This window comes from Cryptomeria japonica, chromosome 4, assembly GCF_030272615.1.
Source record: "Cryptomeria japonica chromosome 4, Sugi_1.0, whole genome shotgun sequence".
NCBI classification, from domain to species: Eukaryota; Viridiplantae; Streptophyta; class Pinopsida; order Cupressales; family Cupressaceae; genus Cryptomeria; species Cryptomeria japonica.
Genome location: NC_081408.1, coordinates 418,758,678 through 418,892,792, shown reverse-complemented (window position 1 = coordinate 418,892,792; position 134,115 = coordinate 418,758,678). Strand labels below are relative to the sequence as shown.

Here is a 134,115-nt window from a genome sequence, read left to right as displayed (position 1 = left end):
GAATGTAAATGCAAGAAGACATCTCCAAATGCCTTCTACCATGCTCTTAGCTCCTTCTCCTTTGTTCCTCTCCTCTCCAAGTTCCAAACTAGTGTAGCTCTCAACAACTTTTTGCACTATGGATGCTTATGGAGGTTCAAGATTGTAGATGATTACTCCAAATGCTATGCAAATGTGAATAAAAGCTAATATTAGATGCTATGATACTAAAATGATTTATTTTAGGCCAAAATAACAAGATATTAATGATTTATGCTAAATGCTCTCTAAAATTCTCTATAACTTAGATGCATACAAGTTTTCAGGATCTGGATTATGAAGAAATGGGCTCTATTTATAGGAGAAATGGAGCAATGGATGGTTGAGATTGACTAATCTCAACAAGGGTCAGGACTGAATGATATTCAATCCATGTGATGGCTTTCAACCCAATCCCAAGATGACAAGTGTCCATATGAGATAGGTTGAGAGGAGAGGGAATAAGCATTAAATGCTTGACATGACCTGAGAGTTAACTTGGGAGTTAAGGTCAAGGTTAGGTTGAGTGAATAAATTCTTTATTCCAAGAATAAAGTTTTTATCCAATGGATAAACTCTTGTGCAAAGGCAAAAGGGATAACCATGGTCAAAGCAATAAATGCTTGAGGAGACACATGAGTGCAAGTTGAATTAACCATAAATGGTTATGTAAGAGCCATTAATGGTCATGTAACAGCCATTAGTGGTTTTGGAAGACTTTAGAGGTTAGATTGTTGAACACACAAAGCATTAAATGTTTTTTAAAGACTTTGAAGTCTTTGAGAAGTGACTCCAAGTTGCTTAGGAATGTGACAATAATTAGGGGATGAATTAGGTTAATTAGGAAGGGTTTAGAAGAATCTAGAAGGGGTTTTAGGAATGCAAGTGGATTTGGTGGGTGAGGGAAAATAGGATTTTAATTAAAATAAAATTTATTTATTTCAATAAATGTGTGCAAGTTGCATTTGTAGGAAAATGCAAGTGGGGGGGATAAATGATTAAAATAAATGTTTTATTTAATTTATTTAAAAGAGGAAAAGGGGATTAAATGAAATAAATATGATTTATTCATTTAATTGATTGTGAATTTGGTTGAATGAATGAATTAAAATAAATTGAATAATTTATTTAATTAATATGAGAATGTTTGAAGATGAATTAATTAAATATTAATTTAATTAACTGATGGCTAGTGGGTTTGTAATCAAATAAATAGGAAATATTCATTTAATTAAACTGGATAGATTTATGTGACTACAGATGTTATCTTGAGTTTCATTCCAGCTTTGTCATATTATGTGCAAAAAAAAAATATGTTCTACAACATTGTTTGTATCTTTCTCAATTATGGGCATCTTCCACATATTATCCTTGGTGTCTTCTTCATTAGACATATTCCCTTCTTTACTTCTTTAAATTCATAGGTGTGGTTTATCTTGAGTGTCCCCACATAATCACTTGATTATCACCTTCCAAATTGTCCAAATCTACTATGTATCTTGTCCACAAATTATCTTTGTATTCATTCGTCTTGAACTCTTCTTCGCTTGTATTTGCATCTAATGTATTTGAAATAAGGGATTACTCCTAGTCTAAATATGGTGATTGTTCAAGGTATCGCTTCAATTCTAGAGACGACATTTAAATGATACTTGGCATTAGTTCATATACTTCTAATATTCTCTTAGGATTGAGACTACTTTCCTCTACAATTTTATTTTATTCCTCCACAATTTCATTCTTCTCCTCCATGACATTGCTAGCTTTTGATAGCTTTGCTATCTCTTTTCTATCTTTAGTTGTACCCACGTCGACATGCTCAACTATACCCTCTTTGGTACGCTTACTCTTCCCATTGTTTTTTCTCTATCGACTTACAAACTCTCTCTTCATATCTCTTTTCAATTTATTTCATTCACTAATATATGGTTTTGTTCCTCTCATTCATGAGTTTGTCATGCTTTTCTTTCACTAGTATTCATGACCATTTCTTCGGCAATCAATTCTCTAGTCTCCCTTTTGCTCTTATTCTTTTCTTTTGTCATGATAGTTTGTTCTAGTCTTCTTCTTCATCTCTTTACATTTACCCTTTCATCCTTTAGAACTTGAACAATCACACCTTTTAAGAGGTCCTTTCAGATCTCAACCCTCTTTCCATTTTCTATCCCTTAATTTCCTACCCTCCTCTCACTAAGGTGACCATTAGGGTCTAGTGCAAATCAATTTTCAACCACTTTACCTCCCTTTTCTACTAAAAATTTCCCTATTGTTCACTCTAGGGTCCTAGCAACATAACCAATGTTAGCAAGAGGAATGGGGACTATACAGTCTGAATATTTGTACCCTAAATAGATCTTATTGTATTCTTTATACTCTAGAGGACATGGTGAAGGAAATCAATAGATGTGAAAATAAATAAGAGCAATAAATAATTCATACCTCAATAAACCACAAAGTATAATCATAACACATATGATTCGACCAACAACAACACCATCATATTATATCGTTGATCTCCAAAATGCATTACATGTTTGGAATATCACTTCCTATTCTCCTATCAATAATTATCATCGTACAACGCTATTACCTTTCTATATCTTCTGAATATCCATTGCAAAGCTATTTATACAAGTTTTTGAGATAGGATATCATTCCTAGAGTTGACTAGAGATCTATTTCTATATTGTAGACCATATGTGGTAGCCTAAGTCAACTTTATTCCTTGTCCATTTCCCGCTAATAGAAAGAATAATCCAAAATTGATTCAATTAAACATTGAATGTATCAACATAACTTGCTAAAATTACATGTCAATAAAATCCAACATTATCATTCCAAACAACAAGTTGCCCAAAAAATAGAGACTGCATACTAGTAGCATACTTGCATTCAAAAATAATATGCTTAAAAATTTTAGGCATGTCACATAGGTCACAAATTATAATGGGTAATATCATACTTATGCAAAACAACCCACAACAAGTTTCTTAATAATGAACCAATGAAAAACATACCTTTTTAGGTTCTATAGAGTTTTGTTATTTGTGTCAAACTATATAGGACCAATGAGTGTCAAACCAATTTAGGTTCTAGGACTAATTAAGTGAGTTGATTACCTCTTCTGAGACCATTAACATATATTTTTTATTAATTGAGATACATGAAGTTCAGTTCCATCTTTCCATCTTATTAGCTTAACCAAATATGCCTCACTTAGGATTCTACAAAGAAACTATTCCTCCAAGCCATTTAGGATCATGGAGTAGTTTTTTTAATTTTTACCAGGTGAATCATACTTGGTCCTCAATTTTTCCAAGAACTTAGACTACCAGTTTCCATAATATCTTGTATTCTTGAAACCCCTAGCAAGTGACATTTTTGGGCAAAGTAGCCTTGAGATAAATCAAGAGGTTTATCATTAAGGGCCAATTCCACCAGAGAGACTTCTATAGAGAATACCATGGGGGATTTCTACCCATATATTCCCCATTCACAATCAAGTGTCTTACCAAAGGCTCTAACCTCAAATTGGCCAAAGAAAAAATTCATGCAAGTGGATAAGACCCCATTATTTTCCCTTATTTGGTTTGGAGAGGGCAAAATTATTTTTGATCAAAAGTTTCCAAGGCTCATTCCCATCTATAGATTTAAATATCCATTTGGAAGCCAAGGAAAAACCCTAAAGCTTCAAGACTTTTAGATCTAAGAGTTAAATGTTATGGATAACAATGAGGAGGGGTGAATCAGTTATCCATTAAAACATTAAATTTTTCACAAAAACAGATCTGGAAAATATAAATTTTAGATTGCATAACCATGAACAAATGATATCATGAAAAGAACACACACAAGAGACACCAGATATGATGTGGAAAACCCAAGAAGGGAAAAAACATGGAGAATGTTAGTTCTCAAAATAAAAACACCTATTAGGGTAACACCGGTTAAGGTGATTTTTACAAGATGGCTCACTACTAGAATTACTCACTGCAGGTGGGCTCATTGCCTGGCTAAAACTGCCAAAAAAAGGAGGGCTCACTGCCCAGAGGATGAAAGAAAGAATCCTATTTCTTTCAACAACAAACAACCACATTGATCAACCACTTCACATTGCCAGAGATAGATCTTATTCTTACAATCAACTTCCGTCTACTAAACCTTCTTGATGATTTTTCATGACAAGTGATCTTTATATATATTGATCTCCAAAATATATTATACAAGTTGGCCAAGGAGATGAAGAAATGTAATTAAAAATAGGTCTCCACTAAGCATTCCCATGGTGGAAAGGAATGAAAACTAGACCACACCACAATACAACAACACATTATCAAATGCCACAATCACAGGACCAAAAGATAGAACATCCAGGGACAATTTGGACTAACAAACATCATAACTAAAAACACATTTCCAGAGCACAAAAATGTGTGCCAAGATAGAATAACATAGATACATGCATGAATATTATAATCCCAAACACACAACAAGAGAACATGAAATGTGGAGCAATCCATACCTCTACAAATCTTGAATATTCTGATATTGCACAGACTTTCAGAGCACCAAAACTCTCATACAGCCAATACAAAACTATCGGGCAATAGGCATATCAAAAATGCAACATTATGTGTCTTTTGCGTCATACATGCCTATCTTCCACAATCTACAATACAACATGCATACCTACCTTCCACATCAATTCGGACCATCAAATTGACATCAATGACAACATAGACAAGTAATTCTAACACTAAGCCTCCCATATTGTTTGGCAAGAAATACCAATCCCAATTCACATTATGTCTTTTCCTTCCACCTTAACTATTAGACCAAATAAACTCTCTTATAATTTTTTTAACTTTATCAAAGTAATAATTAAAAAATAGCCAAGCTAAGGAGTGGTACATAGCATGAGAAGCAATAATTTTTTGGACAACTTGAACTTTGCTTGATAATAAGAGAAAATGAGTTTGCCACTTCATGTGTTTCTTTTCAATTTTCTAGAAAAATCATTCCCACATACTTTCAAGAGAAATGGAGATAGAAAGTGTATCCCCAAATATCTGGCCACCTTTTGGGGGTTCACGCATTGTCATACCTTATTTTTCAACCAACTTGGAGGATTATTAGTCCAACCTATGACAATGAATTTGTGGGGGTAATTTGGGAGCCTAAGCAGCACTAAACTCCTCTAGCCTTTTGATTGTATTATAAAAATTAGGTATTGTTAGTTCACTCAAATGTGCAATATCATCATGAAATTCAGCATTCAGTAACAACTCATTAGTAGGAAGTCTTATGTGATTGATAGGAAGAGAAATTGGGTTAGTCTTTAACATAAAATACAATACATCAACAACAATCACAAAAAGTGTTGGGGCTATAGGATAGCCCTGTCTAATAGACCTTTGAAGAAATATGGGGTCTAAGAGCACACCATTCATGTCCACTTGGGTTGAAGAGTCGTTGATCCACTTGTAGAACTTATAAGGAACACCAAAATCTTTTAACATTTCTAGAAAAAAAAGGTCATTTTATTCTATCATAGGCCTATTCAAAATGTAAAATATTCATGACAATATTTTGGTTGTCGTGCTTGGCCCAATACATTCCTTCCTGGCTAGTAATAATTTTTTCTAGAATGTATCTTCCTTTTATGAACTCGGTTTGGGTAACTAAAACAACTCTCCCCATAATCTCTATCAACCTACTAGCAAGGATTTTAGCTAGGATCTTATAAGAAAAATTTAGGAGGGTGATTGTCCTCCAATTTGTGACTTGAGTTTTGTCCCCCTCTTTAGGAATTAGTTTGATGATCCCCCTATTCATATTGTAACCCATTTAGTTGTTACAAAAAGTGGCATTAAACACCTCTACTAGTTCAGTTCATCCACTTAATATTTGTCTTATAGAATTATGCAGTTAACTCATTTGCACCAGGAGACTCGCCATTAGCCATGGATCTAGTGGTGCAGCCAATCTCAGAAAGTGATAGATCTTGATCAAGAATCCTAGCATCTTCTAGAGAGACCCTTTTTGGGATCATTTTAATAGAGAACTCCTTTGCTTCAAGAGCTCTTCAATCTTCCTCAAAGAGAAGAGGTTTTGATAAAAAAGAATGGAATTCTTGTTTCATGAAAGAGGTTTCATCTAAGACCTCCCCATTGACCTTAACTAGACCAATTACATCTTTTCTTTGTTTATACTTAATTAGACTGAAGAAATATTTTGAGCCCCTATCCCCTTCCTTAACCCAATTCATCTTAGATCTGATTTTTTGACCTTGGAATTTATAAATTTGAATCTTCTTGAAGAGAGATTTGGTCCTAATATATAGCTTCACCTTGGATGTTAGGATTGGTAGACTGCAATTAAATTTTCAATATAGGCAGTTAATGGTGCAACAGATTATCAACCCTATTTATGTACATAGTTTACTTCTTACCAACTATTCCAAAAAATAATTCCAAATTGAGACAAGACCCTCCCATCTTTGGATAGGGTTGAGGTTTTTATTCAAGTTTTTGGCCAAGGCAATGACAATTCACATAGCTCCAAGATTGTTTTGGTCTTGGAGCAAGGGAGAGTTCAATTTGAAAGAGGAAGGAAAAGCCTAAACATGGGTAGGGAGAGAAAGGCCAATAAAAAAGGATGCATCAATGGGGGGAATGGAAGAAGGGTACACTAATACAAGAGATCCATCATGATTGCAAGTGAAAAAAACATATTTCTTATTACCATAGAATCTATCCAGTCTGCAATAGATCCTTTTAGTCACTAACTAGTTGTTGCATAATGTAAACCATATGGAATTAGGATATGCCCTCCTCCTCTCAAGGGGATCCACCAAATTGAAAGTCCTCTTCATTCTAGCCTAAAAAAAAAAATCATCCTCTTTCCAAACAGAATCTCTTCCACCCTTTTTGTCATGTTTACTTTCAACCATGTTGAAATATCCTTTGCACAACCATGGGATCCTAGGAAGGTCTGACATCCAATTCCATAATACAACTCTCTTTATATAGTTATTGAGGCGTATATGGAGCATACACCAAGGGTTTTAAACCAATGTTTAAGATAATCTAAACCAACCTATTGAAGGGGACGAGCCCCATTTTGAAATATTACTATTCCATTTTGGGTGGACAAGCATGGTAGTTCCACCTTTCCCCTTGTCATGATTCGATAAAACCATTCTATCATTATTCTTGACAAATTTGAGGATACTTTCTTCTTGGAATATAAGAGCCTTAAACTCTTGTAGCAAAAGTATATCTAAGTACGGTTTATCTCTACAAAAGGCTCTCACACTCACCTTCTCCAGTTGATTCTTTATATGAAATTTCTAGTGAACAACCATGTGTAATAAATGACAACAAGATGAAATTATTTTAGCCTCCTTACAACCTATTGAGATTAATAAAATGTGGGCTAGGTATTATAAGTGAATATTATGTTATTTCATCCCTATATTTCCTCATGGCATTTAATCTTAAGATTCTTCTATTATAGATGTGTCAAATGTTTGAGGTTTCATCGTGTGTGACTGACTTAGATAATGATAGGAAAGTTGATATCCCAACTGTTAGGCTTCTCATCAAAACAAATGAGTTTCTCATGCTAGAGATTTCTCATGAAATTGGCATGAATTCATTTCACATCCAAGCTAATCAATATTTTAAGTTGCATTTCATGGGCCTAGTAGTTTTAGTCTATGCAATCTTTTTTTTCTATCTAATGAAGCTCAATCTAGTGGGATTCATTGTTAACTAATAATTCTAGACTAAAACCTTAATAGAACCCAAAATCAATGTAGAATATAAGACATTTCAATTTAACAAATATACATCATTATCTATGTACAAACTAGTAATTCAATAATTTCTATTGTTAGCCCACGCATCTTGATCATAGATCTAAGTATTGCCCCCCATATTTATTTCCTTATTTATCTATTATAAAATATATTATTATTGGTCCTAGTTATACTTATTTAATTTAAGCCAATTTGTGCTTATTTGATTCCAATTACTTCATTATCTTAGGTTAACCCATAAGGAATTTTTATTTCCTTCAGAATTTTTGCAAATCCAATGGATGTTACTTGAAACAATCTTCACTTCAAGGTTTCATAAATAATAAGCGTCTTTAGATCCCCACTTTTCTAGTATTTATACTTTATTTTCATGTTTGAAACTCCTTAATTTTTTTGGATCAATGATTACTTTTACATAGTTATATATTTTAATACTTTAATAATTTACTTTTGTCTCATCGCTAGGTAACCTCATTACAATCATTAGGGACCATGGGTCATGGTTTCCATAGAGTATATGAGCCTCTAAAATTATATTAAACATGTAAGAGTATTACATAAAACATGGGTTTGATTAGGCTTATAATTGGAGTACACCTTTTGAGTCACTATCTAAAACTCATTATTGCCATGTGTACAAGAAAAAATGAGCTCATAGAGCTTTTAAAAATAATTAAATGGCTTTAGAAAATGCATACCCATTATGAAATAGGTGCACATTATAACTAATACTCATTTACGCATAGGACCTCAAAGCATAACGAGTACTCATTCATAATAGATACATGTTTAGGCTTGGGGACCTATTCCTAAATGGATATCCATTTTTTTATGAAACAAGTACCCATTTCTATCATGATTTTTTCAAATATTTTAATTCCATTAAAAGTGGACCTAAATATGATGACATATGTATTTCAAACTAACACCTCTCTCATGGTACCATTACTCGAAATCGTCATGTATTTCCTAATTCTAGTCAACATTGACCATTTTTGAATTGTTATGGTCTCATTTTCTATGACCATCTCCAAAGGGTTAAAAAAAATTCTATGATTTATTTTGAATTGGTCAATGATTATTCCAATGAAACTTAGTTGGTGCTATAATTTTAGTTGCATGAAGACAATAGACTATATTAAGTGTCATAAAAGAATATTGTACAAGTATTGTAATTTTCACGTCTCTAAGATTGTAGGTACATTTTTTAGGGAATTTTCTAATGCAATAGATGTTTTCTCTTAACACAATTATTATTATGAGTGTAAATCTAACTTCATAAACATGACAACATTTTTTAAAATTATTACAATAATTGAAATGAGCATTTTATATTTGCAAATGGATTAGTATAGCATGGTAATGGATTACTAAGTATGTTTTTCTATATACTCAAACCTTAATTACATTTTCATGCTTTGGTCAATTATTTTCTACTTAGCTTCTTTAAAATTACTTCTTGTTAACCATGACTATCTTTTGATAGGCACCAATCTAGAAATGTATTAACTCAATAGAAAAATATAAAAAGAATAAAATCATTACTCTAGCAATCCTAGTTTAGTCATAACTCTTGGGTAGCTCATGGTTTTATAATAAATAGGGTTCAAACTAGTATAAATTGATATTATCACTTCTTTACCTTGTGGTATATGTGGTTTTCCTCCACATTCCAATCATTGTAGCAATGATGAAATTAGCGACATAGAGGTGTTAAGATGGATAGATTTTCTTGGCTAAGTGACAATATTTGGAGTCAAGTCAATAGGTTAGGTGATTACAACTAAAAAACATATTTGTATTGCATTAATACATTTTGTTCTTTGCAATAATCCAAAATATTCCCCCTCATCTTGTATGGTTTGTCTCTTCCACGCAAAGCATTATTGATTTTACAAGAACTATAGATGGAAATCGAGATAGGCTCTATTGGTAGAGTGAGGAGAGGAGGCAATTTCAATTTGATGATTTGGCATTAAAAAAATCTTGATTGTCATATTTTTAAACAAATATTAACCCAATATTTTATTGACCCTATTATAAATTGCTAATCCCTCCAACAAAAAGATCAAATTAAATTATTTAGGAACCCTTTGATTGTAGCCAAATATTAGTAGTAGTGACCATAAACCACATGGGAATTTTGAGGTTCAATTATATTTTTTAAGAACATTATGGGGTTAGCTATTCCTACCCCAATTTACTAGAAGGCTATCATAATTAAATTAGCTAGTGCCAAGATGAAGGACTAAGCATGAAAGACTTCAAATGTCCCCCCAAGCCTAAATCGAACACATAAGTACAATCAAAATCTTCAAATATCTAATACAAGATTAAATTAGCTTGTGTCAAGTGTCACAATCATAATGAATGAGACAAGTTAAGATATTATTAACTTAATTAAATAAAAGTAAAAGACACCTAAATTTAGCTTAAGTGAATAAAATACATGAAATACATGTGCCTATACACACACATATACACATGTATATACATATATGTATATGTTGAAAAGTTTGTCATTGATGTCAACGAAGGTAAAATATTGTCATTAGCACTCAATGAAGATTGTTGACATATATATTACAACCCAAGAATGATGTTTAGTAGAATTGTCAAAGCAAGATTATTATAGATACAAATTATGAACAATAAAGAACATATCAAACATTAATGATTACTAAAGAGGAGATGCAACTATGTTTTATATTCTAATAACTAATCTATAATGGCAGCGACTTGAAGTATATTGAAGACTTAAATAAATCATAATTTATTTAAAGAAAACGATTTAGATGAGAAGCAGATAATCTCATCTCATTAAGCAACAATTGAATTAGACAAGACAGCAATCTATAATATCAATATGCCGGAAGTGATTATGGTTTATGAGATGCGATTTGATTATGAGAAGAACAAAGGCATTTGATTAATATGCTTGCTATGGTCGTCTAATATGACTGTTTGAGAAATCCATTATAATATAAAGTGCAACGATTAGCCACAAGACAGATTTGTTTATGATTAACAAATCAAGGTGGTTTGCGATTTCCTGAAGTTATAAGGGTGTGACTTGTTGAGGGAGCAGTGGTTTGAAAAGAGCCTATATTAACTATAAATAATGCTACAGGCAATATAAAAAGGCAGAGATAATTAAGTGCAGTTTGTTTAGTTAAGACTGCAAATAGTATGATTAAAGATTATTCTTGAAAAGGCACAATTCAAGGAAAGTGCAATTTGTTTATGCAAACAGTACTTTTAAAAATTATTCTTGAGAAGGCACGATTTAAGAAAGAGAACAATTTAAAGAAATAAATGTTTTAGGAAGATTATTTCAAACTTGATGAGAAAAATATGGGGAGTTTGTAGCATATTTTGAAGAAAAGATTGTGATCATTTTATGGCAGATTTATGATCAAATTATAGAAGATTTGGGAAGGAGATAATGACAGTTTGAAGAGAGTTATAGAAAAATTTGTGGAGAAATAGATGATCCATCATTCCATTGTAGAAGCAACATTGATAAGGTGGAAATCTGAATAAGGGGATGGTGCCTCTAGTGGGCTAGTGCTCACGAATTGAATGAGGGATTGGTGCCTCTAAGTGAACAGGGGTCGGTGCCTCCAGTGGGCAAGTGCTCACGAATTGAATGAGCAGTTGGTGTCTCTAGTAGATTGAGCCTATGAAATTTGTAAGATGCGTGCGCGTGCGTGTGCGTGTACACACACATAGATATATGTATACGTTGTTGTTATACATACATACATGCATATCATAAATAAATTGATGGTGTGCCTAATTTCTAACAATTGTAATCAAATAAATAAAACCTGTAAAATATATCATAGTCGAAAAAATTAAAAAACTCAAGCTCAACAAATACTTGAATGACCCAAAAAATTTAAAAAGCTTGACCATAAAAACTTAAGGAAAAAATCGAGTAATAAAACTCAACAAAATTTTCCCAATTTAAAATACACATAAATTTGTAAAAATATTCTTCAAAATTGTGCATATTACTAAATCTAAATAACATATTACTAATGTCCATCTATAGATCAAAATTAGAGTTTAATAGACACCATAGATCAAAAAATGAGTTCAATACATATCATCTTCAAGTTTCAATATAAATAAAAATTACTAGGTACAAATTAATGGATTATATGGCTGCATCATCTTCAATATGGGCCTCAACAAAAGCCTCAGCAATAGGACCATGTTGTGGTGTGATGAAAACCCACTGATGGCTTGTCATCCTTGTTTCTGCCCTATCAAATGCTGCTACTTTTTCTTCCCATTCCACTGCCTCCCTCTCCAAAGTAGCCAAACCATCATCAATAAACAACATATCCACATCCTCTGCAACCCAATCTGAATATGGATCAATGTCATTTGACATAAAATGCTGATAATGCCACTGAAGTAATGCCGAATAAACAATGATAAGCCGAAACTCCCTGCTCCAACACTGCTGCTCAAAGAAATAGACTCCAAAACAATGCATAATGACATTTTTGTGCAAAATTGCATCATGAAAGAACAGCAAAAAAATGACAGAAGTTGCAAGCTTTTTGGCAACTAATTGTTGACTTCTGTGAGATTTTAACAAAAACTCGCCATTTTTTTAGCTGGAGTTTTTAAGCGAGTTACATTTTTTGCAAATATTTGATGGGTGTATATCAAATGCATATGGTAAAATGATTTTGTAAAGCCTGGCTAAAAATTAAGAATAACCCAAAGAAATTGAGAATTCTTAAGAGCAATAAAAATGCATGCAGAAAAAATCACAAGAGATTTTTCGAATAATAAAATGCTGAACACAGCTTATTTCAAGAGCAATACACATAAGACATTATCTGCAGTAAGTACACCCGTCGTTGATATGCAAATCTTACTGCACTATTATCCCTGGTTGTATACAACCTATAGACATTAATAAACTCCAAAGAATCTCCGCAAACTAGTTCAATAAATAAATTATGCAGGAAAGTGCCTCCATTCTCTCTTCTGCAAGAATTAAATGAGCTATAATTATATCTTAATTAGATTACAACAACAATGGCATGAAAATGCTGCCTTTGCTGAAAACTAAACATACAAGCAATCTTCCCAAAAAAGGAACTGTACACATTAACGGAATTCCTTCCGCAGATATAGTGATGGGCTAGAAAAGTCATTCAGAGTTTGGCTCATAAAAGAAGTCTGGTTCATTTCTGCTTCACCATTAAGTCCTCCACTTCGACCAGGAGTGCTGAAGAATCTAATATCTGAAAGGGAAAACTCCACCGGGAAGGGCTACAAAAAAATTCAAAGAAAAGAATCATGAGATTATGGATAAATACAATCACAATACAAAACTATTACCTACCACCAGCTATTCATCTTGATTGTGATAACACATAGCAGCCATGTTCATAAAAACATAAAAAAACAGAATATGAGAGTTTAAATAAATACAAAATATGCTTGAGCCAAAAAAATTGGGATAAAAAATGAGATTTGGAATTTTTTGCAAGGAAACAAACCAAAGCATTAGTTTCCATATAGGTTTCCTCATACAGAAGCCTCCATATAAGGTAGTAAAAGAGAAATATCCACGAGTGTTTAACTCATGCAGTCAAAGAAAAAGAAAAAGAAATGTAGCTTTCTTCAATATGGAATTATTTGACTCTGGTCAAAAACATCTCTTTCCATACTCTTAACTTTCTCAATAATTGTGCCATTCAATAATGATATGACTCTCCCAAATAGGAATTAACAATGCACATCAATTTTCATTCTCAACTTTCTCAATATTTGTAATACCATACAGACTCTAGAGCAATGTTCTTGCCTGATTAAGGTCCTTTTAAAAAAAACGAAGCAAATATTGGTAATAATCTTGAAATATCAGTTTCATACAGGTAAAGTTCTTCTAAATACTATACGTAGATTTCTATATCCATGGTTCTAGAAGATTATCCCAGTCTCTAGAGAAAGGGCGATTCCAATACATGATTTTAATGTAAGTCATGCAAGAAATGAAATCAAATTCTTTAACATTTGCTTTATCTTCAAAATGCAAAATGCTTGTTTCATAGAGCTACTTTTGAGCCTTGACAGTGCCATTAAGAATCTAATGGTGTAAACCTACGTTACCCCGAGTTTCTGGGACGGGGACGGCGGGACGCGTTTCCAGGACAGCAAATTTTTTTGCCAAATTTGGGAACGGCTATATAAAATATAGGGAAAATTTAAAATATATAGGAAAATTCTAAATGTTCATATGAAAACATGGATAAAGCATGCATATATACATTATATTCATATGAAAACATGGATATAGCATATGTATGATACTATGAAAAGTTGAAAACATTTTAGAATATAAATTGTGAACATACAACATTGTTAATACTCAATAGACAATATGCAATTATGCATTCTTAAATCAGAATTTTAATTCATTCACATTGTCAATAGGCATATCATAATAGATATTAAAGAAATAACATACAAAATGTCAAAATACCCAAAGGCTACACTGCTGCCATATACTTTCATTGTCAATTACGATATGAAAATCAAAATAGTACTATGTAAAACCAAATACAAAACAGCAAAGTATAATGCTGCCCCTAAACTGCATCTCCTAACATTGCATCAAAATCAGAGTCCTCTAAGTCTCTCCCACTGTCATGGTCTATGTCCACCTCATCCAATGGAATCCCAACCATTCAATGTGGTGTCTCCTCCTCATCAACCTGGCAAAGTATAATGCTGCCCCTAAACTGCATCTCCTAACATTTTTTTTATTTTTAATAACAATTTGAGAAAAAAATTTAAAAAAATTGAAAATACAACTTTTTTAATTTTTTAATGACCTTAGATATGGGGGACATTTGGCCGTCCCCGAGACAGATTGGGGACGTCCCAGCCGTCCCCAGGACGTACGGACATCCCCCAGAGCTAGGGCAGGCGTCCCCCCGTTTCGGGGACGTCCCCTCAAAATGCATGACAATTTGGGGACGGGGGGAAACGTCCCCTGGCCGTCCCCAAGTCCCGGAAACGTCCCCGGGACTGGGACGGGGGTTTTCAAGTCGGGGACGCGTCCTCGGGTAACGTAGGTATAAACCTATGTTACCCCGAGTTTCCACGACGGGGACGACAAAGGATGGCGGTACAAGTTTCGAGGATGGCAAAACATTTTGCCAATTTTGGGGATGGCAAGGGGACAGCAAAGGGGACGGACGGCTATATAAAATATAGGAAAAATTCCAAATATATAGGGAAATTTTAATGTACATATGAAAAATAGATAAAGCATGTATATATACATTATATTCATATGAAAACATAAATAAAGCAGGTATATGTACATTATAGAACCTTAATATATCACATTTGTGTTCAGAATTCATTGTCAATACTCAATATGCATTCATAATTCCGAATTCATTGTCAATACTCAATATGCATTCATGATTCAGAATTCATTGTCAATACTCAATATGCATTCATAATTGAAAATTCATTGTCAATATGCCAAGACTTGTTTGCATGTAGTTCATTCTTTCTTTCTGGTTGGAGGATATTTTGATAGTCTTCCATTACTATTAATGACCTACAACCGCTTCTTTATGCACTACAAAGCATAGATGAAAAAATATGCAAAAAATCATTCAACTCCTCATTTATTTTAAGTCGTTTATGGCAACAATTTAATCTGAGAAAAACTCTTGGATGATTTTTTTGAAAAAATCAAAGGCAATTTATTGGAAAAAAATTGCAAAAAATCGGGAGAAGAACTCAATTAAATCTGCAGTAATGATTTGTTGAGTATTTTTTTACTAAATACTATCATGCAATTGATTACATAACCTTGCACCTTGCCATTTGTGAATCAATTAGTGTAATTGTGTACCTATCCACAACAAGTTAAAAATAGGTGCCTTCAAGGGATGTGGCATCTCTATGGGAAGAATGCAAATCCTTTGGGTGTATGTGTGAGGAAAACTTCAATATGGTGTTTTTGCATGATATGGTAGTTTCATGTGGAAGTCTCATGCTTCTTGAACCATGTTTTTGAAGCTGACGGTATGTTGCAAAGGCTGACAAAGTTCATCAATGTGTAAGAGATGAGCTGAAAATTTGAAAGGCTTTGTGTGCACATGCCAATGCTAGCTATTGAACAAAGTATTTATTTTATGAAAGATGTGAAATAGAGGAGAACTTTAATTCTATAGAAAGGAGATTCAAGGGATGCAAATCCTCTATAATATGTATAGAACTCAAGTTTTATTTAGAGGTTGCACTTATTTTTTGATATATGATATGTATTCAACTCAAACTTTGATTTATATATGATGGAAATCAGTAATATGTTCTACAAATTCAGTGTATATGCGTGTTTTTCAAGAATATTTTAAGAATTACATAAATTCAAATGTTCGATAAATTTGCCAAGTTTTTGCCGATTTTTCCCCAATTTTTTTGCGCTGAGTCCCAAGTTTTCAAAATTTTTGGACCAAAACAGTTATTGCCGAGTAGGAGTTTTTCATCTTTTCTACAAAGTTTTGGGTGTTTGTGAAATTCATTACCAAGCTGTTATTCATATTTCTGAGTGCTTCTGGCTATGATTCAGGCATGTTTACCTTTCATATCAGTGAAAAGTCCAATATTTCAGACCTGCAACCACTTTTTTATGCACTACCAAGTTCTAAGTGTTTGTGAAATTTATTACCAAGCTGCTGCTCATTATTTTACATATTTACCCATCAGATTAGTGAAAAAATAAGTTTTGCGGACCTATAATAAAATTAAAAAATGTATTTTTTTATGAGCATTTGAGTCTTTTATTTTTTTTAATGTGGTGGGAAAAGGGGGACGGCTGGCCGTCCCCAGGGTTTGTTAGGGGATGTTACAAACATCCCCAACCATATTGGGGACGGGGGGTTGCCCCCTTTGAGAATCACTGTCGTCCCCAAGTTTCTGGGACATTTCCCACAGATTTTGCAATTTTGTGGACGACAGGGGGATGTCCCCTAGCCGTCCACAAGTCCCCAAAACATCCCCAATATGGGGACGGGAGATTTTAGCCCAAGGACGCATCCCCGGGTAGCGTAGGTGTAAACACCAAATATTGTTAATTTCTGCATTCCTTTCTTATAAGCAGAGTGTACAACATTAACTACAACCAAAAGAACAGAACCAACTTTTATGTCAAACAAATAGAGTTCAAATAAAATTATTAAGTCAAAACTAAATACACAGTTTATATAACAAATGAATGTGAAATATATGGATAGGTCTGCAATACCATAACATTGTGCAGATAGCATTTTTTTGTGCACTCTACAAACTCACTAGACTCTAAAGAATTTTTTAAGATTGATAGGACATTAAACATAATAGTTTCCATCTCACTTTCCCTCAAAGTTCCTAGAATAAGGTCCACTACAATGTACCTGAGGCTTGAAACCATGTGGTGGTATTTTAATTTGTCACTTTCATGACAACACAAAACAGTAGGTGAAGAAATATTGTCTTGAAATTTGCAAGGAAAGGTCCCTGATCTAATCTACTTTAAAATCTTAAACAAAACCAAGCCTACAAACTATTATTTGGGGTTTTGCACAAGGATGAAATAAATAAGAAAACGTGACCTATATGTTTTGTTCTCAGGGCTAGAGCATGAGACTTTGCAAAACTCCTATTCTCACCAATGAATTTTCTTAATTTATGACAGTTAAAACATAAAGATTAAAATAAAAATTCTTAAGAGTCGTATCAATGATAAATTTGATCTGGAAGAAAACACACACATGGCAATAACAACACCTAGAAAAAGAATAGATGCAATCAATTAATTATCACAAAACATTCAAAGCTACTCATGGATTCGAACTCCAATGGCACACAAGATTAAGACAAATCTTATTAACCGGATTCTTACTTGACTAATTATTTCATGCCCATATTTACACATGAACATGACTCTTAGTATCAAAGTCAAGTAACCATAAAGTTGGGTCTCTCTCAAACATTGAAGAACCTGATGCAAATGCTCCTCATGCTCCTCTATTTGTGAGTAGATTAAAATGTCATCCAAATACACCAATACAAATCAGTCTAAGAATGTACAACACTCCCCATTCATGAGGCTCATTGACACTGCAAGGGCATTCATCAAACCAAATGGTACCATTGTGAATTCATTCTGACGTTATCAAGTCCAAAAAGTTGTCTTATGAATGCTTGTTTTCAATCCTCAGCTGATGATATTCGGACTTCAAATCTATCTTAGAGAAAACCCCAACACCCTACATTTGATCAAACAAGTCATCGATCCTCGGCAATGGGTAGTGATTCTTCATCATTACTTAGTTCAGCTGCCTATATAGTCCAAGCAAAGGCAACGGGATCCATACTTCTTAACCAAGATGATTGATGCAACCCAAGGAAAGATACTAAAATGAATGTGACCCTTCTCCAACAACTCCTCTAATGGTAGATTGAGCTCACTAAGCTCATGGGTGATCATCCTATAAAGTGCTCAGGATACAAGCTCTATTCTTGACACTGATAGACTTATAAAGCACTGAGAGGGGGGGGTGAATCAATGACACCAAAAACAATAAAACTTTAAACATTGACCGGTAGATATACTTAATAAGTTTACTCAACACTATGCATGCAATCCAAAATGATATTAAAGCATCCACAATAAGTAAAACACCCACCATAACACAAGTGTTTATACGTGGAAAACCCAAATGGGAAAAACCACGATGAGATGAGACTCACAAGTTAACTATCTACAGTAATAGATAACTGACCAATTAAGGTCTACAAAAGTGCTCTGCTAGGAGCGAATCCTGTTAAAGATCCCAAAGCTCTGTTAGGAGCTATACCCTATTAAAGGTAGTACCCTGTTAGGAGTAACCTCAGTAGAGGATTTCTGAATCCAAACTAATGGATCACTTTGTTAAAGGATTTGTACAATGAAGCTTGTTAGAGCTTACCCGTTTAGGGGATTTGACTATTGTAGTGATTAGAAAAGAACAGGTGGTGTGATCTAGAAGTAGCACAACTTGCTTGAATAGATCCTCTTTTGCGCACTCAAAACTGCATCACCAACATATTTTGCAATGCCTTCAACAACTTAACACTTCTATCTTCGCATCAAATCATCTCATATCGTATCTCTAAAATAGTTCATCATAATGTCATTATATAGACATTTAGATTTCATGTCGTCTTTAGAAATTATATCACAATTTCCTAGGTGCAGTGTATCTAGACAATCAAACATAACTCATCACAAATTACCACCAAAATTTGTCGGTTAGGGTAACTCATCACGACCGGTGATAACTCATCACACAATCAATGAATACCGGTTGGAACACCAATACCGGTTAGAGTTAACCATCTCAACATGTAAACCGATTGTCCTTCATTGCTTCTTTGATGGTCTCTGCGATCTTCAAGTTGATGTCAAGTTATTCCTGCATATACCGGTTGTCTACATGTACCGGTTTGACACTCTCTAAACCATCATAAACAAAACTTCCAATACCAGTTGCAATACAAGTAACTTTAAAAGTAATACCGGTAGACAATGTGAACATATGTGTGTGTACATGTTGCATCAATGACAACATATGAAGTCATTCAATACAATCATCTCAAGCCAACAATCTCCCCCTTTGGCATTGATGGTAACACTTAGAAAATCTTACAACTTTACAACTAAGTGTGCTTACAAAAGTTGTACAAACATATATTTCTACTCCTACTTGTTGTTTGTAACTAGTTCGAAAATTAATTATAAAGTAAAAATCAAATTGCCCAAGGCAACATTTGATTTTTGCTAAATAGGGTTGGGCCCGCCCTTACTTGTATCCACACCCAAAGGTAGCGTGGGCATTCAAACTAACACTGGCGCCAAATTCAATATAGGGCCAACCCTATATAATATAAGGTGGAAGCATTCAAATACATATACATTAGCGTGGGAAATCAAATTTGAAGTTGGCGCCAATTACTTATTGGGCCGACCCAATAAGTCAGCAAGCACCATATATATATGGTGTCATTTGGAGTGCATAAGACAAGTTTTTCAAGCAAATAATTCTGCTCCAAAAGATTGATGCGAACTCTACCTTTGCCCTATGGTGCGAAATTCTCCAGTCGTACAGTGCAAACCTTCTCAGCTATTATGTGCAATCAGTATATGAAGAATCTGAGCCAACTTGGTGTGAACTATCTCTACTGTTAGGAGCAATCCGTGCCTGAAGAATCTGATCCATTGTATGTGAAGAATTGATGCTATATAGACTAAACGCGAATCCCATTCATGGGCATAATCCTAGATGCAAATACCTCCATTAAAGAGTGCAGACTTCATCATCAAAAGGTGCAGACCTATGTACTTCATATTGATATTGAAGACAGGTTATCAAAGCTCTGAGACATCATATCAGACCTAGAGAAGATCTAAAGAAGAAGGTTGTTTATATCTAATTTGGTGCAGTCTTGGTCAAGCTTGTGTGCTAACCTAGTTATTAGATTAGAACAAACAGATTGTTGTTTGTTCATCATCATTAGCATTAAAGGGATAAGTATTGTAATCTATCCAATTGGTGACAATCAGATCTGAGGATCATTCTTTGCTGTGTTTTCCTCCAAGAGGGAGGTTTCCCAAGGTAACTCGTGTTTTGTGTTATATTGTTTATGCATTTCATTTAGACTATGTTTGTTTAATTGTTCAACTAACCTTCATGTTAATATAAGTTGTCAAAGATACAATTCTGATTTTTGTTCTTACTGTTAATCTGAGACCTAAAATCCAACACTACTCCCCCTTAACAATACATACAAAATTTTCACAACACATACATATTTCTACTCCCCCTTTGACAACAATGCCAAATTGAAAAGTAAAATACATATATATATAGCAAAATTTGCATCAAATGTTTACATATACAAATAAAAATGTATTAAGGAGTGTTCACTTCAATTTGCAAAAAAATGTCACTGAAAGTAATCCTCATTTGAGAAAAATCATTCTCCCATGTTTCCAGTAAGGTTTCAAAAATCTCAATGGTTGTCATAATCTGTGCAGAAAATTCTTCCATTGCATCAATAGTCCTCATCTCTGGAGTCACCAAAACCGCTTCTGCATCCTTGTAAACTCGTTGTAAGATATCCACTTTAGGTCTCAACTGGTTCTTTAACTCCTTCAACGATCGGAGTCTCTTTGCCTGTTCAAAATCATAGACATCTAACCGATTTTGCAAATCATCCACAGATTTGCCAAAAGCTAAGACTGAGTCCTGTAAAGGTATGTAGGAATTACATATCTTTGCCAGTTCCAGTTCTGTCTCTTTTCGCTTCTTAACTATATCAACATAGAAAAATGAAACATTAGGTGTGTAGGCTAGAATTCTGCCTCCTGACTCAATAGTTTTTCTCAAAAGATCTTTGTTCAGGGATAAAGCAATCTTCCCTGTATCAATATCTTTCATTATTTGTTCTCCTCTTTTCTTCCTGTACTTTTTCTTAGCCATAGTCTAAGCTACTTCCTCAAGTGACTTGAGTTGGTCAGAAGCATCAGTATCCAACTATCCAAGCTTGTCAATAGGAGTTGACAAATTTCCTATAGCAGTCTCCGGTAGAAGACTTGACAAAATCTCCACAGCAATTTGGATAGTTTTTGCTTCCTTCCTCTGTTCCTCAAGCCTCTTCTTATGTGCTCTGGATTGCATCACATTTGCAATCTCCAACAATTCCGATGCACTCATATTATCAACATCTATAGGCCCTTTGATGCCAAATGAGTCATCATCATCATCATTCTACTGCTTGACTAATGCTTTTTCAGATTCAGCAAATTTCTCCTCCTTGGTTTTCTCTTCCTTTTGTTCTTTCTCCTTTTCCTATTCAGAGGATTTCTTTACAACTTTTTCTACAAGTTTCTCATGGGTATCCTATGAAACCGATGGGAGTTGTGATTTCACTGGTTGATCTTTTACCGTTGGGGGTGGAATATCCACACTTGGTTGAGTTGTTGGTATATCCACTGCATTAACCTGTGAATCAGTAAATTTCGGTGGCTGCATATCTGGCTCAATAATGTTCCCAGATAGATCAATGGTATCTTGTATGTCATCAACAAAGATTACCGGTTGGGAAGTAGTGTCATCCTTCTTCTTGATAGGATAGACAATATCAGCTTGCACTATGTCTTCCTCATCCATTTCCGGTCCTTCCACAGTATCTTGCTCATTGGCCTGTTGGGATTCTATTAGTTTACGCGTTTTCTGAATGTCCCTTGCTATCTGATGAGTCTCAACTTCAACAGACTGCATCTTTCCACTTATAAGCTTTAATCTCCTTGACTTAAAAGGAAATTGTGTTTTGTGTTTATCAAGCAATGCAATTAACTCATCTTTTGACAAATCAAGAAAATATTGCATAAACACATTATCAATAATTTCTTTTTCTTTCTTCACAGCTTCTTCCCATTTATTCAAAAGAATATAAAGAATCAGAAATATCTTTCTTAAGATCATGAGGTAATCAATTGTAATGACACAAATAGTTGATTACCTGTTGAACAATGTGTTCCTTCTGATCTGAATCAAAACATTCTTTAACATTATCAAATCTATTCCTTCCCAATGTCTTTACCGTTCCCTCAAAATCAGTCATAGGTTTGTAAGACAAAGCTTTAATGGGAATATCTTGCTAAGAGGTGGCTTCAACTGGTTTGGCCTTCTTACCAATTGCCTTTACCTTCTTTGGTTCTTCCTCAGTGTTAGTATCATCAGATTCTGCCAGAAGAATCAGTTGTCGACCTCTTTTATTTGTTGCAGTCTGCTTCTTTATCTGTACCTTAGGTGTCGGTTCCTTTTTAACTTGGACACTTCGTGTCACTCTAGTACTTGTTGACACCGGAGGCGCTTGCTCAAGCTTCTTCTTCCCTTACCACTAATGGTTGGAGCACTACTGGTTTCAGCTTTTGCAGTTTGCTCCTCAATAGTATCCAATCTTTTCTTCTTCTTGTCCACTGGAGATGCCAACAGGTAATTGGCATAACCAATCAATAAGTCATAATTGACTTCATAGCTCATGTCTTCCATTTCATCTTCTCTTGGTTCAATAGCTTCCATCAGACAGAAATCAATGGTGACTGTGAAAATGATGTTCTTAGCAAAGTTTTTCACCACATCTTCAAGTAGCCTTACCCTCATACTCATTTTCTTCTTAAATTCATTGAAATACTTGTTCATTGCAGCAGAGAAAGTGTTCTTAACAACCTTAATGATGTTCTTGATCTAAGCAGTTACCGGTAGGTCTTTAGACCATTCAATATCACCAATTCCCAGTAGGAAATTCTGAAAGTAAAAGAATAATCCAATCAATAACTGACCAAATTTGAACTTCTGATTGTTGTCCTTCTTGATTGACTAAAGATTCACAATTAATTGACTCCTTATGGCCTCACATAGGTCATAATCTGCGTTCTCAGCAATCATTTTATAGGTTGTATGCACTGCTGCAGATGGCACACTGTTCATTCTATTGGAATAGAATATCCTGTAGCCTATAACCATAGTAGCCAGTTTAACCATTGGGTCCTTAAAGTTATTAACAGAAAATGCACGCCCATCAGAGGTAGACGAGGTTAAAGTGGTTACAGTCTCTTTAGATATTCGCCTCAGCTTGGGAACTTCACCGGTTGACCAAAAACCAGTCACAGCTTGGATAGCTTCCTTGGTTATAGTCTGTGTCCTTTCCAGATACATGTGTTCACCATGAACACGACTTAGAATGAATCTGACGTATTCCTCTTCAAAATCCTCAAGAAAATAAGCTACATTATGAAAACCCTTCTCATAAACCCTAATATACTCAGGTTGGATCTTTCCGCTCTTATCGCAAAGGGATTTCAACTGAGAATAAATTGATAGTGATCCTAAATCTTTGATTTTACAATCAATATAGCTAGACAAATCACCTTTTACAATGACACCGTTAGGAACTTGAGATAAAGCATTGCAAGACACTATTCGTTCCGATTCCACAACCTCCATAGGTTCTGATGTGATCATTAGTCTCTCTACTTGCTTAGATGATGAAGCCATTCAGATAAACTTGATTCAAAAAGGGATTTACAAAGAAATACCTTAATTCTCACGCGCTGCCTCGGTTACCGATCGATTACTCAAATACACACCAATTCCACCTTCACTAATCTTCGAATCAGCTTCAATCACGCAAATCACAGCACAAATTCGACTAAGACCAACTAGCAAATCTCTCTTCGCTCTACAAGTGCTCAAGAATTCTCTTTCGAATGCATTTAGGGTAAAGATAACATAGTAAAACTTGCTTTTATCCTTTTTACCTACTGCAATAAATGCTCGACTGCTAGGGTTACAAACCCTAATACACTGCTTAACGATGCATACAATATTAACAGGTGTAAAACCAGTTGATAAACTTTCGAAAAACCAATTGACAAAAGATATCAAGATTTCACACATAACTCAAAATGCAAATTCTCTTACCACTCATCTTTCAAGGGGTCCGGAAGTAGATTTACCGCTATGCTCCCCTTAGCCCTGTTGAAAAGCTCAATTCACCGGTGCAGGATTCTCCACACTGGGTGAAGGGTTAGGTTCTTCTGCAAGTATATCATCACTCTTCTTTTTCCAGATTCGGTTCATCTCTTCTCTGGTTTCCTCAACATTTACCTTCTGCTTACCTTTCTGATCTACAGAATGATTAACCGGTTTGTTCTTTCTAGTTCTACAGAACTTCGCCATGTGTCCCGGTTTATGACAATGGCGGCAGGCCATTCCAGATGATCTCCAGGGTCCTACATTGCCTCTTCCAGTTCTCCTTCTACAATTAATAGCCACATGACCATAATTGTTACAAATGGTGCAAATGACATTAGTTACCTTTTCCATCTCAAATGGACTAAATTGGTTGACATAGGGTCTCTGCCAGTTTATGTTACCCCGGTTGTCATAGGTTCTCCTCCAGTTACCATTAGGTCTGGGATTCATGTGAGGTACTGGATTATTTGCTCCATATCTGCATTCAACTGATCTATGTCCATACATTTTGCATGTGAAACAATGACCTTTAAATCTCCTAGATACATACCTAGTGTTTGCATTGTAGCCTGTATTCTCATTGGGTCTGTTTCTACACACATTTGCAATATGTCCAGGTTTATGATAGACAAAGCAAACAGGTTTAAAAACTTTCTTATCGGTAGGCTTATTAACCTTAGGAGCAGTTTTGTCCTTATGAATGTTGCTCTTTGTACCAGAAGACTCTCCTTCTCAGATGTGTTAAAGCCTAGTCCAAATGTATCACCTTTCATCCTTTGTGATTGGATCTGCTCATCCAGCATGGTAGAACTTTTATTGAACTTTTCCATCTTTCCATTAGCCTCAGTGAGCTCTCTAGTAAGATCTTCATTGTGTTTTGCAATAGTCTCTCTTAGAGATGATGCCATTTCAAGATCTAGCTGCAAAGCCTCTTTTTCTTCTTTTTCTGCATACCAATGTTCATGCAAAGTTGCATTCTCTTGTTTGATCTTAGCAATCTCATGATCTCTCTCTTTGACAAGGTCTTCAGCTGCCAAACTAGCTTCCAGCTCTTGGCTCATGCGGATAGTTAGGGCTTCTAACTATCTTCTCAGATTTAGCTTTTTACCGTTCAATTTTTCAACTTCTTTAGCTAATGCATCAATGTTAGCTTCATCTGAAGAACTATTATCAGATATTTCCAATAGTTGTTTAGTCAGCTCTCTCCTTTTGACTTGTGAAGCTTTAAATATGACCCTTAGGGTTTCAAGCTCATCCTTGGTAGCTTCAAGCACTCTAGCCATCTCAAAGTAGCTCATATCCCCCATGGTGGCTTTAGGGTTTCTTTCCAAGCGATTAAGCCTTAAAGAAGTTAGGCTCTAATACCAATTGATAGGCTTATAAAGCACTAAGAGGGGGGGGTGAATCAGTGACACCAATAACAATACTACTTTAAACACTGACCGGTAGATATACTTAATAAGTTTACTCAACACTATGCATGCAATCCAAAATGATATTAAAGCATCCACAATAAGTAAAACATCCACCATAACACAAGTGTTTATACGTGGAAAGCCCAAATCAGAAAAACCACGATGAGATGGGACTCACAAATTAACTATCTACAGTAATAGATAACTGACCGGTTAAGGTCTACAAAAGTGCCCTGCTAGGAGCGAATCCTATTAAAGATCCCAAAGCTCTGTTAGGAGCTATACCCTGTTAAAGGTAGTACTGTTGTGACCTTTTTCACACATCGCCCCATTGCAAATGGGGACCCTCTCTTTTCCTGCTTTCTAGGGTTTTGTTAGTGTCCTATGACCTTTTGCTGCAATTTCACCAAGCCTTGTCCAGTTCAAAGCATTTCAGGCCCTGACGATTGAAAGTTAGTTTTTGCAAGTTATGTGATTCCGAAGTGTGAACACCACCAGAGTGCTTAGAAAGGCCAAAGGACGAAGATCGCAATCGATTTGGACGAATTTGGACAACTTTCTATTTTTAGAAAGTTTGCTTTTTTTTGCTTTTTCCTATTTTTTAGGAAGTTTCGTTTTTGGCATTTTCAGCCCGATCCCTAGTATGGCTATTTTTAGAAAGTTTTTCCTATTTTTTAGGGATGTCTGCTTTTTGCTTTTTTGGGATGCAAACCTAGGGTTTACACTTGTACCACTGACCTGCTTCGACCGGAACTCGAAAATTCCAAGTTTTGATCTAAAAAAGCTAAATCCCTAGATTTTATGCTTTTTGCTTTTTCGGGATGCAAACCTAGGGTTTACACTTGCACCACTGACCTGCTTCGACCGAAACTCGAAAATTCCAAATTTTGATCTAAAAAAGCTAAATCCCTAGATTTTAGGCTTTTTGCTTTTTCGGGATGCAAACCTAGGGTTTACACTTGAGCCACTGACCAGCTTTGACTGGAACTCGAAAATTCCATGTTTTGACCTAAAAAGCTAAGTTCCTATATTTTAGGGGGTCATGGCACCTTCAAAGGATAATCAGCTCGAAAAATCATCCTGATCCTCAAATGTCTTGAAATTTGGTTAAGTCTAGAATGTCATCCTGATCCTGAAATTTGACTGAGTCTGGAAAATTGGAGAATCCTCCAAAAACTAGATTTTGCATTATTAGTCCTAGAGGCCCGAAACCACTCTCAAACATCCTGACAATATATATGAAATATAACTTAAAGTATAAGTGGTATTTCAATTGAAAGAGAAAAGACATATTGAAATACCACTTATACTTAAATGTTATATTTCATATATAGCCCGCCCTCTTGAGAGACCTTCAAAGTCCGCCATGGGTTGGGAGGTCACGTGGGAGCACTCTTCAAAGTCCGCCCAAGCATGTGGAGAGTGCCTCAAAGTCCACCCAAGGTGGAGAGCGCCTCAAAGTCCGCCCAAGCATGTGGGAGCACTCTTCAAAGTCCGCCCAAGCATGTGGAGAGCGCCTCAAAGTCCGCCCAAGGTGGGAGCACTCTTTAAAGTCCGCCCAAGAAGAGAGGTCATGTGGGAGCTAACTTCAAAGTCCGCCTCATGCCTTAGTCAAATTTACACCTTGATGGAGGCCATGAATGAACACTCACCAAAGTCCGCCAAGGCTAGAGAGGTCATGGGGGAGCTAACACCAAAGTCCGCCCAAGGTGGAGAGCCCTCCAAAGTCCGCCCAAGGGGAGGTTGCTTGAAGTCCACTTAGGGGATGGGTTTGAAGTCCGCCAAGGTGGGAGCCTAGCCTAAAGTCCGCCAAGGTGGAGAGCCCTCCAAAGTCCGCCAAGGTTGGGAGGCTAAGGAGGAGGAGTGATAGAAGTCCGCCCAAGTTTGGGACACCACCAAAGTCCACCCAAGATGGAGGTCATGTAGGAGCCCTCTCCCAAGTCCGCCAAAGTAAAAGAGCAAGGTAACATGTGCCAAGTTTAAAGTCCGCCAAGGGTAAAGAGAGCTATGAGGAGAGACCTTCAAAGTCTGCCCCATGCCTTAGCCAAAATTTCGCCTTGATGGAGAGCCATGAGGAGAGACCTTCAAAGTCCGCCCCATGCCTTAGCCAAAAATTTCACCTTGAAGAGAGCCATGAGGAAAGGTCTCCAAAGTTCGCCATACCTTGGAGAAGATGGAGATAAATTTCAAAAGTCCACCTACGCATTGAAAAGTCAAACAAAATCAACAAGATGCTAGTGATGTCACAAAATCCACTGAGATTTCAAAATTAAATCCAAAATGAAGAAAATATCTAAGGATTATTAAAAATCCCCGAAATAAATCCAAAATAGAAAGTTTTCAAAAGGGGAATATTGGAAGATTGAAAAGGATTTCGAACTTAAATCCAAAATGGAAAGTTATTTTTAAGAGAATATTGGAAGATTAATAAATATTTCGAACTTAGAGCCAAATTGGAAACTTTTGGAAGATATTTTCTTCGAATTTGGAAACATGACAACACTTTCCAAAAGAATGAAGTTAAAATTGGAAACATGATTTGGAAGATTTTAAGGGTTTCTGATTGAGGATTTAACTTTATTTACAAATACTTCGTTGTAAACTTCATTTCTACACCAAGAAGTTCGAAAATATTAAGGAGAGCATAGTAAAATACTTTCAGTTTGGAGTTCATCTGGAGAAAGTTTTGGATATTGCTGGAAGTTGGATAAACTTTTTTGACAAAAGTTTCACAGATTTTTGGAGAAAGACAACCAGTATAAGGACGAATTATTGAATCTCTCCTGAATTTTTGAGGGTGAAATTAAATTCATGATGCAGATTTATGTATTTTTTGAGTTTTTCCAGAGTTTGAGAAATGATTTTTAGTGAATTTGTTCGAATTTCTAAGGGAGGAAAATCATTTTTTTGGCTAAGTATAAGAAATTTTCGGAGTTATAATACTTGGTGTTGGATTGTGATCATAGTTATCTTTAAGGTTGGAGAATTTACATGTGAAAATCCCATTCTCATGGCTAAGTATGAAAATGAAGTGAAATTTTCCAAACACTTAGCTGTTTGCAGCCTCAATTTTCTTTAATCCAAGATAGATTTCTAACTTATTTTCCTTTGGTTTTACAGGTCGCAGGAGGAAATAGAAGCGGGATCATCATAGAGATCGCAGTTGGAGTTTCAAGCCAAACGAAAGATTGAGGACAAGTTCACAGGCAAGGTTCATCCGGGCATGAAGATAGCCAAAATTTGGCTAAGTATGGGAAATGTTTCACAAAGAAAATTCCAATTTCCTCAATCATGATGAAGGCATGTCAGGGTATCGAGAAGAAGGACATGATCACAACGAATGCCTAAACAACTTGATCCCATCCTTTCATATTTGCAAGGGGTTATCTAGAGCTTTTACCCTCCTCCCACACAACAGAAATTGGCAACTGAAGGCAGGATCATCACAGAAAACACAAATGGAGTTTCAAGCCAAATTTAGAATTGAAGACGGGACCACGAGCAAGGTTCGTCCGAGTATAGAGAGGGCCAAAATTTGGCTAAGTATGAGAAAAAATTCACGAGGGGATTTGTTCTCCAAATTCGAGGCACTTGAAAGAATCTCAAGGCATCAAGAAAGAAAAGTTCTCAGACTTGGTGAAATATGGAAAAGTTAGATAAACTTCCAACTTCTTGAAGAATTTCATCTCCTGAAGGAATTAAAAAGACAAGCTCCCAAGCAGAATCAAATGGCGACAAGAAGGAATCAAATTTCCATACTTAGACGATTTCTTGACACAAATTGGAGAATTCAAGAAAGACATCCAACACGTTGAGGTGGCGCCTCATCATTTTCCAACCAATCAGATCGCTCCAAGTCAACATGTCCAGGTTCGATGAACCTAATTTATCCAGAAGCTTCTAGAAGGGCGCACTTCACAATGCAACAACCTTCTATATTCATTGATGGTTCATATTTAGCAAGAAGGACAAGTGTCCCAAAAGTAATTGGTCGAGGGTAGTTAGTTTTGGGCAACCCTAATTAGGGTTTATAGCTTTCAATATGGGCCCTTGATCACTGTTTGATCTCGGCCATTCATTTATTCTTGAAAACTATATAAGCCTACCTCCTCTCATTTGGAGAGGGTGAGGTTTTTGATGTATTGTTGCTTAAGGTCATTTCCAGATACTATATTGCATGTGCGCTGCTTTGTAATCTCTATTATTTGAATGATTTGCATGATTTCAATTGCCTCAACACTTAGTTAGAATTAATTTAGATTTGCTTTCATTGTTGTTAATTTGAATGAAGGATTTGATAAGTGTCAATTGATGGTGTGTTTCCGCTCATACTTTTGGTAAATGGATGATTTCCATTCTACCGTGCAAAGTTAGTCTGAGCCCATCCCCTGTGCATCCCAACATCTCGATCATAAGCAAAACCCATTGAAGATTGCACCAGCCTTGTGTAGTTGTCCCTAGTGTGGCGAAGCAAGGTTTAGTTTCTCGAAAGCACCCAGTTGATACCGTCTCCGAAATTCGTAGGATTAGATTAGCCTTCCTAAACCCTATCTCTTTTTCCCTTTCTTTTGAAAGTCTAAATCCCAGAAAATTCCAAAAAAAACAAGAAGAGCCTACAATTGCTAAATCCATCTAAGTCCAGCAATTCAAGATACTTGTCAAACGTAAGTCCCCCTTGAAATTTCAGCATACACTACCCAAGAAGCTATTCCACTAAAGTCGCTTGTTCGCACATATAGACCTTGGAATCAGTAGTGATTTTTCAGGAGAGGATAGAATACCTTCGGGTATCCTATCCTAATGTTTGGTAGATGATAAAACAGACACCAACAAGTACCATGTTAGGAGTAACCTCAGTAGACTATTTCTGAATCCAAACTAATGGATCACCTTGTTAAAGGATTTGTACAATGAAGCTTGTTAGAGCTTACCCGGTTAGGTGATTTGACTGTTGTAGTGATTAGAAAACAACAGGTGGTGTGATCTAGAAGTAGCACAACTTGCTTGAATAGATCCTCTTTTGCGCACTCAAAACTGCATCACCAACATATTCTGCAATGCCTTCAACAACTTAACACTTATATCTTCGCATCAAATCATCTCGTATCATATCTCTAAAATAGTTCATCATAATGTGATTATATAGACATTTAAATTTCATGTCGGCTTTAGAAATTATATCACAATTTCCTAGGTGCAATGTATCTGGACAATCAAACATAACTCATCACAAATTACTGCCAAAATTTGTCGGTTAGGGTAACTCATCGCAACCGGTGATAACTCATCACACAATCAGTGAATACCGGTTGGAACACCGATACCGGTTAGAGTTAACCATCTCAACATGTAAACCGATTGTCCTCCATTGCTTCTTTGATGGTCTCCGCTGAAACTTCAAGTTGATGTCAAGTTATTCCTGTATATACCGGTTGTCTACATGTACCGGTTTGACACTCTCTAAACCATCATAAACAAAACTTCCAATACCGGTTGCAATACAAGTAACTTTAGAAGTAATATCGGTAGACAATGTGAACATGTGTGTGTGCATGTTGCAACAATGACAACATATGAAGTCATTCATTACAATCATCATCAAGCCAACAAACACAAGGTCTATGTAGAAATTTGTCTCTCACCAAGGTGGCATTTTTTGTGACTAATGGAAAGACATCAACAAACTCTCTAAAAATACAATGATCATCAAGATTATTCTCTAACTCGTTCTCTATTTTGTCACTAACTGAAATAGAAAACAACTAACACCCCTTTCACATACACCACTTAAGATGCATAGCAAAAATCATGCAAATAGAAATAGGTCTCTACACTTTTGTGATCTCAGCTCCAACATCATGATCATCCACACACCAATTGCCTTTCAACAACAATTTATCTTAACTCAATGGGAATCAAGCAAATCCATACACAACACCACTCCATAAGAACCCAAGGGAATACTTTGAAGGTCCACTAGTGTAGCGAAGGCTCCATGTCCCAACTCACAATCACTACATGTACTGCCAATTTGGCACTTAAATCTATCTCCACCTCCCACCTATCATTCTACTCAAAAGCCACTAACGATGGGACCATAAAAGAATCTGATGTCTTATAGTTAAATAAAATAGTAAGTGGAATACCACTCATAAAACCTTGGGCTTGTATGATAGTGGCATGATGCTTAACATAACGATTCTCAACCGTTGCAAAGACCATATGAGACTTGCCCACTTCTCCTATGATCTTCTTTGAAGCACTTGCACACTAACCACCTACTACTGCAAATCCCAATGGGCACTCCCTAGCTAAGTGTCTTGCACCATCATATGCATAACAAGGCACTCTAGCTTTCACTTATGTTGGATTGTGTCTTGCTAGATTGTTGCATGTAAGGCCTACTAAAATGGAGTTGCCAACTCTAAAAGATTGTTGCATGTGAGCTGGTCCACACTATGTGTCAATGGTCATTGATCCCTATGATAGCCATGAGTTTGTCGTGCTCTAGAATGTCCACCCTATGATCCTTGCTAGTGTCTAGACCTCTAACACTAATGCTCAGACTTTTGTAAAGATCTAGGAGGCATCAACATCCTAAAGGCTAAAACTCCTATTTCACAAGACTGGGGGCTTGTGAAACCCATGATCTTGCTGATGCTAGTTACAATTTCATGCATGGTCACAAACATTCTTAGTCCTCCCTTGATTTTCTTCTATGATGTAGGATTTCTCCACAACAGCTCACAAGGTATCGAGACTAGTCAAATGAATAGAACCTACAATATTGGCTGGACCTCTAACAAATATGTTAACAAGAACCTTTTCATCCTCAAGATAATCCATGTACTATAGAAGCTCTAAAAAGTGACTCTTGCAATGTACCACTGTAAGCTCCCTTTGCTATAGGTCATGTAACTCATCTATTTGTTATTGATAGAAGTGCTCTTATAAGTATCTAGCTCTAAACCACGTTAGGAATGTGTCCATGTCAATGTGTCGAACACCAAATGATTCTTCCACTCCTTACACCACCAAGTAGACACAATGCCTCTAAGAAGTGGACTACAAAATAGGCCTTAGATTGCTCTCATAAGGGTGCAACTTAAAGCATTTATCAAGACTAACAATCCATGAAAAGTAGATCATCTGCACCACCCATAGATCTTGAAAAAGGTAGGTGGATACAAACATAGAAACTCTCTAAACTAGTCTCATGTATCTCAAGAAACCCTCCCTATGCCCCCACATCCTCCTGTTGTCCTCGAGGTAGCGGGTTGAGGTGGACTAATTCCACACCATCCTCATCTAAGCACTCTAATAGAACTTGTGGAGGATATTGCTCCACTCTCTACACTCTAAAGCGTGCTACTCCATAGAACTTATGAATGATCTACATGAGAAGCCTCTAGTGCAAGTGATAGCCTATCCTAGACTACATCAATCAACTATTGAAGCACCTAAATAAGTTGTAGTCTAATATTTGGTGGTGGCTCCTATGTGCAAGCTCTAACAATGTTGGCTACGAATGTGTCACTCAAGAGAACGCCATCTCAAATGTGTAGGCACAAGAACGACCTCTCGTAGGTATAGGAGACATCCTACAATTAGTAAGATGCCAAGGTCAAATCAAAAAGGTTTAATGCATGTACGCAAAGTTTGCAACGTTGAAACTAAGTTCTAATACCAAGTATTATGTCCATGTGTAAATATGGGCATAATGAAGAGATCCTCTCTTCAAATTTGCAAGAGAAGCTCCCTAATTTAATCTATTGTAAAATCCAAAACAAAAACAAGCCTACTAATATGAACACTTTGCAATCTATTCTTTAGGGGGGTTTCATAAGGATAAAATAAATAAGCAAATTTGACCTATATGTTTTGATCTTAAAGATTAGAGCATTATACTTTGAAGAACTCCTATTCTCACCACCAAAGTTTCTCAATTTATTACAGCTAAAACAAAAGGTCTAAAACAGAGATTCCTAGAGTTGTATCAACGATTAATTTGTTCTTGAAGAAACATAACGCATGGTAATAACAACACCTAGAAGAAGAATGGATGAAGACAATTTATTATCACAACACACTAAAAAAATTTAATGGATTTGAAGACTAATGGCACACAAAGTTAAGACAAATATTCTTATTAACTAAATTCTTCCTTAAAAAATTACAACACTTGGGATTGGAGTTTAATGGAAATCTTTACAAAATAAGCAAGCTTCAATTTCGTATTATTTACACAAAAGTCTCCAATGTAACTTTGAACTTTAATGAAAGTTTTTGCAACATACATCTAGCATCAACTTCCATTACATTTAATGTATAATGACATATATTTATAATTTTCCAACAATAACTTCTTGAAGCTTTAAAAATAATAAAAATAACTGCTTTGAAAGCAATTCTATCTGCATCCTCTCAAAATAATATAAAATACTACTTTCTTTCCATTTTTTGCTTCTCATCTTGAGTATCCATCTAAATCAAGGGGTTTGATCTTCTGGTTTTGTCTTTAATTTTCTTTAACCGATCCTCAGCCTTGGCTCGGGTGTCACTTTGAATAAAGAGCTTAAATTTGATAATTTTTCTCCTTTATTTCACTTTATTTTCCTTCCATTTTTCTCATAAGTGCATATATTAACTGGACGCCAATTTTTCTTTTTGTAATTTCTATCTTTGTTATAGCAAGAAATACATGTTATTTTCTGTCCAAAAGAAATACATGTGTTTTTATTTTTGTTTTATTATGATTGTCATCAAGGATTTTCTTATGTAGACACAAATAATAGACAAGGCCAAAGTACTTGGAGTGCTTTTGACGAGTTTTCAATTGATTTTGTAAAATTTTAATCTTTCATTAAAATTGCTCCATTTTTCCCTTCTCGAACTCTACACCATTAAAACCTCTAATTTTGATTAATCTTCCATTATTTTACTACCACCTGATACTGTTTTCACCTGATGAAGCTTGAATATACATTGCTGACCCTTTGCAACTGCCATCTACTGTTTTTCGCCTAAAAGGAAAAAAACCAACCATTTAAAAATAGAAAGTTGTAATTTTCAGGCTTATCTCCTAATTTCAAGACAGTGAAAAAGCAAAAACAACTTTTTCTAAAAATAGAAAGTATGATCTCTAAACTTCACTGAAAGTGCATGTCTTAAATATTGAACCCTCCAAAGTGGCAACTTTATTTTTGGAAGATGGTCCCATATATGATTTTGTCTCAATGTGCAAGAGCTGATTTTCCTTAGCCACAATCCTTCTTGCATGTGCCTACCATCTACCATCACAATCTTTCTTTGAACTTCACCCTTTCTTTACTTTGTTGGTGTTGGAGTCTTCTTCGAGACTCATAGCTCGATAATCTTCATGACAAGAAACTTGCATAAATTGCTACAGACCTAGATAGTTAACATTGATGTGACAAGAATGACCTGACATTTTGGCTACACATACAAATCAATCTGTAAGTTTTTTTACAGGTAAGCTATTTGGGTATCATCATTATCCACCCACATCAATGTTAAGACATGGCAATTCAAGGTGAGGAATCCCAAACCTGAGTACGAGGCAAGTTTGGCTAGGCCGGGGCATCAATTTGAAAATTTGGCAATTCAAGGCTTGTAAATCAAACTCCTGAGTCCCAAGCATGTACTTAACAAGATGCCTTTATAATATTACAAAAGAAACAGCCAAAAAATAGCAGTTACCATAGGGAAAAATAAAGAGAAAATACACTAAGTCATTTGGACTTTAAAAAACTCAAATGAACTTTTAAACCATATTTTCTAAATCTCTTCACTGCCACTTTTGTTCTGATTTTCCATTAGGAGAGGGTGGGATTGTTCATTTGCAAGGGTAGAATATAGTTTGAAAAATGGTGGTTGTGTGCATAAAAGGAGCTGACATAAGTGGTTGTCTTTCCTTTAAAGAGATTTTTGAACATTTAGAAGAGGTAAAAGTGAAAAATCCTAAACCAGCCCTTCTTTATTTCTCTCATCCCTTCAAGAGTTATATTTTCATGGATTCCAAATTTAAAAATCTAAATGGTAAAAAGTTAAAAACCATAGGTTTTATGGTTTTTTATCTACTTCCTTTTTTAAACCTGGCATTTTATTTAAATGTTTTGCTTTCTATTTCTATATCTTAGATTCCTAAGTTAATCCTATCATTGTCTTCTTCCTCTCTACTATGTAGGTTATATAGTTTTAAGAAATTCAAAGCAACATAGAAAAAAGTTCCCTTGACACATGGCGATTCAGTTGCATAAAAGGAGCTGACAAAAGGGATTGGCTTTCTTTTTAATAGCTCCATCTTTCTTCTCTTACTCTTTATTTCTGTTCTTCATTGCTCAAGAACTTTTTCTTCCTAAGAATTCTAAATTTAAAACCTAAAATGGAATGAAGTTAAAAACCATTCTTTTGCTATTGATTTTTATCTTTTTCCTATTCTTTCTTTTACATAGCATTATTTTTTCCATATCTCAGATTCTTAAGTTAACCTTACCATTGTTTTTCTTCTATACCATGAAGGTTTTATAATTCTAATTCTTCATGTCACAAAGTAAAAATCCCTTGCTAGAAAAATAGCAATTCAGATAGTTTTGTGGTGCCAAGTTTCTAGGAGGCATAAATCATCAGAAATACCACCCTTTATATTGTTCACTTCAGGGATGAAATGGGCAAAAAGACAGAAAATAAGAAAGGGCAATGTGCCAGAATACTTTGATCAAGTAATCAATCTCTAATTTACTACCAAATAATGTCAACACTTCAAGCAATTTTACACAATCTATTTTCTTTAGATCATATTCTAACCTGTTAGGACTGTTTTGCAGAAGTTAATTTGTTCTAATTGGGAGTTCAATCCCCTTTACGATATTGATGATCCATAGCAAGTCTATAATATAAAGGGTCAACCAGCAACCAAATCGTAGAATCAGTCTACAATAATCATTTGTTTGAACAATTATAAATGGCTGGCTACAATCAATTTTAAATAGAAAACTATGTAACTTATATTCAAGTTAACAAGATTAGGATTATCTTATCAATCAGATAAGCTAAAAAATATATCATATTCAAATGGATCCATAAAAGAATTACGCTTTTAATAACTCTCAGCAAAAACAAAATCAATTTTAATGAAAATTATATGCAAACACAACAATACTTAGATCGTAAATAAATCATACAATGAGCAGTGTAATATCTGTAACGTACCGAAAAGCAAGTTGAAAATGGAGATATGCTCTCTCCTCCAAAATTACCATCCAAAGAAAACATGTTTTCTTTACAACTTGATTCATCCTCAGCAACCGTGTCCTTGACATTCGGAGTTGATTGGTTAATTATGAAAAGAGGATCTTTAGCAGGATCAATACCCAAAATCTCTTCTGCTTCCAAAAAAGCAGAAGAAGTTTGCTCGTTAAGATGTCTGATCAATCCAAGGGCATCATCATCATGGTTTATAAAGATTCCCATCTCCTACAATACCAAGTCAAATATTAGACACTTCCGAGCCCTCCCCAACAAAATCATAATACCAACAGCCAGCAAAGCAAACTCTAAAAATTATAATCACAAATAGCATGCAAAAAAAACTCAATAATAAAAATTTTAAGGTTTTGTATGAAGAGCAGAAAAATCCATGGATTAAAAGAAGTAACATATAAAATATGAAGGTAATCTTACCACACAGACTATTTTTCCTAACATGGCTTGCTAATTCAAAGTGCTATTCCACATTCTATTGCGAGCAAAAGCATGCTATTTGAATCTCAATATTTCTTAAACTCTATATCGAAACATGCAATCAACTGTTTGCATTATCAGTTGATTTATTTAATTTCCTCGATTTCTTAAGCAATAAGGAATAATAATTTACTGCAGTTCACCCAGAAAAAGCATCGTGGGAAAATCCCCACTAAATGGTTTATGATGGCCAATTTTTTAATTGCGAATCACTATTTATTTTCAAAATTATTAGACTAACCACTGCAAGAAATATGATGCTCTTGGAATCTAGTATTGAATGTCAGAACCATGCCACACAGTCAACCCCTCTAATTTGAATAAAAGAAAACAACAACAGATAGGGATATTCTGAACCAAACAATGACTCTCACACTTTCTTCCTGTCATATTCCAAAATTCATAGCTTGAGCAGTTTCAGGCTAATTGCTCCATAAGGTGCAAACTCAAGGGCTCACTTTTGACAGAAAGTCAGAAGATGCTAAGAACTTTTAGGCTCTCAACTGATAGGAAAAGGAGATCAAAGATCAACGAGATATTTGCCAAAAAAATTAAAATATCATCTGAAAGGTTAAGGTGTACTAGTACTAGAGAAAGGTGGAAAGAGACACTTTGCCTAGAAAACACTCCCCTTACTTTATCATCCAAGCATCTTGCATTGTTTGGGGAGGAAGGTTTCAATGCATATTATTGCTTCACTGCTTTCACTGCCCAATAAATAATGCCTACCCTTGATAGAATTACCCTTTCAAACTGTGGGACGGTTGCTACAGTGCCACAAATGTGACCCACTGAGCTTTTAGGACTTTTCTTATCAGCAGAGAATTTAAGAGGTTATAAGTGCCTCTTGCAAACTCAAGAAAAAACAAGGGATGAGCATAGGATTCCTACCATCCCATTTCCTTCTATTCCATGTCTTATTTCATTGCTCTATCTTTCTCATCTAGCTGGCCATTGTTTGAGTTTCACTACCACTGCTACTTGATTTACCCTCTTTTTTTATTTTGTTTGGGATGGTGTTTTAAAGCTTATAAGTCTCCAAAGAAGAAAAATGAAAATATTACTCCAAAAGTGTGTTAATGGAAACTAAAAATTGAGCGCCTAAAACCATTACATGCTCCCCAAGCTGCCCCGACTCAAACAGCTGTAAAATCTGCATTAACAACTACTTCATTCCACCTTCTAAGGTGCAAAACACTTCTCCAACTGAAAAAGAGGTGCATTTATGTTGTTGAGCTGCTCTTCTATTGTACTGTGCTACTCTTCTCCTGTGTTGGGCTGCTTTCAGAATGCTGAAAGACAATCATATATAGGCATGAAGGTTTAGACCTTAAGAAGAAGGTAGTGCCAAGCATTTACCAGTAAAAGTGTATGACAAGAACTACTCTTCTTTTCAATCTCTAATGTGATAATCCCTGGTGAATTCATAAACTTCTGTGCATCTTGGGCTGGAGAATAATCAAGGGAAATAGCCCAAAAGCATCTGTAGCAAAGGAACAATGTCCCCTCTGTTTCAGAGATGGCTAGAAGAAGGTAGGTCCAACCATTTACCAGTCAAAGCATCTGACAAAAACTACCTTTCTTTTCAATCTATAATGCGATACCCCCTGGTGGATTCATGGATATCTACACATCCCACACTGGAGAATAATCAAGGGAAATAATCCTCAAACATCTGTAAGAAAGGAATGATTCCCGTGTTTTAGAGATGGCCGGAGACAGAACAAACCTGTCCTATGACCAGGAAACACTGGAGATAATCATAAACATGCATGAAGATATATGCCGTGTGAAGAAGGTAGGGCCAAGCATTGACCAAAAAAAGTGTTTGAGAAAAATATGTTCATTTTTCAATCCCTAATGTGACGTACCATTGTGGACCAAGGCACATATGAGCATCTCCCACTAGGAGGATAAGCAAGGAAAACACCCCTCAAACATCCCTAAGCAAGGAATTGTGTCCCATGTTCCAGAGATGCCTGGTTGCAGTACAAGTCTGCCCTCTGAATCTGAAACACGGGGCATAGGAATCACATCAAGTAATCTCACTAAAACATCCCCTACTGAATATTGGTTCAGATAACTAATGCAAAAAGACTGATCATGTGTGTCATGACTATTAAGCTTGTCCCAAATGGCAATATCAAAGAACTATAAGTCAAAATCACCAGTTCTCAGTGCAAAACCTACAATACATGTTTACTTAAAGCAATGATATAATAGATGTAGTCAAGCAGTTTAATACAGTTCTATATATTTGTGTCTTCCAAAGGTGTTAAATGGTTGTATTTAGCTGTCATCAGTTAGTTCCGCCAGTTGATACACTTGAAAGTTATTGCATTTAAAGAGTTATTACAGTTGTAAAATTTTGCATATTCAGTTAAAAATTGCTTTAGTAAAGAAAATAATCAACCAGAATGTATGTTGTGGCGAATCTACAAAATTGGCCCAGATTTTACACCCAGACTATATTTTATATGAAGCCGTACTTTCTTACTTTTCAACAATCAAGTGCAACCATGTTGCAGTATGGTGCTCATCTTCTATAGATATATCCTAAAATGGCCTTGATCAGGCCTGCAACTCATCAACCATGTTTCCAACTTATAGAAAGAGGTTCACAGAAATTATAAACAACTTTCTAAGAACCCATAATGGCATCACCAAAGCCTTCATTATGACATCATAACTGAATTGTGAATACTTATACCAAGTGTAGAAGAAAAAAGCTTGCATAACAAAAGTCCCACATAGCATTCAAAAATTAAAATCAAAAGCTTTCCTATAATATCTATTGTGCCTAACTTTTATCAAGAGTCAAGACATCCATAATATGGCATTTGTAAATATTTATTATTTTCCCCTTTTGGCTGGGTTAATTCAGTAACACCTCCTAACCTGTCAACCAGGTCCAAATCATTATGCATACACATCACATCATTATATATTTACTAATGCTACAATTTTTGCACATTTCCCCATTTTGTCATTTGACCCTTCAAATTTGCATCTTAAGTTTGTCCTGCTCTCCAAAACTTCAAATTTTAAGATTTTAAAAAGGGAACATTCCCTCAACTACTCCGATTTTCAGTCCTGTGGTACCCAATTTTGTGGCATGAAAGTAGTGAGTTGCTGGTGTTGCATTTTGCAATAGGTGTTTTTTGACTGGCAGTGGCTGAATGGTGACAGTGCAGCTCAATGATTTGCATGATGATGATTTGTGTGGGCTTCACAGAGGCTAAGAGGCAACAATGGGCTAGCAGCACTATCACTCTCCAAGAGCCAATGATTGACCAAAGGTCATTGTGCCTTATAGGAGTGCGGCCACAGGGCTAGCCCAATCTACCAAGGTGGGTAGCATGAACTGAATCAATGGTTTTACAAAGCACCTAGACAATTCGTTCCAAAAACTAAACACCACAGGTATTGTATTGCAATATTACTGGGAAGTGACAAAAAACTGCCTCATTCAAATGATCAACAAAGAAATAGGATCAATTTTGACATTGCACAAGGCAAAAATATTAAACAAGGTTAGGGCCTGCTGTAATGTCCCCATTTTTGAGGCAGAATAATTAATTAATTTAATTAATTAAGTTGTCCCAATTAATGATATTTCTTAAGGATAGCTTAATTGATTATTTTAATTAAAAGTATTAAGTTAATTATTTATAAAGTTATCAAATAAATAAAAATTAAAAGCTAACTTTATATTTAATTAATTTAATAAAGTGACTTAAATTAATATTATATCATAAAAGTCACTTAAAGTGAAATAATATTATTTCTAGAAGCTTCTTGAAGATGGATTAAAAAAGTATAAATAGAAGGGGCAGCTAGACATTTGATCATCCAGGATTTGATATTTGATTTTGAGATCTTGTGTGGAGAAGGAACTAGTTTGGGTTTCTACCATTATTGGGCCTTTGGGAACGGAAACTCTCATAGGTTAAGCAATTTTGAGGCTGTGAAACTATCAGCTGAGATTATTGCAGATTGAGAAGGATAACTCAGTCCTTCCATTGGAGCTTAATTGGTGGCCAAGGGCCAAATACTGCTAGGGTCCGATTTGGAGAACATTGGAGACATTTTGAGGTTAGGAGTCTTCATCAATTTTACTACCTAAGAGCTGACTGCATCTATCATTTTCTGAGTTCTCATCACAGGTCATTTTCAGACTTTACATCAGCTGGAGGAATACCACGATTTTGTTCATATGACCTCATTCGCATGTTGTTCCTTTGTGGGTATTTGAGCATTCATCTTGGGAGGTCCTAGCAATCATTTTGGAGTATCTTGGAGGAGCTATTAGCTTGCTGATAATTAATTCCAGGGGTCTGATAAACTGCTGCTAGGGCATCACGGAAAACATATTTTATTCATATCTTCACTTGGAGGCATCCTTTGGTTATGGGTATTTGAGGAATCAATTGCTAATGTCCTTGCAATCATTTTTATACCAATTTGGAGACCTGTTATTGCTGCATTTATTTATTTTAAAAGTTCCCAGGCAAGAACAGGGGCGGCATATGTAGAGGCATAATTCGAGCTTAAGGAAGATGTTTGAGGACTGTTTGGTGGCTGTCATATCATCATTAGTAAAGGCGCTGCAATAAACCAGATTGAAGGTTAAAAGACAACTGTTTGTCAATATTCCCTACACATTTCAGCCATATAACAGCAGGGGATATTACACCTACACCAATATTTTTAAAATCTGCACATTTAATCCATGAAATAGCATCTAATTCCAATACTGATGATTAAAAAAAAAAAAAAAAGAATCTGTTATTTTATACTAAGTTATCAGCATGTTCTAGATGAGACGGGTAAAGTTTCAAAATCTTTTGGGTAACCAAAGGAGATGAATGGCTTACTAAGTTATTATTTAGGAAATCAGAAAGAAAATAATGTAAACAAAACAATTGTCACATTAGCACTGCTGAAAATATAAAATGATTACAGCAAGAGTTAACGAACCACCATGACCATTTGAAAAACTATTTCGATCACTTCTAGAGAATAGCTAAGAACTTAACTGAACAATGAATATACCATTCTAATAGGATACAAATGCCAAGTATATAAAAAGTGTCGAAAATCAACAAAGCAATGGCAATATTCAGATTACACTTATCCAAGGTTAATTATTTAATTCCAATGTGGGTTGAAGCACATTGATTGTTTTCTACAGTTGTTCCATTCAACATTATGTCATGTTGAACAACAGAAGCTGCACTGAATGACACAAATATTAACATGACCATTTAGAGATATAGTTACTGCATTCATTAGAATCAAATAGAACATTGATATTCTCCATATAAGAAAAATATGCAAAGTTAAATACAAAACCTCAGTGAGTCGCAAAAATCTGAAGGAACAAACATTACATGTAACTTCTAGAAAGTTGAAGTTAATTTCAGCAGCACAGTAGTTGTCAATATATTTCCATTTTCAAAGAAAATACAAACTATTATCTTCACTAGAGACAAAAGAGGTTTGAATTTTACCTCAAGAATTACATCTGCAGCATTTCTTGGCACTGATATAGATTGATTATGATTCCATGATGACTTCAATCCATCAGGTGAACTAAGACCTTTGTCAAGATCAGCTACACTGCCACCTCTAGAGAAAAATGTCGCGAAGTTTAAAACATATGTAGCTGTAATCACTTCAAAATTCTAAACATATATAACATTTACTCAAACAGAAATTAATAATTTTACATGATTAATTTACTCCATCTCACTACAAATGCATCTAATGAATGCATAATCCCTCTTCAATGTAGCCAACAAAGGTTTGGAATGGGAAAATAGTTACATAGAATCATAATGAGGATCCAAATAAATTTTAATACATGATTAATTTTGCTGAAGATAATGTGTCTTCTTCTGCTCCTTGTTTAGTCTTCCTTCAACAGGAGTAACTAATTACTTTTTAAAATCTTCTGGAAGTTGTATACTTCGTGTCATGTAAATCTGATGATAGGCAGACACAACTATAATGTCTCTCTTACTTTCTAAAACAATTAAAGCAGAAACAACTTTGACATTGATCATGTCAACGCAGTTGAGAAATAGTATCCATAACAAGTTTAGTAAGTAATTAATTTATAAATTGAAACACACAAATTATCATTACTGTAATCGTCTTTCAATAAGTATTCAATTTACAAATGAACAATAATTGTTGTCTGCATGCTCTTTGCAAGCTTTTCTACTATGAATTGCTTTGGCATTCCTTCTGTTTGTATTCGTTGTCTTGAAAGAACACATTGCAAGAACCAAAGATCTGTCACTGCAAAACGAGTGTTGAGGTACATCTATTTTTTCTTGACAAGATATGCAGATGCAGACTATGCAAGTTCTCTAGATGACAAGAAATCCAATTCAAGATTTGTATTCTCTTTTGGGATTTGGTCATATATCATAGAGAAGTAAGAAGCAAACCACTATTGTTCAATCTTCAACTGAAGTAGAATATCACATGGTAAATAAAGTTGTTTGTGAAGTGATATGGTTATGTCACATATTGACAAGAATGAGTATACCTGAGAAACAACTTACAATTTTGTTTTGCGAAAAACAAGGGGTGTCGAAACTTATTTTGTTTTGTGACAATCCAGTCTTCATGAGCACACAAAACACATTGAGGTTCAACGGCATTCAATTCATGAGCATATTCAACTCCAGTATTGTTCTCCTCAAAAATAGCATGCCACCATTTTCACTAAATCTCTTGCATTAGTAAAGTTTGAATGCTTTTCAACACTCCTTAACTTGTTCTCTTGAGAAAATGATGTAATAAGGGGGGATTGTTAGAACAAGAAACACATTACATCATGTAAAGGAAGGTTTGTTAATAATAATAGTGTTAATAACTAGTCAGTAGATGATCAAGATGAATGGTTGTTTATCAATAGACTATCTATATGCATAGATATTTTTCCTATCAATAAGCTGTTTTGCTCTTTGCCCAATACTTTAAATACTCCTTGCCCAAAGCAATCAGCCTAGTCAAATTATTTTCATATGCATGTGTTTGTACTCGTACTCTTGATTCAACCAATCCCTCCTTTCATTTTTTAGTTAGAAAATTATGCTCTTTTGGCTTGCAATAGCATAATTTCCATCATTTTGTCCTCTACCATGTCAATCATATTGACATTCTTTCCTAAAATTGCTACTAACAATTCAAGTCATTGTAATATCCTAGCCCACATCATTGGCAGAAGTCTTGTGCTGTTCTAAATGGTGGGACAATCTTGTGCATTTATTACAATTACAACATGGTGCTATTGGCTGACCTGAATAATCTTACAAGAATGAAATGTGCCGATTGTTGTTGTCTTGGCATCTTTTATTGATGTTTCTCTGATTTCTAGAGCACTTACGTTTGTCCTTTACTAATCTAGCTATTCTGGGTCTTGGGCATTGTGAAAAGCACGTCAAAACTCTTCTTGGGAAAATTTTCCCTAGTATGCCAAACAATCTTTCAGCCTTTGCTACATATGTCTTTGTTATCTTTCTTCTTGTCATCTTTCAATCTCCTTGTCATTCTTAGCATGTCCTTTATGAGACCTCCACAAATGCAGTTCATCTTCATCACTCGCATCCAAATCATCACTCATAATTCTCAACGAAACAAATGTTTTCTTCTCACTCTCATGTCTAATACACAGTTATAGGCATCTTCATATGATGAAGGTAGCATTGCCTTCATCTTTGTTTGCATAAGGCTACCAACACTTCAATAAACCACGAATTATTTAACCCATTGGCTGGTTCCTTTTCTAACTTCCCCAGCAATTCCTTAGATCTTCTATTATATGCACATAAAGATCAATGCTTACCTTGCCAGGTGTTGTGTATTTCCATGAGAACATCATTACCAGCGCCAAACAACTAAAATTATTTTTCAAAATCCTTCAAAATTTCCTAATGAATGTTCTCATTTCTTGTGTCTTATATTTCAGTCTATCGCCACCCCTCAATGTGGCCAAAAATAACCATAACCATCATTGCCCATTGGTTTAACTATTCACATCGCAGATGGTTAAGCAAGTCCAGCAGTAATAAATGGGGTCCTTGGACATCATATATGAAATTTGGGAGATGTTTGCCTCTCTCCATCAATACTAGTTGCATTAACCATGTTGACATCTTAAGTTTGATCTTCCCACTTGATCACCCTCTAAACAAATTGTCATATCCAGATGCTCTGTCGACGCTTCTATATAACTTGGCCTTTAGCCCCAACCAGGAACAATTCACACTGCAGTCCACTTATGCTCTGACTCTGCAGTTCACCACTCTGCTTTGTCTTCTCAACTGTGCTAAATTTTAAGGTTCTTCATCACTGAGAAGTAGATCCTCACTACATCTCATTATTTTGCATGAAGGTATCAATTATCTCTCCCTTGAGGAAGTTATCAAACTTTGTCTCATAGCAAGAACATCCTTCTACATGAGGGACAATGTCTTGGTCAACTCAGTCTTTGACTCTCGTGCAACACTCAATACTTGTGTTTCAGCCACATCTATAACAACCATAGAGTCATCACGCTTCCCTTTAGTAGTAAACCAGTCAGTTACCTAAATATTATGGTGTGTGTCCCTCAAAATGAAACTTTTTATGACAAGTGTCATCATGAGGTTTATTATCTCCTCATTTGAATTCTGGTAACCATCCTACAATTCTTTCTTTTTACTTTGATTTTCAGAGCATGCATTGAGCTTGCAAAACATACTTGTGAGATTCAGCATTTTCTTATATTGATTACACAAATGAAATCTTCTACGAAATATTTGAACATTTATACTAGCAAAACATAACTATAGTGTCAATCATCAATCAATGATGTCAACTTTGACACAATGTTTCAATTCATTGTCCTACTACATTGACAAATTTCTCAAAATTCTTTCATAAAGCAACTACAGCATACAAGTGGTAAAAAGCAACAAACAAACAATTTTTCTTTTTTAGCCCTATCCTTACGAACACAACTAGCTTTCTTAGTGTAATAGTTTCTAATTTTCTTTAATTTATTGATAATGTAGGGAAGGCACAAAAATTCCTAATTTTCTTTAACTTGTCAAATAATAGGTTCGATCTTCCAAGTTCTAAAGAAAGCATATGCATTTCCATGAAATAGCAATTTGTCATGTAGAAAAGCGCATTGTACGGCAAAGCCTTGATAACTATCTTGCAGTAGAAATAAATTTAACTCATTCAATTAAAAGTTTAATCTTCAATAATCTATCTTAAAGGAAGGGTGAAAATGTTTCTATTTCCAAGTTCATGAATGCAATGGAGTTTCTACACACCATGCCATATAAACTTGGGCTCAACCAGTTATTTTAATCTTTTGTACCAGTAATTTCAATATGATGCCTTTATTTTGTGGTACTAGAAATGACACCTCATATGCTTGTTAAAACAAAGATTTTTGTCAGAACTAATTTCTCTTACGACTTGTCCTACTATGAACTTCATATGTCCCTTATTTACCTCCTATGTGGATTTTAGTAATGGCACAATGTTACATTTCCAATTTTATCTTTATCTCATTTCTCATTACATGTATCAACTATCACTTCTCTAGTAGGATTTTCTAACCCATCTTTACACATTGGGTCATACCCACCAAAAGAGAGCAGCCTGCAATATAGGTTAGAGCCAATGGTAGCTGATATGCATAAACTACCACTAATCTGGCATCACTCATATATGAGCATGATTCAACACTACTATGGAACTTTCATTTGTGCCACCTCAAAGAAGTTGGCCAAGGGGGCAAACAATGAGGTCGAAGCTCATGCTATGTCACTGGGGCAACAATTGGCAATAAAAATTGGATTAACAAAGTTCCACATAGAAGGCAACACCACGATATTTTAAGTGCCTTTCAGAATAGAGGTTCTCCAAACTAGAAGTTAAAAAATATTTGGAAGTTGGTCCAGCCACTTTTGGACACCAATTTTTCTTCACCTAGAAGCACTATGTCAAGGAAACGAGTAAGGTAACAAACTTTCTTGCCAACTTTGGCATTGATTCCTTCGACAAAAAAGTAGTCAAGTGATTGAGGCTCATTGAGAATGTGAATTCAAAATCCTGCTAAGGAATTTGCTTTTACACCATATGTTGGCCTGAGGTCAACTGTGGCATTTAACCATCACATACTTTTTGTTGAGTAATAATTTTCTACCCTATGTGAAGCTAGACAGTACACCTCAAAGATAGGGGATTGCACATTACATAACAAATATGACGTGGTATTCAAATTTTTAAGTGTTGTAGGAGCAATGTTTCATAATCATTTTCATACAGCATTCTTCTCTAGTGTTTTGCAAAAAAGAAATGTCTTTCCAAGGGGCGATGATGGACATCAAGCTAGAGAAGATTTTTTTCATTCAATTCAAGGTGGCCCTAAACAAGATTAAAGAATTGATTGCATCTAGTTATTTGGAGGCACACATCTCAAGCTCGGTAAATTCTGCAATTGCCTCCATGCTTTCTTCCAATCTACTAGATTTTGTAAGGAAAAAGGAAGAGATAGAGGGCAATTTTTTAATGCTAGTTGCTGTGGTGGCTAACCTCCTATCCTCACTAGCTAGGGGGTGGAGAGGGCAAGAGGGGGGAGGAGGCTTTACTCCAATGTATATATCCAACATTTGTCACCCTTATCATTCCACTGCCACACAAGAAAAGTTGAACACAAAGAGGGCCACATGTGTGGCAAATTATCTCCTAAGGATAGCTCGAGGGGATTCTCTTGTGATCAGCACTTGCCCAAGCTTGTAGAACATGAAGATTAGGAGCTCATATATGATTCGTGACTCTCATTTCATGTTGGTAGAAGACTACTCCAAGTGAAGAGGAATCTTTTGGTGTCTACCTTGTGGACTTTTGTAAGCAGCTATATATTATTCTGTATTTCAATGGCTCTGTGGTGTTCGTTCTCCCAATTATCAAGCAATAGATTGGGTTCTCAATGTAGTTTTGGTCCTCATTTCTTTGGCATTTATGACAGACTTAAAATGGTTTTTTTCTGAGTTAAAAAAAATTATACTAACAAATATATACTAACAATAATTAAATATATAAATATAATATTAATCAACAATAAATAAATAATTTGTAAATAATCAATATATATAGCTATTGAATAAATATATAAATATAGCTAACACTAATGTTTATTCAAGTTTATGGGATAGGGAGATGCATAGGAGAGATAGGTGTAATGTCCCCTTTTTGAAATGGGATTTAATAATAAATTAAAATTTAATTAAGTTTAATGAATGGTCAAAAGGCATGAAATGAAGAGTTGTGACTCCCTCAAACATGAGATATAAAAAGGAGATCATTTCATTTGAGAAGGACACCCATCAATCATAAAATGGGGAATGAAGGAAATCAATTTGGATATAACTTATTATTCTCAAAGGCTTCAATGGAGGGTGGTGACTCAAGTCTGGTTAAGGGTGGTGACTACTTCAAGAAATGGACATAAAGGGCAAATGATTTCATTGAGAGAATCATTGAATAAATCATCAATTCATGAAGGAAACAATCATTCAATAAATTAATTGGAAATAGAAAATTATGTGACTTAGCAAGTAAATTAATTTATGTTTTTAAGAGTAGTGATGGTGTGACAAAGGATATATATATATATGGAGATTGTTCCAAGCAGATATCAATACATCATCACTCATCAAGAAATCAAGGAAGGGCTAATGAAGGCAGAATAAGCAATTTAGAAATTCATCATCAAATATCATTTCATTCAGCTATATACATAATCAGTAATCCATTCAAGAATCAATCTATAAAATCATCACTTAACAATACATCAAATAAGCATTCATTCAATCATCAACCATACTAACATCAATCATTCAACAACAATCAATCAATTATTCAAAACTCAACTATTCAAATATCAATATATCAGGCATCAATTCATTCAACCAACATTTAACCACCCAATCATTAATCCTTCAAGGATAAATCTATTAAATCATCGTGTAGTAATAAATCAAATCAGCATCTATTCAATCTTCAATCATACTAGCATCAAAAATTCAAATCCCAATCATTCAACAACAATCAATCAATTATCAAACCTCAAATATTCAAATATCAATATATCAGACATCAATTCATTCAAGCAACATTTGAGCATCCACAAATCAATCCTTCAAGAAATGTCAATGAAGAGAAATCAAGCAATCAGCAATAATCTAGCAAATACATCAAGATACTGATTTTGAATTCTAGTTAGTACTTACAAACAGGACAGGGTCCGGGCCTACGAGGTGGGCTCAGGTTTGGAAGGGCAGGGTCTCTTCCTACACTTTGGAAAGCTAGGGACAGGGTCCTTGGTATTGTCATTGGATGGGTTCTAGGCTCATGGTGTGAGCTAGGTTTGGGAGGATGATCAAGAAAGTACAGTTCAGATCAGAATTCCTGCCCTTAGTCAAGGATCAAATATTGAATGTTTGAATTTGATAGAGAGGAGAAGTAACACCTCCTATATACATCTTAAGCAGAAGTGTTATCACTACCATTGTTTTCTGATTAGGATGACATCAAACGATGGCCAAATGGTTATTGAACCATCTATAAACTCATGGAGGTTAATGATTAAAGATCCTATAAGTAACATTCAAATTTTCACCTCTATGACAATGAACAGTGATTCCTACCAACACTCTAGGTCATCCATAACTGTGATAAGTTGGAACAATTGGGATTTTCCCATTGACTTTTTAAGGAAATGTATCAAGATTTTGTTACTATGGCTGAACCAAGACATCCATTTCGATTGGAAGATAGACAACAAGCACCCCTTAAGATTCTCAAAGAGACAATTACAGTTTGGGCATGAGAATTAGATTACAGAAATCAGAGTGACACAGCATCAACGTGATGGTACCCTCATAAGGATGATTTGGAAACCAGAAGCCAGAAAACAATTGGAGTTCAAAGGTCACTAAAATCAAACAATCTATGATGGTTATAGTAAAAGGGTCGAGATCATCCAAAGACATTCTTCTAAAGAGTTTGTGCAGCGTTGGAATGTTCTTTTTCGTAATTGTTAGAAGATCATCCCTATTAGTGAACAACAACATCATGCTCTAAATGAATGGTGCTACAAACCATGGGGCCCTGGTATCAACTTGACAATATAAGAATGCTTGTGGACAAGCATCTCCAAGAAGGGGAGACTGTGATGTCCCCAACTCTGACCTAATAATGATAAGCAATAAAAACACTTATGGGAACACGGGTGGCAGCCTTGAAACACCTACAACTAGTTAGTAGTTATGAAATAACAATTTGTACATAGTATCTAAGAAGTACAAGTAGGTAACCTTATATATTGTATCAATAGAGAATGAAGCATGAAGGCCTAATGGAGGAAAATTATCTTATTCATAAGACTTCACATTTTTCCTATCAACCATCCAAGTACAGCATAGAGAATAAGACGTAGAAGTGAAGACAGGAATTCTCATAATCAAGGAATGAAGGCTTTAAGAGAAAACAACATACTAAAGCTATGATCATTATACATGAAGATCTCTTATGCACCGATCATGTATATATCCATATTGGCTGTCATAGGAGGAGAGATAATGGAAATAATGAGTAACATAGTCCGACAATTGTTATCACTGTGTGATGATTCCATCGAAGATGGTCAAGAGATTTAAGAGTCAGCAAGCAGATCAATATTATCACCACATGTACCAACTGACTATGATCGAGTGTTCATCATAAATCACTCAACACTTAATATCACTGGGTAAGGAGGATTCGATATTCCATATCAAAGGAGGGAGGTCAATAATATGATCTAACAAATATTGACTAAGGAAATCGATCAGCAACTAACCATTCCATTGGTTAGTTATTCAAACAATAATTATGTTAATCAGAAAGCAACTTCGATTGACAAATCCTTAACAATGATCAAGATGAAATCATGATGCAGGGCAGGGATTAAGAACAAAACCGATTTGTATAAATAACAAACATGCAATGGAAAGGTGTGATTAAAAACAGGTAACTAATATTCATGTTGCGATTAGACCATTACAAACACGTATGAGGAGACATGATTAAGGAAAGATATGACCATTCCAAATCAAAGGGATGCAACCGATCAGTACCAAGATATTAAATACAGGATCAATATTCATTCCAAACATCATCAGATTTTGCCTTTATTTCTTATTTGTATCTATATTTGGATCTGCTCAATCGAGCATTTGCCTTTGGCATCAAACAGATTGCATACTTCAAAAGATAAATCAGAAATAGCACCACCATAATTGCATATTCCCAAAGACCAATCAGACACAGCAATATAGCATTCTTGCTATCAGTGAATTAGGAGGAGGGTCATTGCATATCTCACATCGATACATCAGGAAGAGCAGAGATCTCTATATATCTGCAGATTGGAACATCTTAACCTTGCATAATTCCTCGAGTTATATCAGAAACAGCAGTGATAATTCCATCAAATCTACCAAATTACTATATGCAGATCATATAATACTTATATTATCATTTATTAATAATAAATTTCAGAATTGATATATTGTCATTCAATTAGTGTTTGTTATCAGTATTGTAATATTCATAAGGATTTAGAGTTTCTTATAAGAAGAAGTCTCTTGCAATTGATCTACAAGTTAGTTGTTCCCTTCTTCCCAAGTATTAACATAAGGGGACATTACAGTAAATCCATTCCTCTCTAGAGCAAAGGAACTAGCGTCCTATCAAAAGCAGAAAACAACAAGCAACTTCAACTTTAGTATATCCTTGCCATGCCATGTCCACCATCCAATAGGGTCAAATTGAACTAATGTACCTCTATCTGTTCTCACCTCTACTTTGATGAATGTTGGACCGCAAAGGTTAACGAAAGAATGCCATAGTGTTCAAAGTAAAGTTGCCTCCTTTACTAAATACATCTTTCAAAGGACATTAATTAACGCTTCTTCCACCTCTTCATCTTTAAAAGAAGGCACTCTCCTAGTCCTTGGTGGATACCATTTGGGATTTCGAGCAAAATTTGCCTTGTGACGTTAGGTGTTCATAACGTTCCACAAATCATGTCACAATGAGCCTAATACGCTCCACATATAATCCCAAATTAGGATCCTTGTTTTGAATTACTTTCTATATCTACCAAGCATGTTGTCAAACATCTTGTAGATCTCTCCAAGACTGGGAGAGTCTATATCAAGTTTCAACATATCTAATATTAGAAATTTATAAAACTCAAATAACAATTTGAATGATAATATAAAGAACGAATAGGACTATTAAGTAACAAACATTGATATTTAATAATTTAATAATAAAATCCTAAGTCTCTCAGAGTGGACTACTAATCATTATCAAGGGTCTTTTGTTTCACAACTTTTGCCTCATCAGTTTTTGCATCAAGCCATCTACAACACACTAGTTTAACCATATCATCAACTACATAGGCTCCTACACTCAAGGCATTCTCTCTAACAAAATGAACTAGCAAATTCAGTCTCCATAAGTTTGAGGAATTTCTTGAAGTGAGGTGTGGTCGTTCCACATGAACATTATAATATCTCTAGTTTCTGCCACCACTCCCTTAACCCAATCTATCTTCCCTGTGTATTTCAATGCATTGTTAATGCATGAACACATGGGAGCCAAAAGATGTGCTTGTATGCATCCTCCACCATCATGCCAACTAATTTCTACATGCATGTCAATATTTGAGGCCCCAACCTCCTCTATGGCATCTTTTAAAATCTAAAAAAATGAAAGTTCATATCCTTGCACTTCCCTAAACAATCAACAGCTTTAAGAAAATGTGTTGGCTACACATGTAACTATGATGTAGATGAGTGGTCAATATCCAATAGCAAATTCCACAGCAACCTCTCGCTCATATCCTCAACCAAGTTTGCCTTATCTCCTCCATCAACAAATTCACCTTAGAATATCCTTTAACAATGAGGCTAGTTGCATAGTTCATGTCCTTTCAAGGGATAAATGAGGGGCTAAGAGATATTGCATATTTGAACATTTGTTTGAAATAGAAAGAACATGCCACTTGAAATGGGATGTAAAGGACAACGGACGATTTGATAATGGAAGATCCTACCACTTCTTATGATTGCATATTGAAGATACCTGCAACTATCCCTGACCTCTCACTACAAGTGGTCTTCATCTTTCCTCTTGTAGAAGCATCACTAATACCACTACCAACCATAGAAGGTATAGCAGTTTGTGTAGACTCTATTAGCATTGACATATCCATAGACCTTACTTCACCCTCTATAAATAATCAATTAACCCTTTTCTTTTCAGTTGTATTTATTTGTGGACAAACCTTAACCCCTTGTCCTATAATGCCCAAGAGGTGACCGTATAACCTGGTGTAACTCACTTGAAAGTCTTTGTTGCAAATATGACACAACCAAATTCCACAGCAACCTCTCGCCCTCCCTCCAAAAAAAAATTCCTTTGTCTATAGTTATTACAAATTCCAAAAGAGTTTTAGAGAATTTGAAAGGCCCCTTTGCATAATGTTTCAAGAGGACAGAAGGGCAATCAAACAAATTATGTGGTTGTCCTATGTCACCCACATTACTCTCACACCCTAATGAACCCCCAACTAAAACCCTTCTTTGTTCCATGCCAAGTATTTCATGTTCACTCTCACCCCTGCTCAAGTTGTTCAGCGTTTTGTCAAAAACGAGTGCAACTTGCAAATGCAAACTGATTGAAAAAGAGGGGAAATTTTTTTTTTTTTAAATGAAACTTAGAAAAAAAACACTTAACAACACTTGCCTCTGCCATTCTCCTCAGTCCTTCACTAATGCAGCTGCCTGCACCCTGCTACCCTTATTTTGATCACCACCCTGCCCTTCAAGACTAATCACTGAGATGAAGAATGAGATTGAAATGAATAATGAGAATGTGTTCAAGGCGTTGGGTTGACTATGTTGTGTGGGGCCATAATAAAACATATTTTTCTCATTTTTGTTAATTCAAATTCGGCAATTTTTTTTACTCTTTTTGAAGGTGGGGAGGATGTCATTGACATCCCCAAGACGGTCATCCATAATTGGGGGACATCTATCTTATAGATGGCCTGCCATACCCTACATATCATATGCATTTGTGGGACGTTTCCAAGCAAAGAAGATGGTTAGAGGACAGCAGGGAGATGTTTCCAAAGCATCCCCACGTCTCCAAAATGAGGACACCTACAAAAGGTCAAGGGGCACACACCCATGTACCCTTGTTAAATTCTAGTTACTACTACTACGGCTTTGAAAACAAAAAACATAGCTTGTTTTTTGGGGCTGCGCTCAATGGAAAAGAATTGTTTTTTCCCCTTTATTAATACAGATGCCGAAAATGCAGATTTCCGTCCAAAAATGGCAGAAAAAAATCTGCAAGCGGGAAAAAAACGCATCGCATGGTTGCGCGAAATGCAGGAGAGACGGGTCGTGGGAGAGGGCAGAAAATAGCGAGAAAACCCTAGTAGTTGCAGCCAAAACGAACTGCCAAAGTAGCAATTTCGAATAAACAAAGAAAATTTTCAAAAACAACTGTTAAAAAATTCATGACGAATTTTTAATTGAAAAATTATTTCGAAAATAACCAAGGCTCTAATACCATAATACAGATGCAAAAGCATATGGATTTCAAAGAATCGATGTTGTTCAATTAATCAAGGAGACAAAGCTCCTTTAAATAGAGTTACAAAGACGATGTTTCTAAAAGAAACAATCGTTAACTAGAGGTGAAATTAGAAACAACTTAAATGACCATTAATAACACAAAGAGAAAGATATTATTCTAATATTTATTTGGCTTGAAATAACAAAAAAAAAACATTTTTCCAACTGTTTTAAAATATTTCAGTATTTTTTTATTTTCCTATTAAATCCCAAGTAGTTGAATTCCATTTATTATACTTTTAGTTCACCAAGTAAATCCTAATTTAACATGATGCAACTATGATCAAAATCTGATAAAAATACATATAAAAATAATTTCATATATTACTTTTAGGCCTACTTGTCCACAAAACTTGAGAAATATCTCTAATCAACCCTTAAGCAGATTCACTCTCCCCACACCCCTTAAAAGTTAAAACATAGTGAGACATTGACATTATTGAACCTCTATGGTAACCCTAAAAGATAAGTAAGCTATGCATATATTTTCATTCCCTTTCTCTTTAGCGGGTGATAAATAGTTTTCGCATTTTAGAAAGAATATAATATCTCAAAATATCACCCCTGAATTATGACTAAATTCTGAATATAACAGCTCCATTTTGGATCAAAACAATCCAACAAGGGTTTGTATTTCTGCCATCATTACAACTGGTGCTTGTATGGTATATATGCAGTATGTGTATTGCAGGTTGAAAGAGTGAAACAATAAATTATTATAAATGTATTAGCATTCTGTACACAAAATACTTTGATGATGAGGCAAATGTATCACAATTTTGTCCATGCCACTGTTTATTTTCACTCCATATGTCTGCACCTATTTTAACCATGCTAGCTGCAGTTATACACTGTGTGACATGTCAAGTCAAGGAAACCCATCCTATTTGCGTGAAACCTACTTGAAGATTGTGAGCTCTTTGTATTGGACACATCTATTTATATATCTAATTTAAGCTTTTATGTGTATCCAGGAGAGCTACTGGTGCACACTTTTTACCTTTGACAGTTTGACACTTACATTGTATTTGCCACTTACAATATGTGTTAGAATCTTGAATTTTAAAATCTATTTGGCAATTACAATTTTATCTGTGCCACTGTTTATTTTAACCATGCTGACTGAATTGTGCTAGCTATAGTGAAATACAGTGTGATGGATGTGAACTCTTTGTATTGGACATATATCTGTTTATATATCCAATTTAAGCATTTATGTATGTCTAGGAGAGTTACTGGTGTACTTTTTACTTACGACAGTTTGACACTCACATGGTATATGGATTTTACAATGTGTTAGAATGTTAAATTTTAAATTCATTTAGTCTTTAGCTTATTGACTGTGGATATGCTTTTTATTTCATCTATTTATGTTCAATAATTGATTTTTGATATTTCCTAAGTCTTCATGATTCATAAGAAATTTTACAATATATATATAGGACAATGAAATTTGTAGATGCTGATTGGAGTGTGAAACAGAATGTGAAATGACACACCATACTATTGTACTGATAACAAACCAATGTATCAATACAGGTACCAGTACCTGTGCTTGTACCATGCAACATAGTGTCTTGACAATGAGTAGATTTATTAGTGAGCACCTCCACCCTCCCTAATTGTAGATTCCCCTTGACTCTTTACTGGAAAAATTAAAATTGATATTCTCAAATGATAAAAGGCAAGTTTATTTAAACTCCAACTTCGTTTCTGTTTGTTTCTCTTACATTTGTTTTCACATGAAGTAATATATTCAAGTAGAATGAAGCCCCCAACACATGCATCAACATACACAATTACCTTCACAGGAATGAGAACTATAGAACACATGCAAGCAAAATCAATACAAACAGCCCAAGTCATTCCAAAACTCATCATTGGTTTTCTATACATAAAGGCAATAGGTGACCTACTGTCAAAAAAACATGCAATTTAACATTATAAACTCCTCATTGAAATGCCAAAAATATAGAAACCGTAAAAAGATTGAAAACATAACATACATGCTCAAGTTGTCTATATCGGATATGTTGCTAAGCCAATCTATATCGAATCCATGATGAACAGTATTTGGAAACGCCATGACAGTAGAACTTCCATTATTGGCCGTTATCAATTTATGTGTTATATTACAGTGTGAAGATGCAAATCCTGTTGTGCAAATTTCATTGTCAGCATCAGAAACTCTTATTTTCCCACATAACTCCATACTTCTGCCCTCAAGAGACTTTGAAATCACAGCAGAAGCATTAAAGCTGCCAGCTCTTAATGAGTTGTCCAGGTTTGTTGGATACAACTGCTGACCGTTCAAATTCTGCTCAACAAGGACTCCAAAGCTTTGCATCTGCAAAAGCAGAAGGCTGTTGAAGTCCATAAGAAGCTTCAAAAGATATATACTGCATTGTCTACACACAGGCAATACTCTAACTGAAATGTACAACTTTATGGAAAGAAGACATGGCTTCATATCTTGGGAAATAAAATTCACATAAAAAATCCTGTGAAAATAACTTGACAAACTTTTCTCAAATAAAATTTTCCTATGTTGGAGTTGCAAAGAACAGATATAGGCATGGATTCAAAGAACTAAGATTTTATAATTTTAACACTACCCTAAGTTCTAACATCTTAAATTATATGCAATAGTTAAGACATCCAGTACTCCATGGTCTGCCATACCAAAATTGTTGGGGATGCATAAACACATTGCAAATACAACAATTCAAAGCAAATCGATATATACTTGACAGAAAAAATAAAGATGAAAAGCAGCCGTGAGTATGTCTGACAGAATAAGAGTTGCAAAAACTGTCACAATTTTACAGCATGGGAAATCCATGCTATCCTGCACACTAATGGAAGTAACTTTTTCATCTCAAATTAGATACCCAAAAATAAGAAGACAATATAGGTCACTTACATTATGCAGTTTTGCTCCATGTTCAGTCTTGTGCATAGCATCAACATTCCTTGAAGTACAATCTCTATTCAAACCTTTAGAGCCAGTAGCATCTAGTCCTCTACTATTATTCTGAGCTTCACTTTCAGAGCCACCAATAACTTTCTTGCAAGATGTGCTACTTTTATAACCAGCATCAGCTTCTTTTCTGGGATCAAATGCATATTCCAACTGTCTTTCCATGGACTTTACAGCTGCTGAATGTTTAGATTTTAAGCAATACTGAGGGGAGACAAGAATTGACCTTTTATTTTGGCATTGCCCAGCTCCAGTCACACCATCCTTTGTGCAGCAAGCACATGACATATCATCAGGAGAGCTCAACAAGTCACCATGTGTTTTAACCAAAGAACCAGGTGTAAAAGTTTTATCTTGACCTTTCATTCTATCATCCAGTTTTTCAATCTGCTTTGTTTGGACAGGAGTTGAAGCATCGCGTGGTCGTTTTCTTAGAATAGAGGGGGTATTTGTAAAACTTTTTGCAGCACTTTTTAGAATAGATTCGGGGCTCTTCTCATTAAAAGTAGATGCCCAAGGGTAGCAAGGAGGAGTAAAACAATTAACTGAGGACATTATCATTTGACGCACACCAAGAGGACTATATGCTTGTTGAAGATAGCCACAAGAATTTACAAGATCACAATTAACAAATGGTATTTCCCAATTTGAAAGACGGGGTGGCTCATAAAACAAAGCCTCACAATTTGGATTTTGAGATGGATTGTCAGAATTGCTAGCCTTCATGTCTAAACCAGTCTTGACATTTACATTAGACGTCAGAGATTGCACAGCTGAACCAGACGTTTCGCCCTCATTATCACGCTTAAAATCCTGACCAGGAGGCAAGCAGATTTGTAAAAGTTCATTACTATGTCCAATCTCATAAGAATCAGAAATATAGTTATCAAGTGTAGCATTAGACTTTTCAGGTGAGCAAACTGCTGTTTTGTTACCAATGTGACAGGTGAGATGTGTAAGAGGAGTCCTAGAACCAAGTGGTGACCATGAAGCTGAGAATGCTGGTGCACACACTGTAGTGGAGTCCATAGCCACATCACTAGAGCTTGAAAACTGATTTGTGTACAAATGTGAACATGAAGATTTGTTCTCTTCATCATAGTTGTGTGCTCCCAGTTGAAAGTCCATGCTGGTAGATGCAACACAATTCATGGTAGATGCAACACAATTCGTTATATTAGCAGCATTCGAAACTTCTCCAGGACTTCCAACAGAGAAAATATTACTTGTAATAACAGAATCTAAATAATCATTCATTTGATAAGAAGGCACAGTCATTGCAACTTCACATCTTCGAACATCAGAAAATTCAGTCATTTCATTTCTTGTTACAAAAGCACCTCCATTCGTCTGAATGCAATGTGGGTAAGAATGGTTAGCTAAATCCTTTGTTTCACCGACCAAACTATTGTGTTTTGCTTCTTTTTGCAAATCTGAATTTTCTTTGCTAAGCTGCAGGGAACTTGTAGAAGCCATCTCCATTGAACCTGATTGATTACCACTTCTAGAAACAGACTCTTGACTACATGCAAACAGCTGATCACTCACTGTTCCTGTGAAGGCTGCATCAATGGACGTTTCTGTGGTTGTACTGAACATAGGTAACATGTTTTCCTGGACACCAGACAAATCTGGCAAATCTGGCAGCTGGACTGGAAGCCCTGATGCCAAATATGAGTCTAGCTTTTTCTTTATTGAACTATTCCAGTGATTTTTTATTGCATTGTCCGTCCTGATAACATAAATGCTTTGCTAAGTTAGGCAACCAAATTCAAGTATAATATAAGATATAATTGATAAATACGCCATGATATTTGTCGCAATCCATTATGAGTTGGCTTATTGCAATCAAATCAATAAGGCCTTTAAACATGTTTCCATCACGTAAAAATAAATAACATTCGAAAAATGCAATGTACTGATTTCAACTTTCCAGCCTTGGTTCAGAAGCATCTACTGGTATTCTAGGATATCTTATGTTTTATTTGTATTTCCAAATATATTGACTCAAAAATATTTGTGGCTGCCTCCATGGTAATGTGAATTATTAAAATTTTAAAAGCTTAAACCTGTGAGGTAACACCCAACTAAACCACTGACATCAATGCAATCTGGATAAACAATTAAGGAGCTTGGAGCTAGGGAAAATCTTTAAAGGGTAGAAATTTTGTACATGTATAGATTCTATAGAATGATTGAGCAATCCTTTCCACTGAAAATAAGAAATGTATTTACCAAGATATTTTTGATAAAATTTCAAGATCTAGATATCTTTGAATTAGGAAAGATTACAAGAAAGAGATCCCAAATCTTTTAGATTTTTTGAAAGCATGGAACCTAAATAAATAAAATTAGAAGTTTCACCAGATTACAATAATGCTGCGTACAGCAAAGAGTCCTAAAATGTCAAGAGTTCAAGCATGTAAACTCAATAAAACATAAGTATACGAAAATATATACATCTAGGAATAGCTAGCCACAAACAGTGCTAATTTCAACTATATACTTATTAGTTATTACCAGTGGGTTTTTAATTTAGTTTTCTCCATGTTAAGATTAGGTGTTCTATCACCTTGCAAAGTATTAGGAACAATTGTAAATATTTAGTATTTCATATTTATGCTGTTGAACGTTCTTGAAATAGACCGTTACATCTGGAGAGAATCTCAATATTCCATGTAAGATGTACTTTGACACTTAACAAATTTTTTGTGATGGGTGTTAGAGAACATTACTTATAGGGGTTATAAACTATAAAGTAGACTTGAAAAGGCATCATAAATTTTCTGTTTTGAGCAGTGTGTTGAGCAGTGGGTAAGTGCATCTTGGAAGATAAGTTATACTTTCAAAGTGGAACACCAAGTTTGACTAATTGACTAGTCAAACAATGGGAGTTTCACTTGCATGCATGGAAGGTGGCACTTGGGTTTGAATGGTCTCCTCTTGGCAATGAATTGGACAACCGTTTTAAAAGCCAATGATTTTGGAGAAACCACAAGTGGTTTCTAGGATGGCAAAACTCTATAAATACATTCCTAGGCACAGAGATTTGAATCGTATTGTAGGGCTTTGCAAGTTTTGAGTTTGGGGCCAACTATTGAGATACTGCAATGTGTTGACACAAAGGCTACATCATATGTGGATCTTCTCAATCTATTGTAAGACTTGTGGAAGTTAATATATTAAGATTTGCATGCGAGGTTGGATTTTTTACCCAAAAGGAAAGATATATTTTGTTGTTGTCTCTCTTCTTATCTATCTCCTTTTCTTCTTCCGTTCTTGCTTAAGTTTATTTCAGTCTGATTTGTGATTTGGATTAGTAAACTTTAATTCATTTCATTGTTCCTAATTGAAGAATAAACACCATAAAATCAATATTTGGTATTGGAGCTTCAATCAACTTGATTCTATTAAGGAAGAGATGTCATTCTTATGTTGTTGTTTCTTGTTTCCAATGGGAGCATTCACCTTGGATTGAAATCTTATCTGAAAAGCAGCCATGGCCAGCACCTGGACAGTAGAAGTTGGGAAGTTTGATGGGCAAAACTTCGAGTTGTAGAAATTGAAGATGGAAGATATCTTTGTGGAACGAGATTAATGGATAGTGTTACTGCTACACCTAGCACCCTACCTACAGAAATTGATCAAGATGCATGGGACATTCTCGACAAAAAGGCAAGAAGTGTGATCAGGTTATATCTTTCTGATTCAATTTTGCTAAATGTTTGAGGTTAAAACACTACAAAAGCCTAATGAAAAAAATTGTTGCATTGTATCAAACTAAGAATCTTGTAAATAAATTGTTTCTAAGATGTATGACGATAGTGTAATGTACATATTATTTTTGACAAAGATCGTTGAAATATGACTGGTTGATTTTGGCATGGATATTTGAGAAGGAATGTTATTTAAGATAAATGCTAGTGAAATGTGTGATTATGTCATGGCATTAGAGAATGGACCATATAGAAGATATGTTTGAGGGTCTTCTTGATTATTCTTGATTTTGATTTATGTGACCATTGTGCGTTTGGCAAACAAAACAAGGTTAATTTTTTTTCAACTGAGATTTTAGAGTTGATGCATAGTGATGTTTAAGGTCCGAGGGATATATTATATATACCAAAGAAGCATTAATCGTTTGGAGAATTAATCGGCAAAACAAAAGTATAAGATTTTTTGAAAAAATCGGATTTACAAAAACCGTAAAAAATTGTAGAAAATAAATAAAAAACTACTTTTTTTTTATATTTAAGGGCATTTCCATAGCATAGAGATATTGTAGGCAAATAAAATAGGCACTTCAACATATGAATTGTAGAAAATAGATTTTGTTTGTTTATATTCATATTGCTGATTACTTCGTCTTTTCTGGTAAGGAGTAAGACTATAAGGTTGTGCATGTTTTACCTTCTTGTTACCCTTAAAGTAGCTACTTAAGAAATTTTATGTTTGATGCTATCTCAGAGACTAATACAGTAATACTAATACTTAACTGTATTCATATTTTACTAATACTAATATGAAATATGAATATAATACTTAACAGTAATACTAATGCTAATACTTAACAATAATACTAATACTAAGACTGTTAACTGTTAAGTATTAGTATTAACAGTATTAGTAAAATATGAATACAGTAATACTAATACTAAAACAGTTAAATGGCTTTCACATAGACAAATATTGTTGTTTATAACTTTATATTCATACTGTTGAATAGTAATACAGTTAAGTATTACTGTATTTCTGTATTACTATTGTGTTACTATTATAATGAAATGCTAACTAATATCTTTATAATGAAGTGAAATGCTAACTAATCAATAGTAACATTAATAAATAATAAATATAATGAACTGCTAACTAATACGATTATAATATAATGAAATACCTGTTGCATCTAATCTGTGGATGCAACAGGTATATCTAATACAAGTAGTTTATATGTGAATACCTGTTGCTAATTAATATGATTACCTACACCGTATTCGCCAAACTATGGCCAAATTTGCAGCCTGCAGGAACTCGTCACGCAATTTTTGGTCGTTTCCTGAGCAGGTGTGGAAATAATATGTCGCATGAGCTGCTATAGGCAGTTTGCAGGGTTTTTTTCCCAGTTTGCTTTTTTTTTTTTGGGGGGGGGGGGGGGGGGGAGGTCTTAGCATCAATTTTTGAGCTTTTTTTATGCGCAATTTTTATACCTGATTAATCGAACTGTTTAATCGTGATTAAATGCTGAAAAAATCGTTGAAAGTCGTTGACCAAAAATACACGATTTTTTCAAAAACTCGAGGGGAAAAAATCAGCGACTTGGGCGATTCCTGATTAATCGGGTATAATCGCGATTTTTTGACGATTGTTGCTTCGCTGATATATACCATCTCTTGAAAAAGATAATTATTATGTTTCCTTCATAGATGATCTCTTGAGAAGAACTTGGGTTTTCTTCACAAACAAAACTCACCACCATGCAATAACAAAAAATTGTCATAATTTTTCCAATAAATCTCACCATACTCACAATTAATAAACAATAAACTCATGATATCAGAAAAAACTCTGCTGAGTGTGATGATTTACTTTTCTTTGGCTTTTTGTTGGTCTTCGGCAATGCTTTCGATGAGTTTTCTGGCTGCATTTAAGGCATATATTTGCTGCATTGACTTGACAACAGGACGCTAGGTTGGACAAATTTGGGAAAAACTCTAGATGCTCAGCAAAACTACCACACTAATCTCTATTTCCGGGAGGATTGGGAGAGAATGTGTACATTTCATTGATCTTGCAGATGCCCATTCCTTTTTTGCAGATGAACTGAACCTGCTGAGCCTGACCTTCCATGAAATCACAAAGTAACATGATATTTTATTGTGTTTTAGTTATGTGCTAGGCTGCAAACCACCAGGGTTTCAATTTAGATTTTTTTAATTTATATAAATATAATATTAAGTATGATGTATATGCTTCTCTTGTGATGATCACAACCCCACTGAACACTACTGTTAAGGACAGACATATGTTCTGACCAAGCTGAACATGAATATCAAACAAAGCTGCAATGCCAAAAACCTTTAGAAACCAATAACAGCCTGCTACAATGCTTGTGAAAGGAGGACTTAATTGAAACCCTCTTATTCAAAGCTTGAAAGATCATCATAAAGCACAAGAAACACCTGCTGAAGCAAGTTTGCAAACAAGTCTTTAAACCCTTGGGAAAACATTAAAACCCTAAGCACATGAAAATGGCTGAAAATGAATTTCAAAAATAACAAAACACTAGCTGAAATACCTATGTTCAAGCACTCTATAAAACCTAGAAATATGACCTTGAAAACTCTATGATCAAAATTTGACAAAAAGCTTCCGTAACTTTAACCTTTCAGTAAAAATTAGAATTTTGATTCTTTTGGACTTAAAGCTTGCGTGGACTTGTAAACAGTCCTACTTACCTTAAACATTACCTAAGCAAAGCTTCAACATCCCACAGCCTTATGGACGGAGAATGATTGTAAGTTTGTTGACTAAGTATGCATTTCACCACAGTCTAAGAATCACCCTTGCGAACTCTTGTGAGCATCAATACATGCTATGAGTATCATGCTTTGGTATGTGAATAAAAAACATAGTGACAGACATTTATCCTCTGTTATGACAGTTAGATTTAGCTAAGCAAACACCTAGAATCATGTGTTGAGTATTTTGAATATGATAACCCCTTAGCATTTAAATGGTATCTGTTGGGATTGGAAAAAAAACATCATATTTCATAAGCAGACCCTAACCATATTGCATCTAATTGAATGATTGGCAGATACACCTTATAATAGTTGTGTATCCTGATTGGGATGCATGACAGAGACTTGGCTAAACAATTTGGGTTGTAAACTCACTATATAGGTTGAGTGTTGAGCATTTTGAATATGAGAGCCCTTTTAGCACTTAAATGGTATTTGTTGGGATCGGGAATAGACAAACATATTACACAAGCAGACCTTAACCATATTCCATCTGACTCAATGATTATTGGATACATCTTACATTAGTTGTATAGCCTCACTGAGATACATGACTAAGACTTGACCAAACAATTTTGGGTTGTAACTCATTATTTGGATTGAGTGTCAGGATTGAGTGTAGGCATGATGACAAAAAATTGACCTAATTAGTCTTTTGGATCGATCATATTGCAAAATGTAAATTTCACTAATCGGAGTGAGTGTAAACAAGAATCCAAAGGTTCTGAACTGAGAATTGTTTGGGATAAAGAGAATACAAACGACATGATAAGGTTGGGATATATCCATAAGCCTTTGGCCAAAGCATGTTTGTAATATAGTATGCATTGTATTATGACACTTTTTTCGGTGTCTATCAATAAAAATTAAGATTACTTCTATAATTAAAGGTGTGGTTTTGAGACAATTTGGGAGATGAATTGTCATCATTGCACTACCTCTTGATACAAGTATTTCTCCAAGTTTTAGGGACAGTAGGAGGAGTTTATATATGTTTGGTTCTGTATGGTTTTAAGTTTTAACTATACACACACACAAACAGATAGAAAGTCCGAGAGAGAGAGAGAGAGAGAGAACTTGGTATATTTTTCCATGTCCTCACATCTAGGTGATCCACTGAGAAACTTCGCTACACCATGGGCACTATCACCTTGCTTCCCACATGGAAATGAATATCTTGTTTTGATCATCTCTTGACAATTGGATGAGCACCCATTTGGTACTATCAAAAAGAATTCAGATTACTTGTTTAATTATAGTGGTCGCGGTTTTGAGACAATTTGGAAGATGAAATTGTCGTCATTGCACTGATTACCTCTTGATACAAAAAAAAAAATTAAGATTTAGGGACAAGGGGATGAGTTCGTATATGTTTGGTTTGGTATATATATATATATAGATAGATAGATAGATAGATTTTTCCATATCCTGCTATCTAACTAATATACTGAGAGACCTCAGTCTCTATATTGGACACCATTTTTGTATCTGTACCCTGGAAAGTTAGACCTTGATATAATCACAGAGTTGTCTCCAATTTAAAACTATACCTCCCAGGCAAAAACTTTGCAATCTCTGCCCACTTGTTTCCATAAATTTGGTGAGAACGAATTAGCGCCAACTCCTCCTGCTGACTCCATGCATCTTTCTTTATTTCTGGATTTAAATGATTGTGCCACCTGCATATATATAAAGTATTGATCAAATTTACATATAGTTACAGAATGTTTATTTGAATGGTTGATAAACAGAAAGTGCAACAAAAATTCAACAATACAATTACATGTAACATGCCTAAGACTTAAATATGGATAATTGTAAGTTACAGTGATAGAGAGCATAGAACAACTTGATCAAGCTATTACAAATTTTATTTTCTATTATCAATATAAAGTTTAAACTTCATTTTTCAGATTATAATCATCAATATAGCTTAAAAATTTCCATGAAATTTAAAACATCAAAGTCTATCAAAATTTAATATGAGGGCAAGATGGTAAAAGCTTGAATCAGAAGCCAGATTGTTTCCAGGAATTTTACCAAAACAAACACAACAACCATGTCAATTTATTGAATGTAAAATGCATAAGTACTAAATCAACCTCGTAAAGAACAAAGATCAAGATGTGAAAGTCTGTCCACATGAACCAGGAGCGTGTTTGGTCTCCCACTTGATTGCTAGCATGAAAATTTAGAAGTTATCATACAGCATCCCACAAAGTGATGCAGTCAAGTACAGAGTACCCATTGAAGAGCAACCAACCCGAGCAGCTCTTCACAAATACAAGTCATTCATTTACATATGTAATATGATGTCAGACAAAAACTACAGCCTCATCAGCAATCAAACTTAACATCTGCATATCATTTGAAGTGATAGATTTTACATAGAAATGCACAAAACAGCAGGCTCCGTACCAAAAAGAATTTAGACTTACAAACTTCGACCCTTGCAACTGTCTAGTACAAAATAGATGGAATATGAAAGATTATACTCAACACTAATACTTAGAAAAGCAACAGCTCCAAAGAGATGTTGACTACATAGAAATAAACCACACATTGAATCAATACTACATATATTGGCAATATCTGCTACAAATATTAATCCACACCCTTCTAATCCTACTCACAAATCTTCCACGGATTGTAACAGCCATGACCCTACAAATTATAATTTTACTACAAATCCATGCCCACAAATTACAAAATAATCTGCATTTTACTCCAACACCAACTTCCTATTCCCACTTCGCTGCTCTACTATCTCCTTTTTCCTAATCTGGTATATCTTCATTTCTTTCTTTATGTCATCTCCTCCTCTTAACAAATGTTTTGACTGTCTATATATATGCATTTGGTTCTAGATTTAGGAGTACACCACCACTAAGGACAGCCACAACTCCTCAGAAAATGCCAAAATCATTAATAGCTGCCATCTGTTTTAAAACTCCCCACACCTTATTAGGGAAGCCACCACTCGTTACTTCACATTATGCTGAAACTATTTAAGGAAATTAGAAGCCAGGAATATTCCCCACTATTTCAGTTTCTAGATTTAAACAAGCCACAGCTCTAGGAAATATTTATTTGAACACCTCCTCAGTATGCTCCTGCATCACAAGGAGATAGCCTTATAGATTAAATCTTAACTTGAATTTCACAGTGAAGAAGAGCCTACTTCTAAACTTCCAACCTAATACTTTATGACAATTCTCTACTAAAGTTATGAAAAGACCTTCAATAGAATCAAATCCACAAACAAGAAATGGATTCTCATTGTAATTGTGTCCATTAAATAGACTTTAGAAAGGGAAGCCAAGTTGGCTATCTGTAAAACAGCCTACAAAAGCAAACTAAAAGAAATTCTCAACAAAGTAATAGCAATGCTCTTAATTTGAGTGCTACTTTACACATCCAAAATAAAATCAATGCCATGTCTTATTTAATCCATGGTATATTGAACTACCCCCCTTAATAACTGAATCAGATACAAATACAATCTTATCTCTGAATATGATGAATATTATCACCACTAAGAGGTTTAGTCATGAAAAGCACACGGGGGGGGAGGTGAATCAGTATTTCAACTTTTAAAAATTTGAAAGCATATAGAATGAAATGCAGAGATTAGGCATAGACACAAGAACACCAAATTTCATGTGGAAAACCATTCCGAGTAAAAAACCACGACACCCAATACTTTCATTAACAAGAATTGGGCACCAACCCAGATTACACAAGTGAGCACCAACTCTCCTCAAAGCACAAACTGCAATGATGAAGCACCTACTCCACCAAAATAAGGCACCAACCTCAAAATCTCTGATTTTATATGTTTCTCTTCTTCAAATTCATTATGCTTTCTTTTCTCAACCTCTACAATCTGATCACAAGTCGTGATAACCTTGCTTAACCTTTTATCCCTTTAGGACTGTCATTTCTCTACACAGTTCTACTACAACCACACCTATATATCTTTTGTAAACCGCACGCACCCTTTTCATTTGCTACATGCGCTCTCTTATATCTTTTTGTATGTAGCACATATATTTTTCATTTAGCGACAAAAGTTATAATCAGTTCAAGCATGCACACACACAATATGCTCCTGTTTTGGACTTCACGTTTCTCAACATCACTTAGTCATCTTCTTTCAACGTATGCCAATCATCTACTATTAAAGCTCAAAACCTCCTTTAAATCTATGCAGCTTCAAAATCGATAACGTATTTGTCATTTTTGGTCTTACTTTATAACATACTGCCCACATATTATCCACTCAGACTTGCAACTAGAATCCAAAAAGAAAAAAGAAACAAATTGCCACGATAGCACCCCACTGTTGCATATATATAACACTCTAAGTGTATCTCCACACACCAAATTAAAAGTGGCATTATCCCTCTATATTTAGCACTGCTTATATGTTATGAACACACATGGTTATATGTTATGAACACACATGGTTATATGTTATGAACACACATGGTTATATGTTGAACCTGCCATCAATAATTGTTGTTGTGTAGCTAGGTCGGATCCCTTCTAGGGCCAACCTAGTGCACAAAATGCCAAGTAGCTTGTCGGCCTTGGCATTTGGATATCTCAGTTGTATGAGTCTAATTTGGGGCGGGCCCTATTTGGGCGAACCACTTGTGTGTAACTTGTGATTAAGTTAAATGTAACTTGCCACTAAGGGAGACTCATATGTAACTTGTAATATATAGGTATGACCCTATCCTTGGTGCCAAAAGTATATGGCCGACTTGAGGTATATTAGGAGGTATTGATTCATATATATGCAAGGTCATGATTGCATCAATAGACGTGAATTCAATAACATGAAGGACATGTAGTGTGCTCAGGGGTGACGATAAGAGCTTATCGTCTATGGTTGGGAAGGCAACAGATCTTATGTTTGCCTATGGTTAACGAGCGCTACCATAAAATCAACATGGTATCAAAGCGGGTTCCTTCTATAGAGCCTAACCACTTGAAGGTAGATCCTGTGCTTTTGAGGGAGTTCAATCAAAGTAATTTGCAGAATGAGAAATCTAAGTGCAGACAAAAGTCGATTATCGAGCCTCTCAACTCAGACATGAGCATCGCATATAATCTGCGGTGAGTAATGACCGTTGAGGTGCCGATGATCAAAATAGATCTGTCATTAGTACTCAATGACCGATTCAGTCCGATGCCTTGGCGTTGAAAGTTGCTAAGCCTGGTATCGAAATGTTGACGGTAAGTGGAGTTGCTATGGACATCTCTGTCCGTTTTAACATTCTATATTTGAATTCTTCATTTGGGGAGAACATCTTGTGGAGGATTCTCTCTGGCAATCATAACATTTTACTAGCAAATGACGGAGATCGCTCGCTTCACAACGCTCGTGGCTAGAGACATCGACAAGGTGGCAGCAAGCATTCTGAGGATTCAACGAAGCAACGCGAGTCGGTACACGTGCTATCGACTACTCAGTGTAATGGAAGGTTGAGATCGAGCAGCAGCATAGTGGCGAGTTTTGTGATGATCACATTAAGCCGTACACAAATGTGAAATGTGTGCGTATGGGGACGAAAGCGAATGGAGGCACCTAACGATCAAGAATGATGGAGAAGGCCTCCGTGCAATAACGCCTTGCAACAACTCTCACATCATCCTAGAAGCTTCAAGAGTCACATGAAGCATTCGTTTCACTGAAGCCTGCATAGGCATAATTGGATGGGATTGCGAATCGGATGATATTGCAACTGAAGGTCTAGTTATTCGAGTTCTTACTTATGTCGCTCTTGAAGATCATCTGACGGTTGTCCTAGGATGGGCACTGCAGCTTAGCATTCTGGCACACCCTGCTACAGGTGGATTCCTGTCGCATTTATGTGGTTGGTCCATCACTTTGTTGTGAATGGTATTAAAGGCAGTTCTTCAGATGATGCTTAAGCTATACACGGAGCAGATATTGTGGACAAATGATGAGTGATGGCGAGGCCCAAAGGCCACGCAGCCATCAGATCATCACTAGGTGCTTCGGTGTGATCAATCCAAGTGAATGGAAATTCCATTGCTAAGCAAAATTATAAAAGATAAGACAAATCAAAGATTGCATTCAAGGAAGGAAGATTGCTTGCATTTCTTCGCAGAGGAAGAATCAACATTCAGAGGGAGTCTGACGTATCGTCAAAAGTAACCTTGGACAAGGAAGTCAGAAGATTGATTTCAGCTTCAGAGGGAGCTTGATGCTTCAGCTTCAGAGGAAGCATGACATTTCAGCTTCAGAGGGAGCTTGACATTTCAGCTTTAGAGGGAGCCTGACATTTCAGCTTCAGAGGGAGCCACGTCATCATGAAGATTTGGTTAATGCATTTTTCTCTGTGATGGAGAAATTTGAGGTGAAAGCCCTTGTTAATGAGTTCTTCTCTATGAGGGAGAAGTTAGAGGCGCAATCCCTTGTTAGTGAGTTCTTCTCTGTGAGGGAGAAGTTCGAGGTGCAATCCCTTGTTAATGAGTTCTTCTCTGTGAGGGAGAAGTTCGAGGTGCAATCCCTTGTTAATGCATTCTTCTTTGGGAGAAGTTTGAGGTGAAAGCCCTCATTCCACCCTCTGCGAGTAGGCATGGTGGAGATGCATTCTTCTCAAGGAGAAGTCTAAGGTTAAAGCCCTCATTCCACCCTTTGTGAGTAGGTATCGTGGATCCACCCTCTGCGAGTAGGCATGGTGGTAATGCACCCTTCTCTGGGAGAAGGTTGAGGTGAAAGCCCTCTTCTACCCTTTGCGAGTAGGCATGGTGAGCCCACCCTCTGTGAGTAGGTATGGTGGGTATCATGGAAGAAATTCCATTATGTGCTTGTTCACCCTCTGGGAGTAGCTATGGTGAACGTATTATTCATGGAAGTAGCCATGGTGGTAGTCACTATGTGACTTGGTTATTCAGAAGGAATCCTCCCTAGGTAAGAGGGAGTGTTGTTGTGTGGCTAGGTCGGATCCCTTCCAGGGCCGACCTAGTGCACAAAATGCCAAGTGGCCTGTCGGCCTTGGCATTTGGATATCTCAGTTGTATGAGTCTAATTTGGGGCAGGCCCTATTTGGGCGAACCACTTGTGTGTAACTTGTGATTAAGTTAAATGTAACTTGTCACTAAGGGAGACTCATATGTAACTTCTAATATATAGGTCTGATCCTATCCTTGATGCCAAAAGTATATGGCCGACTTGAGGTCTATTAGGAGGTATTGATTCATATATATGCAAGGTCATGATTGCATCAATAGACATGAATTCAATAACATGAAGGACGTGTAGTGTACTCAAGGGTGACGATAAGAGCTTATCGTCTATGGTTGGGAAGGCAACAGTTCTGATGTTTGCCTGCGGTTAACGAGCAATACCATAAAATCAACAATAATCACGGTGCGCACTACCTCCATGTTAGCTATATTCCTCACGCGGTTGTTGCATAGTTAATATTCGATGCTCCTATTTAAAAAGATCAATAGAGACTGCCAGCCATAACATGTAAATTAATAACAATTTCTTATTAATCAATACCACATAGCTTTTGAAGAAACAAAGACATCCAAACATAGATGAGTGTGCTTAAAACCAACCAAGCACCACACACTTGAAGATTCCAAAGATGATGTATCACACTGAAGTAGACAAGCTGGCAGGTGAAGTGGACAAGCAACCAGCTCAAGCTGACACCCAAGTAGCTTAAACACACAACCAAGTAGCTCAACCAAACAACCAAGTAGCTCGACCAAGCAGCCAAGTAGCTAAACCAAGCAACCAAGTAGCTCAAACACAAAATTGATGAGATCTAATCTAAGTTACAGATTTGGGTACGAATATGGATACAAAATCTGGTACGGATTCGCGGATTTGGCAAAAAATTATAAAATATAATTATATAATTTATAAACTATCACTACCATTATTGATTATTACAATGATACAATCCATACAAATATGAAATATACAATGTGACTTTCCATACATAAACGATAAATCATAAATCATAAATCCATAATTGCCAATGCCAATAAATATTCATATATCGTAAATGTAATAACTAATAACTAATATCATATTCATAATTTGCAAAAAAAGATACTATTCATGTTTTAACTGATTCAAGTTTCAAAATGTGAAAATGTCATGAAAATGCAAATAAAATGAGCTGAATGAATGTTTTGATGCATTTCATGCGTCATAAGGGGTGAAATTAGGGTTTAGAGGTTAAAAAATATTTTTTTTAAAAGTGTTTTTTAAATGTTTTTTGGAGCTTTATGACCCGTGGGCCCCGTTTTTGGGAACCCACGGGCCTTAGTCTGCCCGGGTCCACCTGGGTTCCCCATGGATTCCTCCCAGGTCCTTCCCAAGTGGTCGGGTCCTCTGTGGGTCTTGCGTAGCAGAACCCTAGGAAGGACCCAGGAGGAATCCACCAAGAATCAGGCTCACACCAGGACCTGAGCGGAATCCGAATCAGAATCCAGGGCTTTTTGGGAAGAATCAGTAACTTAGGATCTAATGAATAACCCGCAACTTGATAAGCATCTCAAACCAATTATTTTCATAGAGGCAAACAAAGTTCCCTATTACTTTGAGTAATCCTCCAATAATGTACAACCTTAAATGTCATCCTTTGACATCAATGACAAAATATCCAACAATCTCCCTCTTTGTCATTGACAGCAACTCCATCTACAACCAATCTGAAACCAAAACTGTTTTGAAACAATGTCGCTCCCCTTGACTTCCTACTCCCCCTTTGACATCAATGACTAATATCAACCTACATAACTAAAATGGGGAATAGAACAGCGATTCAAAGATGGAGTAAAATCATTCCCAACTTCTCACTTCTAATATCGTCAAGAATGTAAAGATTGTTAGCTGGCCTACTTGCATCAGCAATATGTTTACCACCTATACTGATTACACAGTAATCTAAATTGAAAACTAAACTGTGTCCTTGATCACACAATTGACTAACACTTAGTAAATTGTGTTTCAAACCTTCTATATATAAAACATTCTCAACTTTGGTCTCACCATCATCCAACACAAGTATACCTTTACTTTTGATTATTGGAGATGAATTACCACCAAATCTTACCTTTCCTCCATTAGTGCTTTTGAGAGTGAGAAACTTGCTCTTGTCTCCAACCATATGTCTAGAACAGCCACTGTCAATATACCATATGTCTTTTTCATTTTGTGCAGAAAAGGTTGTTTGCACAATCAAGGATTCTACTAAAACTTCTTTCTCCTTCCTCCAAACCTTAGTAACCTCCTTTGCTTTGTCCTTTTTCTCAACCTTTTGTTTTTGCTTAGAGAAATCTGCCATACCAAGTTTTCAAGCTTTTGTAGTGTGACCAAAATTATTACATTTATAACATATAACATTGTAATTCCTTAGAGGAGCAAAAGAGTTCCTACTAATAAATCTGAAATCATTTCTTGCAAACATTCTACAGTTGATCACCTTGTGTCCAAAATAATTGCAAAAGAAACAATAACCATAAAAGAAAGAAATGTTAAACCTAGTCATATGTGCTTGCCTTGAGATAGGAGGCCTTTTCAAAGCATTATTTCAGATTTTTTATGGTGAATCCTTTGTGCTGTCCACATTGATCTTCTGGTGTTTTTCTTTTGTAGACTTAGAACTTTGACCTTCTTCAAGACCAACTCCACCTTTATCAGTAGACAACTTTTGTGAGCCAATGACTTCATCCAATGACATGGAACTTTTCTGATTTATCTTCTCGTGATTCAGATGTGTCAAAGATTTATCTAACTTTCTAAGTGAAACTACTTCAGCTTCAAGTCTCACAATTTTTTTCCTTGAGCTTAAGTTGATTTCTAATTTCTTCTTCTATTTTCTTTGTTTCTTCAACCTGAACCTTTAAATCGACTATCAATTTTTCTACTTCTTCAAGAGCTTGAGATGTCTTTGTTTTTGTCTCATTCTCTTATTGTAGCAGCGACTTCAACTTCTGATGTTTCTTTCTAAGTCTCTTGATTTCACTTAGTGCATTGATTAGCTCTTCTTCAAAATCAACTTCTACTTCTTCTTCATCAAAATGATCTTCATCTTCTTCATTTTCAGCATGTACCTCTTCTATGGCCATGAACAATATTTCTTCACTTAAAGATTCTTCATCACTGACATCAGATGAACAACTTTCTTCGTTTGAATAGAAACTCTTTTTGAGTTTCTGAGACTTCTTCTCGTTTCCCTTATACTTTTTATTATTGAATTTGGCCTTCTTTTTCATAGTTGTTGTCCACACTTTTTGCATAAGGACATTTAGCTGCAAAATATCCTACCTTGCCATAGTTAAAGCACTTGAAAGGCAACTTGCCTTTATATTTACCAGACCCTTTCTTGAGCTTTCTCATGAAATGTGTTTCTTCAGAATCATATTCTTCATCAGAACTTTCACTAGATACATACTCCTTGTCCTTTCCTTTGTTAGAAGCTTTGAAGGCTACCTCCCTTTTGGATGAAGAATTAGAGTTTGTTCTCATCTCACGGACTTAGAATGCCATGAAGCTTATCAACAATCAACTTATCAAGTTTTGTCATCTCTTCAATTGCTAAAACCTTTGAATCAAATCGCAAAGTAAGAGACCTTAAAATTTTTTGAACTATAGTGGGCTTCTCAACTTTTGTCTCCCAAACCCTTAATAGAGTTGACAACTTCATCCACTCGCAGAAAATAAGCAACAACATTTTCTTCTTCTTGCATCTTGAGACTTTCAAAAATTCTTCTATGAGTTTAAAGTTTTGTTTTCTTAACCTTGTCATCTCCTTCATATGCTTTCTGAAGTTTCTCCCAAATGTTATGAGGTGTATCACAATGCATGACTTTCACAAATTTTGTCTTAGACAAACCATATAAGATTGCATTCATGGCTTTTGCATTGTTTTCAAAATACTTCTTCCCATCAGCATCCGTTGGAGGAATTGAAGGAATTGTGTAACTTGACACCACACTTATCCAAACATCAAAATCAAGAGACATAAGATAAGTACACATTCGAACACTCCAGAATGCAAAGTTGGAGCCATCAAATAAAGGTGCTCTATTCATTGCAAGAGCTTCAAGAGAATCCATGTGTGGAATCACAATCAACCTCCAAGCGTTTAAGCTCTATTTCTGAAGAAATCCCACTCTAATACCAATTGAAAAGCACACAGGGGGGGCAGAAGAGGGGGCCAGGGAGAGGGGTGGGGGTAAAACAATATTAATGTTGCCCTTGTTGTAAAGCAGCAAGCATGTTGGTGCAAAAGAGGTACAGGCAAATATTATGGACATCATGTTGTGTGCATTCGTTTGATAATGCACTCAAAGATATTGGCAAGTTCCAGTAGATTTCAGATCTCATAGAGAAGGGCAAATAAATACAAATGTTCATATGTAACCATCACCACACACATGACATTTATCGTAAATTTGACAAGGTGGAACTTCTCAAACCTATAGATACACATTTTGCTTCTTACTTCATTCTTCTTGACCGCTTTTGTGAAGCCAAAGGAGCTTTGTGTTCCACGGTTGCTTGTGATGCATGGGCAGCTTGGACACAATCACATCAAATATTGTAGTTGAAGTGAGAGGTATGGTCCTTGATGAGCATTTTTGGGCTGATGTTAAGTTTGTTGTAGACTTTATTAAAACCATATGTGAGGTGATCAGATTTGCAAATTCAAACAAAGCATGTTTGGGAGAGGTTTATGAGGCAATAGTTTCCATGTGTGAAAGAGTCAAGAAGATAACAGATGCAAAACATTTTTTTTCTATATCCTTTGATAGAGGAAAAGTTACATGGAAGATGGAACAAACTTAACACACCTCTTCATTGTGCTGCCTACACCCTTAATCCTAAATGGTATGATATAGAAGTGACCAAAAAGAGGGCTCCACATCAGGATAGAGAGGTAATTAAGGGATTTTGGGCTGCGAGTAAAAGATTTATGGCCAAAGTGAGGAATCTTCAGTTATGAGGACTCAATGGAATAAGTTTTCATGTGGGCAAAGTGATTTTGCTTTCGTGGAAGCTATATATGATATGAAAGTAAAGAAAGACCCTATAGAGTGGTGGTAGAACCATGGAGGTGAAACCCCTAAATTGCAATCAATTGCAATACGATTGCTTTCACAAGTAGCCGGCTCTTCATCTTGTGAGAGAAATTGAAGTACTTATGGGTTCATTCATTTACTAAAGAGCAACCGATTAGGATCAAAGAGAGCAGAGAACCTGATGTACATTCATAGCTCACTTTGTCTTCTCTCTTATGTAGATCCAAAATACAATGAGGGTCCTTCAGCAAAATGGGATCAAATTTCACCTGATGGAGAAGTTGCAGTAATTGTGGATGAAGTGGTTGAAGCAAAAGGACTAGCTGATTTACCCCCTATTATTCTACCATCAGAAGAACCTAAATTTGAGAGTGATGACTATTTGGAGTGCCTCATAGTTGAGGACCTTGATATGGATGATCATGGCGAAGAAGAGTAGATGATAGATATGTTGGTTGAAAATTTTGTACACTTGGGGAAATATACAAAATTGTGGTTTCAACCACAGCACACGAGTAAAAACAGTCCTAATTAAGGGAAGGCTCCCCCTATCTAACTAAAACTGAAATAAAAAATAGGATGGTACAGCAGTCTTCCTTCTTTCTTCAAGAAAGACAATATCCTTTTCTCTTCATAGAAAACAAAAAAGGATAGCGATTGAATATGAACAGCAATAACTACTTTCAAGTGAAATGAGAGAAAGGAAATGAAGTTTCCTGAAAGCGCAAAGACTTCTGTCACTTCCTTCGGGGCGGGACAACAATATCAAGCTCAAAGACTTGACTATTGGAAGTCCTATCTACCCTTTGCTATACTAAATTTTACAACGAATAAAAGATAACAGCTCAAAGACTGGAATAATCTATTCTTTCAACACAAAGACAAGAACTAATGCAAGCTCAAAGACTTGCTGCTATTTCTTATCAAACAGTAATTTTTCCTCAAGAATAGACGCAAGCTCAAAGACTTGTTGCTCCTTCAAGAGAGTTTCCTATTTTAATTAATCTTCTCTACTTGCAGCTCAAAGACTTCAAATCAGATTGGACTAAGCTCTTTTATAAAACACTTTGCATAGAAGAAATAAAAAGATTCAAACTCAAACATGTAGCTCAAAGACTCAAAACTTGAGTAATCCTTCTTTATTATTCTTCAAAAACTTTCAATCCACATACATAAGCTCAAAGACTTCTTGCTGTAAATTTGGCAAAGTTTTTGCTTGCTTTCCAAAATCTGATAATTACAATGGACTCCTCAATTATTTATAGAAGAGGAGCCTTGAGAAAAAGGTGGGAGGATCCTAACTAACTTGAGAAATTCTCTCAACCACCAAGACTCATTCAATAAACAACTGAGACTTCATTAACTAACTAAGAGTCACTTCAACTAACTAAGACTTATTCCAACTACAGTCCTAATCGGACACAACTTGTAGTTGCCTTACATGTAATTAAAAAAGTGCAAGTAATGTGTAACTTGCATTTTACAAAAAAAACTTTTACATGCAACTTGTCAAAACTAAAAATTACAAAAGAGGGAAAATTCAACTAAGTGTTGAAAAACACTTAAGTTGCATTTTGTGAAGACACAAATCCTTAAAATTTCCGAATGTTCGCTTGTAATTCCTCAGGATTCGGTTCATGGGTGTTCTTGGCAACAACCATAGTCTTCACAATAGTGTCGTGACAGCGAAGGAACACAATTGTTTTTATCCAGGATGGACTGGATTTCATGCAGAAAGGCTTGGTGTTTCATCAATGCTTGAATCGAAGCTGCCAAGAATTGTTCGCTCCTCCATTCATTATGAATCCTCATCTGTAAATCAGCAAGAACTTCTTCTTCTGGAATCAGCTCTCCATCCTGACTTACTATGTTGCAAGAGGCCTTTTCACAATGTGAGACAATACCTCGGTAAACTTCACCCCGGAATCTCCTTGCATCACTGATCTCCTCAATGAGGGATTTAAGAACAAGGGTCTTGTTTTCCATGAGTTCTTCAAATTCCAAGTACGTGACCCTGGAAGAGATGATGGCATGCTCCTGCAAAATACTCAGTTGTTGTTGGGGCATGGTACGCCAGATTGTCAGACTTTTCTCAACACTTTCCAGATTCTTTTTGAAAGTATTAGAAGTCTGATCCAATTTCTCCTCAATGATTTCCAACTTAGACATTATTTGAAAAATGTCTTTCATTACTTGTACACATTGATCATGAAGCTGATCAACCCAGGAATCTAGTGCTTGTACTTTCTGAGCAGCCCTTTCCACTCCACGAATCGATTCTTGGGAACCAGAAGAACCTATGGAGTTACTCCCTTCAGCAGCAGGTTTTGTGATTTTATGAATGGCTGCCATAAGCTGTCGGTTTTCCTCTTCTAGCTTGTCTTTCTTTGCAAGAAGATCATCACACCTTTACACCAATGAAGCAACAGAAAACTGAGCATCATGTTTAATGACCTCATGTGTTTGCTTGCCCAACTCTATCCTCGTAACCTTATAATCAGCAGCTGACATTTCATCAAGTGGCTTATCTGCAATAGGTTCCACAATATCAGCTACTTTCATCTTGTTACTATCAACAATTACCGTAAAGATAGTCTTGGCCTTCTTAGCAACTTTGGATCTGGACTGTTTGAGTTGCTGGTAGTCAAAGGCATCAGGTGAGATCTCTTGCTTCTTCCTTTTCGAGGTGAAAGAACTAAGCCATGGAGGCAAAGTCATCAACTCACTTCCAGTAGCAGCCGTAGGCAAAGGAGAAGCAGTTTCTGTTTGAATTACCATGGTCACCCTGGGAGAAATATCTGTTTGGACAGCGACGACGGTTTGCTCAGTTACCAATGGGCATGAAGATTGCCTCATGAATTCTTCAAAACCAGAAGTGGAAGTATCAATTTCTGATAACTGAAAGCAAGTGGGAATATCTTCAGGAACTTTCAACACACTTTCTTGTTGTCGATCAGGAGAAGGCTCATATGCTGAAATGGGAACTGCATTCTGAGGAGACTCATCCACGAGCAAATCAGGAGGAGAAAGAGGCGTCTCAATGGAAACTGGAGGAATGACCTCATGAGGCGAGTTTGAAACTGGAGACTTAGGAGCATCGTCAGATTGTTGCCCCTCTTCTGGATTATCCAGATCGATCACCTGAACATGGAATCGTGATTTTTCCTTCCCACGAATAGTCGTCTCCTCAGGAGGAAGCACTACTGCACGACTGACTCGTAACTTGATCCTTGTGCCCGAAGATGAAGCACCCTCCTTGTTATCGATCTGAATCTCAGATTTCCGTCCAAGAGGCCCCGTAGAATCATCTTCTTTACCAACCTTGATTTTGATGAGTTTAACAACATTACTTTTCAGCCATGCGTTAGTGTTGGCCAAGATAGGCTGAAATCTATCAAGGATGGAGATGCACTCCTTGTGTGACCATTGGATCAAAGGAAGTGGAGCTTCCTCAACCCTCCGTGAAGTGTATTCAGGATCAAGTATATGCCCGTCATCAATCATCCCTTGTGGGATATCTGCCAAGTTCAAATCAACAATTTGCTCAATAGTGAGCCTGCAGTAATCCATCTTGAGTACTTTGGCTTCTGTGCGGAGATCTACCCAGATGTCTTCAATGCGATGAACATGCACAAAGGATTTCTTGATCTTCTCCTTCATACCTCTATAATCAAAATCAGCTCTAGGTTTGAACCTTTTAAGCTTGATTTCCTTAGCCTTCACAGATGTGACAAGGGAGTATCGACCAATTTTCAATGGGTTTGTGGTAGAGATCCCCATTCCAACCTTGTGTCTAGCAGACTGAAAAGTATGAACAGCCATGATCTGTCTTCCCAACTCCATAAGAATTATCTTATCGGTTGGGTATCTTGGAAGCATGTATGGCTGACCATCATAGCATCCAATCCTCATATAAGTGAAGGTGAGAAATTGCAGGAACAAACACCCATACTCAGACACCTTGACCCATGCCTCATCTGATACTCTTTTGTTCCTGAGATCTCTGTCAAACTGACACATGAAATATCCGAAGAATGCATCTTGGACCCTTCTAAAATGCAGTCTACTGGGTTTCAATGGCAACTGATCATAATATTTCCAAACTAGTATAAGCGAGCGATCACCCTTGGTAGAAAGACCTGGAAAGTGTCTAAGTGATGCTACTAAATATACCAAATAAGAATTCATGAAGGTGGTCATGGTGGTAGGAATTGCTGCAAGTTGTTCGCACAAGGCATCGCTAATGACTTCCCACCATGAAATGTGATGTGACTGTCGTATGAACATAATGAACTGATACATCCATGGCTCAAAGACATTGGAATGCTCAAGGCCCATCATCCTGCTGAGAAGAGTGATGGTGTCTCCTATCTCCCATTTGAAATCACAACGGTACAACTTTGCCCACCTTGAGAAGGAAGGACGTGGCTCTTGGATCCACCTATTGATGTGCCGCTTGCAATCTTTTTCCCTCTTCACGTAGTATTCCGCTGCACTTTCTTTGGTAATTTCCATATAAACAGGTGCAGGAGGTATTCTGAAGACCTTCTCGATTGTATCCGCATCAAGACGAATTATAGCTTCACCATCATCATTTTTTATGACTCTTGATTCCTTGTCAAAATGATGGGCGCATGCAAGAACAAACTCAAGTTCTAGGGCAGCCACTGGGAAAGAAGATGCATGATGGATATGGTTGTCCAACAACCGTTGCAAGTTATTATCCTGTGGATCTTCTACCCTGTTGATGAATTTTGCCATATCAACGTGCCCTATCTCCGTGTCTCTGATGCGATCCAAAGGAGAAGAAACCTGGGAAGGTGCAACCTTATTCTGATATTTGTCATATTTGTATTTCATTTTCTTTGGAGTTGGAGATGCCGGCAAATCTAACATTGATTGTGAACCTGGAATGTTGTGATGAAGACTTAAAAGAGTTAAGGCAACATCATAGTCAGCTACAAATATCATTCTTCCTTCTTCAAATGGGTAAAACTTTGATTCTTGAATTTCACGATTTTGTGAGAGGAAGAGGGGAAATATGTAGAAATGGGAGAATCTTGACTTTGACCAATTTCGGATCTTGGGAGAATTTTCGCAAGTATACAAGTTGGAAAGGACATACATGCAATCGGGGTTTTAAAACCCGAATACAAGTACACTTGTAAATTCGAAAATGGAGAAATGGACGAAAAATGAGATTTTGACTTGCGGGAAATGATGGAAATGGAAAGTACGGATATGGGGAACATGAATGGATAGAAATGGGAAAATCCAGGAAAGTCATTTTCATGAAAATGGGAAGAACTCTTCAACATGTAATCCGGTTTTCAAAACCCGAATTTGCAAGGGAGGGGTATTTCACACTTTTAACTTGGAATTTTGACCAAAAATGGTTAAATTCCTTAACCATAGGGGAAGAACAAGAATTTCCAGCGAACTTGTAATCGAGATTAAAAATCCCGAATACAAGTAAAGAGGGAATTTTGGGAAGAACAATGCAATTCAAAAATTGCATACCAAGGGGAAAATTTCTCTCACAAAAACCAATTTTTGGGGGAAGAACAACACATGCCAAAAATGCAACTAAGAACGAAAATAAAGAAAACAAGAAAATAATAAAATGAAGGAAAGAAAGGAAAGAGAACATACCTTTCTTGAAAATGCAAATGCTTCTCCAATAATGCAACAATTCTTGGAATGAAGAAGCAAAAATCGGTAAAAAGGAGCAATCCGTAATGCCAAACCCTTATCACGTTCTTTTTGCAAAAATGCCCCAAACTGATAAATGTAGCAGCAATCCCAAACTTGGAGGACCAAAATGCCAATGAGAGAGCACAACCAAGTGGATTAGAGCAAAACGCCTAAGGAGGAAGAAGAAGGAATGATGACAAATGTTGCAAAACATAGCCAAAGGGAGTCACGTGAAAAAAAACGTGGCCACCATTTCAATCTCCAACGGCATCATTAAATAGCTCAACAATCCTCCTAAACTCCACGCCTAGATGGGAAAGAGCAAAACGATTTAGGAGAGTGAAGTTTGTTGGAGATTTAATCCCTCAAAAAATGGCATTTATGAAAAATGTGGTTGCTGATTTAGGGCGAAAAACCAGTCAAAGCAACCCCCATTTGGCGTGAAAGATGTCCATGAATGCATGAAAATAGGATGCAAACCAAAACGCCTCCTTCCTCCAACAATCTCTCCACAAAATTTGCCTTGAAATGGTCAAAAATCATTTTTCCTTGCATTTCGGGTTTTTTGGAGCAAAAGACAAGTTCGAATTTGCATAAGAGAATGCAAATCGGGTTTTTGGGAGAAAAATACAAGTTTTAATTTCACTTTTTCCACTTACAAGGCAAAATCGGGATTTTTTAGACAAATGACAAGTTTAAAATTGTCAAAAATGCACTTGCAAGGCAAAATCAGGTTTTTTGGAGCAAACTACAAGTTTCAATTACTTGTAAAAGGGAAATAAAATCCCTAAAACAAGTTAGAAATACTTGCACATATGTAATGGGGATTTAAAATCCCTATTACATGCAAAAACCATTAAAGTAGGGGTTTTTTGACCAAACTGCAAGTTTACTTGTAATTGAGTCAAAAAATCCCTATTTTAACTAAAAAAGACCAAAAAACAATAAAAAAGACAAAAACAAGAAAGGGAAATTTAAAACAAATTGCAAGTAACATCTTTTAATAAAAATGCACATGTAATAAGCTAAAAATTCCCCTACAACAACCAAAACAATGAATATCATTAAAACTTGCAGTTTGAAGAAAATTCTCCACCTGCAGTCGGAGTTTTAAAACCCGAAATTGAAGGAAAGGCATAGCAAACGAACCCAGAATTTGACGAAATTCGAAACGTAGTTCGAGGATAGACTGAGGATTAAGCCAGTCCAAGGATTCGTCAAAATTCTGCCTCAGGAAACGTGCCATAGAGTAAAATTTTTCATTTTTTCACAAAAATTTTAACGTAGTGGTCCTTTCCAAAAATGAGGACAACAAGATATAAGATTTCTGATTTTTGTTTTCAGTTTTTTGTTTGCATATCAGCTTGCTTCTTATCAAGCTATTTTCAATATGCAATCACTCATCAGTTTGAAACTTTGACACAATGATTGTATGACATTATGATTTGACTCATTTCACATTTATGTACCTAAACTTCGAAGTTAATGTTAATTCTTGTTTTGTAAGTTCAATGCCATTATATTTTCAGATTTTCTATAACTTATTAAATTATATTTAGAAAAATTGGCGTCTCCAAGTACCCATGTACCCATGCAACCTTGGAAATAAGAGAAATGCTCAGTATTTTCTTATAGTTTTCTTGGATTTTAATCATTTTTCATTATCAAGAATTATAAAATAATTTTAGTTCATCTTTAGCAAACTGCAAAGTACACACTCAAACATTTACACAAACTCTAATTTCTGGATCGCTGTCAAGAAGTTTATTGGTTATATTGTGTGTTCAAGAACACAGTGTTGCTCACCTCAGTTTCCTGTAATTTTGCAATAGTTAGCTTATGTCAAAATGTAGTTTTAACTATGGAAATTTAAATATAGTTTCGATACTAGCTGCCAATCAGACATTATCTGATTTCCAAATCGAAATATCTATTTAATTATTAAAGTCAAACATGAGTATGCCTCTAACCAGCAAGGCTAAACAATGAACACGACTTTTATAGCAGATATAGAAACTAAAGAACATTTTTCTGAGTTATTCCTTAAATACATTGATTAATACAAAATCAGATCTGAAGCTTTAGGACAACAAAACACACACACACACATGTATGGCTGCCTCCAGTGAGATCATAAGTCAAAATTAACTTTATTTACTGAGGGAATGCAAATAAATAACTGCATAGCCTTACAAACTAAAGCATATACCTTTCTCGACATTGTTTTCCGATGCGCCCTGGCAAAGATTGAGAAATTACAGACCACTTTTTTGATCCATACTTCTTTACAAGTTCCACAATCTTATCATCTTCCTGATTGATAGCAATGGGCAAGAAAAAATAAGTCAGACACTTCAACATCCTGGTCTAGTATGACAATCTAGTTTCCTATTATCCAAGGTTCACTGCATTAAGTACCTCTTTTGTCCAAGGTCCCTTGATAAGATCTGGATTAAGAACCTTTTGCCATCTATGCAAGCATTGCACGTCTGTGCGATCTGGGAAAAATTCGGCTGCAGAAATATTGAATAAAAATATTAATGCTAAATGGAGGCTGACATGAATATGTGTTAAAACTCCAAAAGGCGATAACATGAAAACTTGAGCAACATAACACTGGTTTTTAAAGAATCTTGTTAACCCAAAGTCTAACAATGAAATACATGGCGTTTACAGAAAAGAACTATATATGCATTCCTTAACAAAGAAATTCCTTAAAAATGATAATTTGATCTTGAGTTTCTAAAATATCTTAGATCTTTGGTGACTCAGTGATAGCTCAAACTTCAAAATTTACACTTGTTGCCTATGCATATAGATGTCTAAGGATTATCAAATACAGGGTCACAAACAGAGAAACATGCAAAAGTTTGCACACACAATAAAAGATTTTACAGAAACATAAAAATTTAAATTAGAACAATTCTGGACGTAGGATTTGCAATTGAAAATTTAGCCAAGTAGTAATTGTAAACATTTGATTGAAGCTCTGAGGTCACAAGCAGGAAATGTAATTAGCAACCCATTAGGTCACAGGCAACTTTAAGATGAAGTTTAATTTCATTTATTTGGTTGGACTTGGTATAAATTAAAAGTAAAAATTGATTATAATTAATTTTGGTCTTTAATTTTTTACAATTTAAATTTTTTATTAATAGTTAAAAAAAATTACATATTTTTTAAATTTTAATTTCAATTCATTCTATTGCTTCTAAAGTAATATATGTATATAGCCATATCCAGTAACTGTATCCATATTAGGGATCTTGAAAAATAGCCATATCCATATCAGATACCATATCCATAGCCATATCCATCTCCATGCAACCTTGTTGTCAATAATCTGAAGGGAAACTTATTTGCCATTGTTATTCATTCACACTAAGAGTAAAGAGCAAAGTGTGATGCAAATGAAGGGGATGATTTGTCTACAGCAGTTTCACTTGATCATCAAAAATAAGAAATGAAGCACCAACAGAGTTTCTGTTAGATACTAAATTAATCATGATTAGTTATTAATCATTGTTGCTAAGCAACATGACTTCTCACGTTGAAGGGATACATCCTATCAAACATGCCCCTTGAAGCATACTAAACAACCTATCACCATATTGAATCATATGCGCCTTTCTATTATTGTACTTTTATTCTTTATTCAATACACGTATATTACAAATTTATCAAGCATGTACTTGGTAGGCATGTGAAGCGGTACAGAAACCTTCATTCTTGTGAAATAGTTGTCAGATTGATCAGTGGCATTTTGCCCCAACTTGTGATCAATTAAAAAAGTATAAGCCTTTGTTCTTGTGACTTAGGGTTGTGACATTGATTGCAATGCTTGATTTGTGATCAGTTCAATAGAGAAGAGCCTTTATTCTTGTGACTTGTAGCTGTGGTTATGGGATTTCTTTATAACATTTTTCCCTAGTTTGTTATCAGTTGAAATTTAAAACAAACTATAAATAATTTAAGGCCCATGGCCTAGATTTCAGTGCTTCACTCAAAAAATTAGGCTTCTAAAGTTATAACCTACACCATGGTTTGTGATCAATTTAAACCATATAGAAATTTGAAAGACAAATTGAAAACTAAATCAATTTCAACAAAGCTTAGATGAAAGGAAAGTTGCTAAAAATAAAATACTGTATTGCCTTTTAAAATAAACATTCTAGTAAAAACAATTCTAGACAGATTGAGTGATGCCCGGGACCAGTGCTGCTGTGTGAGCACTGAAAAGGAACAGCAGCAAATGGTGGAGGAAACAGACACTACAAAAGGAGGTGACAGTGTGCTTGGGCTGCACAAGATTGCAGAGAATGGGAAGAAAGCAATGGAGGATGGCATTGGTGGCCTCAGGAGAGGCTTACTCTCGCCACCTCAAACCCATATACGGCTAAGGCATCATTGGCATGCACAAAGGCAGTTTCCTCAGGCCCTAAAACCTATAAGGATTGCAAAAAATATCACAACCATTTCCATGGCTATGGTGAATTCTCCTATGTTGATGAACAGAAGTTTGATCAAGGCAAATGGATTGGATACTTGACAGCCTCGGATGTCTGGTTCGCCAGTTCAGGCCCCTGCTTCTGGTCCGGTTCATTTTGGGTTCGGGTCCTAGTCCGGTTCACCTTTGGGTTCGGCTAGGGTTCGTACCCAGGCAAGCTGGTTCGTCCAAGGCAAACCCAAGACGAACCCAAGGCAAACCTGTATACCGGGGTGCCCAAATTTACATTTTGTTTGCAAAATTTTATAAAATTTATAGCAATAAGTTCAGACTTGCAGATTTGTGTGATTGTTTTGCAAGTTATCATGCAAGTTTAAGACTGCAAATTATTAAGAACAACAACAGACAATTGATAGATTTATTCAAATTTTTTATGTCTGAAGCAAGATAAAACAAAGCAGCAAACAATTGAGTTATGACCTCTTACTTGTTAACCTTATAAATGTACTAGAGCAATGCTCAATCACAGGAGCAAAATACCCATGCATTAGTGCATTCTGATTTACAATCCTCAGCTTATGAAAAGCAACAAAAATATTCAATTTCCTGAGCTCACTTTCTTGACTGCTCATTCTTCTTCTTCTTCATCATCTTCATGGCATTAGTTGTTTCCGTGAAAGAATTTTGCTGTCATTCTTGACTGCTATTGCATTTATTCTTGACTTGCAATTAGTCTTTCATCTCCTTAGTGCTATTCTTGACTGCTATTGCATTTATTCTTGACTGCTATTGCAAGATAAAGAAGAATCTATTAGATGATTTAAACTTAGTATAAAGTTCCAATTGTTGCAAGTTGAATTTTGAAACAATGATACTTGAACTTGATATTATAATTTTAATATTTTGATGTTTAACTTGAAGTATATGATGCTATGATGGTATGAACTATGATCATGATACTATGATTACAAGTTTATGGTGTTTTTGTTTTTTATATGATATTATGTTGCATTCTAATCTTAATTCATGCATATATATATATATATATATATATATATATATATATATATATATATATATATATATATATTTGCCTTTATCCTTCTGAAAGGATTTAGCTGCAAATGCTTGTTCTAAAGAGGATAAGCTTGTACTGCTGCCGAATTGTTGCTTCCATCGATCCTGCTGTAGAAGTTTAGTGCAGAGATCAGCGAATTTCAAATCAACACCGGTAGAAGTGATGTTGAGTGTTTCGACAAAATGCTCGTAGGACTTTGGTAAGCTCTTCAGAGTGATCACGACCATGTCCTCCTCCTCCATTTGCCGATCGATGGCCTCTAACTGGTCACGGATATCCTTTATCCGAGTGAGGTGATCCTAAAGGGATTTGTGCTCATCCATGACAATAGAGAAGAGCATATTTTTCAGGAAGAAGGCTCTGCTCTTATCGGACGTCTAATGCAGCGTCTTGAGATGCTCCCATATCTCGGCAGTTGTTTTGCCGGAAGGAATCTGAGGAAGCCGATCATCAGTCACTGAAAGCTTGATGAGCATGACAACTTCACGATTTTGCTCATCAAACTTTGTCTATTCAAGACCGGCTGCAGCGGGACGGGTGGCCTTTCCAAGAACCAACTAATCAATAACGCGATACTCAAAAATTGTGAGCATCCATTGTTTCCAGGTGTTACAGTTTCTGCCATTGAATTTCTAAATTGCCCTCAAGCAGAATATTCATCAAAGATGCCATTACGGAAAACTAAGGTCAAAGTTGGTTGACCAAATGATGGCACGAATATCGAGGCAGGAAATATCAACATGTGAATTCGCGTAAACGCGATGCGTGCAAGAGAACGGAGGAAAAAAACAGGCACTGATTTTGAGGCAGACTTGAAAATATTTCTGGCACACATCCCAATGCACGGATTTTGGGAGGACCCATAAAAAATTTGATAGAAACCCAAATGATCTTTCGAAAAACCCACCAAGAATCTGCAATTAGTTTTTGAATCGGACTTGAAAACAAAGGGTTATAGTCAAAACCCTAGTTGTTGAAACCGAGGCAGCAAAAACAAGTACAAAGGGTTTAAAAAAAAAACTTTAGACGCATGCGCAAAATAGCAGAAAAACAAAGACTAAGGGTTCGATAGAAATCCTAGACACAGAAAATCGCATCACAAAAAAGCAGAGGAATTTGCAAAGAAATCCTGCCAAAAAAACCACAGAGAGCTCAGTGCATATGAGAGCCATGGATCGCGAAAAATCACGACTGCACGAACAGCGACAGAAGAAGGTTGTAGGACAAGGAAAAAATCATGCAGAAAACCGATGTCGCGAGCTGAAAATCGTGATAAACAGATGCGCAAGTTTGTAAAAGCCGGAAAAATGCAGAAGTTGAGCACGAAAAAACCACAGAAAAACCCCAACCGAAAAATAGCCGACGCAAAACATCGTTGCGATTTTTCCAGAAAGAATGTCGCGCGGGTTTCAACACCCGAAACGTGATGAGAAAATCGTGACGAAAGTCACAAGAGCCACGAAAAACCCTATTCGGGTTATTTTAAACTTAGAAAAAAAAAACGAAAATATAAGTTGAATAAGATTTTCGAAAAAATTTCTTTACCTAATGCTCTGATACCATAATACACAAGTATTTGGTATAAAGTTAAAACTGATTGAATTGAATGAATGATCAATGGATCATTTATAGATTACAAGAAACGATGTTTCTATTAAGAAACGATCGTCGAAATTAGAAAGAATCTAATATGTACAGAATATACAATATTGACCATCAAACAAAATACAAAGAAATATACGAAGATATATTATGCTAATATATATATATATATGCTTTTGTACTAACAAACCCAAATCAACCCAAATCAAAATTTTGCCATACCGGCAAACCGGTTTTTCGAACGCAAACCAGCAACTTAGTTGACAGCTGTGGCGGATGACACTTGTATTCCCATTCCATTTATTCCTCCTATGCAGCAAACAAACCCCTTTCTATTCTTTCCCTTGGCAACACAGAGGTGACTTTAGCTGCAGAACCTATTGATTTTCATTTTCCAGATAACTGCATCAATACAATTGCAAACAATATGAGCAATAGATCTCTTGCTTTCAGTTGTTTGGGGAAGCAGCTCCCTACTGAAGACCTTGTGTCCAGGACAAAATATACTTGAAAAATAAAATGGAGTTTGCTTCTGTGGAGGTATCGGAACAAGGATTCTTCCTTTTGCAATTTTATTTGACTGAAGATTGCAGGTCTGTGCAACAGCACGACCTTGGTTTTTTGGAAAGATTAATTTATTCTTTAAGCAAATTTGAGGCTCTTTCAGTAGAGGTCTTGGAACATCGATGCTTCCTTTTGCAATTTCATTTGACTGAAGATTGCAGGTCTGTGCAACACCATGACCCTTGGTTTTTTGGAAAGAATGGTTTATTTGTGGCCTTGTGGGAGCCCTTTTCAGTTGACTGACTGCAAGCGCCTTCAAAATACTGATTCCGCTGTGCCTCAACACATGCCTACAATGGCATTACACAATGCAACGACTTCAATGCCAACTACCCCAAGGTAGACTCATTCCAGAGCAGCTCCACCCTATGCAAATCAAGTTTCCAAGGATATATTGTAGAACCTAATAGAACACAATATTTTAATATTCTATTAGATAACAAGATGACAATTACAAAGAGGTTCATCTACTGATATAGAGATTAGAGGATTAAACCATGCAAAAGGATAAACATGACATGGCTCACCTAATGCTAAAACTAGCGAACTAAAAAAAGACCACGAAGGTGACTTTATTACAACTACAAGCCTTATCTTCTTATAATTATTTAATATTATTCTAATACCCACCCACCCCCACTTTAACGCTTACTTCACTGAAAGCAAAACATATCAAACCAAAAACACCCTAAACCATGAAATTGCCATTCTTCAAAAGCCTTTTTTTTGTAAATAGACAACATACTGGGGAGAAGAGAACCTCATTTCAGAGGGGGATTATTTTGGAAATCAGAAGTGCACATCTGATTTAAATAGGAAGTGCAGATCTGATTATGAAAGGTTATGTTCCTTTCAAAGGGCATAAATAATGAAGAGTTGCACTCTTTCAAAAAGTGTTAATGGTGAAAGGGTGTGTCTCTTGCCAAAGGGCATGCATGATGAGGAGGTGTGACCTCACCCTCACATTGAGAGATATAAAGGAAAGGAATCAAAGCATCCAGCAGCATCACAATGGATTGGATCAGATCAGAACTGTTATTAAGTACAGGCAGTAGCATCTTTATTCTTGGTGGTAAGCATGGGGATATGCTGAATATGTATGCTTAATATATGAAGCCTGATAATGTTGTTATGCAGAATTTAGTAGTAATATTAATATAGACTGCAATATGTATGACTGTCATACTTAATTTCATATATATTCATAATACATGAGAAGTTAGTATACTTATAGTCTAAATCATGTTATTACTGTCAGTATTTAAAAAGATGGGATTGAGTTGTTTCCAAGAGGGGCATTCTAAATCCAGCCAATAGGATGATTCCCAAGATAGGGTAGGGATCAGCGTCTCGTAAACCTTGAGGGCATAGTCCCAAGATAGGGTAAAGGCTTGGATCTATAAACTTTTAGGGAGTCTATTGAGTTTGGTATCTAAGCGCTTGGCAACATAGTCATCTCCTCCTTCCTTAAAACTGGAGTCGTAACAAGGATTGAACTTTGCATCAAGAATTATGGATGATACAATTAATTATCTAATAATAGAATAATAGCCTAGTATGGTGGATTGACAATTTATTCTCAAATAATTGATAAATTATTTAAAACTACGGAATATCACAGATTTGATTTATGTTAAGGAAAGAGCTAAAAATAGAGTTGTCTCCTAATCAATTTAGTTTAAGTCATAAGTATATTGAAATAAATTAATTACTGTTATAACAGGCCTGAACTTAGTAGGGGACATTACACTCAAACCCTCATAAAGGTGTAGCTCCCAAGCTGAATTCCCGCATTCCCATATTACCACCTCTCCCAACTCCCGAATCACTGATCTCCCAAACCTTTGAACAACAATCTATGCTAAGCTACACTCAAAGAGCTCCATCAAGTTGTCTCATAACCCTCGGAAGGGTATGACTCCCAAGAACACAAACTCCCAAGCTAACTAGGTAACCATCCGTTTTGAGCTTTATCTACACTACCTTCCTACCTATCTTCAAAGTGTGGACTTCTTAAAATAAGTGCAATTCATCATTCATTTTGTTATAGTAATCCTTCCAAGGTCTCTTAGCAATGCATCTAGAGGGTTTCAACAATGCAACAAAGTGTGTCAGCATCAGCTTCAATAAGTACCTTAGCACATTTTAATTCAAGATACCCATAGACAAACTGTGTGGCTACCAAACCTTCCAAGTTTGCTCCATCTTTGTTTGTATCAAGCAAGAGGACATTGAATGCAATTATTAGAGTCAAAGTTTGAAAACTTGGACTTGGCGTGGACTTTGCAGCCCAAAAATTGGACTTGGACTACAGACTCAACACGGAATCGGCAAAAAACTCAACTAGGACTTGGCAAAAAAGACAACCATATTTTTACCCAAAAAAAAATCATTTAGAGCACATAAAAGCCCAATTTGACTATCAATTTGTCATAGTTCAAACATTACACATCATATGATCTTCAAACACACAATATTTAAAATTTCATAATTCATACTCATAGTTTCAAACTTTCAAATGTATACCAGCATCATAAATTTATAAATGTTTGCATATAATGATATGTCAAAATAAGAAAAACAACCAGATATAATCTACATCTTCCTCTTTCTACTTCTAATGTAACTCAATTTGTTAGGCCTCAAACTAAAAGGTACTACAGTATCAAAGTAATGACGAATTGTTTCTTCAACATTGTCTTTTTGGATCTCAAATGCTCCTCTTCTCCTCAACTTCCTTTCCTATTTTGGTGTTCAACCCTGTTTTGGTAAAATTGGATTAAAATAAAAGTGAAGGAAAAGTCACCTTTTTAGGTTTTTTTACCTCCCTAGTGGCACCCAAGCAGACCCAAGAGTCCATGCCCAAAACTCAGGAGTTTGAGTCTAGGACTCAAAGAGTCCTGGGGGGGAGACTCGAACGAGTACTCCCCGGAACTCTTCCGAACTTGCCTTGGGAGTCTGGAGAACTCTGGAGAGTCCTCAAACTATGATTAGAGTAAATGCTACTACTATGGTACTACCTCATTGCAAAAGTAGAAATCCTTTGATGTATCCATCTCCTTTCATTTAGACTAACTTCATTAGCCTTGTTATGTTGTGTAGGTTGATTCTACACTTTAAGTATATACAACAAAGCAGTCTTCCCTTCATTGCCAAAACCCAAGGAAAATATCGTGACCTCTTTTCTCTACAAGGCCCAATCAAACATAAACATTTTTAATCTCTTCTCAAATCCTAGCACACATTTCAAGGACAACCTAGCTGCAAACTGTAGAAAATCTGCTCATAAAACCCGTAGTCATAAATTTGATGAGCTCTATTGCTGGAAAATGTAAAAATAAGGAAATTTGTGCCCTAGCTGTGAAAAAAATCTGCAAAGGAAATATCAAAACCTTGTGCCCTGGCCACAATTTCAGAAGAAAGATCATGGGGCCCGTGATTTGAAAGAAAGAAAAAAATGGCAACAGTTTATGCAAGGCGACTTGCAGAAATAACAAAAGAAAAATATGTTGCAGTTATGGGTCCAAAAAGGCGTGCAACTTTCTGTTGTTTGACAACAATTTTCAAAGATATCAAGGCAAGATTTTTCCAGAAAAAAATTTGCAATTTTGGACAAGAAAAAATTGTGATTTCTAGCAAACAAATGACACAACTTTGTAGAGGAAAAATAGATGAGATTGTGAAAAAGCATTTACAAAAACCCTTAGCGTAATTTCCACGATTTTTCCAAAAAGTGACACACTAAAACAAACAAAACCCTTGCAAATTCCTTAAAAAAAAGGCTGCAAATTATACCAAAAACAGCCTTTTTCTTGCAACTAGTAAAATCACATGACCCCTTGCTCTGATACCATATTGTAAAAATTAAGATAACACGATATTTCAATATTCTATTAATAACGTATGGAATAGACGATGAGTGAAAAGGAGCAATCAGGAAGCATGTGAAATGGAGCAAACAACACGCACAACAATGGCTTGGGTGAGCAAGCTACAACGAATGGCATGCATGGTAGGGCTTTGGAAGCCGATGGCCTACCGTAACTAGAGTCCTATGCTAAGATGGTGTCCAAAAGAGAGCCCTTTGATCCTCTAAAATCTAGCTCTAATGGTCGAGTGCAAATCTCTGACAAACCTAGTTGTCGATCTTTGACCTCACTCATTTAGGTGCCTTTAGGCATGAGCAGAAGAGTTTCAGACTATGCAAAAATATCTTCAACCCCTTTCATTGCTGTAGCAACTTCTGCAAATCCCAAATTTTGAAGGATTAGATTATCTGGCGACAGACCTCAGGCTGATTGTTCCAGTGAAGGTTACACCTTCTAGGTGATCTGGAAAGAACATCTCCTTCTCTCTGGAACCTCTGCCACTCTCCCAAAATCTTGCCTCTTCTTCCTCTTTTTTTCTTGGTGATACACAGGTTCCTCTAGATCCAAAGTGTATCAATTTTCATATCTCAAATGACTATGTTATGATATCTCTTTGAATATCAGCTCTCAAGTTTTGGTTTCCAGAACTATGTGGAAACACCCTCCTATAGATGACTTTTTGGATTGGTGCAAAAGTAAATTGGAATAACTTGAAGACTCCCACAGTGGATTTGCTCGATCATGGTCTCTTTCTTGTTACCTTCCAATCTACAGATAATTGCAGGTTTGTTCAAAACAATGGACCTTTGTTTTTTGGAAGAGCTGATTTATTCATGACTTCTTGGTCTCCTTTTTTTGACCCTGCTAATGTGATAATCACTTCCATCCTAATTTGGCTATATTAATAATCTTCCTTTGATCTTGAGAAACTCTGGAATCATTGAGTCTTTGATTAATCAAGTTGACATTTTCATCCAAATTGATGAGGATTCTCTAAATGCCTCAAGAAGATTCTCTAGAATTTGTGCTATGATTGCCATATCCAAACCTTCAACACATGATCCATAGTAATTCCTCTCATGGCTCTTGGAAGCTATTTATCAATTATGATGGCCTTCCTGATCACTGATTCAGATGCAACCGAATTGGGCACAAAATTGCTGGCAGTTGTGCTATATTTTTCTCTAGCCTCTGTGCTTTCAACCTCAAGAAATGGATCCATAAAGCTGGTAGCCCCAGCATTGACTTTGTTTGGCAGAGTCTTGGAATTTTCATGAATCCCCCTATTCTTTCTTCCCCTATTGATGAGGACGTTGGGCTGTGCTCAAAGCCTTCAAACTCTCTAGAAGTTGTGGCTATAGATCATTTGGTGAACTCACAAGATTTTAAGAAATCCCCCAATGATGCCATTCAACACTGCAACATAGATTTTAAGAAATCCTCCAATGATGCCATTCAACACCACAACATCCATATCTCAGATGATAAAGATTATCTGCATACTTTCTCAAAGAATCATGATGTTTTTTAGGACCAGGTCAATGCCTTGACATGCACCAATATTTGCAGCATTTCCCAGACTGCGAGTAAGATCTTGAAGCCCAATATTTTAAATCCTGGCAAGCACCACAAAAGGAAGTCTGAGGCTGAAAAACTAAGAATGGAAGCTCTGGATTCAATTGATAATGGATCTCAATGGACCATGGAAGCATTCCTTACTACACGCAAATGGAAACAAATGCTGATTATTATTTTTCCAATGAATTCTCTTCTCTCTTTCCTTTATTTGCTCCAAGTATCTTCGGGTCTGAAGCTTTCTTCTATGTTTGATATGTCTTTTTTATGGGAATGGGCCCTAATCCCACAACTTAACAATCAAAAAAAAATATTCTATTAAATAACAGGATGACAATTATAAATAGGTTCATCTCCTTATATAGAGATTGGAGGATTAAAACCATGCAAACAGATAAACATGACATAACTCATATAACGCTAAAAATAGCAAACTAAAAGAATATAAAAAAAAACACTTACCACTAGGGTAGCTTTATTACAACTGTAAGCCTTATCTTCTATTAATTATTTAATATTATTGACTATTCTAATAGGATAAGGAAGACTTCCAGCACTATTATGAAGCAATTTTTAGGATGAGGATCATATCTTCAAGAACACAAAAAAGAGCAGGAATTAGAGATGATGGTTTTCCTAGAGATGAAGAAGAACAGTTTTTCATCCTAGGTACAACAACCATGTCCTAGGTAATAATAAGCAAGATTACCAAACAAAATTGCAAGACTTTAGCAAGCAGAAAGGAAGTAAAACAGAAGCTGAAAATTTAAGGATGGAAAATCGTGATTAGAAGCAAGAGGAAGAAAACTTCAAAACATTAGTGAGTCAATAAGTCTTGGCACAAGCAACATAGTCCTTCAATTGGGATTGGGTACCAAGGATTTGGATGATATCTTAGGGTTGTTTAGTCTTTGTTTGTTTTCAGTTATGCTCGGATTCTTAGTTTTTAGTAGGTTTCTTAACGTAGTATAGTAAGTACCTTTTGGAAAGCCTCTAGATTCCCTTTGTAAAGGACTGCGTCCTCTTAGCCAACTTGATATTTTTTGGATCAATTATTACTATAAAAGAGAACCCTAATCCCTCATATTATTGTCCAAACCATAAAAAAAAAACAATTCTATTGAAAGAATAAAAAAAACAATACCTTTAGGCAATTCAAAAAAATATGTCTAAAAGACAACTTTTATAAACTCTTCTAGCCATGCAAATACGAAAAACCAAGTCTAATCATGCTGGACCAGCAAGGTTGTAGGGAACCACTTCAGTCAAGAAGGTGAGTAGCAACTTGGAGATGAGAAACAAACATAAAAACATGGTGTTTTCATGCAAAAAGGTCAAGAGGGACTCTGAGGTGACCCAGCACCTCAAGAGTCTCCGTAGCAATTTGCAAAGTTGCATCCTAAGTAGAAAGCAATAATGGGAAATTTGCCACTTTATCCAAGTGGCAAAAACATCATCTAATAAAGCCAACACCCAGCTATCATGGTTAATGCAAGATTGTGAGTCTATCAAAAGCGGCAAAAATGTCACCACGCAAGCAGAGTGGAATACTAAGGGCTCTAACACTTGAATTGACTCATTCAGCATTCGTTCTTCATTTTGGCATCATGGGAGAACAAAGGAGTAGCATATATGTAATACCCTTTTTGGGAATTACCCTAAATTTTGCCATAGAATCATAAGCTCAATAAAAACAAGGAACATAATATAATTAGAGATATAGCTTTTACCCAAAGCAAGATAGATTCTAGTTGAGACCCTACAATCGTGTTAGACAATTATTAAAAAATACAATTCATAATATCAATTATTACTGCTAGGGTTAATGAACATATATTCACAACCATCTTAATCATATGATATCTATAATTCATTATTTGGGTTCAACTATAATGGGCTTGGATAAGGGGACATGATAGGGTGCCTGAGGCAATCCTCTCGCTAAGCCCAAGAGCGGATATACCATCCCTCTTGGCCCCATGTAGCCTTCTGCCATCCATCCTTCATGAAGTGGTGTACCTAGTGAGAAAGCTTGTACCTACCCTCCCTATTCGTGCCACCTTATTCGTCCTCCTATGATTGAGACTCCTTTGAATCCATTCCAACAATCAACCATTGTAGAGATTGGAGGGGAAACTACAATAGGGTTCTAGGAGCATCCTTCCCATCTAAGCCCAGAGGCAGGATACACCTTGCCCCCTTTGGCCTCATGTGGCAGGCCACCAACCATCCACCATGAGGTGGTGTACTTAGAAGAGGACCTCATATCAGTTTTCTCCCTCCTTGTATTCCCTCACTAGCTTCATCATGATTGATTGCAGCAATTTGATGAATAGACAAGGAAATCCAAATATTTCACTTCCCACAACCATCATGGGGATTGGGGAGGATAACACAAAGGGTGCCCAAGGCCATCCACAACTAAGCCCAAGGGTGCGGAGCATCCAACCAAGACAACTCGACCCCTTGGCCCACGAGTGGCAGGAACATCCAACCAACACAATTCCATCCCTTGGGGTGGTGTACTTAGAGGGGACCCTATATCAGTTCTCCCAAACGCGTCTCCTTCTCACCCACACACGATTGTTTCCTTGGGAGAATAAATAAATAAATTAAGAATCTAGAATGATTAGCATTTCACATAAGAGACTATATATTAGATAATATCTTCATCATGCATACACTAAGCATATATCTCACGCATACCACAAATGAACAAGAATGCTATTGCCTGCAATTAATCGTAATTTTATATCTGATATAAGTGCCTGATTGCTGGTATTTTATGAACTGATCTGCTCCTTATGAGCACCAATGCTAATTGAATTGATTTTCTTTCTGCTTCCTCCATCAGGATCCTCTTGCCTTTATAACTTCATGTCTCTTGAAGAGAGATAACTGTTGGAGGTTGCTGTTCTTAAGTGATGGACACAACCCTTCTTAACAATGCCTTTTCATAACCCAAACCAATCGCTGCATTTAGGTGTCTTAATCGCTGTTAGTTTGATTGCTGTTGGCATAACTTAATCGCTGTTCATAAGAAGAGTGTTGCTTCCTTTATATTAATTATTGTCCCTTCTTAAATTGGAATCACTGTCTAATTGTTGCTTCTAATAATCGCTGCTGTTTGTTAAGGTAATCGCTGTTCTCTGCTCCTTTATTTAGGATAATCGCTGCCTGTCCTTTTTTTTATGATGCCTTTTAGAGGTAATCACACCTTTCTTAAATGCATGCCCTTTGTCTCTACTTCAAGGAGTCGGCTCTAGGCAAAATACATTTAATTTAACCCAAACACCAAACAGGTCGGCTAGAAAAGGTAATAAACTCAGTTGGCCCTTTTGAATTTCCATTAGTTATGTCACCTAGGGTTATTTGTAAGGTCGGCCTCCTTTGAGTTTTCATTAATTTATTGCCTTAATGTCATCTATTTAACCTGCAATCTGTCTTACAACGCAGGGACATGACAATGTAATGTGTAAAATCGAAGTTGGACAGGTTGGCTCATGTCGGAACATTCTTTTTTCATCTTCTTTGTGAGATTGCAAGTGCAGAAGACAGGATTTCTGAGCTGCAAAGTTTTCTAGCAGTTGTGGAGTATTGTACATGTTGTAAGGTTCTAATTAACCATGATAATGATATAACAACTGTATCATCCACTGGGATAGTGGGATGAGGAGCACAATGCTCACTCTTGCTGAAGTTTTTACCCTTAAGGGTTTCTCCAAGTTAATTTGTGTATCAGTGTTTATGTGTATTTTTCCTTGCAAGTTTATGCTCGATTTTCCTGTTTCCATTGCATTTACATCATGTTGAACATATGGTTCTGCATAATGCATCCTCTTAAGGTGTAGAGAAAGTGGTTAGAAGGTTGTTTGTTGAGTTGACAAGTTGACATCTATTTGAGCTGATCTCATTAAGACTATCACCTGGGTGTTCAGGGATCACATACCTACTTTCTACTAAATAAAATAATAAAAGAAAAATCTCCCACCCTCTAGACCCTAGGCACCCCCACGCTCCATTTTCTTCCCACACTTTTTCCATCATTTTCCAAGCCATTTCATAAAGTGACAATTTTTTCGTTCCAAATCTAAGTTGCCAAATTCTTCCAGAATATCTCAGGGTTCCGGTTTGGTTCTGCAGAAATTCTGGTCCTTAACAAATTCCAAATTCGCAGCAAATTCTTCCAGGGTCCCGAATTTGCCCTGTGGGTTCACTGAGAAGGACCTAGGGAGAATTTTGGGGAATTCGCAGCGAATTTAGGTGCTAAACACGTTTTTTTAATTTTTTTTAAGTTTTTTTATTGCCTATTTTGGAGTTGATGATGATGATTGCTAGTACCACAGCCAGCGGCACTGTTTGTGCTTCTAATTTGCCACAGGAGGATGATATGTTTGATGACTTTTGATGATATTTGTCATTTGATCAGTGATGGCTGATTGTTAATGTTGACATTATTATTTTTTAACTGAAATATTGATATGGTGGTGTATTTTGGCATTTTGCTATGTTATTTGCCATTTGGACTAAAACATTAATATATATGGTGGTGTATTTTGCTATGTTACTTTACCATTAGTCTATTAGCATAGTTGACACTTGACAGTAGTGTATTATGAATTCATTTGCTGCTGCATATATATGTATATTTTTTTTAATAAGTTTTTGTACGGATGAACCCATCCCCAAAAAAATTTGAACGAATTTGTGAACCAAAATCTCGAACCAAAATCTGAATCTGAACCAGGACCGGCAACTTAGTTCCAAATCACTGAAAATAAGTTTAGAATATATAATTTAAGCTCAAGTAAAGAAAGTCATTAAAAAAAAAAAAAAAAGCTTCCGAAAAATCCTTAAACATAAAGGAAAGTCCATTGATAAAACAAAGTCAAAAGCAAGAAAAGTTAACATTTTAAAAGTTATTTGTCCATCTTTCATGCATAACATAAGTGGTTATTAGCAACAAATGAAAATGTTGACTAATGTTAAAGCTTTAAATTAATGGTGAATTTTTTCCCCATAGAATGGAAAAGACATTTTTTGAGACAACATAACTTGGTTCGCACTAGGAGGGCTATTCTTCCAAAGTTAGTATGCATAACATGGTTTGATGTAGGATACTAGATCACTTAATGTAGAATTCAAAAGTCGGTTCATGACACTATGTAATTCCCATATAGATTGATCTCAAGAGTTTGATTATGTGTGTAGATGTTTTCACAATTTATCAGAGTCATATCAATTATCATATTCTACAAGTGCTCTAAGGTTGAAGTCAATTCAATCAAGAAGAATATGTTATATGCCTAATCTTATCTTGATTAATTCTTAATTGTTGTTACCAAGTAACATGAATTCTCACCTTGAAAGGATGTGGTCGTATCAAAAATGTCCCTTAATGAATTTAAATAACCTACCACCTTACTCATTCATCCATACCTTTCTATTCTTATATTTCTATTATATATTCAATATGAATTTATTACATATTTATCGTGCATGTACATAGTAGGTACATAACAGTTGCAGACCATATCATTGCCTGATAACCAATGCCTTGTAAATAGCCTTATATTTATGTGGCTCTGAAACCAATACTTGATCAAAAATAAATAGAGAAAAGAGTCGTATCGCATTTGAATCCTGGCGGATCTTTATAGTGGTAAACCAGATGAATCTTACTGCATACAAGCCAATCTCCTATTGGAAGCACATCATTCCAAGTCAGATAAGCACTTCAACATCAATATTACCTAGTGATTCTACAGAAATATTTTTACCGGTTTATTTTGGATTTTAATTTTATATTTTACATTTTGCTTGGTTATGGCAAGACATGTCTGGAGACTGCCATACTTTTTTTCTCACCAATTTAATAGGAGATCTGGAGTGAAAGAAATACCGAAAAGGATTGCCACATTGCATTCTCAAGTACAGGGATGTATCATCTGTATTTTTCTACACAGATATCAATGACAAGAAGTCTTTCTCAAAGTATTTTGCTCAATCCCTATCTCATATCACCCCACTTAAATAACAGTTGTTGAAATGACAATTCTTTATTAGAAAGTGTATTTCAAGTTCTTGAGAAACATGTTCACAAAGTGAAATGAAATAAGCAAGAAAGAGATACGACACTACCCAAACGAATATGAAAGGATTAAGTTGAAAAGCCAGTCGAAAAGAGAGCAATACCTATTTTCTTCCAATTCTTTCCCTTGTAGCACTGAACGGCTCTCCTCAAAATCTCATCCTGCAATAAAATTCAGAGCATACAAAAGCTAGATTAGCCTTGACATCTAGAAATTGCAAAAAAAAATAGGCTCAAATGAATGAAAGGGATGACGGAGACATTAAAAGTGTCAAAGGAAGCCTTTTGCCACAGAAAGAATCATGGATCTCAAATACGATTACAAATAAAAATCATAAAATTCCTACGGAAAGATTTTACAAATGAAATCCATTTTAGGTTTTTTAAATATATTATGACCTTGAAGCCTTGACAAAACTTATTCAATTAGTGACAAAAAGCATCATGCATACAATCCTGCAATTTCATGGCTTATAATGCGTACTCCACAAGAGTGAAAATAAATTAAAATGATTTCATAACACATTTTGCAAACTACCTCTTCTGGTGTCCAGCCCCCCTTAGATGAACGCCTTGTAGGACCGCTTGTCCGCCTAGCAAGTCAAAAATTCAACTTGTTTAGAATTTGTGCCCATAAGAGTTATGTTACATGCCTATTAAGAGCCAATATACTATGCCTAGTTGTTAGAGGACATTTTAACCTGCCTTTTGAACTAGTTAACATTTTAATTTTGGTAAGTTTGAGAGAAGATGAATAAAAGTGTTTGAAATATACTGAATTATTATATACTCGAAAATATAATCAATCAAAATTTTACTGTCACAATCACAAATGCTAGATTATAAAGGTAAAAATTTGTCTCCTCTACAAAATTAAATGCAATGTCTTTCTTTTGACGACAAACTACCCAAGATAGGCCAGCTTGACATGTTAGATTTTATGCCTTATCATTGCCTGCATGGAATATAAGAATAGTCTTTTACGATTTAATTTCATTCTCTTGTGATGAATCCAATGGTGTGGCTCAAAACATTGGAAATGGTCAAAAACTTTGACACATTTATATTCAGAATAACTACTAAAATGTAGCACTGCAAACACAACCTCAAAACCTTAATATAATTTTATCTAGAAGCCATAGTAACAAATTTGTAGTTTTCTTCTTCATTTCAAAAACTCTGGACAGACTACTCATCAAAGTAGTTGACCTCAAGCAATAAGGCCTTTATGCAAAACAATCTACAAGCATGGTGTAGTTAAAATTAAATCAAATTACAAATGAAGAGAGATACTGTGGTGGAAGTGTGCACAGGTATATTGACAATTATTCCTTTGCATACCTTAACAAAGTAATGAATAATATATTTCTTAGAAAAGGAAGATTTGAGTGAACAAGTTGAAGCTCACTGAAACGGACTATAACTCAACAGAAAGAAAAGATTAGCCCTCAATTAAAGAAGAGGACCTGTAGATTTATGCGTTCTCATTAATATTACTGGCAGTCTCTTATCACTAATTAGTTGATGTGACTGCCAAAATCATAGTCACATAGAGTCCATGAGATCCTGCACAATAGAGAGAAAGAAAAGGCAAGGTGGGAAGAGCTGGACCCACTCTTTTCTATTCTTCTTATAAGCTCTGATCATTAACGATGCAAAAAATCTGCTTCATTTCCTCATTTAACAGTAATCGTGTAAAAAGAATGCCACAATGCCAATATGATTCATCTGTTTTTTATGAAAAGGGAAAGGGTCTACATAATATTGCACGGAAAAAATTTCAAGCCACTCTTCTATTTCAGTTTGTAATTATGAATAAATGCATGTGGGTTTTTGGCCCATGAGGCCATGCACTGGAGACTTTCTGCAATCTCAATGCCCTGTTGTTTCTAGCTAATGGAAGGAAGCTACAGGTGTGGCAAAATCTTCATTAAAATTTGCTCAGGCTTTTAGCCAGATCCTAATGTCCAGCTTTAGAATTATGGTTGAGTGGCTGGAAGAATCCTTTTAAGGAATAAAACTGCACAGATGAGCAAATGTCTACCATAATGCTATTAGATATGTCCCTTTCTTTCTCAGTAATTGTTCCAAGTTTTAGTCAAGGCAATGCTTTGAGTATGATTCTAGTACTTCATGCTAAATAATTTTGATGGAATCTGTTCTTACTATTCTCCCTATTTGCCAATGAAAAGTTCCGGGTAGACGTGCATTATGACCATTTTAACATATCGTATTTCCTAAATTCTAGCTGTATACACATGTTTTCATTGAAGCGCTTCTTAAGCAAATAAGAGTGACACACTGACATGTGATCCTAATTGGCTTTCCTCTCTATACATGTCATAGGTCACTTATCCTTAGGTATACTTGGCAAGGATAAGATTAAAATAAAGGATATTGTATCATATTTTTTTAACTTACCTAGTTTTATTCACTACAATATTCACATCTATGTCTTTGAGTGTTAATATGTAACAGTTTGATTGCCAAGGGCATATAACTGGTTTGGATTCTGAGCACCAATAGAGAGTCAGAGAATAAATGCTGGAGACGAGTATAGAAGGAAAATGATTCACAAGACCATAGGTAATGAATGTTCAAGAATAAAGTCATGACTCAGTAATTCCAAGTTCAAAGGTTTGGTTTCTTAAAGTTCAAACTCAAAGATGATGTAAGCTCATCCCAATTTAGGAAAAACAAGCAACTATGCTTTGATCTCAAGAGGAACAACATAATCACTTAGAGGACAACAAAAAGAAAGCATTAGGATATCCTCACTGATAAAACAAATATAAATAAAAGATTAAAACTTTAACCTCACAATTATACAACTCTTATCTGTTGTTACTTGTATTCTTTTAGTTTGAGTTGGTCAGGCTCAAGGCTTAACTGAATTCTTGCACTTTATTAAGAATGATTTAACATTCATCTATCACTAGTGAGAATCAAATGGTCGTGTCCACTTCTGTACAAATCCACTTGTATTAAGCTTTGCAAAAACAGCTACAGAAACATTTCATAAGTAGATACACAAAGAGACTTCCCTCGAAACTCCAGAAGTTAACCATCCACTTTTCAAGGATCCATGCATCAGGCCATTTACATTTAAATTTGCAAATAACTGCAAGTTCTGAAAAAGAATGGAAGCTTGAGTTTACTAGTTATTTATCCTGAGCAGCTGATATAGCAGATGCAGATCCTCAAATGTATTTTTTCTATAACCAATCTGTGAGATGACAACTGCAAGCACATTGTCTGAAAATCGCATAACTTCTCTTAAGAGACACAAAACAACACCTCATTTGGGAGTTCCTAAAACATGCTGCATCAAAGCTTGTTAAAAACATTTCTGAACAGAAAGACTGTGCTTGTTTGATTTACTTGATTGATAAGGGCTCTCAGCAGATCTAAAAGGAGCACTGACATACTCTTTCTGCAAACAACCAAAACTTTGAGAGACAAATATCAATATCTATATACTGTTGTTAACAGGGAGGAAGAATGTTAAATCGAGATTCAAGGATTGTTTGGATGAATATGAGAAAGAAGAATATATTTATCTTCTTAAGGGAATTTATTTTTGTGTCAAACCTGTAAAATAGAGAGTAATGTTCAAAGTTCCGATCTGTGATTTAATTTGAGTGACTGATTAGCAGAATCCTTCTAAAACTTTTAGATGTCCTCAATCAACATTTCAAGTGTATAATGGGTACTTAATGTGCTCCAATATGAGCAGACTCAATTAGGTTCTCTTGGAGCATAAGGAATACAAGGGCTTATCCACAGAGGAAGTTGGCCATATAGAAAGTAAACTGTAGTAAAAGCAGAAGAGCATTGGTAATGATTAATCTATGTGCATGTGCATCAAATTAAAATAGACCAGAAGCTATGCGATTGGCCAAGTTGAGAAGCCTCAGCAGACTTCTATGGTGGAAAATCATAAAAGTAAACCTCCACAAGAGTAATGAAAATCGTATTTGTTAAAGTTTAAACATTGAATGCATATTCAAATGACTCTTAACAGAAAAGACCACTCTAAACAAGTGCCAACCTACCTAAATGAAGATAATATCTTATTAGAATTACACATCAAAAGTGACTCCAAGTGCAACGATTGCTCACTAAGCAAACTATTATGAAATAGTAAAACTGATAATAATACATAGCAACAACTGGAAATTGTCATCTCAGAAAACAATCTCTCCCAGTCAAGGATCCCCTAACCCTAAGTATCTCGGGGAAAAAAAGATTACGATAGTAAAACATATGTTTGGGAATTAAAAGATCATAGGAAAAAGCAAAATTAAAGGTTTCTACTTCAACTGCTTTTTTTCTTCTTTTCTTTTTGCTTTTTGTTTATTACAGGTGGAGTTTGGAAATGAACTGTAATTAGCTTATAAAGATAATTTGATAACTGAAATGAAACACAGATGCCTCAGCCATATAATAAAGATGTATCATTCAAGCGAAGTTGTATGACAAATATTTTACTATTTCCCCATACATTGTAGGATGAGTTAAAACAATACTATAAAAACAAAATACAGATATAAGTGTTTTAAAGGCAAAAAAAAAATTAAATAGCTTGAGAATTGACCAATTTGATGACTTTATAAAGAATCTTGACTTGGATCTCACCATATCACAAAGATGCTTATGTCATGTCAATAAACAAAAGAACATTAGACAAGCCGTTGATTTTGAATTGGAAGAAGTTAATCGATTGGCCTGCTCCACAAAGACACATTTGAACTTTCCAACAAGAAAAGGTCGAGTGCCTAACCCCATATTACATCTTGACCAAGGAGAACGCATGAGAACAGTGGCAAGCCCTGACTCATGGTTGATGTCTGACTACAAAAGTCTCATAAACCAGTAAAACTATACGAACTACTGCAAACTAACACTAGTACAGACTCAGAGATTCTGCCTTTTAATTCAAAGACTCAATTTATGCATCCTCCGAATTACCCCAAGTTCAAACAACCAATAGCTTCATAAATTGGACCCGCTTGATGCTTCATAATGAACATAACAATAAAAGTTAAAAACATGACACTTGATTGCTGCATCTAATTCAGCACTTGAAATATGGTTTTAGTGTTGAAAATGCAAGTATCCAATATAAAGAGGCAGGCCAAACTTTTGTCCAAAATTTTGCACCTAAGGCTTGTTCAGATATGCTAAAGTAGGTTTTTTCCACTTGTTTATTTCAATTTCATTATATCCTTGTTCTTTCTATGTTAAGAAACTAGAATATTTACAATTCAATATTGAATACAAAATCAAACTTATGGACAATAATGGCATTATACAGTATGATACAGTGCAGTTTTTTCCTTAAGTTGAAAACATTATAATTCATGGCACACATCCCTGAAAAGTGGATGCTTCCTCAAAATGACATAAATATTCTCTCAGAAATAGGTAACATTTTGACCACATGCATCTACTGAAAATTTTGTTTTTTTTTGTCTCCCAATTTCCTTTTGGAAACTGTAAAAACCAAAAATGAAGTTTCCCTTTTTCCGCTGAAAAGAAACGCTCCACCATTCATGATACAGAAAGCTTTCATCCTTCCTAATAGCTAACACATTTGCAAGAACAAAGATTACAAAAAATTGCACAAATAATCATAAGAACCACTAGTATTGGTCTAGTCATCATAGTGGCAATGACCAATGGCACATCTACTTGGTCAAATATTAATGCAACTTAATATTTTCTACAGAATCCATGAATTATTTTATTAGAATTAATATAGATTATTATTTTCTGGCAGAGAACAGCTTTTAAATGCCCACTAAAATTATGGAGCTCTTAAACCATGTAATCGTCTATGCATGATATTGAGATCAAGTTCACAACAGCTGACTTTTCTTATTAAACTTCCAAAAATGATAAATTTCTCTGTTGTGAGTCATTACTGCAGTGCCATATTCTCTCCACTTCCATCCTAACCATGCATATAGGGCAGTGCCATAGTAAATGCTGCCACACATCATATCTTATTGCATTAGGGAGGTCACCGGGGCAGTTCTTGTATAATGTTGGGTGCAGGGAATCCCATAGTGTATGCCACTACACCTCATATCTTATTGTATGTAGGGAAGTCACTGTGGTAGTACTTGTATGATGTTGTGTGTAGCTACCACGCGCAGTTCTTGTATGTTGTTGTGTGTAGGCCATCCTGGCCATATCTTGTTTCGTTTCATCATTTATGGAAGCTTGTTCGCAGATGACTTAATATTTCTCTCATTCTTCCACTTAGAAGCCTTTTCCAGGTAATCCACAGATTTTATACAATAATATTTATCTTCCTGGTTGGCAAATTGTTAAGGGAAACTATGATTTAGTGACTTTAGCTTGTAGTTCACACAATTGTCTGCATTGACTCTTGATCGTCAAGTCACTAATTCCCATTCAATTATTGCATTTTATGAACACAAATATAAAGAATGAAAGTCCTGATTCGAGAAAATGCAGTTAAAGCATCGTCATTCTGACATGTTACTCTTCATTGTTATGAGATTGTTTTACTAGGATTAACCTCATAATCTTGAGTCAATCTTCATGAACTCGTATATTAAAAACCCATCTCTAATTAGCATGAATGGTCCAATTAATATTGATTGCATCTAACTGAGTTCACAGGGGTGAAGCACGGGAACTTCCAATGGAGTTCCCTGTCCCTGACCCAATCTAGCTCAAAGATGGTTAACCATGGATTTTCTCAATCGACATGATTGTGATCAATTTGCTGTTTCTTTGATGTTTGAGCTAAAGTGCAAAACAGTCTGTAATCTTGTTTCTGGCATTTTTAGTAATTCGTCATTTGCTAGCATTTAAATAAGAATGATGAACTCACCCGTGTACAGGAGGCAATTTATCGAGTGCAGTGCTGTCGCCGCTGTCTGAGAGGGAAAGAGAGGAGGTAGAGGCTCCATTTCCCCGTTTAGTTTTGGCAGTGGCACCGGCCATTTCTTCTTCCTGTGTTTCACTCCAAGCTCCTACATTATCTAATATCAGATCCACTTCAAGCCTTCCAAAGATTCCTTTTGAGGGTGCTGCGCCCACACAGAAGAGCCCAGGCTTTAAGCTAATGCAAAGTATCCAACCCTAGATTAGAGCAGGCAGCTATGCGCCTCCGTATGCCACTTTAAATCGCCTAAACAAATTGGCGTAGAAATGACAGGTTCAGAGCGCTGCTAGGTCCTCTCCATGGATCGATCTGTGAGCATTAAGAAACCAATCCATCAACAATGTAAGGTGATTATCTTTTGGCAATACAGCTTTGAATGCTGGAAAAGAAGCTCGTCCGCTTAAATGCTGTGCGAGTGGCGACGACGAAGCTCCTTTGGCCTCGTCGTGGAGGACGTATGGCCGTATGATTCAGCTGGACTAGTAAGTAAGCCTTTATGTGTCCATGTCACTCCAGTCTCCGCCTGCTGCAGCTTTAACGGAACGGGACGTAACGGGCGAAGAGAAGAGAAGAGAAGGGCTTGTTTGTATTGAAACTTGAGAATGTCTCTCGTTCCGTTCCGTTAGTCCCGACTCCGTTCTCCAGAAAGTTTGAACCTCAAACTTCAAACGGCACTCTTGTCATTGTCTTTGACCAGGATTCCATGGCCGACCGGGCATTGGTGCTGACTCATCACTACCTACATGGATCTATCTATATATCTTAAATTATGCTTCCTCGTTGGAATTTCTCTCTATTCAAATTGCATTTTCCCTATGTTATGGCCTTCTTTGATTGGAGAGTTTAAAATTTATTCCATACTATCATTATATTATATTATATCTTTACTAATATTTTTTTAGATATAGGTGATAGATTTTTATTTTCTTTATTCATTATTCTAAATTTAATTTTTAGAGAGTGCATGTAGTCCAATTAAATATTATCAATTTGAATCTTTATTTTTTAGCATTTAAATGCAAATAATTAAATATTATTGATTTATTTCTTCTAGTTATTGTGAGATAAGCTAGACATTAGTAAAGATCATTGCTATAAAGCATTTATAAGAGCTTGGCCTCCCTCCCTCCTAGGGAAGACTAAAGTTGAACTTTGACAAGGCATCACAAATAAACCTCAGTCGTTCTAGTTGTGGCTTCATTATCAAAGATCACAATGGAATTTCTCTATGGCTAGGAGCAATCAAGATCCTTGATGGATCGAACAACTAAGCGGAATTCAACGTTCTTTATGAGGGACTGAAATGGTTCAAGAAACAACATATGCCACACTTGACATCAAAGGAGATTCAAAAATCATAATGAATATTGTAACATCGAACACGGATCCCAGTTGGAAATTTCAGTCATGGCTCAAAAGTATCAAGGACCTACTTGATAAAATCTCAGATTATACACTCAAAAACATCTACTGCAAAGCAAATATGGTGGCAAACTCTATGTCTAAAGCTGCCCTTGAACAAAAGAAAGTCAGATCACAAACAATCTTAATGTCTGGAACGACATCCAATGTATTATCGAGAAGGAACGAACATGGTAATATCATGACACCTTGCCTATGACCCAAGACAATTGCGCTAGATATGATGCAATTCAATAGAGCAAGTCGATAAGACTTCATAGTTCAATCTCTCGTAAAATGGCAAGTTCATCCGCAATTTTAGATGTCTATCATATGCAAAAAAATATGGAGAGGAAGCTTCCAAGTTAGGGAGACCATGGCCCCAATGAGGCGAGGCCTAAGTAAAAACGGAATGAACACATATGCTCACATTGTCCACTCCAACATGGATTTGTCGACCCCGCACGGATCAAACAGCTTCAAGAGGCCTTTGAAGCCATTCATATTTTGTTACATACTTTATGTAACTAAGTGTAGCATTATAAATTGTATCCATATACAATTTTGTCCTCACCTTGGCATTGTGTCTTTTGATGCTTGATGTCCACTTTGATTTTGCTCACAACTTCTGAAAACTTGCATTTTCACTTCCTCTTCTATCTCTTGTCCAATATTGAGTCCTGATTCTTAGGACCAGGGTGCTTGGATGTCATCGTTCTAGCTTAGGACCAAGGCACCAAACCGCCCTGGTTATCTCAATCAAGACCCAAATTTGGCACCTACAACAGTCACATCAAATGAGAAAGAATTTAGGTCCCATGTCAGTCTGTTCCATAAACTCAAATAATTTTTAGGCGGCTAAGTATAAAAGGAGGCTTACCCCTCTCATTTGAAATCTAAGAACCTAAATCAAGATCTCAGTTACACTCTAGCGAATTCTAGTGATCAAGCAATCAAGCGCTCATCAAGCATTAAAGGAGAGGTTAAGTCAAGTTCAAGCATTTAAGATGGCATCCATGGTCAAAATTCCATGAAGACATTCTACATGACATCCTAAACCCTTGTGTGAGGATTCAAGCAAACTTCATCAAGGTATCAACTTCAATTACAAGAATTCAATTTTAGATCTAGCCTTTCCTTTAAAAGGAAAGCATCTTGTTACAATTCAATTCTATTCCCTTTACAATTATCATTTCGATTTCAAGGTTAATTCTTAAACCAGGGTTTGACCCAAGGCAAACCCTTATCCACAACCCTTTTACTCTCTCTATCTCTATGTAGGAAATTGATTCAAGAGCTACTATTGAATATTCTAATAGATTTGACAACAAGTTCAAATTTTGAAGGAGCGAAAAGCGGAGGACCAGGGCAACCTACCACCTTGGTCCCAAGAATACTGCACCTAATCTTCTAATAGTGGCTCCAATGCATCTTCTAGATCCAATAAAGATCCCACTTGCTTGTCCATGAGTTACAAGACCAAGGTGACCTACCACCCTAATCCCGACAATTCAACCTGAATATTTAGCAAGAGGTTTTGATCTTATTCTTCATCTTAGATTTTTGTTTGTGGCTTTGTTTGATATATTTAGCATTTTGTTATTACTATTTCAGTTCAATTATCCATTGCTTTGCGCTAAACTTTACAGTTCAAATCAAATTTCAACTCAAAAGACGAAGACAAAAAATAGGTAAATTTAATTAGTATTTTAGCCCTTTTCCTAGTTGAATTGTGGATAGATCTATTGAATTTACCCCCTCTTTCAATGTAATGGATAATTTGGTAAGATTGGTGGTTTTATTATCTTAATTGGTGCAACCCTAATTTTACCACCAAAACATTTTGGTGAATCCCACTTCCTTCATGCTTATTTATGAATTATTGTCTCAAATCTATTTGTATGCACTTAAACATTAATATTTGCACTTATAGATCACATATGCAATTGAATTACATAAATTTAAAGGTTAATTTCATAAAAACCCTAATTTATTCTTCTAAAATTGACTTGTGGGTTGCATAATTTTTCAATTGTATTTTCAGATAAGATTGCTATGACATGTTATGTTCAGATTTAGATGCATTTAGTGTTCAATAACATAATTTACATTGTTTAATTCATTGGTTAATCAATCATTTTACCAATAAATTGCAGTGCTTAATCATAGTTTACATTTCCAATCAATTATTCCCTCTTTGTGCATGAGTTTTGTTACCCTTCGTCCTACATACAATATTTTAGTGAGAGAATTTGTAGGCTTAGGGCTTCCCAAGGTTTAAATACTGAGGATATGGAGCCCCAATTGACTAAACTATTCCACGTGAATGTGGTGCTTCCTCTAATCCAACAAATGACATACCTAATATTACATAGCCCCACTTACCTCACACTTCTCGTGATGAGGATGAATCACTAACTAGGGATACTATTGACCAACTGGAGAAGATTGATAATAAGTTTGAAAATATTCAATAATGGATGGGTCAACAATACTCGAATAGTGATGCAATCCCCTTGATTGAAGGATTGAAAAGAATAGTTCAAAGTGATAAGATAGGTGTGGAATTATTATGTGGTCTTTCTCATATTATTGATACCAATATTATGACAATCAAAAGTTGTGTCAAAGTTTTTGGTTACTCTCAACCTACTAGCCAGGTTAACCATTACATTCCTATGCCTAAATCTTTTCCTAGTGTGCCTACATTTTCATCTTCTATCGTGACTAATTCAACACAAAATGTTAATCTAACACATATTAGTCATGGGGGAAATCCTATTAATCAAATTCTTACATACCTCCTTCAGTGAGTCTTCCATTTGTTTCACAACCATCTCCCATGTCAACATACCATAATGTTCCCCCTCCTTATTCTCAACCTCCACTTACTTACAACAATGTTACTCGTCCATCACAATCCAATATGTCCAATTTCAATTCATCCACTGAAGCAACTCTTAATAACTTATCTCAAATTGTTTCATCCTTAACACCAATTGACTTCTTTAACTCAATCCAAATGTAATGTTCCCATATTTGATGTAACGAGCACACCATTCGATGAGATTGTTGCAAGGTTCCTTCTAAGCATATGGAAATTCCTCAATTAGAGTTATACAATGGAAAAGGTGACTGCTTAACTCATGTGAAGACATTTCAAACCTTGTGTAGTGATTTTTATCATGATCAAAGACACATGGCAAAATTATTTACTCGAACCTTTAGAGATAAAGCCTTGCAATCATTTTGTTCTTTGTCTCCTTATTCCATTACTTCTTTTCAATAGTTGACTAATGCTTTCATTTGACAATTTAAAAATAACAAAATAACACTAGTCATATGATTACTTTAACTGATTTGATTCATTTTAAGCAAAGAATTAAAGAAAAAGTGATTGATTGTATTGGTAGATATAAACATTGGCACTCACAAATTGCTTATTGTGTGCCTAATCAAGATGTTCAAAGAATTTTTATTGCTAATTTACAAAAGGATATTAGAGATAAGCTTTTATTTTCTAAGTTTAATTCTTTTAGCAAATGTGTACAATGTTTCATAATTATCAACATCAAGTGAGTCAATTTGAATCATCCTTTTTAATGGCTCTGGTTGATAACATCAACACTCAAGTAGCAACCATGACACTAGGTGTTACCCCTTTATCCAAATACTTTAGAAAATAATTAACTCCTCTTTTTTAATCTTTGCATAATATAATGTTGAGATTGATGGTTTCTAATGTGTTGCAACTTCCTCGCATCAAACCAATTGACCATTCTAAACCATTGCTAGCTTCCCATGATCCTAAATCTTTTTGTCAATACAAATTATGCTTCCTCTATTGGAATTTCTCTCCATGCAACTTGCATTTTCTCTATGTTATGGCCTTCTTTGATTGGAGAATTTAAATTTATTCCATACTATCGTTATAGTATATTACATCTTTAATAGTATTTTTTAAGAGATAGGTGATAGTTTTTTTTCTTTATTCATTATTCTGAATTTAATTTTAGGGAGTGCATGGAGTCCAATTAAATATTATCAATTTGAATCTTTATTTTTTAGCATTTGAATTCAAATTAAATATTATTGATTTCTTTCTTCTAGTTATTGTGAGTCAATCTAACATACATTTGTGTTGTCTTATGTGTTATGTTGTTAGTTATATCTAAAAGCATATATTAACTTATTTGACATTAAGATTAAAATCATCTAAAATAATCTAGAAATCAATAAAGAGCATTGCTATGAAGCATTTATAAAAGCTTCCCCCCTCCCCCTTCGAAAGACTAAAGTTAAACTTTGACAAGGCATCATAAATAAACCTTGTTCGTTCTGGCTATGGCTTCATTATCAAAGATCACAATGGAATTCCTCTTTGACTAGGAGCAATCAAGATCCCTAGTGGATCAAACAACGAAGAGGAATTCAATGTTCTTTATGAGGGATTGAAATGGTGCTGGAAACATCATATCACCGCACTTGACATCAAAGGAGATTCAAAAATCATAATAAATACTTTAACATTGAATATGAATCCCAGCTGGAAATTTCAGTCATGGCTTAGAAGCATTAAGGACCTACTTGATAAAATCTCAAATTGTACACTAAAAAACATCTACCACAAAGAAAATATGGCAGTAGACTTTTTGTCTAAAGCCACCCTTGAACAAAAAGAAAGTCAGATCAAAAACAATCTCAATGTCTAGAACGACATCTAAAGTATCATCAAGAAGGAACAAACCAAGTAATATCATGACACCTGGCCTATGACCCAAGACGATTGCAAAGGATGTGATGCAATTCAATATAGAAAGCCAATAAGACTTCATAGTGCGATCTCTAGTAAAATGGCGAGTTCATCCGCAATTTCAGATGTCTACTATATGTAAGGAAACATGAATAGGAAGCTTCCAAGTTAGGGAGATCATCACCCTAATGAGGCAAGGCCTAAGTAAAAATAGAACGAACACATATGCTCACATTGTTTTCTCCAACATGGAAACATGGACGTGTCTACCCCCGCACAGATCAAACAACTTTAAAATGCCTTTGAAGCCATTCACATTTTGTTACATACTTTATGTAGCTAAGTGTAGCCTCATAAATTGTATCCATATACAATTTTGTCTTCACCTAAATCTCACCTTGGCATTTTGTCTTTCGATTACTGATGTCCACTTCGATTCTGCTCACACCTTCTGGAAACTTGCATTTTCACTTCTTCTATCTCTTGTCCAATTGTTGAGTACTAATTCTCAGGACCAAGTTGCTAGGATGCAATGGTCCTAGCTCAAGACCAGGGTGCCAAACTATCTAGCCCTCTCAATCAGGACCCAAATTTGGTACCTACAACGATCGCATCAAGTGAGAAAGAATTGAGGTCCCATGTCGGCTTGCTCCATAAATTAAAATAATTATTAGATGGTTAAGTATAAAATGATGCTTACCCCTCTCATTTGAAATCTAAGAACCTAAATCAAGATCTCTATTACACTCTAGCAAATTCAAGTGATCAAGCAATCAAACACTCATCAACCATTAAATGAGAGGTTAAGTCAAGTTAAAGCATTCAAGATGGCATCCATGATCAAACTTCCATGAAGGCATTCTACATGACATCCTAAACCCTTGTGTGAGGATTCAAGTAAACTTCATCAAGGTATCGACTTCAATTACAAGCATTCAATTTCAAATATAATATTTCCTTTAAATGGAAATCATCTTGTTGCAATTCAATTCTATTTCCTTTACAAATATCATTTCAATTTCGTCCAAGGGGTTGAGCTTAACTGGTTAAAACACTGGGTTCTCACTGTGGAGACCCAAGTTCAATTCTCAATAGGGACATCTGAAGTGGAATTCTAAGTTGTGACTCTTGGCCTTCCATAGGATGGGAAAGGTCTTGGGGTCAATCTAATCAAACATAATAATAATAATAATTCAAAGATATGTAATGGGGATGGCCCCCCCTACTGTGTCCCCACTGGTTCATAGCTCCAGTCAAAAGCTATTCAGGCTTCGACCAATTATCGATAAAAATATATATATATATATATATATCATTTCAATTTCAAGGTTAATTCTTAAATCGAGGTTTGACCCAAGGAAAACCCCTATCCACAACCCTTTTTCTCTATCTCTCTATGTGCAGGAAATTGGTTCAAGATCTATGATTGAAGATTCTGACAAAATTGACGATGATGAACAGGTTCAGATTTTGAAGGAGCGAAAAGCGAAGGACTAGGGTGACCTACCACCTCGATCCCAATAATATTGTACGATCTTTTAACAGTGGCTCCAATGCATCATATTGATCCAAAAAAGATCTCACTTGCCTATCCAAGAGTTACAGGACCAAGTCGACCTACCACCCCAATACCGACTCAACTTGAATATTCAACAACAAGTTCTGATCTTATTCTTCTACTTAGATTTCTATTTGTGGCTCTGTTTTATATCTGTAGCATTTTGTTATTACTGTTTCACTTCAATTATCCATTACTTTTTCCTAAACTTTACAATTAAAATCAAATTTTAACTCAAAAGAGCGAGACAAAAAATAGGTAAATTTAATTAGTATTTCAACCCCTTTCCTAATTGATTTGTGGCTAGATCTATTGAATTTAGCACCTCTTTCAATGTAATGGATAATTTGGTAAGATTAGTGGTTTTATTATCTTAATTGATAAAACTCTAATTTTACCACCAAAACATATTGGTGATCCTGACTTCTTTCATGCTTATTTATGAATTATTGTTTGAAATCTGATTTGCATGCACTTAAACATTAATGTTTGCACTTATAGATCACATGTGCAATTGAATTACATAAATTTAAAGGTTAATTTCATAAAAAAAAAATCCTAATTTATTCTTCTAAAATTGACATGTGGGTTGCATAAGTTTTTAATTGTATTTTCAAATAAGATTGCTACGACATGTTATGTTTAGATTTAGATGCATCTAGTGTTCAATAACATAATTCACATTGTTTAATTCATTGGTTAATCAATCATTTTAAAAAGAAATTGCATTGCTTAATCGTAGTTTACATTTCTAATCAATATTTCTCTCTTTGTGCATGAATTTTGTTACCCTTAGTCCTACATACAATATTCCAGTGGGAAGGATTTGTAGGCTTAGGGCTTCCCAAGGTTTATACTGAGGATATGGAGCCCTAATTTACTAACCTATTCCATGTGAATGTGGGTGCTTCCTCTAATCTAACAAACATACCTAATATCACATATCCCCATTCACCTCACACTTCTCATGATGAGGATGCATCACTAACTAGGGATACTTTTTACCAACTGGAGAAGATTGATAATGAGTTTAAAAATATTCAACAATGGATGGGTCGATAATCCTTGGATAGTGATGTAATCCCCTTAATTGAAGGATTAAAAAGAATGGTTCAAAGTGATAAGATAGGTGTGGAATTGTTGTGTGGCCTTGCTCATATTGTTGATACTAATATTGCGCCAATCAAAAGTTGTGTTGAAGTCCTTGGTTACTCTCAACCTACTAGCCAAGTTAACCATTTCATTCACATGCCTACATCCTTGCCTAGTGTGCCTACATTTGCATCTTCTATCATGACTACTTCCATAGAAAATGTTAATCATACACATGTTAGTCATGGGGGCAATCCTATTAATCAAATTTCTTACATACCTCCTTCAGTGAGTCTTCCATTTGTTTCACAACCATCTCCCATGGTAACATACCATAATGTTCCCCTTCCTTATTCTCAACCTCCACTTGCTTACAACAATGTTACTCCTCCATCACAATCCAATATGTCCAATTCCTATTCATCCATCGAAGCAACTACAATAACTTAGCTCAAATTATTTCAACCTTACAACAACAATTAGCTTCTTTAGCTCAATCCAAATTCAATGTTCCCAAATTTTATGTAGCAAGCACACTATATGATGAGATTGTATGTGTGATTCCTTCGAAGAATATGGAAATTACTCAATTGGAGCTACAATGGAATAGGCGACCCCTTAACTCATGTGAAGACATTTCAAACCTTGTGTAGTGATTTCTCTCATGATCAAAGACTCATGGAAAAATTATTTACTCAAACATTTAGAGATAAAGCCTTGCAATTGTATTGTTCTTTGTCTCCTTCTTCTGTTACTTCTTTTCAATATCTATCTAATGCAAATCATTCAACAACTTTAAAATAACATTGCTTCTAAGATTATTTTAACTGAATTAATTCATTGTAAGCAAGGAATTAAAGAAAAAGTGATTGATTTTATTGGTAGATATAAATACTTGCATTCACAAATTGTTTATCATGTTCCTAATCATGATGTTAAAAGAATTTTTATTGCTAATTTACAAAAGGATATTAGAGATAAGCTTCTATTTTCTGATTTTACTTCTTGTATGTAATTGTGTGCAATGCTTCATAATTATTAGCTTCAAGTGAGTCAATTTGAATTATCCTCTTCAATGGATCTAGTTGATAACATCAACACTCAAGTGGTAGCCACAACACTGGTTGTGAACCTGTTATCCAAATACTTTAGAAAATAATTCACTCCTCCTTTTGAGTCTTTGCATAGTATAATGTTGAGATTTATGATTGATGATTGTTAATGTGTTGCAACTTCTTCCCATCAAACCAATTGATCATTCTAAACCATTGCCAACTTCCCATGATCCTAAAGCTTTTTGTCAATATCATCATCAACCAAGTCATGATACTAAGAAATGATACTAGTTGAGAAATAAGATTCAAGATTTTATTGATAATGATAATATATTTGTAGCTGGTGTGAATGAAAAAGGGAATAAGTTTGTAGATCCCCCTAACCAAAATCTCCAAATATTCACGAATCCATTGCCTTCTCATTCTACCAATGTTTTTGAGTCTAAGCCACTTGCCTTTTATAATACCCTAAAAAATGGTCACCTAAACCATGGGCCCCTAATCTTGACAACATCACCAATGTCCTAACCAAAGGCAATTAAATCAACCTTGAGAACCTAATTAATTAATTATTCAATCATTAATGTTACATGGCACATGGCAAATTAATCACTCTATGTTTTTTTTTTGGTCGGTAATAATAGTTTTTATTTCATTATATAATATAGTTATTACATCTTCAAAATTCAGGCTTTCAAACTTCATATTAGCCCGATCATAGACCTAACAAACTTACAATTGCCGCAATCTTCGTGGCATTGGCATCCAAAACAAAAACTAAACAACAAAAAACCACCCTCCTTTCCAACTCCCACAATTTCCACGGGATGTTATACATTCCTAGGACTGCTAAAAACTACATAGACCATTCAGACCCATTTTGGGCTTACATAGACAAAATTAAAACCATAAGTCGCCTATTGAATTTAAAAAAAGGGCAAACATTATTGCCCAAACACACCCGCCATGACTGACACCTGCACCTAAACCAACCTCCATTCGAAAACCTGAGGTGTTTCTACATCTGCTGCCGATTGGCTTGGAATAAAATTTGCTTCCTCATCCCTGAATGCTTGCCTTTGGGATGTACCTTTAGCCATGATTTTGCCAGATCATTCTCTTCCTTCTCGTGCTACAGAATCAGCCTCTTCAAATTCTCCCAAGCTCTCGCCCTTTCCAACACATAAGATTCCTTGTCAACTTTCCCTGTCCAACGAACAAATGAGACAAGGCCAAATTCATTTGCATCCTTGGCTTCTGCAAATTCCTCTAAGTAATCGAAGCCGACCCCTAGCACTGCCCATTCCAAAATGGAGTCCAGCCCTTCAAGCATTGCTTCTTCAAAGATTGACGTTACTGCCACTTCACTGTGTCGATGTTTTCTCCAATCTCTAAACCCTAGGCTATTACCATTGAGATGATGTCCAAATTGACCTTCCATCGCGACACATTCTCCATGAAGTAAGGTCCCACCACCTTCAAAACCATGTTGATCATTTCCTCCTCCTTAAATCTGAGAAGCCCTGACATTTTGTCTCCGCTCACGACCCCCTTGAAACATTTTTGCTATTTTTTCGTTGCAACTGTAAAATTCGCCTCCATGGTAGCAACACCTTCTCTTTCTTCCCTTACAAATGACTCTTCTTGTTTTTCTCATAAACTTGCTATCGTCGCTACACACACTGATTAGTACAATTGCCCATGGATTTATAAACCCTGCACAAACCTTGATAGTGTGCGTTGCACACCATCCCTCAAGTTATGTCGTCGCACGTTTGCCACCTCAGAATTTCCTTACAACTGCATTTAAACTCCACTTGATCATTCAATTTAATGATGGAATTTTATGCTTGCCGATGGGCCGGATATCATTGCACATTTTCATCCCCGATTAGCTGCCATTTTAAACCTTACTTGCTATGTTTTATAAAAAACTTCAATGCTTCCCCCATGTGAGCTCTCAAATCATCCTTTCCGCACAGGAAGCCACACTTAAATGTGGCATCATCCATCTATTGTCACTCCTCCCAAACTAACTCTCCAATCATTGTCCTGTCACCTCGCCCAGAGGTAATAATCCCTGGTTGTCATCCAATTTTAAAATGCCTTTCGATTCGAACAACAGAGCCTATTTGGACAAGCTATCCACAATTTGATTACCTGCCCTTCTAATATGGCTGATTTTAAAATTTTCAAAGAATTTTAATTCTTCTATGATTACTGTTATGAAACCTTGAAGATGCCATGTATTTATCTCTCCATTCATAATAGCTTGAATTATAATTAAAGAATCCCCTTCTAGATGGAGATTTTGAACCTCTTCTCTTTTTGCTAATCCTATCTCCAGTAGGGTTGCTTAGACTTCAACCTCATTATTGGTGCTCTTCTGAAGTCTTTTGGCTCCATATTTTATTAGCTCTCCATTGTCATCCCACATTGCAAATCCAGCCCCTGCTAGTTGACAAGATTGTTGCGCTACTCCATCAAAATTTACTTTAAACCAACCCTTCTCTAGCGGTTTCCATCTAGCCTCCAATTTTTTTCCCTTTTCTCTTACTAAATGTTGTGGACCCATGTCTAATTTTCATTCCTGGCCAAGCTTTCTGTATGTTTCTGTCCATTGAGGTGAAAGGGGTGGATAGTGAGAAAGTTTGGGAAGCTGCTGAGCCTACCACCTCTTCAATAGCTCTATTAATTCTTGACAACAACTGCCTCTCATCCTCCATCTTATCTTGAAAAATTCTTCTATTTCTTTCTTTCCATAACTCCCAGATTACTATGGAAGGGTTGATTTTTGAAACACAAGAGAGGGTAGACCTCCTTGGTTGCCTGGGCCAGCTCTCAAAAACCTCTTTTAGGGAGCATTGTAATGATCCCTACCAATTTAGGTTCCTTTGGAGTTCAGACCGGCACTTATGTGCCACTTCACATGTTAAAAGCAAATGATCCGCAGATTCTTCTTACTGATTGCACATTACACATTTAGATGGGCCCACAAAGCCGAGCCTCTTCCTTCTTTCCCCTGTTAAAATTCTGCCTTTAACAGCTAGCCATGCAAAAGCACCAGCTTTCAGGAGACATTCTTTACTCTAGAAGAGGGCCCATGTTTTTGACTGGGTCTCCTCCCTACCTTCCATTAGCTGGTAGCCCAATTTAATTGAATATTTACCATCCTTAGCCCCACACCAGATCACTTTATGCTCTTTGCCTGTGAGGAAAATCTTCCTCTACTGTTCTTGAACCGACAGACCTATTGTCGAAAGATCCTTCCATAGCTATTATTTTCCTAAATCTCCATCTGAGCTATGCATGTAATCCTTAACTTTGTCTCCCCATAACTGCACCAATAATTCCTTTGCCTCTGTGAAGTCCCCCACCTCTCTTAATGCAGGTAGGCTTGCCCAAGAATCCTCCCAGAACTTGGCCTTTGTCCCATCCCCAATCTTCCATGTTAGATGGTCCGTAACCACCCTACGACATTCCATTATGAAGTTCCAAATCGGTGACCCTTTAGGAAGGTTGCAGATCGTGAAGATTCTGTGATCCTCTACTGAATCTAGGTATTTTGCTCTCAACACTTTTACCCACATCTGGTTTGGGTTAGAGTAAATATTCCATACCAATTTAGCCCCTAGGGCGCTATTCATTTTTTGCCAATCCCTCAAACCAGCACCCCCCCTGACCTTAGCCTGACAGATTTTGTCCCATGCCAAAAGTGGGATTTTTTCTTGATCATTTGCCCCATTCCAAAAAAAGTTTCTCATCTTCTGTTGGATTGAATTGATGACCTTTTTTGGGATTTTTAGGCACATTATTGAATAAATAAGGATGGCTGACACAACTATTTTCAGCATTAAAATTTTGCCAACTGAAGTTAGCCATCTGCTTTTCCACCCCTCCATTTTATTTATACAGCTATCGATTAGTTTTTTCCACAACTCCGATTTATTTGCTCCTCCAAAGAAAGGAATTCCTAAGTATTTGCCCGGTAGGGAACCCACTTTCATACCCAAAATTCTGCATATTTCCCTTTGCTTGCATGGTTTACAATTGAAGAAAAAGATTTCAGACTTATGCCAGTTAACTTTTTGCCCTGAGGCTTTTTCATAAATATCCAAGGTTTCTTTCATTACCCTTCCTTCCCTAGTGGAAGTATCTCCTGCGAGAAAGGTGTCATCTGCAAATTGTAAATGTGTTATGGGGTTTACTCCTGCTTCAATTTGAACACCCTTCCAAACACCTTCTTCCCATTTCTTAGAGATAAAATGCCCAAGCACTTCTGCCATGATAATGAACAAAAATGGTGAGAGAGGGTCACCTTGCCTTATGCCTTTTGTAGATTCAAAAAAACCTTGGGGGCTGCTGTTTATGATGACTGAAAATCTAGGGGGAGCTAATATAGCTTCTGACCCAAGCTATCCATGCCTTGCTGAAACCAAAATGCTGAAGGACTTTTATAAGAAAATCCCTATTTACCTCATCATATTCTTTCCTTATATCAACCTTAATCATCATCTTTTCATTCCTTGTTGTCTAGATGGAGTGAGCAACTTCATGGGCGAGGATTATACCTTCAAAGATAGACCTGCTTGGTGCGAAACCACTTTGCTCGCTTGATATGACTAGATCCAACACTGGTTTAAGTTTGTTTGACATGACTTTAGAAATGATTTTATATATGGAGTTGCAAAGAGATATCGGGAGAAAGTCATCGAAAGAGTTGACTTCAGCCTTCTTTGGGATCAAAGCTATGAAAGTGTTGTTCAAATATTTTAAAATAAATCCTCCCTTCCTAGATTCCTCTACAACCCCATGGATGTCTTCCACTATGATGTCCCAAAACTTTTGAAAAAAAAGAGTCGGGAAGCCATCCAACCCAGGTGATTTATCTGCACCTAAGCTAAAAATAGCATGTCTTACCTCCTCCAAAGAAACCTCCTCCATTAAACTTCTATTGTGATCTTCCATAATACATGTAGGAATGATCTCCAAAATGTGAGGTATATTACCATCCTGGTTATCCATCCTATTAAAAATTTATGAGAAATGGTCAATTGCTACCCAGTTTATCTATTTGAGATCTGAAGTTGTTACCCCATCTTTATTTTTGATTGAGAAGATCTTGTTGTGTTCTCTTTTAACTTTGACTGAGGTGTGGAAAAACTTTGCGTTTCTGTCTCCTTCCTTTAACTAGGTTTCTCTGGACTTTTGTCTCCAATAAATCTCCTCTCTAGCTAAAACCTCTGAGTATCTAGTGCTAAGCATTTTCTCTTTTTAAAAAAGATCTTCATCCATCCCATGACTTTTGCTCATGTATAGTTTTTAAGCCTTCTTCTAAATCTACCTTCTCTTTAAAGATATTTCTAAAAGATTCTCTATTCCAATGCTTTAATTGTTCCTTTACAAACTGGAGTTTTTTTAAAAAAGTGAAAGCTTTATTACCTAGATTAACCGGCTTGTGTTTCCACCATTGTTCAACAAGGTTTCTGATGCTACCATCCCAAAGCCACATTGCCTCAAATTTGAAAGGACATCTCTCTGGAGCACTGTCATCTTGAATCCTCAAGCATATGGGATAATGGTCTGATCTCGTGATAGGTAAAATCTTTGCTTCGCTGGTCCAATGGCTCTCCGTCCAATCTCTAGTTATAAAAAACCTATCTAACCTTTCAGCGATATTTAGGAAGCAACTCCTCCTATTTGTCCAAGTGAAATCCCCCGTTTTGAAAGGAATTTCAATCAGACCCGAGCTTATAACAAAGGAACTGAAGTCTCTTTGACTCTGCCTGTTCCAGCCCACTCCCCCCATTTTGTCTGAAGGCCGAAGCAGAGCATTGAAATCTCCTCCCAAAATAAAAAAGTTCTCCTTGTCATTCTCAATATTTCTGACAGCTCACTCCATACTTGCATTTTCATATTTGTTTTGTTAGGTCCATATATGTTTATGAGGAAGAAACTTGTCTGAAGTTGCATTGAGTTTATCTTCAGCCATTGCCACCATTGAGTGGCCCTAACAACAAACACCTCTACTACTGATTCCTTCCAAAGAGATGCAAGGCCTCCAGATGTGCCTTGCGCTCCCACCAAACTACATTTCCATGATTGAAATTTCCTAGAAAAAGAACTAACATCTTCATCTTTGATCTTTGTTTCTTGTAAGAGAAAGATGTCTGATCACACTTGATCAATGCATCGCTTGATCAAGCATATCTTTTCAAGGGCATTGCAACCCTTGACATTCCATGAAAGGGTCCTCATTACCCTCAGAAAAAGACATAGCCTCTTCCCGATCTCAATTTGCTTTGGCCTGCTGCGTTGCCCGCCAATTCCAGTTTAAACTTATTTGAATTTGCACCTCTTTTCTTTTTCTCCCCCACTTTGGATTTGGATTAGAGGGATAGAGTTGTTTCCAAAGATTGCCTCTCTTGCACTCCTGCTACTGCTGCCATTCCCAATTCATCCTCTTCGTCCTGGGATCCTGATGATTCATAATCATAATCTGACCCAGAGAAATTCCCTCCACTCTCTTCTACCCCTTCAAAGGAACTGTCTAGGTTTCTAATTGGAGAAATTTGGATATCCTTATATATTGGGTCCTCCCCTGGAAGGTTTGTATTTCTTCCCGTCTTCTCTGAGTTGCACGGAGAGTGCACTTGATCCATATCTTTCTTAGTCTCCTGATTGGATCGGACGATGTTGTCCTCCAGAAGACTCAATGTGTTTGGAGGGGATGTTGCCATCCTATTCCCCTGTTGTGATGGCTGGTTGTTTACCTTACAGATTTGGGGGGCTGGGATTTTATCCTCTTTTGGAGGGGCCCTATTTTCCATAGGAAAAGATTTTCTAACCTCCACTCTTAAAGCCTCCCCCACCCTGTCACCTTCTGAAGTTCCATTCACTAAAAAGACCACTGCATTCCCAGTTGCATTGTGGAACTGACCTGCACTAACAATCCCTGGCCCAATTTCCTTATTGATTTGATCGAAAGAGTGAGCCTCTGCCATAAAATTCTCATCAATGATTTTCTTCTGAGAGTCAACAATGTCCATCTGGAATCTCTCTGCAAGATTTCCATTATATTTTGCAAGTAATTGAATCTCCCAATCTTTTTCATTCCACTAACATTCTCCATGATAACCTTCAGACAATCTGATAATCTCCTTCTCCAGATGTTGTTGCATTACTTCTTTGCCTTTTATTTCTTTTTTGCAGAAACTCGGTGGATGAATTTTGTTGGTGCATATAGCACATGATTCCATGTCTTCCTCTAGCATAACTTTTTGTTTCCAAATCCCCATCCCTGTTTTAATTTCTAGGGTATCAGAAAGGTTGTGAACTGTCTGCCAGTTTATGCATAGCCTTGAGATCAGGCTAAAATCAGATGGGTCTACAAGCTCTTCCGACATTACATATTCCCCCAAGTGGTTACCTATTTGTTTTAGCATCTCTACATCCTTATACTCCTGAGGAAGATCCAGTAGTTTAATCCAAATGAGGGTTTTTTCGATTGTGGCTTCACACGGGTTAAAATTTGGGGTCCATGCTACGATGTTTAATCCTTTCCCTTCAATAAAGAAAGGCCCATTTTCTATAATCCAATCTCTATCCTGGGTTGTCGGGTAGACTACTAAATAATAACCATTACCCAATGTTTTGATGTCCATGCCTTCCCCCCAGTTTTTGTCACACCAGTTCCTAAATTTGGAAAAGGTCGGCCATATCCCTCCCCATTTAACAAAAAGGGCTTTGTCTGACAAAAAAATGAGAGAGTCCTTCCATGCATCAGTTGAAAGCTCAACCATCATAACTCTACTTATTTCGGTATTAGGGTTTACCTCTAGGACCTTTGTTGCTTCTGAGGATAACTTTGGCTGCCAAAACTTCTCCTGCACCGTCCTCAAATCCACTTTGGGGCCGGATCCAAAATCACGATATCCCCAAAAGAAGCCTGCCTTTTGTTTCCATGACGATTTGGGTCCCTCTTCTCTCCCTCTGTTCCAGAACTTAGCTTTCCCCGAAACCTTCCATGACCAAGGGCCTTGTGGCGGTGTTTGTCGACTACTCGCCTTCCAACCGTGACTGTGATTCCTTTGGAACGACCATCACCACTCTGTGTCGCCTCTGTAGTTGAAGCCCTCGTGCCTCCGAAAGCCAGAGAACCCGCTCCGCTCCACCATTTTTTATCAACATTTTAATTAATCACTCTATGTTAATTAAATATTTTTTTAATTAATTAATCATTCCAAGTAAATCATTTTGATCAATTATCCTATTTATTTAATTAAATATCCTAGCAGATTTAATTAATAAATAAATTTGCCATTTAAATCACAAAAAAAAATTTTTTTACAGAAAGAGATTAATCACAAAAAGAGGAATTAATCTGCAAAAGAAAGAGTTAAATTGAAAACAAAAGAAAATAATTAAATTGAGAGAAGAAATCAAACTTAAGATATTTGTTTTTCTAAAATTGAGATAACTTGAGCAATTAGAAAAGCAATTAAATTGAATTAATTATTTTCTCTAAAATTAAAACTCAAAGCTTTTCTTGAGGAAAGAGGTTCAGTTGCATTGAAATAGGCTTTTTCTAAATAAAAAACTTGAGCAAATTAAAGAAAAGTGCATGGAATCAACTAAATTTATCTCCAATGCAAACTTAGACTTATAATTTGAATGCATTCAATCAAGCTATAATTGGAATCTATCTAAAGATTAACTGAATCTGATCTTTCAATTATTTCAATTATCCTGGATTGTGCTTTTTCTCGAGGAATCTCAACCGCTTATTGTTAATCAATCTTGATCGTTGGTCTCTTTCTTGATTCTTTATAAATTCAACCTTCATCTCTCATTCAAGACACCCTGGAGATTTATTGTTATCGTGTAGTTTTTGCTCTAGAGTCATTGAAAATATTGTGCTTTGAGATTATTGCATCTTAGTTTAGCTTTTTGCATATTTAATTTAATCAAGATTGCTTGAATTTATCTAGCTTATTATTCATTCATCTAGCTTGTTATTCATTCATCTAGCTTAATCTTGCATACATTTATCTTATGGTTGTTCTCATATAGATTAAATCCTTCGTCTTGGTGTACTCTAGTCACTAGTATTTCTTAGACAAATATGAGAGCAAGTCTATACTCACATCTTTTACAAGGCAATAGGTCGATTTGTTATGATTTTTATATTCATGATTATATTTGTTTAACCATGCATGCAATGATTTATTAAAGTGTTGTATCTTACAACTTACAAATACTTTATCCACTTTTCAGACACACATTTTTGGCGCCCACCGTGGGGCAGACGACTACAATTTTTGGCCTCGCAGATCAGCTTATTTTTTTATTTTTCAGATTTTTTCCATACAGTTACTACAAAAACTCGTATGAGTTTTCATAGAGGCTAGAAGGACAATCTGCAGGTCTCGTACGGTCCGTGGTGAATTATCGTACGGCTGGGTGAGAATACTCGTACGATTTTTTGGTTTTCGGTATTAAAATAGATTGCATTTTTAGGGTTTTTCTAATTGGATTTTCATGGCACTAATGCTCATCCTAGCTTGTTTTCTATCTGCTTGAGAGATTTTGACAGCCTAACCAGTTTTTGCAGAACGTTTATCAAAGAACACGCTTGTCGCACAAAAACAATATGACTATTGATTTGTTGTTTTTGCAGATTGCCTGAGGAGATTTAAGTGAACTTCGTGTATTCTTTAAATTTATTTTTTAGGCACTTAAATTTATATCTGGTTAATGAAAAAAATTGTCTTTTGTGTTTTAAGAAAAATCTAAGAGGTAGGAGAGTATGCTCTTGTCTGCACAGACAATCAGAAATCTAGACCCTCAAAGCTTTTTCTAAGTTTGAGATTTGTGTACCTTTGGCAGGCTTGTCACAGTGGGAAAAAGTAATCACCCTATGAGAACGACCCAAGTGAGTACAACTGGACCTGAGCATTCCAACTCACTATAATAAATAGGCCTCTAGTGATTAAAGTCTCAGAAGATGGGATTATTTGAGTTTTCTCTTTGAGATCTCTCATATCGGGCATTTTGCAGGGCCTTGTGGGCTCAATCATGTTTATGTGACTACAACTTGTTTCGGTACCTTGTCGGGCTATAGGACTCAATCATGCTTGCGTGACTTCAAGGGGTAATTTCGAACGAAATTCCTTACTAAGAACTATAAGATAGAGGCTACTTGATTCACTTCCGAAAGGGGGATAATCTTTGTGCAAGAGAGATAGTAACTCTCCCAAGATACTTGCCATTTTGTGCTCCCATTAGCATTTGGAGTCGGCTAATACAACATTGAGAATCCATTGCGTGAGACTCATCGACCGTATCTAATTAGCTATTGGGTGTGTACCTGAGTCTACAAGCAAAGGTTTTCTTCTCTAAGCCAACTTCCATAGGGTTAGCGTGTTGTGCTTGAAGTAATTATACATCTTCCATGTTTACTATGTTTTCATCCTTGAAACTGAAACTGAAATACTAAAACTAGAGAAAACAATCAGCAACGTCAAAAACTCAATGATCAAAACTCTGTCTGTGTCAGAAACTAGTCTCTGTCCAGTCCTTTATCGTACGAGACTACTTTTTTATCGTCTGGCTATACATCTACTGTAGTACGAGTCTCATTTTTTATCATCTAGCTATACATCTACTATCGTATGAGTCTATTTTTTTATCATATGTTTATATACTTGTTGTCGTACGAGTCTGAATTTATCCTGTCAGTTTGTCGTCTAGTCTTGTCAGAATTGTCATCCTGGTCTTAGAGAATTATCGTTTGGCTTGAGTTAAACTATCGTACGAGTAATCATTATCCTCATCAAATTGTCATCTGGAGAGCATTAAACTGTTGTGCAAGTATAGGCAGCAACTCATACGAGAAACTATCTGTGTCATCTGGGAGCTGCAAAATTATCGTTTGGGTCTGAATACTCTATTGTACGAATTTCTAATTTTGTTAGTCCAGAAACTTGTTTGTTTGCACACTTTTCCAGAATTGTCATATTTGCCTAATCAGTCTACAGTGAGCGTCTATCTGGTCTTTTTCATCCTGAGTGTAAACAATCTTGATAGTGTACCCTTGTCATTGTGTTGCATGATTTTGTCAATCATCTTTCAGCTAGTTCAATCAACTACTTAATCAACCTAAGTTACTTAGATCACGTCTTATACAGGATAGATCATTTCTGAAACCAGACTGAGTCTTAGTCACTTCTCTCAAATCAAACTAAGTTACTTAGATCACGTCTTATACAGGATAGATCATTCCTGAAACTAGACTGAGTCTTAGTCACCTCTCCCAATCACTACATCAAATGAACAACTAGCTTCAATTTGATCTTGACATCTGCATCACTTCTAGCTCTCAGTCACATCAGTTATAAATGCCTATTTAAACCAGAAGTTCTCACAAGAAAGCTACCAAAAAGGTAAAGGACAGTCCTTTTCATTACAGACTAATCCATTCTTTGTAGAAGATCCTGTCTCTGAAAAACCTTTGTCGTCAAGTATACCAATTTTTGATCAACCCTTATCTCCCCCCATGTCTGGAGGAAGGCAAGAAAGAGAAGCTTCTAAACACGATACTCATGACAATATCAACACCCATGCTAATGAAAGTGATTCCTCATCTAGCAAGTCTGAAGATTCTGAACCTATAAAATTTGTTATGAATAGTTGTCAAAATGATAAAGATTTCCGAAAAATGATGAAAATCATCATGTCTAGAGAAAAAGAAGAGCATTTTCTAGAGCTAGCAAAACAAGATGCTAAACTTCCAACTGATTATAACATTGAAACTCTTATCACTAAAGAGGAAGAGACACCACTAGCATTGGTAAACAAACAATTGCAAGCATTACAGACTAAAATCAAAGAAATGAAAAACAAGGATAAATCATCCAAGCAATATTCTTTGGACACGATCTGACCATTCCCATTTGACAAAAACCTTTACATGCCTCCATTTCCTTCAAGAGTGTAAATTCCTAAGTTCAACAAATATGATGGTGTAGACACCTAAAATTGTCATGTCTAATTAAATAAATATTTTATTTATTTAATTATCTAAGCCTAATTCTTCTATTAATTAAATAAATCTTTATTTATTTAATTAATTCATTTATCCTCTTCTAGCCTTATTTCTCATTTAAATGAATACATTTATTTATTTAAATTATCCTTTTCCAAAATTAAATAAATATTCTTATTTATTTAATTATCCCACTTCTTCTATTAATTAAATAAATCTTTATTTATTTAATTAATTCATTAGCCTTTTCTACCCATAACACATGTCATTCATCTCTTAATTCCTACACTACCTACCTCTTTCATTATTTTATTATTTCTTCTACCTACCCTATAATCTTAGCCGACCTCCTTTTACACCTCTCAATCTTATCCCTCCATTTCATATTGTGTCTTCTATTTAAGGAGATGCCTTCTTCATTATCAAACCCTAATCGACAATTTGGAGGACTTGACTACACTACGATCCTACTTGCAACCACATTCCGTTCTTTGTTGAGCTCTTGTGCATATAAAATCTGAGAGCAAATATATCAAGCAAGACCAATGGAGATAGGAAGAATGGAGATCAAAACCCTATTGGACATGTGATGGTATAATCTTTGTGATTTCATGTGATTTGCATTGTCTTAGGTAATCTTCATATGTTATGGTGGATCTTTGTTGATTGTTAGGCTAGGGTTTTTGTGGTTGAATCTATTTAGCTTTTCAATATTGTTATTATTGTTATCCATTTTCACCATATACATTTTGGCACGCCCGGTGTGACTCCTGTCCCTTTGCATTTAATCTCCTTGTTGCAGATCTTGTGTTTTTGAAGTTGCAGATCGGACTTTTTCGGCAGCATTTTTCGGTATTTTCGCGTCTGCGCACTTTCGGATCGCGTTTTTGATTTTCAGGCGCATCTGCGACAACTGGATCCGTGTCTGTGTTTTGTCAATATTTCATTTTGCAGGTTCCAGGGAGGCGCGTCTGTGTTACAGAAGCGCGTCTGTGTCATTTCTACCTGCGTCTGCGTACAGAAAGCGCGTCTGTGTTTTTTAATCGCGTCTGTGTCTCACATAACTGCGTTTTTGTTGCGGAGTCGCGTCTGCATAGGAGATAATTGCGTCTGTGTATTACCTGTTTCAAAATTTTGGAAATTTTATTTCGGTTTTCGGATTTTGCATTTAGGGTTTCAAATCTGGTTTATTTTTGGACTAACATTTTCAGATCTAGCTAACATAATTGGTGCAGCTTGCCTAGGAAGCTAAATCGTTTGGTTGAAGGCCCCTATTTTCACAAAGTCTTTTGGGTTTTAAAATTTACCTAACTTGTGTGTCTGCAGGAAGGGGTGATTATTTCAAACAACCCAAACTACTAACAACTCTTTGTTGCAGGTCCTTGGCAAGAGTTTTTGATTTTTATTGTGTGCCTTGTTTTCATAGACTAGCAAACACTTCCTTTGGTGCACTAAAATTGAATCATTGTCTTTTGTGTCTTGAGCAATAGGCTCTTTTTGTTTAATCTTTAGAGGGCCTATCTTCCCGTGTGGTCATTAGGACTACTAGTGAGAAGAGAACGACCCAAGTGGTAGCAAAAGAAAAGCCATCTTCTTTCGAACCACTATAAATAAATGTATTCATGGTGAAAACTATGAATAACGTGTGCTGATTAGTTCATACCGACACTATGTCTCCCCATAAACCCGTTTGATCAAATTTATTTGATCATTTGTAGGGCGTAACCCCTACCGGCTGGGAGTCTTCTGTATTTACAGAGCTGAAAGTGCCGCATGTATGGCCACACAAGCAGATGCCCTTACTAGCACCTTTTTGTTTTAGAAGCCCAAATCCTTCTAGTTGTTGGGGCAGGAGGTCGGACCTCTGGTAGCGGCCCACACACATACGGTTCTTAGTAGAGATACAAAGTTCGCCATGGGGAGTTTTCATGGGGACTGATGCTTGGCTGACCCGAGAAGTGAGTGCCGAGGGTGGAGCCAGTGAGGTTAAGCATCTAAGTATCCACTCTGAATAGCATAGCCTCGGGGGTAAAACCCTATGTGGGATCAACAACTATTGTCTTGGCCAGCCATAAGAATTGTGCTTGACTTATGTTAAACATTCAAACATTCAAGACCAAACAACAAAACATTGTGTCTTTTGTGTCTTCAAGTGTATGCAAAACAATTTTACATCAAACAACACACTTTTCTTGGAGTCATTGTCAGTCTAAACACTTGCAAACATTGGGTCCTCATCAACATTGTGTCCTCTTGTCACGAAAAAATAGTCAAACAGTCAGATTTGGTCACAACAAAACGACTTCACAGATTGGAAAAAATTGCACAAATTTTACAGGAAACGCGTCTGTGTCTGTTTTAACCGCGTCTGTATTGTCTAGGCGCATCTGTGAAGGGCAGAATAGCATCTATGTTTATAACAGCGTCTGTGTTGAATAGAAACGCGTCTGTGTTGGGTAACCGTGTCGGTGCAGTATACAGGCGCGTTTGTGTTCAAAATTGCAAAAAAAAAAAAATCTTACAGTCTAGCAAACATAAACAAGAAATCTCAGAAGCGCGTCTATGTTAAACAGAGTAGCGTCTGTGTCAGGAAACCGCGTTTGTGAAGTATACAGTCGCGTTTGTGTCCAGAATTGAAAAACTGTTACAGTCCAGCAAGCAAACACTGTCAGTTTCAGAAATCTTGAGCTTCCTAGGTCATCTCTCTAAGGTTTCATTTAGCATTCAACCTGTCCTTGGGTCTCACAAAGTCCATCATTGCTTTACATCTCACATTACATTCACATTTGTCTAAACTTGAGTCAAAAGGTCACTTGCTTGTCCTCATCATACTTTGTCAACACACTACATACACCAACACTTTGCTAAGTGGTCCCTCATCAAGGTTTCTTACCTTTGGGTCTCATTTGGTCTTACTTAGGGTCAAGGTCAACTTACCTCATCAAGAGAAACTATCCTCTCTTTGGAAGTCACACCTACTCTACTACATACATACTTGGTCTTACACTTTGGACATTGCAAGTACACTTCAGACTCATTTACATTCCATTCAACTCTTTCATCGAGTCTCACACATCTTGGTCAATACCTAGTTCATGGTTGAAACCCATCTTCAAAAATCTAGGAGAGAAACTAAAGAGGCTCAAGAGTCCGCAAACATGAGTTCTTATGAGTATGACAATGATTTATTTTTCAATACTGATCACACTACATTACCTAACATGGAGGCTTATAGAAACATTCCAAATGTTGAGAACATGGACACTATAAACAACAATGCTACACACAATGACAATGTGGACAACTTTTCAGTACATTCACCAGATGTGGAAGAATCCATTATGAATCCCCATTTCAATCGATTGGTTG

The 134,115-nt window shown here is 35.9% G+C and overlaps 1 protein-coding gene across 1 annotated transcript; it reads right to left on the bottom strand.

The window, feature by feature from the left end:
• Nucleotides 1-12,612: 12,612 nt before the first annotated feature.
• On the bottom strand, nt 12,613-109,482 carry LOC131030810 (transcription factor MYB3R-4). The gene is made up of 11 exons (XM_057961728.2): nt 108,788-109,482; nt 102,458-102,512; nt 102,024-102,081; nt 85,112-85,206; nt 84,903-85,006; nt 66,463-66,591; nt 58,335-60,123; nt 57,418-57,758; nt 43,151-43,268; nt 37,107-37,370; nt 12,613-13,138 (listed from the first exon to the last, which is right to left on the bottom strand). Exons 1-11 carry the CDS (start codon nt 108,898-108,900, stop codon nt 12,974-12,976), a joined length of 3,231 nt encoding a protein of 1,076 aa, XP_057817711.2. The 5' UTR covers nt 108,901-109,482; the 3' UTR covers nt 12,613-12,973.
• Nucleotides 109,483-134,115: the final 24,633 nt, after the last annotated feature.

What these genes read in the sequence shown, in the direction of transcription:
- LOC131030810 (XM_057961728.2), bottom strand. Translation starts at nt 108,900, where the DNA reads ATGGCCGGTGCCACTGCCAAAACTAAACGGGGAAATGGAGCCTCTACC. An exon ending in CTGCAGATGTAATTCTTGAG is followed by an intron (nt 37,371 to 43,150) that starts GTAAAATTCAAA and finishes TTGGTATTGTAG; the next exon opens with GAGATGGGAATCTTTATAAA. An exon ending in CATTTTCAACTTGCTTTTCG is followed by an intron (nt 13,139 to 37,106) that starts GTACGTTACAGA and finishes ATTTTTTTGTAG; the next exon opens with CCCTTCCCGGTGGAGTTTTC.